Genomic DNA, 144,179 nt, shown 5'->3' with positions numbered 1-144,179 from the left:
AAATGTAGGTCTGTGGTTGAATTTAAACTATGATGGGACTTCTATGCTATTGAATATAGCGGAGATGTAGCAAAATCTCCCTTTTCTTCCATCAGAATGGAAAGAGGAAATGATGAGGTAGCTAAAGTAGCTAGGTACAGTAATGAAAATATCAGTGGAATATTTTCATTTAGCTAAGCCAAAGAAATGCAGAGTCCCCACATAATGTTCCTAGCTTTACTTGAAACTTTCCTATGAAATGTTGCAAGTTAAGATAAACAATAATTTGGCTAATCTATATGTGTAATTAAAAATTTCTTATGATATGCCATCAATGTTAGCCTTTCTCTTCAGCCTCAGTATCTGTGCAACTCTTTAAATAATGCTTTCCATTTGAAAATATCAAATTCATCATTATCTATAAACAAACTGATACCCCAAAGCCACTCCCTGCTGTCGTCATTCCTACTGTGGCAAACAACCCTTCTCCAGGTATCATGCTCAAGACTCTATAAATTATCTCATTTCACTCTACACCAACCCCAAGGGAAGATACCATTAATACCCCCATTTTATACCAGGGGGAAACTGGGGCTTAAAGATATTCAGTCACTTGTCCAAAGTCACATCTCTAGGAAGTGACAATGTCACTATTCAAAGCCCCATCAATCCACCTAGATTGAGAAATCCCTAACTCCAGAGCTCTGCTGTGTGCCTTGCTATTGACCTTCAAGACATGGCTCACCCCATGGCTTCCCTTGCTTGTCAGGGAAGCACTCTGCTCGATACTGCAGATATCTTTAAACACAGATCATTCTTTCACACTTCCAAACTAACTACAAGTCAGGGTCTTCTTAATGAGAGATGACTCAGACTTCCAGTGGATTTCTCAATCCAGATGGAATTTCCACTGGGCTGGGCCAAAACCAGGGCATCCTTTGGGCAGTGATGGATAACAGCAAACTTTAAATCAGCTTTTTATGTTAATGTATTAATATCTTAATCTTCTCCTGGTAGTGAAGTTGGACTATTCTCACCATTCCCACTGAAATAGATGAGGGGATGTTATGTATATCATTCTTCAATAAGTTTTTAGAAATAGGTAATAGGGCAACTGAGGCCAAGAGATCAATGGTCTGGACATCCCGAGAATAAGTAAGACAATTCTGCTTTTAGATTTCACAGTCACCACTGGTACTAAGTTTTCCTACCTCACATCTGAGTCCTGTGGGTCATCCAGAATGTAGTCATCTCTCTCAATGTGTCTGCACAGATCAAGGGAAAGGGGAGGGGTGGGGAGGATGAAAAGATAAAAGCTATTATTGAGCACTTCCTACATGCCAGACACTACATTAAACATACCTGATCTCAGTGAATCTTCCCAATAACCCTAGAGATTATTATGCACATTTCACAGATGAGAACACTGAGGCTTGGAGAGGTGGAGTAACTTGTGTAAAGATATCCAGTGGGAGGGTTAGAATTCAAGCTCATATTCTGGCTGACTCCTAAATCCATCCTCTTTCATAACTCAGTGCTGTCTTCAACAGTAACCACAACTGTGTTGTGGGTGTCTACCAGCAAACTTACACATTTCACCTTTAAAAAAGATGTTTGGTTCTTTCATGAAAACAAGACCAAGACAAATGGGCTGAGGCAATCAAAGTATTTTAGAATTAAATGCGACTTTAGAGACCAAGTCCATCCTCCTTATCTGACAGATAAGGCATCTTAATGCCCAGGGAGCTTAGGTGATTTGGCTGAGGTCACAGAGCTAATAAAAGCCTCCACCAGACTAATACAGAAAGCTCCAGACTAAAATTACTGCCTTCATCTTTCCTTTTAGAAGGTTGCACTGCCTTTGTTTCCTCTTCATTTCAAGGGAAACCAAGTGCATCTCCGACTCTAGGCTTTTGTTATTAGGCACTAACTGTTCAATAAAACAAGTGACAAAAAATGGTAGGTTCTTTTCACCAAGATTATGAAAACAACTATAAAACATCCATGTGTAATGTCTTCAAAAGAGTCGGACACCTAATGAAATTGCTTCTCAAGTAAACTTACGCAGTTATCATTGGAGATCTGCTTAAAACGAAAAAAAAGTGTATTTGCCTAGGATAAATATCACATGGAATAAAGAAAGAACAGTCAAAAGTAGGCTCCACTTCTGCAGAAATTGCACAGCCCGGGAAAAACTCACAGCCCTCTCTTCCGTCTCCTAAGAGTCCTGGCGTAGAAGCTACAGAAGACAGCCTAGCATAAACTCTTTCTTTGGTTTACCGAGCATTTATAGAATGTCTAGGGCGTGGCTGGCATTTTTATTAAAAAGGGATGAAAAAGACCTGGTCCTTGTCCTCGAAGGACTTATTGATTCTTGAGAGGAAAAGAGCCCAACAGTCCGGAGTTGTAAACCTAAGAAGCTCCAAGTCCAGGCCCTCTGGGTCCTGCCCTCTGGTCCCTACCCAGGCCTCTGGGTACTGAGGCAGCGGTCTTTGGCTAGAATGCTTCAGGAAGATCTTCCTCAGGTGGGCGCAGAGGCCCGGCGCAAGGCGCTGGAGGTGTGTCCCCACAGACGACACGAACTGCCACAGAACAGCCTCAAACTAACTCGGGGTCCCCATAACCCTCACTGCAGCCCCCTATACCTTTCCTCTGAACACCTCCCAGCCCAAATCTTTCCCCTCCAAAACCCCACACCCGGTGGTTACCTCAGGGGTCTCCCGTGATCCAGACTGCACACCCAAGACCCCTGGGGCAGCTTCGGATCTCAAAGGCAGAAAGAGGCCCAGGCAGGCCGCGGGGTCAGAGCAAAAACTGTTGGAACACGACGGACTCTAGGACCCAGGGAGGGGGAACAAAGAGCACAGGGGGGAACAAGAGGGAGACCAGCCCCAGGGAGACGGTGTTTACAACTGCCACTTCCGGAGACTCGACTTCCCTGGCAGACCTCCGCAGACTTTCGCCGGCCGCGGCCCCGCCCGGGCCCGGGCGGCCCTTTTCCTCCCGCCTCCGGCAGCCGACAGCTCCAGGATACACACTCAGAGAACGCCGGGCTCCGATTGGAAGATCCGGGCCCGCGAAGCTGCGCGGCTTTTCTGGAAGGCGACCGGCGCATGCGCTGTTGCTGGGGAGCGGCGCGCTCGCGGCCGCGCGCGGTTCCGCGCCTGGCGCGGGCCCTCCCCCCTTCTACCTCCGCCTGAGGACCCCTCGGCCCACGTTCCAGTGTGGTGGTCTCAGTGTGAGGTGCCCGGGTCACCGTCCCAGAATCCCCAGAGAGCCGACTGAAAAGGCAGGTTTCTAAGCCCTAGCTCCTTTTCCCCGCCTACTGAATAAAAATCTTAAGAGGACTGATCCCAGATGCTGCATTTTTAAGCTGGCTGCCCTGCTGATCCGTAGGGTCACGACAGCCCCTCGGGGTCCGTGGTCTGGTGCCAGAACCGGGGGAAATTCCCTGGGCTCGCTTCTGCACCAATGATTGGTTTCCCGCTGTTCAGACCGCTATCCGCCTGCCGGACGCTTCTAGTCCCCTCCTCCCATCCCCATTGTATCCCAGCTGGTGGTTGTAAACGGGGACGCAAAATGCGGGCCAGCGCGCTGATGCAGCTGCAACGCCTTTCGTTATAAATATTACGTAACGAGGTACCTCACGAAAAAGTCCTCAGAGCCTTAGCAAGTGCCCCAGCTCCCTTTCCTACCCTCGTCCTCTTCCCCACCCCCGACACACACACATATACACACGCACCCCACGCACGCTTTCCTCGTTGATAATTTATACTTTGGTTTCTCCTGGTAGCCGCTGCCGCCTCAGGGAGATTGGAAAACCAAATCCTCTTTTGTTCCTTGGCTTTTGAAAGCCTGTTCCCCAAAGAACAATGCAAATTGGCGGGATATTGACTCAGGATTTAATCTTCAACACCACCTCCTCCTCCTCCCGAAAAGGTGTTTGATACAAAAAGAACCTTTTATGCCAAAATAGTGCCTTGTGGCTTGTAATCAACCTGAAACCAGGTGTAGGGGCCGTCTTTCCCCTGTCTCCCTGGGATTAAAACCTCCTTGATTCCTGTAACACTGAAACTCTGAAACTTTAATTGGCTTGAGTTTAGTCATTTAGATTAGGAAAGGAGGCACATCCCGCTTCAATAGTTTAGTCAGAAAGAGGATAATTTCTTCAAAGAAAAGAGTGTATGGAAAGAAAAGAGCCCACTCTAACACTTAGAAACGAAATGGACAATTACAACAGACTAATGATATTAGGACTTTTTTTACTTTACAAGTTTTAAATAATATAAAATTTTTATTTGTGTTTTAGCAAAATCACAAAATTGAATATTGTACAGCAAGAAATGCCAAATGTACTATACTGCACACTTTTTTAAAATGAAAAAAATAGATGCAGCATGAAGACTTGCAATCTTCATTTATTTGTTCATTCAGCATTTATTGAATACAGACTATATACCCAGCCCAGAACTAGGTGGTAGAAATGCAGGATACATGATATAGGTGCAGTGGGATTCAGAAGAGGGAAGTATAATATCAACCCTGAACAACCAGGAAGGCTTTATAGAGAACTTTGAGTTCAGTCTGGGAAGGTAGTTATAGATTCACCAAGTTAAAAGGAATTGGAAGACATGGAAGCTGCAAACAGGGCAGGAAACAGCAAGAGGCATTTGGAAAACTGAGCAAAGCTCTGTGTGCGGTCTTGGGGTAGCGGATGTGGGGAGTAAGATGTCAGGCTGGAGAAGTAAGCAGAACCCAGATCACAGAGGGCCGTCTAGGTCCTACTTAGTTTACCAAGCAACAGAGCTAAATGAAGGATGTTGAGCAGAAAAGTTCTAATAATTAAACAATAAATCAGACTGTTATAAAATACTTGGAGGTTTTCTGTGTTTTTCTAGTAGTTACAAGGTCAATTCTTTGTTGTCTCTTGTTTGCCTAACATGCTATACTACTTAGGAAAGCTGTACAGAAAGATGCTGTCTAGCCCACTTCTCTTTTATCCTCGAATCACAATTCTCATCTCATTCTTTCTCTTGAGATATTATTCGATCAACCACCCCCACTCTTCCAAAACAGATTTCGCAGTCAATAATGACCTCATTACCAGATCCCAGGCTCCTTGAGTTCGCTGACACTTTGATCACTCTCAGATTTCTCTCCAGCATAGGTGAGACTCAGGGTTTAGGCAGCTCTCTGACCTCTTTGCTGCTGCTCAGGAAACCATTATCACCTTGCCCCTTAAGGGGATACTTTCTCAGTTTTGCCCTCAACCTTCACCATTTACCACAGTAGCTTTCTTGGTGATGTTGTCCATTCCTGCAAGTGTGAACTCTGGGTCCACAACTTTCAATTCTTTATGTCCACCTCACATACCATAATATCATAAGCTGAGCTCTGATCTTGAATTTTTAACTCTCATTTGAACAGTGTCATCTTAATGTCTGTCAGTATTGAGTTCAATATATCTAAAACTTAATGATCTTTCTCAACTTCTCACTGGAGCCCCACAAACTGCTCTACCCATTTATAAAACTTATAATCTCAGACACCCAAACAAAAAAAACTTAGAGAATCTTTCTTCTCTCTCAGGCTCTCAATTCCTTCATCTGAGAATTACTAAATCCTACTTACTTTGTCTCCTGTGGCCTTTCTATGCCTCCTACTAATCATCTTCATTTATTTGTTTCCTTATTGTTTCATATCCAGACACTTGTAATCAGGACCTTTGCTGTGGCTGACGCAAGTCACCCACCTCCTCCTTCTGTGCAAATTCTCAACATTTTTACAAGTTGACAACTAACATCTAGGGCATTTTTAAACCAGGAAATATGAGAGGAGAAGATCAAAAAATAGAAAGAAATCAAAAGCAGGCCTAAGGGCACATATGCACCTTTCTGACACTAAGGGAGTGTTATGAGCTGATTGTGTACATGTGAGCCGCAGGGTTTTTTTGTTTGTTTGTTTTTTATTGCGGTACACGGGCCTCTCACTGCTGTGGCCTCTCCCATTGCAGAGCACAGGCTCCGGACGCTCAGGCTCAGCGGCCATGGCTCACAGGCCCAGCCGCTGCGGGGCACATGGGATCCTCCCGGACCGGGGCACGAACCCGTGTCCCTTGCCTCGGCAGGCGGACTCTCAACCACTGTACCACCAGGGAAGCCCCGCAGGGTTTTTTAACACCAGATGAGCCACATCCTTTTGACCCTAGTAACCTCTCCCAGAAGGTTCAAACACCAGGTGCTTGATTATTACGCTGCTTTGGTATCAATTGTTAGAACTGCGAGCCCTGCCATAATTGTTGCTCTTGGTGGCCCTGGTTCTTTGCTCCTTCAATCCCCATACTGTGTGCTACAACGGAAATGATCCTTCTGAAGCATAACTCTGATTACATTACCCTTCATTAATTCTTTTAATGGCTCCTCAGTCCTTACTGGATAAAACCCATACTTTTCCTTCATCCATCAAGGGCCCTTATTCTTGTCCCTACCTGCCTTTCCAGCCTTACCTTCTCTTATCTCACAATAAATCTTCCCTCTCATTCACATTAGCAACAGAAAACACAAATAAATGTAATAAGAGGTAGATATGGACTTATATTAAAAGTTTTAAGATATATAGGCTAATATAAAAGATAACATTATTTATTAGACATATGTGCCAAGCACTATGCTAAGTGGTTTCACATGTATTCTAATTTTTTTCAAAAATGCATATGTCTTCATCCTTTGTTCCGATAGTAAATACATGGTCATTAAGTCAGGGCAATTTTTTTTTTTTTTGCAGTACGCGGGCCTCTCACTGTTGTGGCCTCTCCCATTGCGGAGCACAGGCTCCGGACGCGCAGGCTCAGCAGCCATGGCTCACAGGCCTAGCCGCTCCGCGGCATATGGGATCTTCCCGGACCGGGGCACGAACCCGTGTCCCCTGCATCGGCAGGCGGACTCTCAACCACTGCGCCACCAGGGAAGCCCAAGTCAGGGCAATTTTAAAAGTAAAATTCTCCCCCAAGTCCTACCTTCCCAGTCTAGATTTAAAAACTGTTAGGAATGTATTACATTTCTAATATAACATTTTGATGCATAAATAAATACGTTTTAAAGAAGGCACATTTGTTCATTTATTTCTATATTTACACAAGTGTGCATACACACAATAGTAGCAGACACTGCTTTTCCATTTCCTACACCATCCTTGCTGACAGCCTTAATCTGTTTGCAGCAGTAATAGGTAGAACTTCAGGAGATGAATGGTCTGATCTATCCTATTTCCTCCTGCTAGCTACTGGCTCTCCAAAGCTCCCTGGTAGCTAGGGTTGGCTGTGTTACCAGTTCTGAACAATGAAATGTAAGGGCACACCTACTGAGGTGAGAATAAAAAGAGCCTTGATTCTCCATGACACTCCTTAGTTTCTGATCCAATCCTGGACTTCCTTCTGACACAAACGATTAATGGTCTTAGAATTCAAGTCTGTGCTAGTCATGTTTTCTGTTATTTGAAGCCAGTGGTGTGCTGATTTCCTTGATGTATACTAAATACTGCCACTGTGGCTAATTTCAAGCAACCAACATGCAGTCTCTTGACTGCAGAGTTCAGAAGAAATATGTACATTTGGCTCTCAAGAGTCCTGTGGGAGCCAGCTCCAGCACATCATTGCTATTGATAGGTAGATAAGTAGGTAGGTAGATTTTTTTTTAACTTAACAATACAGCTTTAATACATTTCTATGTTAATATGAAAAAATATACCTTTTTATGGCTGTATTGTAATCCATTTTATGAATGCCTATAATTTATCCCATCATTTAAGTTGTTTCTGCTTTGTTTCTTTACTTAAAAAATAAAAATAAAACACTGTCTCCAAAGGTATACTTTGCATATTTGTCTTTTTTTTTGGCCGCGCCATGCAGCATGTGGGATCTTAGTTCCCCAACCAGGGATTAAACCCACGCCCTCTGCAGTGGAAGCGTGGAGTCTTAACCACTGGACCGCCAGGAAAGTCCCACATATTTGTCTTTTTAAAGTCATAGTATAAATACCTAGAATAGAAATTGATGGATAAAAGGATAAGCATTGAAAACCAAAATCGATATAATTACCTTTCCCTATGGTAAATACAGTAAGTCCCCTACATACGAACCTTCAAGTTTCAAACTTTCAAAGATGCCAACATGCATCTGGTTCCAACAAGGAACCAGAACCTGTGCCATCAACGTCAGGCGTGAGTGAAACTGCAGCCTGCCCTCCATCCCCTATTGTTGATGATCCTTCAGCTCTACCATCTCCCCCCTCCTCTCCCTCCTCCAGTCAGTGACTCTTCTTGCCTGTTCACTCAATGCCAGCCCCTGTAAGCCAGCTGTTGTACTGTACGACTGTACTTTTCAAGGTACTGTACTGTATGATTAAAAAACGTTTTCTTTATTTTTTGTGGTTTTTTTATGTATTATTTGTGTGAAAAGTATTATAAACCTATTAGAGTACAGTACTATATAGCTGATTGTGTTAGTTGGGTACCTAGGCTAACTTTGTTGAACTTACAAACAAATTGGGCTTACGAATGTGCTCTTGGAATGGAACTCATTCATGTGTAGGGGACTTACTATAATAGTGGGACTAGACATACTTTCCTGTACTTTTGTTAGACAATTCTGGGACCAAACAAAAATAACCTTGTGGCTTGCTCCAGTTGACACTTTTTCCTGGAAGATAAGGCTGTGAACTTACTAAACAGATTACTTATGAAGGCTAACAGTTTATTTACCAAGAAATTATTCAAAACCATTGCCTTGGGGCTTCCCAAGGCTTTACCAAGAAATTATTCAAAACCATTGCCTTGGGGCTTCCCACTGTGGCGCAGTGGTTGAGAGTCCGCCTGCCGATGCAGGGGACAGGGGTTCCTGCCCCGGTCCGGGAAGATCCCACATGCCGCGGAGCGGCTAGGCCCGTGAGCCATGGCCACTGAGCCTGCGCATCGGGAGTTTGTGCTCCACAACGGGAGAGGCCACAACAGTGAGAGGCCCGCGTACTGCAAACAAAAAAAAACAACAAAACATTGCCTTGCTGTGCCCACCAATCTAAGGCTGTTGTATCATAAACTCTGCCTAATCCCAAACATTTCACTGACTTGCTTCTCTCCCTAAAACCCTAAAAATAACTGGCCCTAATTTTTCATTTTGAGTCACTACTAAGGCTCAGTCAAGGTAGTGTTCTTCCTTACTACAGCAAATCTAATAAACTTAACAGTTTTTATGATGAGCTTTTAAGGAGTCAACATTTGAGAGCTGTACTTTAATTTTTTATACATAGTACCAGGTTACTTTTCAGAAAGAATATCAATTTAAAGAAATATCAACATTGTATGAGAGTATCTACTTCTTTCTGCCCTTGCCAGCAGTAGATATTTTTGCGGTATTGAAACGTTTCCAATCTGATAAGCAAAAAGTGATATGCCATTGTTCTAATGTTCTTTTAATTTGCATTTATCTGATTACTGATGAAGTTTAGTAACATCCAGAAATGCCACTTTTATCTTATGTAACTAGATGCATTAACTCACTAATACACCACTACTGCCATGAGAATTTAGAAAGTTTGTACCAAGTCTAAGAACTTAATTCATAACCTTATAATGAATAATTATAAAGCTGCAGCCAAGTCATTGTAGATAAGGTAGCATCCTTTAAAGAAATTTAAATTAAATATTTAATTTAAACATTGAGCCTATTTATTATTATTCCTGGCCAATCTAAAAAGCACAATTTGAAAGTAGAAATGTTAAGGAGTGGGAGTGAGGGCAATAATGAAAGAAAGGAACCAAAGTCAGTTTGTATAACAGTGTGAAGTAATTATTCCAATATGACTAGTGGTGTTCTTGCAAATTATGGGCAATAGGAATGTGTTTTTCTTCTGCTTATAAATTTAAACTAGCATTCTCCAATATTTATCCTTAAGTGATATGAATGATATCTATTTCTAGTCCCATATTTACTCACTCAATAGACTTCCAAAAAAAATAAAGAAGCTATGTGAATTTCTCTCTAGTGGGAAGGTCTGAAAGAGGTCCAGATTTCTTAACCTGCGTGGGACTGCTAGACTATCCTCTTTGGTTAGAAGTTAGGATTTCCCAAAAGGAAAAAGGAAGCCCTCTGGCCTCAATCTGAAGACTGAGGAGAGAAGAACTGAGGGAGTACGTAGTGGACCTCTAAGTTTATAACTTAGTGGGCATCTTTGTCTCCAGCTTTGTAAAAAGGCACATTTAATGTATAGTCTTAAATGTTATAACTCTCACTAGAGAACAGCTTTATAGTTGGAGTTGTAGATGGAAGGAAGGTCCAATTCATGAAGCGAAGCTAGGCCTCCCCCCATATTACCCTCTTCTTGCCTTCCGTAGAATCCCTTGTAGAGATGTCCGCGTTGATGAAGGAGGAAAGTGCAGTTAATGAGCCCCAGGTTGTGAGCAACTCAAAGGAACACAGAAGCATTGAGGGGCTCACTGGCAGAGAAGCAGCGGCCAACTCAGAAGCAACTGTAAGACAAACCCCTCCCCTTTTAAAAAAATGTACTTGAGAAGGATGACTCTTTAAGAGGACTGAAAGTTTGGGAGATATCTATCTATACATATACTTATAGATAGATATGCTTATAGATAGATATACAGATATGTATATACACATATGTATATATATAGATATATGTACACACATATATCTGTATGTCTGCATTTTCTATTCGGATCAATGTATCTATTTGTCTATGTCCCAATATCACCATGTTTTAATTATTATACCTTTATAGTACATTTTTAACGTCTAGGCCATCTCATTTTTCAAAATTTTCTATGCATGTAATTAAGATTTGTTAACAAATATTTACTGAACGCTTACTATTTGCTAGATGTTGTAGGTTATAAAAATATAAAAGCAAACAACACACACAAAAATCTCTGCTCTTGTGGAGCTTACATTTTAGTGAGGGGACACAGGGGAAACCAACATAATCCCTATCAATGAGTTACACCCTCATGAGACCAAGCATGCTTTCTTGTCCCTATGTTAAATAATACTGACATCAAGCAAAAATAATCTATTTGCTCCAGAAAATACCTATTCCTGTAAGATAATGCTGTGAACTAAAAAGTTTATTTATCAAGACCAAAAGCTTTCTCATTTAAGACTTGCCTCAAGACCTTTCTCCACACTTTGCCCAACAATTTAACCATCCCAAGGTGTTCCTTGCTAGCAAAACCCTTTAAAACCTCCCTAAAGAAGAGCCTTCCCTAATCTCCTCATTGTGAGTTACTTTGGAGGTGAGTTTAGGTAAGATAAGAAGGAAAGCTAGACACTCAGAGCTTTTAGCATGAGTTCAAAAGTCTTTTTAAAATGTTTTATATGTAAATATACAAGTTTACTTACAATTTTTAAAAGTCCATGTAATATTACTGATAAATAGATGATTCTTTGGATATATTAGTCGTACACCTTTAGCTTAAAACAACTTTGTCCTCTCTCTGACTTTCTCACAATAAAAATGTTAGCTAAATATATATATATATATATATATTACATATTTTTTTAATACATGCCTTGGGTTTAGTTTCTCATGATTTAAACCTTTTAAATTTATACATTAATTCTATGGGCCCAGTAAGTTATTATTTCCATGGATGGTTTAAGATTACAAACATAAGGGAATTCCCTGGGGGTCCAGTGGTTAGGACTCTGCGCTTTCACTGCTGTGGGCCCAGGGGTAGGTCCCTGGTCTGGGAACTAGGATCCTGCAGGCCGTGCCATGCAGCCAAAAAAGAAAAAAGATTACAAACATAAAACTGTGTTTGGCTAAATGAAATTGCAGTAATGGATATTTTTTTCTTTTTCTTTTTCTATTTTGGCTGTGCAGGGTCTTTGTTGCTGTGCACAGGCTTTCTCTAGTTGCAGTGAGTGGGGCTACTCTTCGTTGTGGTGCACGGGCTTCTCATTGCGGTGGCTTTTCTTGTTGTAGAGCATGGGCTGTAGGCACACGGGCTTCAGTAGTTGCAGCATGTGGGCCCCAGAGCACGCAGGCTTCCATAGTTGCAGTGCATGGGCTCATTAGTTGCAGCGTGTGGGCTCTAGCGTGCATAGGCTTCAGTAGTTGTGGTGCACGGGCTCAGTAGTTGTGGCTCGGAGGCTCTCAAGCGCAGGCTCAGTATTTGCGGCACACAGGCTTAGCTGCTCTGTGGCATGTGGGATCTTCCCAGACCAGGAATTGAACCTGTGTCCCCTGCATCGGCAGGAAGATTCCCAACCATTACGCCACCAGGGAAATTCCAGTAATGGATTTTTTTTTTTTTTTTTTTTTTTTTTTTGGAGGCATGTCACTCTTTTTTTTTTTCTCTCTCCGGAGCAACAGGCTCCAGATGCGCAGGCTCAGCAGCCATGGCTCACAGGCGCAGCCGCTCCGCGGCATGTGGGATCCTCCCGGACCGGGGCACGAACCCATGTCCCCTGCATCGGCAGGCGGACCCTCAACCACTGCGCCACCAGGGAAGCCCAATAATGGATATTTTTAAAGGATATAATCTCATGGATTCTTACAGTACTGTGCGTGATAAGGATTCAATGAGTTAACACAAATTGTAATTTCCAGATTTTTAAGTCAATCTTAAGACCTTAAATTTATATTAAAATAAGTTTGTTAACAAATATACTGTGGTTACTCAAATAATTTTTATGTAAGAAAAGACCACTAAAGATAATTTTAAACTACTCTTGATCCTAATTTTTATATATGGAATGGCTATAGAATAGCAATAGCAAGATGTGCAAATGTTTTTAAATTATTATATACACACATATATAATTCTGCCTACTTAAAATGTATTAAAGTAGTATAATCTATATATCTATACCTATATCCATGCTCAGTGGAAAAAGTTAGCAAGATAGTTCTTGGTTTCCTACCTTCTAATTTCTCTTATGTTTTAAAAATCCAAAATTTGTAATAATGAGAATCATTAAATAGAAAGAGGAATATGCAATCAAAACCGTAAATATGGCATGCCTGTTTGTGGTTTAAGGATATTGTTGCAGTACATAAAGATGTTATATTCAACAACGTATATACATTGCTCTGTTAATGCTAAATATATTTTAAAGTTATATTTTAAAGTTAGTTAAAACCATTAATTTAATCATCTATTAGTGTACAGTAAGTTCCCTACATACGAACCTTCAAGTTGCGAACTTTCAAAGATGCGAACACGCATTCCATCAACATCAGGCATGGGTGAAACTGCAGCTTGCCCTCCATCTCCTATTGCTGATGATCCTTCAGCTCTACCATCTCCCACCTCCCATCCCTCCTCCAGTCAGTAACTCTTTCTTGCCTGTTCACTTGATGCCAGCCCCTGTATGCCAGCTGTTGTACTGTACTACTGTACTTTTCAAGGTACTGTACGGTATGATTAAAAATGTTTTCTTTATTTCTTGTGTTTGCTTGTTTTCTATGTATTATTTGTGTGAAAAGTATGATAAACATATTACAGTACAGTACTATATAGCCGATTGTGTTAGTTGGGTACCTAGGCTAACTTTGTTGGGACTTACGAACAAACGGGACTTACGAACACACACTCGGAGAAGAATTCGTTCGTGTGTAGGAGACTTACTGTATTTATATATTTGTATATGTCTAAGTGCATGCATAAAAAGGTATACAAAGATAAATTCAAAAAGTTTATTTAAAATAAGAGCAATAATAAAAGACAAAGTTGAGATCCTATGTATTCTTTAGTGTTAATTTTAATATGGATGGAAAACAAAAAGTAATTAGAATCTGATTTTTTTTTCCCTGTAAAGTAACCTGATGATTTTGGCTCAAATAAATAAAAGTTCTTTTTTATTCCCAAAATAGTCTAATTCTCTAGACTTTTGGTATATTTCTGAATCATTCTGACAAGAAGTTAAAAAAGAAGTTAAGTTCAGGAATTCCCTGGCAGTCCAGTGGTTAGGGCTCCACACTTTCACTGCCAAGGGCACGGGTTCAATCCCTGCGGGGAACTAAGATCCCACAAGCTGCGCGGTGTGGCAAAAAAGAAAAGTTAAGTTTCTAATAACATTATTACATATTGTTGTGTATTTCCTATTTATTACCTGTAACTATTTCTTGACTTTGAATAAGATAACTCATGTTTGTATCTTATCTCCTCTGACAACTCTTCTTGATTTTTTCTGTCCCAAATTCAGAATAGTCAGACTGTTAAGCTTTCTTGTAAATCAAAACTTTCTTCAAGTTTACTGGAATAGCCACCAGCACAGCCAAAGACTTATAAAAGAAAAATAATAAAAATAATTAGGCTTGTTTGACATTCTCCAAATTTTAATCAACTTAAAACTGTTGTGAGAACTCTTTATCAAATTTAGGATAAAAACAAAATTATAAAAAATTTTCAGTAACCAAGAACTTCTTATGCACAAGTCATCAATTTGATATCATTGCTCTGCTCCAAATCTACGCTTTTCTGCCCTGATTCATGATACCAGTGCTGGTCCCCACAATCATATCTCTGTGGCCAGCAAATGAAATGTTATGGTTTTTCAGTGGAATGACACTGCATGGCCACAGCTGCAGGTAGACATTTTTCCTTTAGGCTGTAGATCTCCATTATCATTCTCCAACAGAGGAGCTCCAGCTTTATTCTCAGGCTATTCTTTCTCTTTTTAACGCTACTTTAGATCAGGTCCAGCCAACTTACATCCTCTGGCGGCAGCTGGCCACTTCTACTGACTGATCCAGGCTGCCCACACTCTCCAGCAATGGTGAACCAATTCTACAGACCACTCTAGTGAGGTTCTTCACTCCTGGCAGCCTGAGTGGCCATGTATGTGGTAGGTATGTCCTCTTTGAAGAGGTCTGAATCTCAGCCTTGGGGGAGTGTTTGGTGAGAGGAGGTTCTTCGCCTAGTCTCCAGTACTTTTATTGCTTATTCCTCCTCAACCTAGAGGTAGGAGCTGCTTTTTTGCACCTGCTATTCTAGATCCCTTAGACTCTTCTTTTATCTCTGTCTCCTATTAGTTATTAATTATTTTTATTAAATTTTCCCTGTTCAAAAAACTGATGTAGTTTCTGTCTCTCGTCTGGTCCCTGACTGACATATCTTAGAAATATACTTTTGATCATGTCCAAAGACTGGTACAATAAATATCTCCAAAAAGTTTTTATTTCTAGGCTATTAAGTTCCAATGTCTCTGTCAATCAGGGACCATGATAATACACTTTGCGATACAAATCAAAAAGCCTTGGAGTCTCTTTTCTTTTCATAATATGCTTCAGTCACTGTAAAAAACAGACACTACAGCAAAATTCTAGAATGATGATCCTTAGAACCACTTCTTTTAAGCAGAGAGATTTAAGTCATTTAAATTACTGGAAAACTGTACTGACCAAAAATGACAAGATCAGGAGGAGACAGCTTCCACCTAGGACTCTTAGATCAAGAAGATGACTGCATGAAGTAGATAGTTTCCAACCAAGACTTGTGAAATAAGCTCTAAAGTCACATGGAGTCATAGACTGCCATGTGTCAATAAGCATGATTTTGCTACTTGCCGAGCTGTTTTCTTTCCTCTTGGTTGCCTTAAGGTTTAGGATCATTAACTATGATATTTACAAGATCTTTAATCTTAACAATGCTTTTTGCATCCCTAGTCACTCCTTGGTGAAAGTCTAATGCTTGGCTACAATTTTGTTGTGATTTGGCTAAAACACAAAGTCAAATAAACTCTTGAGTTTATATTCTCTTTCCTTGGGGTGCCATTCATTTTCCTTTTATATTAGCTCCCTATAATAAATCAGTTGATTTCCTGGGTAACTGGATTCAACCACTAAGTGACATTTTTTCAGAGTAACACAACAGGTCAGACAGCCAGAAATGCCCTATCATGTTCCCCCTCTAAAGAAAGAACACTTAGGGACTGTGTAGTAAGTCTTTTTTTTTTTTTTTTTTTTGCGGTACGCGGGCCTCTTACTGTTGTGGCCTCTCCTGTTGCGGAGCACAGGCTCCGGACGCGCAGGCTCAGCGGCCATGGCTCACGGGCCCAGCCGCTCCGCGGCATGTGGGATCTTCCCGGACCGGGGCACGAACCCGTGTCCCCTGCATCGGCAGGCGGACTCTCAACCACTGCGCCACCAGGGAAGCCCATGTAATAAGTCATTTGACTGGCCTTTGTCCCTGGTTCTTAGGAGATAATCTCTAAACCCTTAAAACCTACTGGGTGTTAGAGGAGTCTTTGTTATTCGTGGTGGACTCCTCAGACCAAACCAGACAGTTTATGCTAATGAGGTGACTCAGATGGGGGCCAGACCACAAGGACAAACCATGTGATTAGAGGGTTGGGACTGTGAGCCATGTGATATCAGCTTGACCTCTGGGGAAGAGAGAGAGCCTGAAGTTTAAGTTCAACCAGATGCATAATGATTAAATCAATAGTGCCTAAGTAATGAAACTTCAATAAAAACTCTGGACACTAAAGCTCAGGTGAGCTTCCCTGGTTGGCCATACTCATTGAGTATTTTCACACTTTGATGCTGGAAAGGTAACATATCCCTGAGGATGATAGGAACTTCATGTTTGAAAGTCTCCCTGACTTCATTCTATGTATCTCTTCTTTTGGCTGGTTCTAATTTGTAGCCTTTTGCTATAATAAAACTGTAACCATAAGTGTAGCACTTTTACTAAATTCTGTGAGTCTTTTTAGTGAGTTATCAAACCTGAGGGTGGTCATGGGAAACCCTGAATTTGTAGGCAACTGGTCAAAAGTGAGGGTCACCCTGGGGACCCCCACAATTTTGGCTAGTATCTGAATTGAGAGCAGTTTTATGGAGGACTCTATTCTCAGAATTTTCAGCTTGACAAACTTATTATAGGAAACTTTTGTAGGAGCTAGCCTTTGTAACCAATAGAAATAGAGCTTGAAAAGGGTTTAAAAACAGATGGAGCATATTCAAAGACTATATCACTTTTACAAGAAAAGAACACTAGTGCACTTAACCCCTTGAACCAACTAATGATCTCTTTATTACAAATATAATTTCCTGACACCAACAATACTTATATAATGTTGAAAAATATTACCATACCATTTGACAACTCCATAGAGATATTATCACAAAAAATATACCATTGGTTGTCCTCTTGCTACTGGTATTAAATTTGTGACACAAAAACTGACTGCTACTAGCAGATTGAATAGAGATAAGTTATCTTGGTTAATTGATGCCTGCTTTCAAGATAGATTCCAATATCACCCAGGTTTCATTTTAGCCCACAAAATTCCCTTCACAGAAAAAAAAAATCTTTAAACAATTTATTCAACATAGGAAAACTTGGATTTGATTTGAGTTCAAAAACTTTAAAAACTGAATATTTGGGGGACTGCCTTCTTCTATACCCAAGGCTTTTCATTTTATGCTTTCCAAGAGGCCTGAAAGGTAGGAGTAATCCTACATGCTTATGGTTCAGAAAATAGTAAAACTAGATAAGGTGTCTAAGACTATGGAACTCCTCACCTAAAATTTCATGAGGTTGGACAAACAATGGTTCGAAAGAGTCATTAGATGTTGTATTGGCTTCTTGAAGGAGAGCATGTGCTAAGGGAAATAATGTTGTACTTAGATTTCTGCAGATTTCTCTGGGATCTTTAATAGTACTAAAAAGATCTGGAAAAAACAAATATCATGAGACTAAATAATCTGGCTAATACCCAAATCTCTGGTTCTGAGAGCTCTTCATATTTGAAATGGAAACTATTCTATTAATTTAATCTTTATCCAAATTAGGTTAGCATTTGTTTGTGTCACCCTGCTTAAATGCAAAACTCAAGAATCTTAAGGCAGTTGAGCAGTCACTCTGCCTACTGATGAACTTCCACCAAAAACAAACAAACAAAACAAGAAAAGTTGACACCTGTAGAAGTTAGAACAACTAATATCAGAAATTACACTCAATCACCGCATATCAAACATGGTGTAGATCCGGTTTGATTATGTCCCCGAATGATAATACTCCTCCACATTAGCCTAGAGAATGATAAAAGAGGGGACTGGGAATTTAAACCAACATAATTCTCAAGTCCCTGTGTTAAATAATAACAAAGCAAAAATATTGGCTTCTGGTTGGGGAATATAACGTGAACTAACTAGTTTGTTTATCAAAACTGTTAGCTCATCAAGACTTGCTTCAAAATTCTTGCTTTACTAAGTCCACTGATCCAAAGTTATTATATCATAAACTCTGCTCACCCTCAACCAGTTCCCCAGCTTGCAAGACCTGTCTTTAAATTGCCCAGCCCAGGTCCTAAATCTCTATAAATGCCTCTCCCTAATTTCCTCATTTGGAGGCAGCCCTTAGACACTGTCATGGTGATGCTTTCCCTTAAGTAAAAGCAAACTAAATTTAGCTTTATTGATCAATGTGTTTTCTGTGTGCATGTGTGTGTTTTCTATTAGAAGGGGTCAACAGCTGATGCAAGCAAGAAACAAGCAAGTAAAAGATATATAGCATGCCAGATGAGGATAAGTGCCGTGAAAAAATAAGCAAAGAAGTGGGGAAGGAAATGCATGTGGGTGGTGGCGGGTAGGTCGGGTGTTCTAATTTTAGATCAGGTAATCAGGGAAGGCCTCCCTAAGTGGATAACATTTGAGCAAAGACCTGTAGGCGTTGAGGGAGTAAGCATGCAGCTATTTAGAGAAAGAGCATTCCAGAAAGAGGGACTAGCAATTGCAAAGGGTGTGAGGCAGGAACTTGCCTGGCATGTTGAAGAAGAAACAAGGAGGCCAGTATGGCTAGAGAAGAGAAAGCAAATGGCAGAGAGATTGGATATGGGGAATAAAAGCTAATGGGAGGGAAAGAGTTTGTATAGGGCCTTTTCTTTAAATGACATGGGCAACCATTCAGGTGAACTTTACAATCAGTTTATCAAGGAATTACTAGAAATGTTTAGATAATTGACATTTTTATGGTATTGAATCCTCCCATCCAAGAATATATCTCTCCATTTATTCTAGATTTTCTTTTATATCCTTCAGTAAACCATATACAGTTTTGCCCCATGAATCTTATAAATTTGTGTTAAATTTATTACTAGGCTTTAAATATATATATATATATATATATCTTTTATTATTATTATTATTTTGGCTGTGCTGGGTCCTAGTTGCCGCACGATGGATCTTGTTGTGGCATGCGGGATGTTTAGTTGCAGGATGCAGGATCCTTTTTTTAGTTGCAGCACGCAGACTCTTAGTTGAGGCATGCGGGATCTAGTTCCCTGACCAGGGATCGAACCCAGGCCCCCTGCATTGGGAGCACGGAGTCTTACCCACTGCACCACCAGGAAAATCCCTATTACTAGGTTTTAAAGGTTTGTTTTTGTTTGTTTGCTTGTTTTTTATTGGAGTATAATTGCTTTACAATGTTGTGTTAGTCTCTGCTGTACAATGAAGTGAATCAGCTATATGTATACCTATATCCCCTACCTGTTGGACCTCCCTCCCATCCCCCCATCCCACCCATCTAGGTCGTCACAGAACACCAAGCTGAGCTTCCTGCACTTTACAGCATGTTCCTGCTAGCTATCTATTTTACACACGGTAGTGTTTATATGTCAATCCTAATCTCCCAATTTGTCCCACCCTCTCCTTCCCCCTCCGTATCCACATGTCCATTCTCTACATCTGCGCCTATTCCTGCCCTGGAAATAGGTTCATCTCTACCATTTTTCTAGATTCCACATGTATGCATTAATATATGATAATTGTTTTTCTCTTTCTGGCTTACTTCACTCTGTATGACAGACTCTTGGTCCATCCACATCTCTACAAATGACCCAATTTCCTTCCTTTTTACGGCTGAGTAATATTCCATTGTATATATGTACCACACCTTCTTTAACCATTCATCTGTTATTGGACATTTAGGTTGTTTCCATGTCCTGGCATTGTAAGTAGTGCTGCAATGAAAACTGGGGTACATGTGTCCTTTTGAATTATTGTTTTCTCAGGGTACATGCCCAGTAGTGGGATTGCTGGGTTGTATGGTAGTTCTATTTGTAGTTTTTTAAGGAACCTGCAACAGTTCTCCACAGTGGCTCTATCAATTTACATTCCCACCAACAGTGCAAGAGGGTTCCCTTTTCTCCACACCCTCGCCAGCATTTATTGTTTGTAGGTTTTTTGATGATGGCCATTCTGACCTCATTGTAGTTTTGATTTGCATTTCTCTAATAATTAGTGATGCTGAGCATCCTTTCACGTGCCCCTTGGCCATCTGTATGTGAAAGGTTTGTTTTTGTTTGGATTAGTGTTTTGCTTTGGGGGTTTTCCCTCCAGTACATTCTCTAACCGGACCACATCTCAGTTACTACTGTTACTCTAAGCTCAACTACTATTCTGACCTCTATCAAGACAGGTTAGTTTTGCCTATTTTCACCTTTATGTAATTATTAGGATATTTTTAAAAACTACTAATTTTTAATATATTCCTCTTAATGACAGTTAAGACAGTTCAGAATTAATTCTAACATCCATTTAGCACACTTTCTTGGCATATTTTGGTAATAGTTATAGTGTCTCCAAATAGTGACAATTTTTTCTCTTCAGTCTTGGTAGTTATAACTTACTCCTGTTACCTAGCTTACTGCATTAGATAGAATTCTCAGGACAATTTGAATAAATCAGGCCATTAATGTGAAATAATTCTTACATTTAATCCCTTTAAATATAATTCTGACTGATTAGATTAGAAATTGTTTTATATTAAGAAAGTATCTTTCTCTCACTAATTTCCTTTTTTTTTAACCAAAAGTCTATTTTTGCATCTGTAGTGAGCACTATGAGTGGTATATTGAACAAGAAAACTAGTGGGATGTAATCAAGATGCACCTATACGTTGTTTCCCATGGTCTCTTTAACATGTATTCAAGGGGCAAGGTTTATTGCTTCCCCTTGGAAGAAACTCAAGTTTGACTATTTTTTTTTTTTTTGGCTGCAGCGCAGCTTGTAGGATCTTAGTTCCCTGACCAGGGATTGAACCTGGGCCCTCAGCAGTGGAAGTGCACAATGACTGCCAGAGAATTCCCAAGTTTGACTATTCTGATTACTCTTAGGTGACTGGAAGTCCAGACATCATTGTAGGAGGCAAAATGTATTTTTAATTCAGCAATTAGAATGTCTTGTCCAATATATGAATCGAAATATACTAACGCTTCAATCTGCATTCAAAGGTAAGATTTCTCCACCCACACACTTTTAGGTGGGCCTGGTTTCAGGTGGGATACCTGTTTTTATGGAAGGAAATAAAGTCAATCTCTTCTCTCTTTTCCACTCACTCCCTTGGAGGAGGAAGTGAAAGGGAAATAGACAACTTATACTTAACTTCTACTATTGTAAGATGACCTCATATTCTTTGAGCCTAGAAAATTTGCTTGTGAGTAAATTTTAAAATAAAATACCACAAACATATAGAGAGGAGCATACATGACACAGCTCAATGAAATTTTGCAAAATGAGATTATCCATGTAACTAGGACCCAAATCAAGAAACAGACTATTGCCGGACTCCAGAATTCTCCCTTGTACCACCTTTTAGCCACATGCTTACTCTAAATTCAACCACTATGCTGACCTCTATTAATATGGGTTAGTTTTGCCTATTTTTTGACTTCTCTGTAAATGGCATTATAGAGAATGTAATATTTTATGTCTCATTTCTTTCACTCAACATCTGTGAGATTCATTCATATCATTGAATGATTGAGTAAGTCATTCTTTCACTTACTACTGGATAATATTCCATTGTCTGAATATACCACATTTACTTGTCCATTCTACACTTGGGAAGCCTTCAGTCTGGGCTAATACAAATAATTCTGCTATAAACATCTTGTACATGTCTTTGATATACAAAGATCTATAATTTTGTTAGGCACATACCTATGATTGGAATTGCTGGATCAAAGGGACCATCAAATGTTTAAAGCTATCTTTTTCTGCATTGAGACTTTTGTGAACACTTCCTGAGGCTCCTTGCTGCTATCCTCCGTCTACAGCTCCCATGACATGGGCAACAGAATGGTCTGCCGCTCTCCACTCAGCTCCTGGGTTTCCAACGGTATTACACATGGTTTCTCTTTTGGAGTCTCGTTGCTCTTTGCATGAGTCTTCTTGGTCAGGAGTCAACAAGGCTTCAGTCTGCCCCACCTTCTCTGTTCCCCCACCAGAGGGAGGTATGTTCGTTCTCTAAGAGATCTTATTAAAGCCCCTGACTTGGGAATCGGGAGGAACCTTCTACCTCTGCTGCTTGGGGCATTTGAGACACAAAATATACCTTAAATTTTCTCTAAAAAAAAATCTCTTCAGAATTGTTCTTGAATCCCCCCCCATCCTGTATCTGGTTCTTTTTAATGTTCTTAGAGTGGGAATGGGATCCAAGATGAGTTATCATTCATTTGAAAATCTGAAGATTGGTCTGTCTCATGACTCACTTTGAAATTAATCCATCATTGCTCAGTACCTCAGTCAAAACTTCAAGTACGATATCCTACCACATAATCATTTTTTCCACTTTTCCCTATTAATATGTTATTTAAGTATTGTCTAGGGACTTCCTTGGTGGTGCAGTGGTTAAGAATCTGCCTGCCAATGCAGGGGACATGGGTTCGATCCCCACTCCAGGAAGATCCCACATGCTGCGGAGTAACTAAGCCCGTGCACCACAACTACTGAGCCTGCACTCTAGAGCCCGTGTGCCACAACTACTGAAGCCCATGAGCTACAGCTACCAAGCCCACGTGCCACAACTACTGAAGCCTGTGCGCTTAGAGCCCGTGCTCTGCAACAAGAGAAGCCACTGCAATGAGAAGCCTGCTCACCACAACGAAGAGTAGCCCCTGATCACCACAACTAGAGAAAGCCCGGGTGCAGCAAAAAAGACCCAATGCAGCCATAAACAAATAAATAAATAAATAAATTTATTTTTAAAAATATATTGTCTAACACTGAGTCATCTCTGCAATCCTGAAACTACTTGATCATCACGTTCCAGTTTGTATTTATTGTATTTGTAATAACTGTTGGATTTGAGTTGCCATTTTTTCTTAAATTGAAGTGTAGTTGATTTACAATGCTGTGTTAGTTTCTGGTGTACAGCAAAGTGATTCAGTTATTCTTTTTCATATTCTTTTCCATTATGGTTTATTACAGGATATTGAATATAGTTCTTATGCTATACAATAGGACCTTGTTTATCTAGTCTATATAAAATAGTTTGCATTTGCTAGTCCCAAACTCCCAGTCTATCCCTCTCCCACTTCCCCTCCCACTTGGCAACCACAAGTCTGTTCTCTATGTCTGTGAGTCTGTTTCTGTTTCGTAGAGAAGTTCATTTGTGTCATATTTTAGATCCCACATATACCTGATATCATATGGTATTTGTCTTTCTTGTTCTGACTTACTTCACTTAGGGTGGTGATCTCTATGTCCATCCATGTAGCTGCAAATGGCATTATTTCATTCTTTTTTGTGGCTGGGTAATATTCCATTGTACACATGTACACATCTTCTTTATCCATTCATCTGTGGATGGACATTTAGGTTATTTCCATGTCTTGGCTATCGTGAATAGTACTGTTATGAACATAAGGGTGTATGTATCTTTTTGAATTATAGTTTTGCCTGGATATATGCCCAGGAGTGGGATTGCTGGATGATATGACAACTCTATTTTGAGCTGCCATTTTTAAAAGTTTGTAATTATATTCATAAATGAGATTGGACTATAAGTTTTTTTAATGTTACCTTTTATATGTTTTAGTGTTAGCATTATATTGGATTTGTAAAATGAATTAGGGATCTTTTCATACTCATCTTTAAATACTATAAGAATAACCTTTCTTTGAAAGGTTGAAAAACTCAACTTTAAACTTCTATGCTTGATGTCTTTTAGGGAGGAAGAATTTGACTTAAAAAAACCACAAGGGCCCCTAAAAATAATTGTGGAAGAATTGGGGGGACCATATTGGAATTTGAATAATCACATGAAGGGGTAAGAAGAAGAGAAATAAACTTGCTACTGTTATTGGGATCTTTTTTTTCTTTAATCATAGAGAAAATATTTGCATTGAGAATTTGCTACAGTCAACAGAATCTTACTCTAGATATTCCAAGCAGAAAGGTATTTGTTATATTTAATGCAAGAGTTTACTGAATAATCTGAAAGACTGGAGAAGAAGGCTTTAGGTTGAGTGTAGTAAATAGTTAACATTGGTGGCCTGTAATGAACCATGCTTCTTGGTTGTCAAACCCTTGTGGAGACCCCGTCCCTTGAAACTACAATGGCCTTGTATCTTATCGTGACTTATTTTAACCAAAAGAATGCAATGAGGTGACACACCGCCAGTTCTGGGCCTAAGCTTTGGGAAGGCCTAGCAGCATTTGCTCTTATGCTCTGTCTATAAGAAGCCCAGCTACCCTGTGGGAGAAACCAGATGCAGAAACCACATGGAGAGTTGAGGGCACAAGACTGGATAGTGAAGACCTGAGGAACCCAACCAAATGTGAGAAACAAGGCCCCCTGTTTTCTGTGACCTATGTTGAGCTCTTTCAGCCAGCCTCTAGCAGCCTGAGTTACCCAACGTGAGGCACCAGACGTGTAAGTTTCACTTACATCTTGGATGGACCAGCCTTCTGCAGGCACCACGTGGAATAGATATGAACTTTCCCTCTGTGCCCTGTTCAAATTCCTGACCCACAGAATTATGAGAAATAATAACACAGGTGTTGTTTGAAGCTCCTAAGTTTTGAAGTAGTTTGTTACACAGCAATAAATAAACAGAAAACGCTCCCAAACCCCAAGGGAAAAAACCTTCCAAAACCAAATTGACCTGGTAAGAAAGTTTCCACCACCACCCATCTTGGAAACATTGTGCCTCCTGTCCTCTGCCAGACAAACAACTGCTTTCCACCCTACCCGTGTCCTCACCTCTGAAACAAAGTTTCATGCAAATGCTTGTGCCTGGTGCAACTTAGGTCACAAGTCCTAAGCCTCTCACAATGAACAGAGAGCCTGGGAAACATAAGTTTGGGGATTCTAATTTGAGAAAGGAGATTCTTACTACAAAAAGTTAACAAACTTTGAGGGAGCTGTTCAAAAGATTTTAAGCAGGCAAAAAATGTTTAAGTGTAAAGAATTGTCTTACAAAGCTAAAGTTTGATGGTCATATCCAAAGCTATTATTTCTATTTCTGTTGTAGTTTATTTTATTATTATTATTATTTTATTATTATTATTTTTTTACGGTGCGCGGGCCTCTAACTGCTGCGGCCCCTCCCGTTGCTTAGCACAGGCTCCGGATGCGCAGGCCCAGCGGCCATGGCCCATGGGCCCAGCCGCTCTGCGGCATGTGGGATCTTCCCGGACTGGGGCACGAACCCGCGTCCCCTGCATCAGCAGGCAGACTCTCAACCACTGCGCCACCAGGGAAGCCCTATTTTATTATTTTTATCTCATAATTCATAGTGCATTTTTCTTATATTTTGCCCATACCACTACTACCTCTCACTTCAACTCCTGATAGATTAAAAGCAGCTTGAAGCAGCAGACATAGGTCTTTCTGCAAAAAGGTACAAGTTTGGCTAAAGTTTTAAGGTCCTTTATAGGTTCCAGAACAACTTAACTTTTATTTTGCCTTCTGTGGGTGGTTTATTTTGTCTCTAGTTTTAGAAATCATCCCATGTTTGTACTCACTTCCATTTTTTCAGATTTATCAAGGTCTATTCTACATGCCAGAAAATTTACCCATTGTATGTGTACAATTACATTTGTTTGTTTTTTATAAATTTATAGATCTGGGCAACCATTCATCATAATCCAGTTTTACAGCATTTTCATCACCAGAAGTTTCCCTCACGCCTGTTTCCAGTCCCTTCCCACTCCCATCCAAACTCCAGGAAACCACTGATGTTCCTTCTGTTTCTGTAGATTTGTCATTGATGGACATTTCATATAAATGAAAATATATAATATCACATCAATTTTTAAAAGAAAAAAGATTTATGTTTTTTACATAAGTAATATATGTTTGTTCTAAAAACTTCACAAATACAGGTTAAAAAAAGAAGATAAATATAAAAACCAATTGTAACCTCAGTACCAGGAACTAACAGCAGTTAATATATCAGTATACATAAAAAAGAAAGAGTAAAGCCCGAAGTCTTTATTGTGGTCTACAAGTCCTGCATGATCTAGACTCTTTCAATGTCATCTAATGCCTTATTCCCATGCCCCTCTTCACGCTCCAGCCAAATAGGTTTTATTTCAGTTTTAGGAATATTCCAAGCTCTTTGCATATGCAATTCATCTTGCCTGGAACTCTTCCTTCATTCTTTGAATGATTAGCTCTTTCACTTCCTTCAAGGGACTGTTTAAAACCCATCTCTAAGGACATCATCCCTCACTACCCTGCCTAAATTAGTCCCAGACTCACCCTCTTCTTCATATGTTTCCTTCATAACACTTGATTCAATCTGAAATTATTTTATCCACTTGCCTGTTTGCCTTTTTGTTTGTCTCCTCCAATTGACTGTAAATTCCATGAGGGCAGAATGGCCATATCAATTATATTTAGTGTTGTATCCCTAGTACCTCTCCTCAAACGGGTAAGTATTAGTGGAATGAATGAGTTGAATACAGTTACTTATCCTCTCCATGCCTTAGTTTTTTCATTAAAAATGGGGGGACAGGGGCTTCCCTGGTGGCACAGTGGTTGAGAGTCCGCCTGCTGATGCAGGGGACATGGGTTCGTGATCCGGTCCGGGAAGATCCTACATGCCGCGGAGCGGCTGGGCCCGTGAGCCATGGCCGCTGAGCCTGTGCGTCCGAAGCCTGTGCTCCGCAACGGGAGAGGCCACAGCAGTGGGAGGCCCGTGTACTGCTAAAAAAAAAAATAATAATAATAAAAAAATGGGGGGACAAATTGCACCTTCCTCATAGGATTTTTATAAGCATATAGTAAATTATTATTATATCATTATCATTATTTTAGAATCTTTGTGGAGGACTTTTTTGATTTCTTCATTCCCTTTGGACTTTTCAGTTTTCTTTCGGCTTTGCGATTTCCTTCCCTTGAAATGTCCTATTACTTTGGGTTGTTTGATCCTATTCCCTTCAATGTAGCTGGTATAGTAAAAAGGCCTAGAGTCTTATCCTCCCACCATCTAGCCTGTCTAGAAGACCAAGGAGAATTCAGAGTATGGCCCAAGAGTAACAAGGCAGTGAGTGTGTGGATAGATGTCTGAAACCAATTGCTCTGTGCCTTTAAGAGAACGCCTTCCTTTTCCTTATCACTCTTTTTCTTGGCTTCATCTTCATGAGCCTCTTCTTAACTGTAGAGAAAAGTTTTCATGGCCCCAAGGAATGGCCCAGTTTGAGATGTGAGGCTATAGGGATTAAAAATACGCTGTAAGATCACCTGAGATTCAACCCAGCGCAACAGATCCAAGGGTTACACCTATGGGATCAAAGACATGATGCCATAGCAAAGAAAAGTGTGCATTATCTGAGCTGTTCTCTACACATGTCTCTTCAGGATGTCTGGTGGCAGACTGTTAACCATGGTCAAGATCCTCCTGTTCACACTCTCTTTCTATCAGGGACATGACTAACACATAGAATATACTATTTTTTTCTAATTTCCTCTCTACCCCAATAACCCTACTAGTAAGTTAGGACAAGAAGCGTTCATTTTAGGATGAGGAAAGAGTTTTGGAGATGCAGAGTGGTGATGGTTGCACAACAATGTAAATTTACTTAATGCCAGTGAACTGTACACTTTAAAATGGTTAAAGTGGTAAAATTTATGTTACATGTTAACACACAAAAAAAGAAGTGTTTTTCTTGTTTGTTTGTTTTGAGGTTTTTTTTGGCTGTGGGGCTTGCAGGATTTTCCCCGACCAGGGATTGAACCCGTGCCCCCTGCCATGGAAGCACAGAGTCCTAACCACTGGACAGCCAGGGATTGCCCAAGAAGTGTTATTCTAAATGTAGCTACGCTGGCTTTTGTTAGGTAACCCAAAACAGGAAGAAAAATCCCTTGAAAGATTTATGGCACTCTATTGGTAGTAAGTTAGAACAGCAGATAAGGATAAAAATTCAGTACATCTCTTTCCCTTTTTTTGTTCTACTCTAACCAGGAGGCAAGAAGTAGGAGCGGGTAAAAGGATACTGAATTGAACTTGAGAGGCCTGACCAATCTAAGCTGGACTGAAGAGACTAGACTGAATAAGAAGCTGAGTTTGTCCCCTTCACAACTAATTCTACGTCTTAATTTTCCCTTTACCTAAAATGTCAGTGAAGAAAACACATGACAGCTTCTCAGCATCACTCCTGTGCAACATTTTTGACCATTTCCTCAGTCTTGCAGCTGTTTGGAAAACTGTACCTTAGGTATGTATAAATACACACTTGAACTTTATAATGAGCATGGTCATACTTCCTTTCTCGATCATATATACTAATGTGAAATTATAACTATAGAGTAAGTAGTTTATGGTATTTAATTTTTATACAAAGAGGAAATGTATAACTACATTTAAAAGATGAAATTTTATATATCTGCATAGTCCTCAAAAAAGTATTCTGGCATTCAACAGTGATGACGTTGCATATGGTTAAAATGCTCTAAAACCTCTACCAGTGTATTGCTTACTCACGCTGTTAAACTACAAATGTTATGATGAGAAAAGTAAGCTCAACTAAATGCATGCAAAACTAAATAATTCTGAATCCCAGACGTCCATGTCTTTGAAACATTGCATACAGGAAAACAATTTCTGAATAGAGTTAGTAGAAATAACATTATAGCCTAGCTTTCTAAGTTCTGCATTTATATTTTCACAGCCAGTTTCTTCTATCTTTATGTAGTTTAAAATTATTGTCTTCCTTTACGAATATGTTTATATAGCTTTTCCCAACACTGTTTATTTAACATTGCTTAAATCCTGTGCTCTAAAACAACTAATTTTACTGTTCCTAGCTATACAGATGGTCCCCAACTTATGATGGTTCCACTTACAATTTTTGACTTTATGGTGGTGTGAAAGTGATCCAAATTCAATAGAAATGGTACTTCAGATTTTGAATTTTGATTTTTTTTTCCTGGGCTAGTAATATGTGCTTTGGATTTTCTCATGATGCTGGGCAGTGGTACCGAGCTTCTGATCACCAGGGTAAACAACCATTCTGTGACTATATAACCAGTCTATTTTTCATTTTCATTACAGTATTCAGTAGATTACATGAGACTTTCAACATTTTATTATAAAATAGGCTGTGTGTTAGATGACTTTGCACAACTGTAGGCTGATGTAAGTGTTCTGAGCATGCTTGAGGTAGACTAGGCTAAGCTACAATATTCAGTAGGTTATGTGTATTAAATGCATCTCTGACAGGATATTTTCAACTTACAATGGGTTTATCGGGACGTTGCCCCATCGTAAGTCAGACAGATCTGTAATATAAACACTGGGGCAATGTTATGAAGGTTTGGAAATCTTATACAAAGCTTCTTGATTGGAAAAGGTAAATAAAGAGCCCATGGGGAGGCAGAACCCAATTCTCTTCTCTGAACTCTGAGAGTTGTTTATTTGTTGCTCTATGGTGGTATTTTTTACTTCCTCTCTTGTTTTATAGATATTTTTGTACTTTGAGCTCCTATGGAGGCCAGGATGATATCTTAGATGTTCAATAAATATCTGCAGTTGAATATATATTAGTTAGTCAAAATAAAAATGGGCGAACTACATTACCCAAAGATAAATTACTAGCTAGAAGTAATGGTTCATAAACATGCTAAGGCAGGAGAGGAGCTGGATATACTAGAGAAAGTTCAAGAATTATACCCAGAATAGAGAAATAGAAGAGGAATGCCAACATAAATTTAAGAACAAAGAGAAAAAAAAAAAAAGACTAGTAGAAGTTAAGAGACAAGACTGCCTGGGCAGCCTGTTACAGCCTAATTCCAAAGAAGGGACTCCTTTTTCCCTTGAGGAGATAGGTACCAGGGCAAAAGAAAACTATCTTGCACAGCGAGACCAATGGAACAACATATAACTTTAGAATCAAATTATTGGCTAGGACTAAAGGGACAGAATAAATGAATTTAGATACAGTCCCAGCCCTCCAGGCAACACAATTTTTTTAAATTAATTAATTAATTTATTTATTTTTGGCTGCGTTGGGTCTTCATTGCTGCATGCAGGCTTTCTCCAGTTGTGGCGAGCAGGGGCTACTGTTCGTTGCCGTGCGCGGGCTTCTCGCTGTGGTGGCCTCTCTTGTTGCAGAGCACGGGCTCTAGGCGCGCAGGCTTCAGTAGGTGTGGCACACGGGCTTAGTTGCTCTGTGGCATGTGGTATCTTCCTGGACCAGTGCTCAAACCCGTGTCCCCTGCATTGGCAGGCAGATTCTTAACCACTGTGCCACCAGGGAAGTTCCAATAATTTTAATGCACTAGAGATTGAAGATTCAACTTCCATTTATGAAATTAACTTAGTCGTGGTGATTTGATTAAGCTAGTTTACATTTCCCCAAATCTCCTTCCCTGGAGGGTTCCAAATTAGAGTTGGCCAAAAGAAGAATTTGAGATAGATTTGGAAGGTGGAAGTGAAGCAGCAGCCATTACTCTGAAGTTCATTGTGGTTAGATGCAGGAAGAGACAGATACAGAGGGCCAGAAGGGTCTAGCTTGTCCTCACTTTCCTTCAGTCCACACCTGGATCTTCTTCCCAGCTCCTGACCCCATTGACCAACACTGGTCTCAGGCTCAACACCAGATGCTTGAGAGATGATCCACAGAGGTGGTAGGTGAATAGAGGCACAACTTCCCATAGATCTCCCTATAAGCCTTCCATATACAAGTCTATTTTGGCAGCTGGACTTGCTTGATTTCTCAGATTGACTTGCTGGTTACTGTCTCTCTAATCTTCCAGTATACCTCTTGGACCTTCACTTCTCCAGTTCTTCCCACAAGAATTTCTACTTGCTATTAAAAAAGAAAAAGAGGGCTTCCCTGGTGGCGCAGTGGTTGAGAGTCCGCCTGCTGATGCAGGGGACATGGGTTCATGCCCCGGTCCGGGAGGATCCCACATGCCGCGGAGTGGCTGGGCCCGTGAGCCATGGCTGCTGGGCCTGCGCGTCCGGAGCCTGTGCTCCGCAATGGGAGAGGCCACAACAGTGAGAGGCCTGCGTACCACACACAGAAAAAACAAAACAAACAAACAAAAGAAAAAAGAAAAAGAAAAAAGAAACTCTTGTCCTATATCTCGTAGTAGTTCTCCTTCCCTGACTGAAGAAGCTATTAATTTCAGAAGAAACTGAGCTCACTGAAAAATTCTGAAATAATTATGTTTGGTTTTAAACCCCCATTTAAGAACCCTATTTGTTGTTTGTAGCAGAGATATATGAAATTAGGAGGACCCTTACAGTCGTCTGGTATGAAGTACAAAATGACAAACTCTGATTAGATCTCTGATCTTAAATACCTTACAAATTAGGGAGACATAAGATTTACCCAAATGGATTACATAGATACTTATGCATATGTACGTCAGACATCATTGTTTTGTTAATTGAATTCCTATTCACTACCCCTTTCTCACTTGTACTTTCCAGCCAGGAGTAGATATGAATTCTGTCCAATGAGACAAAATAAGTCTGCTGGGTGTGACTTTTGGGAGAGCTTCTGTTTTCTAACTAAAAAGAGATGGACCTGGTTAGCCTATCCCTTCATCCTATGCCCTTTCTTCCTATCTAAAATTCAGATGTGGTTCCCAGACAGCAATCATCTGCTTATAAGTAGACCAGCCAATATAAGGAAAAGGTCAAGTGAATTGAAGACACATTGGTCCTAAAGTCATCCAGCTGCAGTGTCAGCATCTATCTCTTAACTTCTTTTGTATAAGCTACTATAACAGAGTTTCTGTCAACTAAGTCTGAAAGCATTTTAAACTCAGACAATATGTTAATTTAAAAGTGAGTACTACAGAAAGTAGTAAATATGGGATTTTAGAATAGATGATGAGGCTAAAAATGAGACCTAAGAGGTATAACAAGGTTTGGACTTTCAAGAGAAGGAAAATGGTGAATAAGCAGAGAGTTATTGAAGGACATTTCTTAGGGAGACAATGGTGTGGAGAAAGGCACGGGGACAATCATATAATAAATGGTGGACAGCAAAGGAACTTTTCTATACTTCACTCAAACTGGTAGTATGTCACCAGAAGTAGTCTGTGATAAATTACCTACATATAATGTAATAACTAGAACAAAAACTAAAAAAATTATACAAAGAAATATACTCAAAAACACTATGGGTAAATCAAAATGGAACTGTAACAAAAGTTAAAAGAAACTACAGGAAGGTATAGAAAAGGAAACAAACAAAGAGGACAAAAAACAAAAAATATGTAAAATGTCAGGATTAAGCCCTAACATATCAATAGTTACATTAAATGTAAGTGATCTAAATACTGTAATTAAAAGACAGAGATTGGCAGCATGGATTAAAAAACATGACCCAACTATCTGCTGCCTATAAGAAACACACTTCAAATATAAAAACATGTTAGCAAAAGGCTGGAAAATTCATACCATGAAAACATTTATTAAAAGAAAGCAGGAATAGCTATATTAATATCAGATAAAGTAGACTTCTAAGCAAAAAAATAATAATAATAATAATACCAGAGACAGGAAGAATCATTAAACAATAATAAAAGGGTCTGGGACTTCCCTGGTGGTACAATGGTTAAGACTCCATGCTCCCAATGCAGGGCGCCTGGGTTTGATCCCTGGTCAGGGAACTAGATCCCACATGCATGCTTCAACTAACGAGCCTGCTGGTCGCAACTAGGACCCAGCACATCCAAATAAATAAATTAATTAATTTAATTTATATTTTTAAAAGTAATAATAAAAGGGTCCATCAATCAGGAAAACATAGCAATGCTAAATGTATAGTCACCAAACAACAGAGCTATAAAATATATGAAGCAGAAACTGACAGAACTGAAAAAAGAAAGAAAGCCACAACTATCATTGGAGACTTCATTTCTCTCTCAACAATTGTTAGGACAACTAGACAGAAAATAATGAAGTATATACAAGAACTCAACAATGCCATCAACCAGCAGGATATAATGGACATTTATTGAATATTCTACCTAACAAAAGCAGAATATACAGTCTTTTCAAGCACCCTTGGAACATATACAAGTTAGACCATACCCTGTACCATAAAACAATCCTCAAAAAATGTAAAAGAACTGAAATCATATGAAGTGTATTCTTTGTCCCTATTTACACGTAACATAATTGTTTATGTAGAAAATCCATCGAAATCTATCACAATTTTTTTTTCCTAAAACTAATAAGTGAGTTCAGGAAGGTCTCAAAATATAGGATAAACATACAAAAATCAATTCTATATACCGGCAATGAACACATGGACAGTGAAATTAAAATTACAATAGCACCAAAAAATTAAATACTTAACTGTAAATCTAACAAACCATATATGGGGTTTGTAGGCTGAAAATGAAAAATGCTAATGAAAAAATTAAAGATGATCTAAATTAGTGGAGAGACATACTGTATTCATGGATTAGAAGACTCAACTTACTGAAGATATCAAATCTCCCCAAATTGATGTATAAATTTAACATAATTCTTATCAAATACCAGGAAGATTTTTAAATACATATAGACAAACTTATTCTAAAATTCTTATGGAAAAGCAAGAAACCAGAATTGCCAGAAAAAAAAAACTTAAGAAACAAGAAGAAAGTAGAAGGAATCATTCTACCTGATTGTATGATTTATTATAGAGCATCAGTAATCATGACAGTGTGTTAGTATTTCAGTCATCAACATTGTGGCTCAGACAGAAAGACACGATGATCAGTTGAACAAAATAGAGAAATAAGCCCACACTAGTATGGCAAAGTGATTTTCAACAGAGGTAAAAAGGCAATTCAATGAAACAAGGGTAGTTTCAGCAAAGGTCCTGGAAGATTTGGATATCCATAGACAAAAAAAAAAAAAGAAAAGAAAAGCCTCAAACCTTACCCAAAAATTAACTCAAATGGATCATAGATTTAAATATAAGATGTTAAATTATAAAACTTTTACAAGAAAACACAGGAGAAAAATCTTGGGAACCTAAGGCTTGGTAAAGACACGACAACAAAAGCATCATCCACGAAAGAAAAAAAGTTGATAAATAAAAAATTGATAAACCAAAATTAACAACTTTTACTTGGTGAAAGATCTGGTAAAGTTGAAAAGACAAGCTACTCACTGGAAGAAAATATTTGCAAATCACATCTGACAAAGGATTCTTACCTGGAATATATAAAGAATGCTCAAAATTCAACAGTGAAAAAAGCAAGCCACTTAGAAAATGGGCAAAGGACATGAAGAGACATTTCACCAAACAGATAACACAGATGGTAAATAAGCACATGAAAAGATGCTCAATATCACTAATTATTAGAGAAGCGGAAATTAAGACCATTGACCTATTAGAACAGTGAAAAGAAAAAATAGTGACAATTCCAAATGGTGGAAAAGGTGTGAAAAAACTAGATCTCTTATACGTTTATTATTGGTGGGAATATAAAATGATATAGCCACCTGGAAAAGAGTTTCTTAAAAAACTAAGTATAGAGACTTCCCTGGTGGTCCAGTGGTTAAGACTCCGTGCTCCCAATGCAGGGGGCCCCGGTTCTATCCCTGGTCAGGGAACTAGATCCTGCATGCTGCAACTAAAGATGCCACGTGCTGCAACTAAGACCTGGTGCAGCCAAATAAATAAGTAAATAAATAAATATTTTAAAAACCCCAAAAAACTAAGTATGCAACTACTTATGACCCAGTAATTGCACTCCTGGGCATGTATCCCAGAGGAATTAAAACTTATACCTACACAAAAACTACACATGCATGTTCATAACAGTTTTATTTGTAATGGCCACTATCTGGAAACAGCCAAAATATCTTTCAATAGGTGAATGTCTAAAAACAACTGTGTACATCTATACCATGGAATCTACTCAGATATAAAAAGCAATGCACCACTGATACATGGAACAATGTTTTGGATGGATTTCAAAAACATTAAGATGAATGGAAAAAGCCCATCTGAAAAGGTTACGTACTGTATGATTCCATGTATATAATGGAATGAAATGACAAAATTCTTTCCAGCTGTTCTAATGACCATCCAGACTCATTGATGCTTCTCTTACCCCTTGTGTCTGAGAATGACTCTCCTCATTGATAAATCTAGTCACTACCTCACAAACTAGTACATCTTAGTTCTGCCCCTCTTAAGGACCAAAGTTCCAAATACTTTTGACTTCCAGAGAAAGCTAGGCTTAGACCAGATTTATGACATCTCTAACTGAACTAGCTCTTTGATTAATGTTCTTTATCTTCCCCATATTCTTGCTAACTTCCCCACCACGAGGCTTAAAATACCACATGTAAGGAAACAGTTCATACCATATGACCCATCAATCCCACTACTGGGCATATACCCTGAGAAAACCACAATTCAAAAAGAGTCATGTACCACAATGTTCATTGCAGCACTATTTACAATAGCCAGGACATGGAAGCAACCTAAGTGTCCATCGACAGATGAATGGACAAAGAAGATGTGGCACATATATACAATGGAATACTACTCAGCCATAAAAAGAAACAAAATTGAGTTATTTGTAGTGAGGTGGATGGACCTAGAGTCTGTCATACAGAGTGAAGTAAGTGAGAAAAAGAAAAACAAATACCGTATGCTAACACATATACATGGAATCTAAAAAAAAGAGAAAGAAAAAATGGCTCTGACGAACCTAGGGGCAGGACAGGAATACAGACGCAGATGTAGAGGATGAACTTGATACGGGCAGGGGGAAGGGTAAGCTGGGACAAAGTGAGAGAGTAGCATTGATATATATACACTACTAAATGTAAAATAGATAGCTAGTGGGAAGCAGCTGCATCACACCGGGTGATCAGCTCAGTGCTTTGTGACCATCTAGAGGGGTGGGAGGGAGATGCAAAAGGGAGGGGATATGGGGATATATGTATACATATAGCTGATTCACTTTGTTATACAGCAGAAACTAACACAACATTGAAAAGCAATTATACTCCAATAAAGATGTTAAAAAAAACCCAACAGTTCAGTAATTGCTGCTCATACCAATAAGTTTAAGTTGTGTTACTAATACTGTGTATTAGTGTGGGGAATTATGCACATTATATGTAAAAGATGTGAAGGAAGGGATTATCATTGCTAAATTTGGGGGATAAGTATCAACTCTTACTTAGAATGATTTCCATTAAAATGGTTAGAATGAATGTATTTGTAGTCAATGAGAAATGTCAGTGCTTTTAAAGGGTTAGCCTTTAAGCACATGAAAATTTCACAAAGTCAAAACAAATTAAGTACTCTCAAGTGTCTTCGTATCTGCTTTCTCGGCTTAAAGGATAATGGAGACCCTGTCAGAGTTTTTCACCTGCCCCTTCCTCTCATTTATTTAACAAATATTTATTGAGACAAATTTTATTGAGTGCCTGCGAATGCCAGGCACTGATCACTAAGATAGTGCCTTCTTCTAAGTAGTTTAAAGACTAGTCAGAAAGATTGTAATTAAGAAATTATGTCACAGTGAGATGAGGTCAGAAGTCTTTCGAGAGGAGATTTTTGGGTTGAGTCCTCTAGGACTAGAAGGAGTTAAACAGAACGGTCTGGTGGTAGGACACGCTGTGAATGGGGTGGGGCAGAGGGAGGCGGTCAGGAAATTTGAAGCTGGGAATACTTTCAAGTGCAAAGACAGAAGGTGGAAGAGTGCTGGGCTGCTTTTACTTCCAGCATCTTTTTCTAATTACACAGTGCTGCTGGCCCCCTGCTCCACCTAGAGGTGGTGTGGGATCACACAAAGGCGGGGACTTGAGAACAGACTTGGGGGACCGTTGCCTTGGCCACTCGAGTAGATGTATGATTTGGGGCAAGTTGCTCAAATTCTGTGAGCCTGTTTTCTCATTTGTAAAATGGGGATAGTAACACCTGGATTAAATGAGAGACTGTAAGTCAAGCTCCTCCCTCAATTCATTTAGATCTCCTTTCCCCCTCCCCCTTGCTTCAGTTGTTTTGGAAATTGTATTTTCTCCTTACAACTCCCTTCATTGCTCCTCTAATCTCTATCTTGCTATACTTTTCCTGGCATCCCCACTAAGAAGGCTGACTGTGGGGGAGGGGTGCTTCGAGCTTGGCTGGAGAAGAGCACAAGCTCACAGTAGTTCTGAAAAGCTCTCCAAGGGGCTCTGATGAGCCCAACACTCGCGCCTCCCTCTCCTCTCTCCTCTCCCCTCCCCCTCCGCTCTGGAACTGCTGCTCCCAGGGATCCTGGGCTTTTGTTCTCTAGAGGCTTAAACTACCACCTGTTTTGCTTTGACTTATTGTTTAAAGGGTATCGCCCATTGTCTACAAACTATCAAAAATAGAAACTGCCGAAACTTAAAGATAGCAAGAGCTAAGTTTGTACTTTCTTTCTTTCTTTCTTTTAAAATACTAACACTAAAACATCAATGTTTTTTCATTTTCCCTCTATTTCCATTCCTTTTCTGAGGACCTCCCCACTCCCAATAATTTTACATGTTGGTACCATCATTAAGCACTAATAAAAAGTTATCTTTTAATATTAATTATAATTTATCTATTAATATATATCTGTCTTCCCTACTTGATTTTGAGTTCCTATGGCCTGTAGTATCTTGTACAGCAGTAGTTTCTCAAACTTGAATATGCATAAGAATCATCTGGGGATCTTGTTAAAATGCAGATTCTGATTAGCAGTTCTGGCAAGGGGCTGCGTTTCTTCTAACAAGCTCCCAGGTGAAGCCCCTGGACCACACTTGGAGTTGCAAAGCCTTACTGGGTTTAGAACAAAGGAGGAACACAAGAAATGGTTGCTGGATGATGCCTTGGTCTCTCCTACTCAGTGCTTGGAATTTTCTTCAATACATCTTTCTCCACTTTTTCCTGTGCACTATTTATGACTAACTGACAATTATTCCTTTGTGTACTTAGCTGTGCCCTTCCTTCCCCTTTTCATAGTCAACAGTCTCATCCAGAAACCAGTCACTTAAGGAGTACAACAGTAATCTCCAGCCTCTTTCTACTGTCATCTACTTTGTAGCAAGCAAGAATAACTTTTTAAAGAATCATCTTTACCTTTGTTGCTCAGCAACCTATAGTAGCTCTCTAGTATACATCGTATCAAATTCAAATTCACGATGAAAAGCTTCAAGACATTTCTCCAACCCTTCCCTCTCGCTTGCTAGTCAATTTCTCTTTTTGCAGCACTTGGAACTCTTTGCATATTGCTGAGGTATGAGTCAGTCTCCTTGCAAGACGTTTTGCATTGCGAATGTCTTCTTTCATTCTTTTTAAAGGCCTATGTGTATCTCTTTCAAAAAATTCTCAATTTTTATCTATTTAATGTTAAGCTTTGCTTGATTTATTTGTGAGTCCTTCGTTTAAAGGAGTATGAGCTACATACTATTATTTATTTTTATTTTTTTGCTTTTTTCATATTTTGGTTCAGTTTTAAATGGGAAGTGTCTGTGCTTGCTGTTCATGGTTGTATCCCTAGCACATAAGAGTGCTTGACACACTAGGTACTTTGGGAGGGGACTCAGTGAAGGATGAAACACAATTTAAGATCAGCTTTTATTACTTTTCAAAATGCTTTCTTTGCTACATTTATTGGGAAACTGGGTGAACGTTAATGGTTAAATAAGACAATTCTGGTGATATAATTCTGGTACAGTAAAAATATTAAAGGATCAGTTCACATCAGAAGGCTAGTAATAACTACCAACACATTTAAAAATGTACTGGCTACAGGATAAAAAAATAATTTTAGAAATCCCTTGAAGATTATTTTGAGAGATAAACATTTGAGGTTTAGCAGCACTTTACACTGTACTACCTACAAGCTACCATTCTAGGGAAATAAAATTTAGATGCATTTAAAATACAGTATGGGCCCAAACCCACATCCTATCGAAAAGGCTTATGCTTTCCTATCATTGTTTTCTATACTGCACGTTTTGCATTCGTTAGGACTGCCTATTTCTTAATAGTTCTTGGTGCTTTAAATTTAAAAGAAAATAAATGGGGCTTTCTCATATTACAGTTTCAAGGAAAAGGAGACTGCAGGGCCCCTTCAGCAAGGTTTAAGAGGCCTACAAGCTGCACACCCGTGCCACCGCCTCATGCTCCGATTTCATCTATGGGTTTTTGTACAGTTCTTTTTTGGATGGTGCAAACCGCGCAAGTGCAGCATTAAAAACCTCTCCACCCTGGGAAACGATGCAAGAACATGCAGCTTAGGCTGCCAGATTCTCTCCAACACACAGCCAAGGGCTGGAGGCCCGTATACCCGCCCCCAAACCCCGTCCACAACAATCGTTTCCTCCCTCCCCGCCTTTTACATACAGTACACATACAAATACACACACGCAGAGCAGCCAGCAGGGGCGGGCCGGGCCCGACCACTCCGCAAACCGCAGGGGGGAGCCACAGCGGGCCAAGCTGTTTGCTCCCCCTTCTTTGTTCCTTCTCACTCTTATCTCTCTCCATCAGGCTGCACCTGTTAGGAAAAAGCGAACTTGGGGATCTAGGATCTCCTGAAGTCCCGTTTCGAAGCCACATACCTTCGGCGGGTGTTGCGTTATCCCCCCTCCGTCGGCTAGCAGTTGGTCCCGCCCCAGTGCTAGCGGGCGCGGAGCGGGAGCCGCGCGGGAGCAGCGCAGCGACGGCGGCGGCAGCGGCGGCGCGGTTGCTATTCGGAGACGTTGAGACGCCTCTGCGGCAGCTGGTGGCGCAGGTGGCTTGCGTGGACGCGGGCAGAGGCGGCCGGCCCGCCACCGCAGCCTCAGCGCCCGCGGCCCCGGCAGGTGAGCGGGCGGCGGGGACTCGCCCCGCCCCCCCCTCCGGTGGCCTCACTCCTGGCTGTAGCGGGGAAGTGGCCGCGGCCCGCCCGGGAGCAGAGGTTCGGCCCGGGGCTGTGATCGTAGGGAAGAAGGCTGGGGGAGAGGCCGTGTGTGGCTGGGAGGGGAACGTTCCCTTGCCTTTTGCCATCTTTTTCTTCCCCCCGACCCCCCACCCTCTTGGGGCTTAAGCTTGGGAGAAAAAAGCCAGAGGAAAGATGGGGCGGAAGAAAGGGGAATTCGGGGCTGAGAAGCATCTCTGCCTCAGGTGGTGGCGTCTTTTCGGTCGTCGAGCGGTGGACCTTGCGAAGCCTGGAGGGCTAGCTCTCGGGCTGCGGAGGCCGCGCACTGGCGCGGGAGGCGGGAGGCGGCTCTCCCCTCACTCTCCCACCCCCTCCCCACCCCTCCCCCTCCTCCTCCCCTTCCCCCGTCCCTCCCTTACGGCCCCTCCCTTCGGGTTTCTGAGCTTTAACCGCCCTCCATGCTCTCCCTCGCAGGCGCGTCGGGACACCCCGAGGCATCCTCCCCCTCCCGCCGCCGCGGGAGCCTCGGCTGCCGTCCACCTTCCCGCATCCCCTCGCAGTCCGCACCGTCACACCTCCTCCCTGTGCTCGGACCCCCGGCCTCGGCCCCGAAACATGACTCGCGATTTCAAACCTGGGGACCTCATCTTCGCCAAGATGAAAGGTTACCCTCATTGGCCAGCTCGAGTAAGTGATTTTTAGCCTTCGCGTTTAGCGGTGCTACATTCCTCAGAGGCCTACTTCCTATACCCTCTTCTCTTAATTTTTTTTTCTCGTGTCCTTCTCTCCCTCGCTTTCACTTAGTCTCATTTGTAACCTGACCTTTTATTTTAGTTTTTTTGCCCACTAATCTTCCATGTAATTTAAAAATTCAGGTGTTTATACATACTTAGGTATTTTCCTGTGGTTTGTTTTTGACAGACTTTGGCAGGTTTTCTTAATATGAAATATTTCAAGGTGATGCCATTAGTGTTCCATTGTAGGTGAAAATAATCAAGTATGGATTTTGTGTTTAAAAATTAAGGGAACAGGCATTTTCTTAACTTTGAGTAAAATGCAAAATACCAGTGAAATCTATGCCAACTATTGGGTGTTAAAGAGTTCTACGTGATTAAATTAACATAGGTATTCTTTCCTGTTTTATGGTTGATGAGACCTTCTGGATTGACTTGTTTAATACGATAGAGGACTGGATATTCTTGAAAATTTTACAATAAGGTAGCATCACGGAACGTCTAGAAAGTTTATTTTCACGTTTTTATTGGTGAAGTTTGCCTTATGACCTTGAAGAAGTTGTTTTACCTCTTTGTTTCCCACAGGCAAAAGGAGGAGTAGACCCATATTCCTGGGTTCACATGTAGTGCAGAGAGGTGATTAAGGACTGAGGGTTTTTTGTAACATTTAGGAATTGAGACTGTCTAAAATATCTAAGTACCATTTTCAGAAAAAGATCTTTTAGGTTATGGTAGGACTCAGGTTCTAAGGTAGTGATAGAACCTAGCAAATGTTGAGCTCAATTAGATTAGTAAGCTCAAGGTCCTTCTTAAATATAAACATGAGATAGTCTAAAGTTGTAATTTCCACTAATTTACTCTTCATTGAGGGCTGTATTTCTTAAAGATAATTAAATCCTGTAGTTTTAATTATGTCAGTTGGGAGGAAGAGTAACCATTGGTTACAGAGAATCATGGAGTGAGTTGCTGAGTGCTATCCAAGTATAAAATATTCACTGTTTCTTAATTTTTCCCATCCAGCTCTTTACAGACTCAGGTTTACTGGTTTCCTTCCCCAGCCTGGAAAGATTTTTTTTTTTCCCTAGTCTATTAAATCTACCTTTTCAGTGGAGTCTTATTGAAACAATCCTTAATCATAATTCGTCTGTATATTTGATACTTTATTTCCTTTGTGATAACCTTTTATTTTAACTCTTATGTGCATTCTTTGACCTCCAGGTAGTTTGTAAGCTTTTCCAGAGAAATAGATACAAACTGAATTTCCTTGTTACACACCCTCCCAATCCTTAGTACATAAATCATACGCTAAAAAACACCTTACTTCATGTTTAAGTAAAGAGCATAGGGAAACTGAGCAGGTTTAAGGCCCCTGCAAAATACTTTTTTGTGGTTTTAGCATCATTTATTTTGAGGTGTTACAAAATCCGAGCATATGGGGTACATCTTTATTCAGATTTCTATGCGACAGTGCAGTTAAAAACCAAATGAAAATGTTTTAAAAATTATCTACTCTTCTAAGTCATCTTCCCTACATGCTGCAGTCTGTTAGGTGACTAAGAATGCTAATAAAAGCAAACCTAGAGTAGCCTTAGGAGGACCAGAGTATTTTCTTTCTTTCTTTAATAAATTCTATATTTAACATTTTAATTTGGATTGAAATGGGAAATTTTAGTCTCTTTCCTTTTCCCTTTTTTTTCTTAGAAGCAGTTGAACTTAGTTTTGATATTGTCTGTGTCTAAGAATTATGTTCCTTTTTCTATCTTCTCTCCAATCTTACGAATTCTAAGTCTTTGCTTTAGAGAGTTTAAATATGTATTTAAGGTCTCAGCTGTGAAGGTGACAATCATTGTTCCAGTTTTGATTTTAATGCTTTCTGTCTGTGTATCCAGGCTTCATTACTTTTTAAGTCTTGCACATTCTTGTAATCCTGTACCAGTAGTAATTGTTTTTAAAGTCAACTTTAAAAAATTGCCTAGCATTTATTAAACTCTTTAGGTGCTAGATATTTGCATAAACTTTTAAAGCTGTTTGCTGGCAGAAAGCATATGAGCTGAGGTGACAAATATATCCCTTATCTTAAGGCCTCTAAGGATTTTCACAATTTAACAATTTGTCACAAAGCCGAAAAGACAGTATAATCTTCATATAGGTGGGGAAGTTAAGTTCCCAAGGGTGTTGGGTGCTAACGATTCTTATTGATGTCTGAAACCTTCAGATTGCCAACATCACCCTCATGGTCTTCTCTTAAACATGATAATGCATGTGGAGCACCATAGGTCTGCTGGTGGTCTGTTCCCTTCTTAATAGTCAGCTGATTTTTTAAATTAAAGTGTCTTTGAAATTATGAAAGTTCTGAAATAGAAATATTATTATGAAGTTTAAATAAATAAATAATGAAGTAGAAATGTTAAATTCTGGCCAGATACTACTGCCTGATGGCCTTAACTCTGGTAAGCAAAAGTATCAAGTATTACAGATGTGTTAGACATAACAGTACCTGATACTTTCTTCCTTACTTAATTAGAAGTATTAAAAGAGAAATGGAAAAGGAACAGGTAACCTCATGTGATTCAGCCATGTAGGTCTAAGATCTTTTCAGAATATGTGTTTCAGACTTGGAGAAATACTGTTTTAAACTTGTTAATGTCTCCTATATTTGGATAGCCTCCCTGCGGAAATAGAATTTAAAATTTTTGAATAGGTTCAGACTCTCTTATCTGGAATTCTTAGGGCCAGATGTGTTTAAAAATTCAGAACTTCGGGATTTTAGAAAGGTAATGATGGTACATATGCCATATATCTTGCTCCTAGTAGGGTCTGGGATGGCACATGGTAATCTAACACGATATTTCTGTGGAGAAGCATCACTAGAAATGCTAGGTGGATAAAAGAAATGATGGAATAGCTTCAGTGTCAATCCAGGTTTTGCTACCAAATGAGTTTTGAGAGAAATAATTGGTTTTCAGAGCTTCTTGGGTTTCAGAACTGGAGGTAAGGGATTGTGGAACTGTAGAACTGGTCCATTTTATAGCAGATCCCTTTTGCTATAAAAGGGATGTCCTGTTTTCAGTTTATTCTGATGTGTTTAGGTGCGTATGATTTAAAAGATTTTAATTTTTCTGATCTTTTTTTTAGGTAGATGAAGTTCCTGATGGAGCTGTAAAACCACCCACAAACAAACTACCCATTTTCTTTTTTGGAACTCATGAGACGTAAGTCCTTTTAGCTCTAAAAGCAAATCAGAGTTAATTTAGCACGTTCATTAGGCATATAATGAAAAACAAGTAGAGATTAATTCAGAGAGAAAATAAAGTTACAGGAGATGTTAAAATCATCTTTGAACTTGGAAAAAAATCTTCAAGTTTCCTTTTAAAATGTATTTTTATGGTAGAAAAATTAGACACTGTAGATTGAACTTTTATTGAAATGGATGTCCTTAATCATAAAAGAAAGATGTACATTGGTCCTCTCATCAATCAGAAGAATAACTGATGGATGAAAATATGTAAGGGAAGTTTTAACAAGGCATTCAGTATTCATATTTAGTATAATTAGTGCTTTTCATGACGGTCTGGCACCCTATTTTAGGCTTTGATTTTAGCCACACAAATGGTATATTGTGGGAAAGGTGAGAAGAAATCTGGATAGTTCCTTCTGTGTGTATTTATATGGTCCTGAGAGCCACTGTTACTGCTCTGCTGCCCCTGGTGGATTTGTGGGCAGAGAACTGATTTGGTGAAGCAAATTAATTTTTCAAAAATTGCAAAAAAAAAAAAATGTCCAGTAGAATATTGAACTGTTACTTCTGGGTACAGAGGATTACTCCAGGGGCTATCTCATTAGTTTTGAAAAATAATATACTATGTGTCTGTATTTTAATAGCCTTACAAGTTGTATATAATCTCGTTGATTTTGAACTTTAAGTTTAGAATTTGCAATAATTTTGGTAAAGTAGACTTGTTTACCTGGGATCAGGTGAAATAAAACTGGGGGTACTCTAATTAGAATTATGTATTCCTTAGAATGTGTACAGTGGCAACATTGGTTTAATGTTGATTAGCTACTGTATGAACTTTCACATAATTTTAAGAAATAGCTTTATTAATATGTACTTTACATCATAAAGTTCACTTGTTAAAGTATATAATTCAGTGGATTTTAGTATATTTATTTCCATAACCATTAGCAGTCACTCTTCATTCCCTCCCCCTCCAGCCCAGGATACCCACTAGTTCACTGTCTATTTTTGCCAATTCTGGACACTTCATATTAATTAATTAATTTATTTTTGTTGTGTTGGGTCTTCGTTTCTGTGCGAGGGCTTTCTCCAGTTGTGGCAAGCGGGGGCCACCCTTCGTCACGGTGCGCGGGCCTCTCACTATCGCGGCCTCTTTTTGCAGAGCACAGGCTCCAGATGCGCAGGCTCAGTAGTTGTGGCTCATGGGCCTAGTTGCCCCATTCATATTAATGATATCGTACAATGCCATGTAATTATCTGCTTTAAAATATAGTTTTGAGTCCAGAATTGTATTGGCCTTCACCGTAATTACTTTGAGTTGGATCCAGGTATATTCTCTGAATATAAAAATTCAATTTGTAAAAAAATGATGAGTTTCTGATTCTCTGGGATAATCTGTTTAAAACTCTTCCATAAATTTAATAGAGAAAGGTTTTCACACTTTGAAAACCCCTACTCATATAGAGAGTACACAGTTTAATGAAAAACTGTGTACTCTCTATATGAGTAGGGGTTTTCAAAGTGTGGTACCAGGTCAAGCTGCACCCCATATGGGAACAGCACATGGGAACTTCAGATAGTAGGCATGCAAATTCTTGGACCTTACTTGAACCAGAAGCTGAGGTTTGGGGCCCAGCAGTCTGTTCTAACTAGCCTTCCAGATATTTCTGGTGCCCGTGAAGTTTGGGAACACTTTATCAGAGTAAAGTGAGTAGCCGTTCCCTAGAATTTTTATGTATGCTTATAGTACCATAGAACACATAGTTAATTTTTATGCTAAATTTAGAAGAATGATCATCCCTTCCCCAACATTTAAAAATGAGGATTTTTATGTTGTAAATATCTGTGAATTATACATCAGAACAGACTACACCAAATAATTAAATTTTCATAAGCATTGTTTGGTTAATAACAAAACAGTGGTATTAAGTGGTTAATGAAGACAGTGAATTACTAATATTCAAGAATTAGAATATATTCAGGAAATTAAAGTATAACTTTAAAATTAAGCTAATGGGGCTTCCCTGGTGGCACAGTGGTTAAGAATCCGCCTGCCAATGCAGGGACATGGGTTCGAGCCCTGGTCTGGGAAGATCCCACATGCCACGGAACAACTAAGTCCGTGAGCCACAACTACTGAGCTTGCGCTCTAGAGCCGGCGCTCCGCGACAAGGGAGGCCACCGCAATGAGAAGCCGGTGCACCGCAGCAAAGAGTAGCCCCTGCTCGCCTCAACTAGAGAAAAACCCGGGTGCAGCAACAGAGACCCAGTGCAGCCAAAAATAAAAAATAAATTAAAAAAAAAATTAAGCTAATGATAGTAAATTTTCACTTCAAAATGCACTTGTAATTTTTGTGCATTAGTGATCTCATAAGTACACCATTACCTTTGGAAAGGCGGTGCTGTTGTATCTATTGGCCTGGTGACTTAACTTTTTGGTATTTAAGGTTGATTTTTAGAAACTAGATCTCACTGATTATTTGCCTTTCCCCTCCCTCAAAAGTTGGGAGGGCAGTTATGTGAACCTTTCAATTTGGAATTTGTTTAAATGGGAGTTTTTTCTAACAGCCTGTAGTTAGGGAGATGGGAAAGGAAGAACATAGAAGAAGAAATGGCAATTTAGAAAACTGTACTTATTCATAGCTTATTTATAGATTAAGTTTTTTAATTGTTAATTTGGAGCAGAATCCTTTTGTAATTGCATTCTTTTCCTGACTTGCAACCATCTGACTTTTCATAGTGTTTTATACCTTTCACAGTAAATTCATCCAGCCAAGTTTTGAATATTAGATAACAATGAGCCCTTATGTATACCAAACATGATGGTCTACTAGGTATCTTAAAACTAATATATTCAAAACAGATTCTTAGTAAATGAGACAAGGATGCAGTGCTTTGCTGGAGGCAAAAATCGTGGTGTCATCCTTGATTTCCTATTACAGTCTTTTCCCTTTCTCCCCACATCTAGTCAGTTAGCAAGTCTTGTTCTTTTCCTTTAATGTGCATTCTGATCTTTTTTCCATCTCTTCTACTACCACTTAAGTTCATACTGCAGTTAGTTTCAGAAATAGTGTCCTACTCCTATCTTTTTTTTTTAAAATAAATTTATTTATTTATTTTTGGCTGCATTGGGTCTTTATTGTTGTGCGCGGGCATTCTCTAGTTGCGGCAAGTGGGGGCTACTCTTCATTGTGGTGCGCGGGCTTCTCATTGCAGTGGTTTCTCTCGTTGGCGGAGCATGGGCTCTAGGCACGCAGCCTTCAGTAGTTGTGGCGTGCGGGCTTCTGTAGTGTGGCTTGCGGGCTCTAGAGCGCAGGCTCAGTAGTTGTGGTGCACGGGCTTATTTGCTCCGCGGCATGTGGGATCTTCCCGGGGCAGGGCTCGAACCCGTGTCCCCTGTGTTGGCAGGCGGATTCTTAACCACTGCGCCACCAGGGAAACACCCTAATCCTATCTTTGTCTCAGTTTTCACTCTTAATGTATAGTCAAAGTGAACTTGATATTCCAGTCAGATCATGTCATTTCTCTGTCCAAAACCCGTCAATGGCTGCCTTATTACAGACAAAACTCCGAAGTTTTGTCGACAAATGCTATTTATGAGACCCTATATGAACTAGTCTGTGTTTACCTTTCCAACCTCATCACGTTTTTTCACTGTTACACAAATATATTTCATCTTGTCTCAAGTCCTTCTTGGCTGTTTTCTCTGTTGGGAAAGGTATGTCTTCAGATTTTCAGTCATTTAGATCTTAGCTCAAATCCTCCTTTTTGTGCTTTTTCTCCATTGCACTGATGACTGAAATTTTTTTCTTTTCCTTCACCCACAAGTGAAAAGCTTGGAGAGCAGGTACCTTGTCTATCTTGTTTGTCATCATTTGCTTAAGTGCCTGGCACATAGTAGCTGTTAAATAAATGTTTGGTGAGAGATTGACAGCTTTATGACCTAGATAAAATCATTTATGGATTATGAATTTGCTGTCCATTAGCTAGCATTTGTATAGTTTTTAAGACAACTGATCGTAAGGCTGTCTTTGAATCCTGCCATATATCTGCTGTATGACCTGCTGTATGGCAGGTTACCTAGCCTTGTGTCCTTCCCTTCCTTACTTGTAAAATGGGAATAATAAAATATTCGACCTCAGAATTTGAGGTGCAAACAAGATACTACATGAAAGATGCTTAGAACAGTGTTTGGCATGTATTAAACACTAAGCATATGTCAGCTATTAATAGTTAAAGGTAATGTTGCATATTATTTTTTCACGACTAATACTTGTGTTTATTAAATTGTTTGCAGTGCAGTTTGAGTTTTGCTGACTAATTACCATTGCTAATTGAGGGAATACTCTCATCTAAGGTCTATTTATTTCTCTAAAGTCAGAAAATTTTAAATGAAGATGGTGTTTTTGCCGCTTTTATCTCCTGACTGCTCTTGTCTTAATTCAAAGATGTTAGATGCACAGTTCTAGGAACCTTAAAAATATCCATCACAGGCTGTTTCAAAACCTGCCTAATGTACAGTTTTAGGAGTGAAGGTGAATGGGGGAGGTACTGCTTGTTGGTCGGTTTTTTGGTATAACCTGTCCACAAGAAAGGAATAAAGAAATGAATCATAAGGATAGGATTTTATTTTCTTCTACACTAGTTTTTCTATACAGTTTCTGTACTACAGACATCACTGTATGTGTTGGTGAGGGGCTTGTACGGTTTCTCATGAGCCTTATATAATGAGAGGAACTGTTTTTTCATCTCTATACTGTCAGGTTCGTGGCACATAGTAGATGTATCAGTTGTCTGTTGCATCATCTTCTATTATAAAATAGTGTGTGCTGTTATAAAATCTAGTTTAAAACAGTATGTTTCCTATTTTGTGATTAATAATAATAGAGAAATGAAACAGCAAGTTAGAATCAATGTTTTAAAAGGTAGACGTTTCTGTATTATATATGACTTGGCAACAGTTAAATGAGTTTTGAGCTTCATGTCTTTAGCTCTGATAAGCATTCGCATGCCATTTTTTATATGCAACTTTGGTTTGCTTTAAAGGAAAGGTTCTAGGTGTGTGATAACTGAGTTTTGTGAGACATATATGTGTATGTTTTCATGGGTATGTACATTGTTTCCAAAAAGTGACTTTAGAGAGAGAACTGCTTTTCTGTTTACTTACATTCTGTGAAAATTGGGATACACAGGAACACACTTACGGTCTTCAGGCATAGGCCACATAGGAAACACACTTGCAGGCTTTAAGTTGCTTGACAATTATAACATTAGTACTGTAGTTAATGGTTTGCTGTTTTCTTAGGACATTTTACATGAGCTTTGATCCTTGTGGGCTTTGACATTGGTATTTGGAATGAGTTCATACGTATAGGGATATAACATCAATAGTTTATTAGTAGATATTTCAAAGACTATATTACAGTGGTTATAGGAAACCCTGAAACCTTTTTAAGGGAACATTGTACAGAGTGGAGGCTATGGTGTTTAATAGCTAGATAACCTTGCCTGTGTCAGTTAATCTTTCTGGCCTTCAGTTTTCTAATCTTTAAAAGGAGGATCTTGGTGATCCCTAAGTGTTCCTTTCAGCGCTGGAATTTGGTGGGTAATATACTTTGAATTAATGTATATCTTTTCATTGTAAAAATTTTAAAAACAATGTTAAAAGAGTTCTCTACAAAGGAAACAGTCATTTTTACTACTATTTTTTAGAAACAACCCCTAAACCTGTTACTGTCTTAGTATATTTTCTTTGAGATTTATATGTCATTTAAAAATGGAATGCTTTGAAGAATGAATCAGAGCCACAGCCACATAAGGTTGTGCCCTTGGGGACTAGTGCTGGCTGTTTAAAAACTAATCTGCGCCCTGTGTACCAAACCTGTGGGATTGCATCCCTGGGGAGGATTCTTTGTGTGTGTATGTGTTTTCTTCTTTTTTTAAATTGAAATGTAGTTGATATATATTGTATAAGTTTAAGGTGTGTTGATTTTGATACATTTATATATTGCAATATTACCACCATGATTTGATATATTTATATATTGCAATATGATTACCTGCCACCATAGCATTAGCTAACATTTCCATTAGGTCCCTTAATTAGTCATTTCTTTTTTTGTGGTGACAACATGAGAGGATTCTTTTTTCATCCACCATAGTTTTTTGAGTCTCATTAAGGAGCTCTGTAGTCTTGAGCATATCATTTGAGCCAGCAGTTCTACTTAGAATTTATTAGGAAGATAAGTGAAAAGATTGAGCAATACATTATTTACTGTAGCTGCATTTTGTAATAGAAAATTTGATACAGAAAATGGTCCAACAATAGATAAATTTTGGGAAACCTATTCAATGAAATAATATTTAGCTGTTAAGTAATTGTTGACATGAAAACATGTTCATTATAATTTGAGAAAGTATTTATGGATGAGTATGCATCATATCCATTAAAATGACATGTTTATATCTGTATATATGCAACAAACAAGTGGGTGAAAACAGTGGCTATCTGTAGTTGGTAAAATTCTGGATCATTTTTGTTTTCTTTGATGGGATGTGGTATTCACTGAAAAATATTTTAACAGCTTTGTTGAGATGTAATTCATATTCCAAACAATTAATCCAGTTAAAACGTACAATTCAGTAGATCTTAGTATATCCAGAGAGTAGTGTAGACATTAGCACAGTTTTAGAACATCTCCATCATCCCAAAAACAGACCCTGTACGCATTAGCAGATACTTTGCATTTCTCCTTTCTCCCTCCTGTCTTGCCATACGGAACCACTAATCACTGCCTGTTCTGAGCATTTCATATAAATTGAACTATACAATATGAGGTCTTTAATGACCTTTTTTTCTTTTAACTTAGCATAATGTTTTTGTTTTTGTTTGCGGTACGCGGGCCTCTCACTGCTGTGGCCTCTCCCGCCGTGGAGCACAGGCTCCGGACGTGCAGGCCCAGCGGCCACAGCTCACAGGCCCAGCCATTCCGTGGCACGTGGGATCCTCCCGGACCGGGGCACGAACCCGTGTCCCCTGCATCGGCAGGCGGATCCTCAACGACTGCGCCACCAGGGAAGCCCTAGCATAATGTTTTCAAGGTTCATCTATATTTTGTAGCATGTACTTTGTCTTTACAGTATTGCCAAATATTCCATTGTATTGGTCTGTATCCATTCATCAGTTGATATTTGGATTGTTTTTACTTTGGACAAATATAAATAATGCTGCTATGAACATTTGTGAGCAAGTTTTTGTGTGGACATGTCTTTTCTGTAGGAGTGGAATTCCTGGGTCACATGGTAACTGTGTTTAATTTTTTGAGGAATTGCCTGGCTTTTTTTTTGTTTGTTTTTTGGTTTATTTGTTGGCTTTGCTAGCTCTTAGTTGCGGGACGTGGGATCTTTAATTTTGGCATGTGGGATCTAGTTCTCTGACCAAGGATCAAACCCAGGCCCCCTGCATTGGGAGTGTGGAGTCTTAGCCACTGGACCACCAGGGAAGTCCCTGCAAGACTTTTCAAATCAGCTGTGCACCATTTTATATTTCTGTTAGCTATGTGTGAAGATTCTAATTTCTCTGTATCTTTGCCAAGACTTCTTATTGTCTTTTTTATTGGGTGTGAAGGTAGTATCTTATTCTGGTTTTGATTTACATTTCACTGATAGCTAATGACACTCAGCATCTTTTCATGTGTGAATTTTTTTTTTTTTTTTTTTTTTTGCGGTACGCGGGCCTCTCACTGTTGTGGCCTCTCCCGTTGCGGAGCATAGGCTCTGGACGCGCAGGCTCAGCAGCCATGGCTCATGTGCCCAGCCGCTCTGCGGCATGTGGGATCTTCCCGGACTGGGGCACGAACCCATGTCCCCTGCATTGGCAGGCAGACTCTCAACCACTGCGCCACCAGGGAAGCCCATGTGTGAATATTTTTTTAACCATCTATATATAACATGAATTATTTAGATTTGCAAAGGTCTTCTCTCAGTTGGAAAGGCATAGTTATTTAATTTTTTGTATATTGATAAACATGTAAATTTAAGTATGACTTATAATATGAACATAATAGTAAAATAATAGAAAGTAGTGCTTGAAAACCTGACTGGAGGAGGAGCAGGGAGAGAAGTTTTTTAAAACCTATTCTGCAAAATTAAGAATAAAGGTTAACCAAGTGTAATAAAAATGTATATGTAAAACAAGGTGGTATGAATAAGACCAAATATAAGTGACTACACTATGTGAATAGAATTCTCTGTTAAGACCTTTTGATTGGATTAATCCTATTAAACTACCTGTGTCGTATTTTCTGAGACAAGGCTCAAACAAGTCACGGCCAGGTAACAATATAATGTCACAAAGAAAGCAAGAATGGGACCATTGCTGTCTGATAAAAGTAGAATTTAAAGTCAAAGCATGAAGAGGAGAGAAGGATACAGGCATTCCTTAGCTTTGCATAGTTCTAGTATGTTTAAATTTTGGTCACCATGGTTTAGGTAAACAGCGCCAGTCCCCGCAACAATGTTTCAAATTTCACTTACTCTGGAATACTAACTGTAACTATGTAGACTACAAAATTTGTTGCTAGTTCTTCAGTCCACAAATCAAGATGTAAATAACAGATGCATAGCATGTCACTTTTTTTTGAAGTTTCTTGGTGATTGGTCAGTGTGCATCTGTTTCTCACTTCAAGCATATATAGCACAATGTGTAGTAGTGTTGTTGCCTCTTTGTCTTTCAATGATATACCCACCCAGGTTACACTTAAATAAAAAACAAGATGGGGAATCGGCCAACAAAGAAACTGATAATGCCAGAAGTGAAATTTGAATTGAATGTAAATGCAGTTATAGAATAAATAGCCTTGTGAATAATAACCTTGTGAATGTAGATGTGCTGTATATAGGGAGACTAGATACACAGCCAGAGCAGCTTAGGGAAGGCAAGCTTATCAACATAAATGAGGAAAGTGGTTGTAATAAAAAGGATGAAGATGTCTCAGAGGAAGTGACACCAACAAAAAGCATTAAAGATATACCATAACATTGAAAATACAAAAGACAAAATGTTAGAAACTGATCAGATTTAGAAAGGAGTATGACACATTGCCTTAGGCATAGAAAATATGCTTACTCTGTGTCATAAGTTATGTGATCAGAAGGGGCAAGCACTGTTAAAACTATTAAGTTTTTTACAAAGACATGAAACACTTTAATCTCAGTGTTTCTAATGTTTTAAATTACAGTGTACTAAATAATTAGTATTAGTTTTACTATATTTAAAATTTCCTTACACACTGTCAGTAATAGTGCATTTAGTGTTTTGACAATTTTTGAAGGTTTTGGAACAATTGTAATTTTTCCCATTGTTCAGTAAGATTGCCTTGCACAGTCAATTTTGTGTTCTCTCATTGTCATACAAAGTGAGGACTGCCTATTTTGGGGAAAGAAAAATTATATAAATTGAACTGTCAAACCTTTATATGCTAAATAACATGGTAGAATCAGTTTTCTCTTTTGAATACTTTTTTGGTTTAGAATCATATCTAAAAATGACCCATGTTTGAAGTTTTACGACATTTTTCTGCAATTTTATTAAGTATTTAAGGTCCCTTCCACTTCTTCAAGTTCCTGATGCCACCAGTTTTGAACCCTTTGGGGATTTTGAACTATAAATTAGGGTACTGGCTCGCTTTCTTCTATATTGCTGTTTAGTATCCAACTTTCTTAGTCTTCCCAGCTTTCAAACCTGTTGATAATGCCCCTTGTCATCTTTAGCCTTATGAGTTATGGGGTTTTAGGAGAGAGAGTTGCTTTGCTCTAACTAGAAGTATGTTTTATTTTTGATGGTGTTTTTAACTCGAGTCATCTACTTGGAATTTGAAGCTGATTATGCAGGAGGAATTGCTTTACTGTTTTAACTAAATGTGTTAAATTTTTTGATTTTAGATTATGGGTAGGAATGAATGATGCCTAGTAAAAGTCTGAACTTTTAGATCAAATGCAATCATATAGCAATGATGATTTAAATGTGCCTTAACTGATGTGCAGTTAAAATACATGGATACTTTGAGTATTTATAAATTGCAGAATTTAAATAATAAAGCTGACTTATATGCATTTGATTATATTTAAGTAGAGCCCTAAGTCTCTTTTTTATTGAAATTTTATCTTAAAGCCTTTTAAAATATTCTAAACTGGAATGTGAGCTATAGTCATTAGGTCCCTAATTCTTAAAGAATTTCAGCAGATATGGAATTTGTGATAGATAATTAGTAATTAATAATCTTAAATTGTAGCATATTTTAGAGGAAATGAGTAGTAATTTGATTTTCCTCTTGCTTTGGAGAATACATATATATCAGCCATTATAGCAAAAAACTGGTACATTCTCTGCACCTACCTTTATAGGATTGACAGACTTCTACAGAACTGACTGACATAGGGAGATATATAATGGGGCTGTTTTGGGGATTATATCTAAATATATATGTATATATACACACACAAAAATAGTTGTCATCATTCACGGGTTCCATATTTATTAATTTGCCTGCTCACTAAAATGTATTTATAATCCCAAATCAATACCTGTGGTGCCTTCATGGTCATGTCTGTGTGTGAAATGGCAAAAAATTTGAGTAACTTGACGCACACATTCCTAGCTGAGGCTGAACCAAGGCCATGCTTTACCTTGTTTCAGCTCTCATATTGTAAACAAGTGTCCTTTTTGCAGTCTGTGTAGTGCCACGGCTTTCGTATTTTTGTGCTTTTTCTTGGTCATTTTGCTGTTTATAATAGCACCCAAATGTAGTACTTGAAGTGCCATTTGGTGTTCCTAAGTGCAAGAAGCCTGTGCTTTGCCTTATGGAGAAAATATGTGTTATGTAAGCTGTTGGCTCTAAGTTCAGTGTTAATGAATTACCAGTGTATATTAAATAAGGTGTCTTTAAACAGAAACACATAAAACAATGTTATGTACTGATTGGTTGAAAAAATGTTGTGACCAGAGGAACCTACCCTGTATTTACCCTGGAGCAGTGGTACAGTATTCCGTAATTCAGTGTTCATGGTGTTCATCATTATAGAATATAATTACCATGAATACAAGAATTGACTCTAATATATATGTGTGTGTGTATATATATATATACATGAATGAACAAAGCAGTTACAACATCTGATTCCCTCATTGAATAAAGTAAAAGTCTTAACATACTTATTTTCTAAAAATCTACATGTATGTATATACAAATATTAAAACATACATATAATATACCTTATTGACAATGTTTTGAGTTGTATATTCCAAACTACTTTGTAGTAAAACTATATTTAGAATGCATTTAAATGTATAGATTAATGCAGTCTTGTGACACTCTTTTTTCATTTTTATGCATTTTTATAGTAAAATCTGTAAAATTATAGCAAAATTTACCATTTTACCATTTTTAAGTGTGCAGTTTAGTGGCATTCAGTACATTGACATTGTCGTGCAATTTGTGTGTTTTTTTTTTTTCAATTAGGATTATGGATCTAGGAGTTTGTGACTGAATTTAATAAAAGCATTTGGAATTAAATATTATTTGTGACTACCTTTAATTTATGTATGATTTTTAATGCGTTTTAGATTAAGAATTTTTGATAATTGCGTTCATAGGGTAGTGCTATTTAATCACTTATATTTGAGATTGCTTTACACTCACATTTCCCCCCCCCTCCTGTTTTAGTGCTTTTTTAGGCCCAAAGGACATATTTCCTTACTCAGAAAATAAGGAAAAGTACGGCAAACCAAATAAACGAAAAGGCTTTAATGAAGGTTTATGGGAGATAGATAACAATCCGAAAGTGAAATTTTCAAGTCAACAGGTGCGTCATATTACGTAAAATTTAGTTTAGTATTATTTACTCAGTTTTGGAGAATAATCACCATTCTAGCTACAGGAAAATGATTGAAGAGGCTTATAAATTTCAGATTAAATTGTTCTTATTTGTGAGGTTGAACCTTGGACTTTTGTATCTAGATAACTGATGAAATTCTTGCCTTCGTGGTCAAATAGATCTCAGAAAACTGGGAAACACTCAGTTATTTAAATCCTGATTGAGGGTTTATTTAATGTATTGAATTTAAAGTCACATGTACTGTTTCCTTAAATTCAGGTTTAATAACTTGAAGGGTGTGTTTTTTTCTCATTTTAATTTCTAAATCCATAAAATTTATTAGAATATGAACTTCATGTGGGTTAAATATGTGACAAAAATACTTATAGCACTATGCAAATTATACTTATTTTTGGTTTCTAGAAGAGCAACCTTTAAACTTTTTTTATTCTGTTCTGTGTGTGTGTGTGTGTGTGTGTGTGTGTGTGTGTCTCTCCAGACTTGAATTAGTAAAAACTAGGATGAGCATGAGTAAACCTAAAGAAGGAAATAACACACTGAAAATTTTGCAACTTTCTACCTTTAAATCTATATAATTTTTAGTTCTTTGCATGTACCATGCTTTTTTCTCGTGTTTGAGAACTCTTCAGATGCTGTTCTGTCTGGAACATTGAAATCTTTCATTGATGTTCCAGGGCTGCATTAGATGATCCTAAGTGCCTTCATTATCCACCCAAAAGTTATTTGTTACAGTATTCATCATATCACATCATAATTGCTTCTGTACTGTGTTGACTGCCACAGGCTTATTAGTTCCATAAACAAGGAAGTTGTATGTGTCCTGTGTGCTGTCATTCTTACACGTGTGGAAGGAATAGTTACCCACTAAATGTTGCACAAATGTAAGAATGGATGAATGGTTTCCCATCCTTATTGCCTTGGGAGTCCAAGGAGACTGAGTTGATTGTTTCCTGAAAATAACATTTTGTAACTTAACTTGGATCGTACATCCTATGATTGTGCTTTCAAGGTCGTTTTCATCCTCCAGATTGCCTAGCATAGTCACTTTATCCTTTGTTCCTATCTACCTACTTAATCTCCAGGTAGTTTTCACAGTACATACTTGGAATTTTCCATTTCACAGTGAAATTTTTCGTTGGTTGTGTGCATAAAACCCAACAATTTTCTGTTCTTAACAAAAGTATGAATGATTATGGTGCTGTGATGTACTCTGTGTTCCCAGCCCAGACATCCCCAGTGGCACATTCCTGTGGTTTGGTGCAAGCATTGATGCCCAAGCCTATACAAAAGAAACAACAAAAAAAAATTGGCCATCATAATTTATAAATATTTCTATCATGCTATAAGTAATTTTGGGCACATTTTTACATTTTTTATATACCTTTATAATTTGTGGGTTATCAGCATTGCCTTTTTTTACAGAAAAGGAAATGGGTTTACAGTTTAAAGACTTGCCAAAGGAAACAGCTAGAAAGGTGCACAGTTTGGATTGCAGTCCCTTCATCTTGTAGATTGGGAGCTTTACCCTCACCTCCCAATGTATACTGTGTTGCCTCTGGTATTCATCATTTTGGTTAGTTTTATGAAAATCTAGGGACCCTAGGTTACATGCTTAAGTATCTCATATGGGGGTATTTTTAAAATTTAATGATTACTGGACTCTCCCACTCAGCGTCTGTTAAATCAGAATTCATTTAAGTTTGGGTCTCAGGAATCTGCATTTTAAATAAACTAAGTTTGAGATATAGATCAATAAGAGTCCTTAAAGTTGTGATATATATATCCTTTGTTAAGGCTGTTCGTCTTAGAGTACATAGGTTAGCTTCTTTATCCAGAATATTTCAATAGTTGAGTACAGTGTAGGTCTGTGCTCCTCTAAATCACCTTACATTGTATCTTGTTGGGCATTTGCTGGTTAGAACATCAGAATGGTATTCTTTGTAATTGTACTTTTAATTTCTGCCTCACCATTTTATCTGCTGAGATTGTATGCATCAATTGCAGGAATATAGTTCCATGTAAGACTTTCCTAAATAAAATAGTAGCATTTAAAACTTTTCAAAATTGTGTATATTAAAAGTATCCTGTGCAACAGAAATGAGGGTACTTTTCTAGCTTTCTTACAAACAGGCTTTGATTTTTCATGGGTACAAAATTTTAAAGTTGGCGTAAAATATTATTTTGTGAAACTAACAGACTTGATTGTTTATAGGCATCAACTAAACAATCAAATGCGTCATCTGATGTTGAAGTTGAAGAAAAAGAAACTAGTGTTTCAAAGGAAGATACTGACCATGAAGAAAAAGCCAGCAACGAGGTGTGTTTAATTTCTCTTGCATTCTAAACCCATTTTGTTGTAAGGAAGAATTGTAAAATGAGTTGATTGTGGCACAGTAGAAAGCAATCTTTAAAGTAGTTGAGTAATGAATGGGAAAATATTAAAGGCTTATTTCCTTGTGTAAATATTAAATATAGTATTGTAAAATAATTTTTGCATCTTTAAGATGCATGGGTATTTTTATTTGAAGTTACGTTGCTGTGCAAAATATGAGGTACAACTGGGAGAGTCGCTTACTGTTTGTTAGGAATATTTTTAAAGTGAGGTATTGTTGGATGGATGTACGGGAAAGGATATTGAACCGAAGTTTTTAAAACCTAGATTTATTTCCAATTCTGTATTTGATTATCTGAGTGGGGATACTCATTTAGCCTTTCTAGGCTTCATGAAGTTGTTACTTGATCTCCAGAGTCCCGACCCTCTTAACATTCACAATCCTAAAACTGAGGATTCTACTGTAGAAAGAGTGTTTTGTAAATTTAAATAGACAAACCTCCCAGTGTACGAGCAAGTGTGACTTTTATATTTGATCTGACAGAGGAAAGCTTTTTTTTTTTTAGGTGAATATACTGGTGATTACTTCCACTTTATAATGAATTAATGTTAAGACTTTTAATGTTTATAATTTCAAAGGTCAGAGAAGCAAAACAAGTTTCCATAGTACTTTTAGTGAAACGTGCTTGTGATTTTTAATTTAAGAAATTTTCTTTCAGTCGTGGCATAATTATCAATTTCATCTGTTGTGTTTTGTTTTTTTTTAAGGATGTGACTAAAGCAGTTGACATAACCACTCCAAAAGCTGCCAGAAGAGGGAGAAAGAGAAAGGTAATTCTACTGCTTAACCACAGAGATCTTAAAAGAATTTTTATTTTAGTTGGATTGAGGGAGTGTAGATAATGAAACGGTACCAATTTAATTTAGACTTAGCCCTTCACTCTAAGTCCTTTAATTTTTTTAAAGGATAGGTTATGTTGTTCACTTATCAAAGCTATGTTTCTTTTCTTAGTGATACAGCACCCTTAAGTTGAATGGTATACAAAATAAAATGCACCAATTTTCATTCCTTTTAATGATGCTGTCTCAAGTTTTCTCTATAAAATGGATAATATATATACTCATAAGACTGTTGAGAGAATTAATGAGTTAATACATGTAGAATATTTATAATAAATCCTGGTACATAGTGCTTTGTAAGTGTCCATTATTATGTTGTTATTACTTTACAGCATTGTTGCATGAAATGAGAGTATGTGACAGTTTAGGACAAAGTACCTCTTATGCTTTTAATTAGTGTTTCTTCTTCCCTATGTGAAGTTTTGTTCATCACACCTTTTTCTGACCTGTTTATGTCTCAGACTGTTATTATATGACAAAGCTACAAAGAAAACAAGAGTTCAGTCTTTAAAAAAATTTTTTTTGTAGTATTCTGAGTTCAGTGGCTTTCTATTCCCTGTGGGGTGTGTGTGAAGGGGCTATGATAACTTTAACAAGATTTTAAAAGATAGGCAGAATTTTAGGCAGATGAAGGAGGAGGAGAGGAGCATGTGAGGCAATTACAGGGGCATAGGGAGAATTTTGCTTCAAGCATTTCCAGTATTGCATTTCAGTATTATCAGACCATAAAGTTTGAGGGAAACAAGTACAAAAAAACCCAATGTGTTACCCTGAAGAACTTGAACTTAGAGAAGGGGTGGGAAGCCATTGAATCATTTTAAATTTCAGGTACTTCTCTTTTTAAAGCAGTGTGAATGATGGGGATTGGACTGGAGCAGTGAGACCAGTTCACTGATAAATTCATGCAGAATTTTGGTCCTCACTTCACTGGCCCAGACAGAAAATCAGCAGCAAATAAGGAAGATAAGGTCTCTGTACTTACTGAACTTATATTTTCGTTGAGACAGACAATAAATACATAAAACAAGAGAATTAAAATGGGGAGCTATGATTGGGACTTGGTAACTAAATTATGAAAGGCCTTTGTAAAGAGTTAGCATGACATTTTAGTGGTGTAGATGAGAGAATTTTAAGAGCACCTAAGGAGGTAAAGTTAATAGTTGATTGGAAGTGGGTGTGAAGTGAGGGGGAGGTATCTAGGATGACTCAGGGTGTCGGCTTGGATGACTAGATTATACACTGAGAATGCAGGAGATGTTTTGGGAGCAGAGGCATGAGGAGGAGGATGTGAAACACCTTTGAGAATTAGACTGAAGATACATATTTCTCTGACATCAAAGGGGGGAAAGGTAGAAGTTACAGTTGCAGTCTCTGACATAAAGATAGGATTTAGATAGGTAGTCAAGGGAGAAAGTTTACTGAGAAGAACGCAGAAAACCAGAATCCTGAGAGATTATAATGGCGATGAAAGGCTGCCTTGTAAAATTATGGCTGAGAATGAACTGTCAGGAGAAAAATCTAAGAGAGGATATCAAGCTGAACAAGGGAGGAGAGAATTTTCAGAATGAGGGAGTGGTTAGTAGTATCCTGATGCAGAAGGGGTCCAATAATAATTGACAATTAGGATCCCCCAGGATACCTTAAGGTCAAATGGTAAGAACAGATGAAGTAGGTTAAACAATAAAATGTTTAATGTTGAAATGACACTGTGCTTTTGAAATCTTTGAAGGGGAGGAGAGAGAATGCAGCAACAAGGATTTGCATGGTTAAGGGAGGGTGTTAAAAGTGGAAAAATATAATAGAGGCTTTAACACTTTTTCTTTGCGAGACCAGGAAAGATCAAAGATGTGGAAAGAGTATAAAATTACTGTAAGTTAAGAATAATGCTGGGTGAGAGAAAAGGGAGGACACATTTGAGGGAATTGACTTGATGGGAAAGAGATGGACATTTCACCTTTTTTCACATTGAAGGGAAGGATGGGCAAGACTATTACAAACTTCTAGGGAGACTTGGAAATTAAGGGAATCCCTTCCTGCTGGCCTCAGTCTCTCCCTTCTCCCTCACCAAATTCAAAGCGAGACTGCATGTGTGGTGTAAGGCAGAAAGAAAGGATTGAAAGTTTATGCTAGAGAGAGAAGGAAAGGGCATGACAAAAGACAGGGTAAAGGATTAATGGATGGCTTTGAGATCACAAATGAAGTTGCATAAAATGAATGCATGTTTGTATAATGTTTTTTCAGCAGGGCTTAGCAGCAGGGAATAATAGAGCAGGGAAGGTAGTTTTATAGTAACTCTCTGTTGGAGATTTGCGGGACAGGTGCAGCAAAACGAGAATGCAGATGAATAGTAGTTCCATGAGGTTTTTGAGGGATGGGGGGGGCCTTTATGTAAAGTCACGAAGGGAGTAGAGCTAGAAAGTGAGGTAACAGATGGGGAGAAAATTTGTCAAAGTCTTAGAGGTCTCAGTGAGATAAAGTAAAATATGGAAGAAATTAATCTAGAGTCAATATTTGCATTTGAGATATTTAAATATATATGAAATAACTTAATAGTCCTTTCTCTAGATAAAATATTTCTTTGAGTTAATATTTTCACGAGGAATGGTTTTGACTTGCATGATTTTGCTGTAGTAGTCAAGAATATATGTCTATGGAAGGGCTGTATTTTTGCTTCGTATAGTGTTTATTTATGGCATTAGTTATTGATGACCTTGTTACCTCTTATTGGTATCTCAAAAAGATTCATACCTGTAATTCTTATGCGATGTCATGATTTATTTCCAAAAGTTGAAAGTGTAATTGAAGAGGGGATTTTTTTGCACTGAAGAGTTCATCAGTTTGATCTGAATTTTGGAGAACTTTTGCCCTCTTAACTGCTCACCCTCCTAACTCAATAGAAGAGCTCTCATACAGTCTTGGGTTCTCAACCTTTGGTATAAAAACAGATGCCCGGCTCCCTACTCCAGAGCTATCATCAAATCAGGATTGGGGTGGGGGGTGGTAGGTGGTCTGTAAGTTCCTAAAATTGGAAATACAACTTGAGCTAATGTTTTTGAAGCAATTTTTGTAATGTTCCTTGAGAACAATTCAAGGGTTACCTTAGATGAGTTTCTTGACTTTTAATAGTGCTTTGAATATACATTATTATATTGCAATTACAAAGGCAAAAATAATGTTTAAAAACTAAGAAAGAAATGGATAAATTCTCAGAAGTGGGATTGCTGAGTCAGATTTGCATATTCTGTATTGCTGATATAATGACCAGAAATGTATTACCAGTTTATTGATTTGATCACCATTAATCAATATATGAGTAATTCTCCACATTCTTACCAAAATTGGGCATTACCTCTTAAGTGTTTGCAAATCAGGTTGATTAAAAGATTAAAAAAATTTTTATCAGTAAGGTTGGATTATGCAAGTTTTGGCATGATGCTTTATTGCCTTTATTTTTATTGAGGTAGTTCAGGCTGAATTCTAAATAATTGGGGGTGGGGGAGCAGCTCATAGTAGTCCTCCCATTCTTCTCTTTGCTATTTATTTTCTCTTCTATTTTTTTTAGATGTTGGGGGTAGGAGTTTATTAATTAATTATTTTTGCTGTGTTGGGTCTTTGTTTCTGTGCGAGGGCTTTTTCTAGTTGTGGCAAGCGGGGGCCACTCTTCATCATGGTGCGCAGGCCTCTCACTATCGCGGCCTCTCTTGTTGTGGAGCACAGGCTCCAGACGCAGACGCACAGGCTCAGTAGTTATGGCTCACGGGCCTAGTTGCTCCGCGGCATGTGGGATCCTCCCAGACCAGGGCTCGAACCCGTGTCCCCTGCATTAGCAGGCAGATTCTCAACCACTGCACCACCAGGGAAGCCCTGTTTTCTCTTTTCGATTATGATGTTATGTTTGCATTTCCTTTCTAATTGGTGGTTATTAACCTTTGTTCTACTCTAATACTTGAATTGATTAAACTGATTCTCGTTTGGGGCTATTGTCTCATTACCTGGGGCATTATAGTTTGCAAAGGGTCATTGCGATTTCTTTACAGTAGTAAATCCTTCTTTATGGAAAATCAGAATAACTCCTAGGGAAGAACAGCAGATGTCTCAGTTCAAAAATAAAACATGTACATATTAACAAAGTTAAAGAATGGAAATATCAGCAACTGAATTTCTTGCCTTTTCTAACATTAATTTAGGTTGTACATCATAAGTACGCAATATAAAGTGTTAGCATTTTGAGATACTCAATGAAAGTACATTTATAAGCAGTGTGTGGGATATTACACTGTAATTACATTATACTTTAACATTTTGCATCAAGAATATTCATTTTATTTTTATAAATGACTTTTTTAGGTTGAGAATATCTAAAAAGTGAGTTTTTGTTTCCTAGAATTACTTACTAGAATTATAAGCTAAATTTGAGGATATCACTCTGATGAGTTAACTGTTGAAAAATAATGAAGATCAATATATGTTATGCTTGTATTTGAACTTGTTATCCTGTAGTGGCACGTTTTTGCCATTGAACTAAATTTGGAATGCCTACTATGTGCTAAATAAGTTAATTTAAATCTTTGTGATTCAGGCAGAAAAACAAGTAGAAACCGAGGAGGCAGGAGTAGTGACTACAGCAACAGCATCTGTTAATCTAAAAGTGAGTCCTAAAAGAGGACGACCTGCAGGTAGGATTATTAATGTTTAAATAGCTGTCTTGTGATTAATATTCTAATCCATTAAAGTATTGTACCTCAGCTACTTTGGAATAGGGGAATAGGTACTTGGTTATGTGTAATATATAAATTTCAAAGGAGATAAACATTAAGGTTTCTGCTCTTTGTAATAAAGTATTTAAATTTGAAATAACTGCTTGAGACTTTCATTTTCTGTTTTATCCCCATTACATTTTCCTTTAATAGCAGCAAATGAGGCTGTGGTGAGATTTAAAATCCATGAATGATGGGTTTATTTTACCTCTTACTTTAGAAATATTAAGCTTTCCAAATGGAATCATAATGAAAACAAGAGAAAAACAGCATTTGAATAATCAAAGCTATTAAATTATTGCATTCTTTCTTTATTAGGGCCTGTACAATATGCAGATGTCTTCAGCACTGCCTATTTATTTTCCTAATTTGGCAAATAGGAAATAGTTTGGAAGGATCTGTCTCTAATACAAAGTAAAACAAAGAATATTAGCCAAGATAGAGCCAATTTTTTTTTCTACTTCATAACATAGGATTCTGTTTTCTTTCTTTTTCTTGGCTGCGTCTGGTCTTAGTTCGACACACGGGCTTCTCTCTAGTTGTGGTGTGCGGGTTTTCTCTCTCTAGCTGTGGCATGCAGGCTCCAGGGCTCCTGGGCTCTATAGTTTGCAGCACGTGGGCTCTCTTGTTGAGGTGTGCTAGCTCAGTAGTTGAGGCACGCAGTAGTTGCCCCGCAGCATGTGGGACCTTAGTTCCCTGACTGGGGATCGAACCCGCATCCCCTGCATTGGCAGGCGGATTCTTTACCACTGGACCACCAGGGAAGTGAAGTCCCATAACATAGGATTCTTAATGAAACAGGATTAAATGAGTAATACCCCAAAAGAAAATAAAAACAATTTACCTAATTTTTACCTTGGAATTTAATAGTGTAATGGATCACATTAATGGTGTTGTTAGAAAATTCAGTGAATTCTGATAACAAATTTTCAAATATGTGAGCATACATATACAAATAATACTGTAATATGTATTTGAATATAAGTGCTGCTATCTACTATAAAGTTGAATTTTGTGACATTCCTATTAAACAACAATGAGGGATGTTCTTTTAAGCCCTCAGCCATACTAAGGACAGATTGAAAATACTCTTGATTCACCTTTGTAAATTTTCTGCTGTTAACTCATTTGAACCACTGGAGGGGATATGACTTTTAAAACCTAAAGTAATTGTTACCTGTAATAAACTAATATTCTTAGTATATATCATTTGTAACTTTTATATGTGAGATCTACATCTTAATGGGAAAGCTGGTAGTTACAAAATTTTTTTTCCTGTGAATGTCAGCTACAGAAGTCAAGATTCCAAAACCAAGAGGCAGACCCAAAATGGTAAAACAGCCCTGTCCTTCGGAGAGTGACATGTGAGTATAATTAGTTATGCAGTAAATGAGACATTTCACTTTCAATATGTATAAATTTCTTTGCATTTTTACCAGTTTTATTTACAGGGTGTTCGTTGCTATTACTATTTTGTATTTCTAAGAATTATGGGCAAAACAGTTGAAAAATAGTTTTCATTATGTAAAAAGTTAAAATTGATAGGGAATCAAGAAAAATCTGGTACGATTATCATTTCATTAATCTAAGACATTTTCTTGTATATTAGGATATAAGATACTTGGATAATGCAGGGTAAAATGTATAATAGTTCCCTTTGTTTAAGGGAATTTTTAGACAAAGTATTTTTGAAGCAATTTCCACAAATCTTGCTCCTCCAGAATAATCTTTATTTAAAAAATAATAACACTTAACATTATTTTTGTAAATTTAAAGTTTTAAAGTATTTTGGAATGATAACTAGTTATTAACAAAATAATCAGTTCTTTTTTTTCTTGCCATCTTTCTTTTCCATTACGGATCTTGTTTGTGTTGGATTTTCTGGGTAGAAACTCCACCAGCAGGAATATATATTTAGACAAAGAGGGCAAAACTTTGTAGCTATCGTGTTTAAAGATTTTATAGAAAAGGCTTAAGTGAGTATGTCATTTAAGAATGGATTTTACAGTGTTTTGAATGAAAATATTTTATTGGAAATTTCAGTTATAGAAGTGTTGGTACTTTTCAGCCAATATATGTTTAAAGAGTTTTATTTTACTGCCAAGCTAGCTGTTTAAATATTCTCGAAAATAGTGGCCAAAAATTACAACATGGTTTTTACTACTATAGTGAAATTAAGAAATTAGGTACATGCAGGTGAGTTTATGTTTTTAAACATACCAAGTAAATCTCACTTATCTCCTCCCTAAGATGTCTTCTCTAATAAGGGCATCAAGCATCAAGTCTAGGATTTTATGATCAACATAAGGCCTTGATCTAGAGACTTAGGAACTGAAACACAGATTATCTGCTCCCCTCTCCCTTTTATACATGCACATTGATCTGGGAGGGATAGGGAACTATAATAAATATTCCCAAGGAGAAGATTAAGAGGCACACAGCAGTCATTGTTCCCCAGGAAATCTGTTGGGAAAATACTGTGAGATCCCCGTTTTAGATAATAAGGAATATTTCCTTGATTAGGTCCGTCCCAATTTTCCCTGAGAGTATCTTCCTAGTCCATTTCTCTCCATGGCTTTTGGCTGATTCTTGGACTGGAAAGTATTAACCCTCCTTATTAGCTGAGCAGCTTTCTTATTCTGCTTTCATACTTTACAGAGTTGGGCCCAAGATTCCTTTTTAAATATCCATTGGTTTCTCTTAATGCAGCCTAGCGTCCCTTTTGGTAGTAATAATACTTTATTGTTAGTGTGTGTCTGTTTAATTCTAGTCAGCTTTATGTGCTGTGGTCTCACTCATAAGACTTCTCCAGACATGATTATCTTTTTATACTTAACTAAAAGCACTTTTGAGTTTATAGGTTTTCCTGAAAACCTACTCCCTGGTTTCTTTTTCATAGAACCATTTGTTCGTCAGAAGGATCAAGGTATCCCAATTTGAATTCTTAAGGAAAGGCTGGCAACTTAACAACCTTGATTGGATCTTTGACTCCAGTCTTTGTCTGAATTTGAAAATCTTTTACTGGATGGAAGTGACTTTCAACACTGAAATGCATGGGATTTTTTTCTCCTTCCTCTGTTGTCCTATTATTTTTTAAACTTACCTCTTTCTTGAAGTACCCTATCAAATTTATGTTGATAACAATCAACTCAAAATGCCAATATTCTATTTTGAAACCTCTTCACCCAGAGCCACAAGTTCACTGAATAAGTTTTCTCTCCAGTTATCACAGATGAGTTTTACCCATTGTATAATATATTAGGGTTTCAAATGCAAAGCAAGTGTCAAACGTTTTAGGTTTTGATGGTAGACAACCCCAAAATACCAGTAGCTTACAATATTTATTTTTCACTTGTGCTATATGTAGGCTGGGCATTGGCTGTTATAGATACTGTCAGCTTTGTATCTGGGCAAAAACTCAGTGGAGTGTAGAGCAAAACTATATAAGCTCTTCTGAAACTTAAGCTCTCCACCATGAGAACAGCGTGTATCTGCTAGTGACAGCTTCTTTGCTGTGGGTCCTGAAATGACAAGACAGTGGATAAAGTCCAGAAGAGCTGAAACCATCTCATAATCCTCATGTGAAGTAAAAATATTTGTTATAAGCCACTGAGATATTTTGGGTTGTGTTTGCATTAATTTTTGCTATTAACATGTATTTATAATTTTCTTTATAACATTTTAATATGTTTCCTATTGTACCTTGACCTATTGAAAAGGGAATTATCACCATGAGGTCTGTTTTTCATGGAAGATGGTAAGGAGGGAGGACCATTGGGAAAAGACTTAATTGCAGCAAGCAGTGACAGTTACGTTTACGGGAGTTCTCTGCTTTGACACTGTTGTAAAAACTTTGAAATAATAATCCCATTTCTTAAAAACTTAACGATACACTTAAATCTACCTTTAAAAAAGAAAAACAGCTGCATGGTATTCCACTGTGTATGTATCATAATTCTTAAAAGTTTATTTCTTGTATGGATACATTTTTTTAGACATTGTCATGTGTCATTTTGTACATGTGCAAACGTATTGGTTAGAATACATTGCTAGAAGCAGATTTACTGGGTTAAAAGGATATTTTTATTTTTAATACCTGCCTCTTTGCATAGGGGGTAACATTTTGGGGGAGGCAGTTCATCAATATCTATTAAGAGCCATGGGAATGCCTTTTATATTTGATTCTCTATTCCCATCTCCACAAAACAATCATTATTAAAATATTTGCCCCCTTGTGGAAGTATTGAATAAAGTTAAGTGATTTTACTTGCCTGCTTTTTCTTCCATTGATTAAAAGTAAAGGGTGAAACCTATATAACATTTAAAAATAAACATAGCCAATGGTAGTTACGTAACAAAAAATTTCTAAAGAAATAAAGTGATTTTTTTTTCTTTTCCAATTTAATAATCTTAAGGGTTCAAGGAAGCAGTTGTCTGGTAGGTCAGTGGATTTGGAATTGAGATATTGGGCTATTTGACCTTTTGCACCATCATTTTCTCATTCGTTAAATGGAATGGGTTGGACTAAATGATCTGGGGTCCTTTCCAGCTTTCAAATCCATTGATGTAATTATATAATATGTGTAAGTCTCAATGAAATTCCTTGAACAATTTAATATTAAGGTTAATTGGCCATATATTTTACCATTATATGTGTCAGTTGGGAGCCTTTTACATTACAAAGCATATTTCTTTAAATTTTAAAATGACCGTATTTCACCATTACGCAGTTCGATTCTGCAATTGTATTTTTCCCAGCATGGCTACTTTTATAAATATGTAGAATATGAGCTCCATAAAATCTAGGCATCTTACACATCTTATACACGGCTGTTCCCCAAAGTCAAGAACGGTACCATGGCATATGAGATAGTACTCAATATTACTTTTAAGTGAATGAGGCACATTACAAAAAACATGGAAAACAAAGGGGAAAAAAAATCACTTTTCTATTACCCTAATGCCACTGTAATTTTTCTATCTTCTAACTCATATTAAAAGGATGTTTTCCTTTTATGATTGGTTGATAATGACACTCCATTATATTTTACTTAAAGATATTTAAAATTTGTTTTTAAATAAAAAACAAACTGCATGTAGCTTATTGTTATCCAGAGTACTTACTCAGTTAACTCAGAGAGGTGGCTGAATGACAAGTACTAATGATACATAAAAGATTATTTTTCATTGTTGTGCCTGTGAAATAGGGTAACTGAAGAAGACAAAAGTAAGAAAAAGGGGCAAGAGGAAAAACAACCTAAAAAGCAGCTTAAAAAGGATGAAGAGGGCCAGAAGGAAGAAGATAAGCCAAGAAAAGAGCCAGATAAAAAAGAGGGGAAAAAAGAAGTTGAATCAAAAAGGAAAAATTTAGCTAAAACAGGGCTTACATCAACCTCTGATTCTGAAGAGGAAGGGGATGATCAAGAAGGTGAAAAGGTAGAACGTTTGCATATCAAATAAAATATTTGTTCTATTTTAGTTTCCTATGTAGTTCTTAATCTTTAGGAAAGTTTCAGTATCTTTATGAAAGTCTATAAATGTGATTAAAAGTTAAAATGAATTTCTTTACCTTTCTGAATAAACTTGAATTACCTGTGTTAAAAAGCATATTTGAAACTTTATTGTACATCCTAAGTTTATCTTACCTTTTCACAATTACATGGAAATTAAATGTCACATGATAAACTTCCAGTAACCTCACCTACCTATTGACAGAAAAGGTAGGAAAGTAGCGAATTAAGCCAGATAGGTTGTGACCAGTGAAGACAGATGTAAAAAGGTACATTTATACATAGATTTTTATTATTTACCTCAATGAAATTCTTAACACTTCAGGCCTATTTAGGGTACATTTTATTGGTGGTACTTTATTTGAATACAACAGTTGTCTAGGAATTTCATTAAAGCTGTATGTTCTTTTCTGTATAAAAACACAAGTTTTGTGTATAGCCTTGGAAATCTACAGACCCAGGTTGTATAGGCCTTTCATTTATGTTTATCTAATTTATTAGTACTTCAGGACCCCAAAACTAAATTCGGTAGGTTGAGCAGGTACTTGTCAGTAAACAGGTACTGAAGTCAAAGTCATAGTACAGAGGCAAATAGCCTGAGGTACTTCATTTTAACTCATCTTAACCAAAGCATATCATTCCTATAGCAGTGCAGTAAATAGATTATAAATCCCAAAATCATCAAGGGGAAAGTTAAATTTAGATAGCAACAACATGTAATTATGAGGGTTTTATTTAAATTAGTAATTTATTCATCCCTTAAGAAAACTAGTTGCTTCTTTTCTCCCAAGATTATAATCATAGAAGCATTAGTCACTGACTTGATAGTTAACTAAAAGCATCCTAATTCTCAAATAAAACAGAAGAGAAAAGGTGGAAGAAACTTTCAAACTGCTCATAGAAGGAATATGCTGAAAGGCCAACATGAGAAAGAAACAGCAGAAAGAAAACGCAAGCAAGAGGAACAAATGGAAACTGAGCAGTAAGTATTTTCTTTTTCTAAATTTCGATTTCTTTTTTTAAGCTAGCATGAAATGTTTAAACAATAGAATCTCGTTTTCCAGACTTTCTGAAGCCTTTTAAAGAAGTGACTTTTCCAGTGTTAGAAAAATGTCCTCAGTATATGATAATCATGTTTCAGGCTTTATTCTTTCCTGAGTAAAGAGGATGAAATTTACTGAGATAATCACCCTGTGAATTATTTTTAATTTAAACTGAAAGTGCAGATAGGGCTTAACTGTTATAGTGGCTTTGTAGAAAATGTCCTTATCCTCTACTATTTTCTTGTATAATATTAAATAGAGAAAGATAATAAATTGGTGGAGAAGGAATGAAAGAAATACCCATATTTGTCATACCACCAGCAGCCCTCCCCCAGAAGACCAGCAAAAATAACAAAAGCACAGTTGGAAACCCAAGAAGCCAGTAAAAGAAAATTTAAAGGCTGACAGGGTTTGCATTAGATGTGTGCAATAGAAATCAAGTTCAAGCTGAGAAGTTTTGATACCTGGAGACAATATACTTACCATGGGGAATTTCTTTCCCCTTTAAGTTTATTCTATAAAATAATTTTATAAGAGAGAAAATAGCAATGCCAATGATGATTAGGCTTCATGTTTATTACATTTGTCTTCCTAGTTATCTTTAGACTGTCACTTCTGAGTTCTTTCTCTGAAAGGCCTTTCTTTCTTTGTGAAGCGTCTTGCATTATTCTGACTAAACTGTTTTTTTTGTTGTTTTAGTGAGGAGGTGATTTTAAAAACATGCTCTAGGTCACTAAGACAAACTTAATAAAAAACAGTGAAATTCTTAAAACTATTCTTAAGTAATTTTGTACTTTTTTTATATATAATCTGTAAGCCGAAAGTCTTTCTTGATAAGTATAGCATTTGACCATCTGCTTTCTTAGTTTTTTTGGAGGATATATAAGCAGTTTTAGCTACTTGAGGGAGTAATTTAAAAATTGATCTAAAGCTCAGAAATGTTACTCCCTTTAATGTTAAACTTTGACCATTTATGTAAATACTAGAGTTATTTTTTGTTACCTATCCTTTCCTGTCCTTTCACTGAAAAGTTGTTGGACTGTTTGTTGCTTTTAACTTTATTGTGCTCCCCAAATTAAGATATAAAAATAGCTGTTGCTTAGTAAATCTAGCCCAACCCTTCTTCAGTATCTCAGTTAATCTTTATGTGTTTCAATTTCTTTTTGAATGTCCTCCGAATGTAACTTTCTCAAATTCTAATATTTGTGTTTTCTTTCCTTCTCCTGTTATTACAAAACTTTGTACTTGGACAGTTTTGCTCTGTAAAGCATTTCAGATGCAGCTTGTATAAAATGCATTATGCAAAATAAAGTTTATTGTATTGTATTCCCAGCCAAACAACATGTAATCTACAGTAATAAAAAATATATCTCATTTTGGGCTCAAAGCATTAATCCAGTTACTGAAAAGAGAATACAAGTGGAGCAAACAAGAGATGAAGATCTTGAGACAGACTCATTGGACTGAATTTCCCCCTCCCCCCCCTTGATGGAAGAATGTTCCAGATTCTAAATTGAGGACTTCATTAATGGCATTATTACTGTGTTAATGATTGTTAAAAAACATTTCCTGTAAGATACACACTACATACTAAGGTCGGCCATCATTCCTGTTAAAAAAGTTTTTTACCAAGCTTAAAATGAAGCTTTGTGTTTGAAAGTTATAATAAGCTCAGATGAAGATGGTGGTTGTACATTATTTCATTTAGAAAATATAAAAATTCATTTCGTTTTGAAGCTAGGTGTTAAACTGGAGTAGCTACTATACCCCCAGAGAATGGGGCAGTTGTGCCCTTCCCCTTGACATTCCTTTGTTGTTCAGTTCTTTAGAAGATTAATCATTGTTTTTTAATCCTGAGAGATTAAACAGTAGACTTGTTAAGAAAACAAAAATGAAACTGTAACCAAAATTTTAAAATAAAGTTTTTTAAAAAAAAATACCTGATTTTTAGATATTTTTTTGTTCTTGTCTATTTCAATTGGTTTATTACAATAGGGCCCGAACTCCAAGTCAAGGTACTAGAAATTATTAAGAATTCATTTTTAAATGGTTATTTTTGTGATTTACAGTAAAATGGTACCTTTTCATTTGTGAAATGGTATGTAAATGTTAGTGAATGTCATTTAAGTTTGATATATTGGCACAAAAAAAATCCCACGCCATTTTAATCTAGTAGTATTATAAACAGTCTATTTAACCTTGAAACTAACTTTGAACCCCTCAAATTATCTACCCTTGGGAGATGTGGGAACAATTAAATCAGTCTATTTTGACGTGCTATTTTAAAAAATAATTGTGATGTAGAATTCATGAAACATAGGCATTCTCTTCCCACTATGGCCTGTTTATCCACTGACCCTAAAGTTGGTCTTTTAACATTTAACACAGTATTGTTGGAACAAAATTTCACCGAGGCAGCCATTAAAATTTATTTGTAATGCCACTGTAAAATTAAATTGTTAGATTACTTTAGCATGTTAATTTTTACGTTTTGAGTTTTGCTTATATTTATACTAATTAATACTAATGTGGCATTACCGAGTTCTAAAAATTATAGTCAATTCCTTGTGATCTAGGCCACTGACTATTTTAAATAAAAAAAATTTTAACTTTTACATAAGGGATTGTGGGCATTTGGTAACCAGTCACAAAGTTCCAATGTTTTTGAAATATTTGTGTTAACATTTGATAGGCAGAATAAAGATGAAGGAAAGAAGCCAGAAGTTAAGAAAGTGGAGAAGAAGCGAGGTTAGTTATTTCACTTTCTAAGATGTATAAAATTGTATTCTACACAGAAAGGAAGTTTTACAGACACTTAACTGTATAGGTTTTGAAACTGGTCATTTTATGTTCTTATCCTCCAAGTACACATTTCACATCCCTAATGGATTCTATATACCTTGCATTGTTTTTAAGTGTTATCAGGTGAACTTGCTAAGGAGTCATGTTTATTATTTTACTGCTCAATATATGATGAAGTCAAATTTTTATAACATGGCCTAAAGCTAGATGTTTTACAATTTCTGACAAATCTAGTTTCAGATGGATTTTTTAGTTTTGGTTAAATGTGTAAGGATGAAGCAGTGCCTTAAGGATTGCAGAAGAGGAGTTATTGGATGCAGACTGGTTTTTTTAGCAACATGCAGCTAGATGGTGATTCTTTGCTTATATGATGAATGTTGGTTTCCTAAATACTAAAAATGGCAGATAACTTCTTAATGATGTAGGCAGATTACAAAGAACATTTTTATAAATTTACCAAATCTTTCCATTATACTTTGCTTAGATTATACAAAAATACTGGTTTTGGAAAATCTATTTACTGTGTTTCACATTTTAATTTATAGAAACATCAATGGATTCTCGACTTCAAAGGATACATGCTGAAATTAAAAATTCACTCAAAATTGATAATCTTGTAAGTGTTTAATACCTCATTTAAAAATACAGTGCTGCTTTTATAGCTTCATATTTTATTTTCTCACATGATTTTGTAAGTGTGTAAATTTGAGATAACAGACTATTACTGGTTATTTTGTACTGCCTTGTGATTTGAGATTTTAAAAGTAATCTCTAGAAATAGATTATATGGGTTGTGGTAATTAACAGTTACGAAATTACTATTTTGTCATGAAGGATGTGAACAGATGTATTGAGGCCTTGGATGAACTTGCTTCACTTCAGGTCACAATGCAGCAAGCTCAAAAACACACAGAGATGATTACAACACTGAAAAAAGTAAGTGATCTTGAGTCATGTGGATTTTTAAAATTTCCTCATTATCACCACTTCATTAAGTAACATTTAAAAAATTAAGAAAATTATATGTTTTGTTTTCTCAGATACGGCGATTCAAAGTTAGTCAGGTTATCATGGAAAAGTCTACAATGTTGTATAACAAGTTTAAGAACATGTTTTTGGTTGGCGAAGGAGATTCTGTGATCACACAAGTGCTGAATAAATCTCTTGCCGAACAAAGACAGCATGAGGAAGCAAATAAAACCAAAGATCAAGGGAAGAAAGGGCCAAACAAAAAGCTAGAAAAGGAACAAACAGGTATGTGGTAACTGTTCGCTGGAACTACTTTTAAAAAATGGCTTCAATATTTAATCCTATTAATACCTTATCTATATTGAATGATGAGAAAGTCTCATAAAGCCCTTAGCAGAACATGATCAGCCTTAGCTTCTGGGTTTCTTTTTCATCAAGTTTAAATTAGTAGTAGTAGTGGTTGCTATTCTTTTTCCATTTAAATTAGGAAACATTTCTAACCTACACAGGTAGTCGAGGGAAATGAACTTCCCATGTCCCCATCACTCAGCTTCTGCAATTATCAATACATGAGCATTGCTTTTTTATATCCCCATCAAGTTTCTCTGTGACACCCCTGAAGATTACTTTGAAGCAAATTCCAGATACACTATTTCAATCATAAATATTTTAGGATGTATATATGACAGACGCTTAAAACAGAATCCATAGTTACAGGCATACCCCACAGGTTTGGTTCCAGACTACTGTAATAAAGTGAGTCACATGAGTTTTTTGGTTTCCCAGGGTATATTAAAGTTTTTTACCCTATACTGTAATCTGTTAAGTGTGCAGTAGGATTATGTCTAAAAAAACAATGTACGTACCTTAATAAAAAAATACTTCATTGCTAAGAAAATGTTAACAAATCTGAGCCTTCAGTGAGTCATGAGTCATAGTAGTAACATCAAATATCACTTGACCACAGATCACTATAACAAATATAACAAGAGTCAAAAAGTTTGAAATACTGTGAGAATTACCAAAATGTGACACAGAGAAGTGGAGTGATCAAATGCTGCTGGGAAAATGGTGCTGATAAACATGCTTGATGCAGGATTACCACAAACGTTGAATTTGTAAAAAAAAAAAAAAAAAAAAAAGCAGTATCTACGAAGCACAGCAAAGTGAAGCGCAATAAATCGAGGTCTGCCTGTACCATTAGCCACTTTCCCCCAAATTAGCAGCTTCCCCAATTCCACGGGACTAAAACATCTTAGCAGCAACTGCTTAATGTAGAAAAAAAATGTTCCAAAGGAGTTGAATTTTGTTTACTCACTTATTAGGGAATGATATAGGTCTCCTTAGAGATTTGTTAATGAAATATTTACCGGGAAGCCCTCATCATTTTGTCATAAGACACGAAATCATGTTAATTAACTACTTTGCCACGTTTTGTTGTTAAATACAAAATCTTACTGTGATTCACACTGCTTTTTCTAAGAACTAGAATAAATCATAATGCTCCAAAGAGTTGTACCACCCTTTCGTGTTCCTGATAACAGTAACAAATGGAATAATCAGATTAGTAACCACTTCTTACATGGATAGATATATGTCGTAACCCCATTTCTTATTGTGCCTTGTCTACCCAAAGGATTACAATGTAATTTCAAATAAAATACAGTATTAGAAACTTTGGGACTATGTTTTATTTTTGATTTTGCGTCTCTCTAACAGTTTTTCCATTGAAATCTTTATAAAGGTTCAAAGACTCTAAATGGAGGATCGGATGCTCAAGACAATAATCAACCACAACATAATGGAGACAGCAATGAAGAAAGCAAAGACAACCACGAGGCCAGCAGTAAGAAAAAGTGAGGACATGTTTTAGTGGGTTGTGATGTATGTTTTAATTTTTAAATCACATTGCTGTTCCAAGGTTATTTGTGTAAGGGATTTATTTTCATCACTCACTTCCTGAATTCAGGATTCAAGACGCGAATTAAAATGGCCAAGCTGTAAAGAAACCGCTTGAAACTAATATGCCACTGTATTCAAGGGAATAGAACAAGGCAGGACTCATGTTAAAAAAAATAACTATTCCTTGGACTTCTTCCACTGATAGTACCTTTAATAATGACCCATGTCCATACTTCTTGAATTTTGACAGGATACAGAAATTAGATCTAGAATCATAGGCTGTGTTGTATTATCATACCCACTCTAAAATAACTAGGTATGTAACCGTAGTTATCCAAATCTTGGTTTGTCCACCATACACTTCACGGACTTGGAATCAAGCATCCTTTAATTCTGAAATTCAGGGAAATCTTGTCCGTGTGTATATTACCCTCTCTACTTAAGATGTATAATATGTTGGTATCACAGGTATAACACTTCCATGTTCTTTAAAGAGAATTCATTTTAAAGCTGGAAATGGTGGGAAAGGGCCTGGGCCATGATGCTTCCCTGAGTTATTTTGCTTGATGTGCATATTACTTTGTGAAGAAGACACAACATGGTAAAATAAAATTTTGGACAGAAAATAACAATTAATAATAAGTCACGGAAAAAATTCTTTCGGTGATTTTCAAAACAAATGCACAGACTTAATATCTTTTTTCCTCCTGAGGAAAAAATCCTAACCCCAGTTGTCACACCTTTCTTTCCCCCTTTTCTTTAGGCCATCCAGTGAAGAGAGAGAGACTGAAATATCTCTGAAGGATTCTACACTAGATAACTAGGTTGACATACCTGGAATATAAAGAACATTTGAGAAGTTTGTAATGGTTTTCATTCGAAATATTTAGACTGCTGAAAGTTTTAAATTTTTATAAGCATAGGTTTTGATGTTTAAAACTTGTTTTGAGGGAGAAATCTCCTTATCTTTGTTTAAAAGTGACTAAACATTGCTGATTGTACTTGTGCAGTATTAACAGCTACATTATACAGTAAATGTGAGGGAAAGTCCATTTTAGGAAATGTTAAACTGCTTTTCCAGACATTGGTTGTAGTATATTTTCAATTAGTGTGTGTATGTAATTGATAGTAGAAAAAGGTTACATTTTTAAAACTGCTACTTGTATAAACCTTTCCTCTTTTCCCAAATACTGTGCGGTTTTGTGCATAGTTTTTACAAATCTTGGATTTACCAGACTGTCTTTTCATTGTTTGTGGGTTTTGTAGAAGTTAATCATTTTTATGGTAGATAAAATGTTACTTCTATACAAGTATTCACTCCCTCCCTTTTATCAAAAGTTAATTTTAATCACAGTCTACATTGTGCTACATTATCCTGCTGCTTTGTAACAATGTGTGGTCTGTATGCCTTTTTGTATGACAACTAGATATCCAACTGACGTTGAACTGTTCTACGGGGTACAAAACTCATGTTAACTTTTGAAGGTAATTTAGTTTTGTGGCTGGGAATTCAGAGAAGTCACATGAGTTTCCTGCAGCGTGCAGGAGTATATATAGGAATGAATCTGGCTTTAGGGTTCAACCATTTAAGATCCTTTACAGGCACTAGTAGCTGAAACTGAAAACTAAATGATAAAAGTTTATTTTTGAGAAATGTCTCGAGTTTCTGAATTTTTTAAAAAGTCACACATTAAAGAAGTCACTAAGTATTTTTTTAATTGGAAAAAATGCAATCCATAATACTTTTGCAGTAAATAAAAGTAAATACTATATAAGGAAACTAACCCATTTGAAAACATGGCTATACCAGAAGGGAATTTTTATTTCTATGTCATACATGTGACAGGATTGCAAAAAGTGGAACCACAGTAGACAAAAGTAAAGGAGTTGTCTGTATATTCATGGATATGGACTAAATCAGGGTGAACCAAGGTTAACACAAAATTTAAGGGTAACTTAGCATTTCTAAGGTATTTTGAATACTAGGTCAGTTGGTGGTTTGCAGTAGCTTAAAAAGACACTTCTCATGTTTAGAAACTGAATATGGGGAAAAGGCTTAATTACCAGTGTTTGCATGTGACATGCATCTTATGCTTTGACCTCTCGGGTAATTGTTTTCATCTACAGATGAAAAGTTTGAAACATTTCAGTAATTGGGAGTTTTGCTTTTGAGAGGTCTTACAATGGAACTAGGACCCACTGTTTTGAGGGAACTCTTGCTATTATATCTGTTTGGTCCTTAATACAATTTAAATTTGGACAGATTTATTCTAGTTAAGCCATAAGTGTCAACATGTAAACTTGTTTTGATTAAAGAATTTTTCTATCAAAGTCTACTAGTATATTACTTCTTTGCCATTTATGAAACTGTGCTGGAATTCTGGATTTGTTTCCAAGAGAGTATACTTGGTCATAGAAACTGTATTATTTGGGGACACAGGGTTACTAAAACATAAGCTCAAAATGCTAAAAATAAAGGAAATGTTATCTTTTGGTTTACCCTTCCTTTTTTTTCGGTGACCCAAAGGATCTATATAGTTTTACCAAGAAACCACAAACTATTCAAATGCTGGAGAGAAATATAGTAGCATTCTGATTATTTATGTCTGCTTTTATGGGCTGACCTTGCTCTAGCCAGTTGATTCATGTAGCGTTAAAACACTGTTACCTTCTCTTTACCCTCATTTCGAGAAAAAATTTTTTTGTCATAGGTTGATTCACAGATAACTACTATTCTCAGAACTCTTAAGAAAAAGTCATATAAACAGGTATCAATTTTCGGGAGCGCTGGCTCAATTTAAATTTGTATTTGACCAAAACTACATAGCTGAACAAGCCAGTAAGAGATACTTTAAATGAGATAGCTAGCCCCAACCCAAACGTATTTTTTTTAATACATAAGCAACATCTCTTGTGATTTTTTTTTTTCCTTAACCATCAGATAACATTTAAAAGAGTAAGTTACACATGACTTGGCAGAATCAGTTGTTACATGTTTTCTCAGCTGCATCATCTAAATTGGAGAACCTGAAACAGCTTGACTGGAATGATTTCAAATAGTAGGATGACAGATTTTATCCAGTTTTTGCTGACACCATACACACTTACCTGGTTAAAGACGTCAGGGCAAGATCAGGTCTGCCATCTAATCCTGTACAAGAGCAAAGGCTTTTACAGGGCTCTGTGAGGGCTTCACTAATACAACTTATCCAGAGAAAGGATCTATTGGAAATAGCAAACCCATAATTACATATTAAGAAATGGAGAAGCTGCTATATAGTCCAAAAATGTGTTTACATATTTATGCCGTGTAATTTTCCAACCTCAGAGATGACAGAGACACTGAAATTTGATTGGGAGAAAGGTCAAATTATCCTTAAAGGATACTGAAGCCTAAAATAGGTATTGCTTTTCTAGGTAATCATTTTGTGCCTGTCCATCCACTAGTATATCAAAATTTCATTCATTTCTAACTACAGAGGACGCTGACTAATAAGTTCATAACATTTTCATATTTGGCTTCTTGAGATAAAATGTTGACTGTAGTTTGTCATGTGTTTAAAACTGAATTTTACAGCTACAAAATCCCTGATTCAAGACATCTTAAATATGCCTACTTCAAGTTAGGGGTTTCTTTTGAGCTCAACATAGTGGGAGACCTGTGTAACTGATATGGAATACATTGGCAAGTTCTGAGAATAGTATGGTAGGCCTTTAGACCTCACCAGGAAATGATAATAGAAAGGTATCCGAGCCTTTGTAACTTTGGTGAAGAAGTTAACCTTAAGAACCAGCAGAAGAATAATCTCAAAGAAGAACAAAATAAGAATTTCAATAGCAGTAATGTTTTAACTGACAGCCTTCTTTGCCAGTAAAGTAAATTGATTGGTGCGACGCATGGATTAATGCTGATTTATGACAATCCACTTTCTGGAATTTGCTGTTTTGAGATATGAAATGATGAAAATAAAAGTAAACAGTCCCTTTGCATACTAATGGAAGACCTATAAGGAATGCAGTTTAAAAATAAAGGAAGCAAAAATTCATTTTTACCTGTGGAACTTTAAAGAATTAGATAAATCTTTGGTTTTCCAGCAGGATTTTCAGTCTGTTCTAATTCAGCATCATTGGAAACATGAAAGTAAACATGTAGGCAATACCAGCCAGCCAGCCATGGAGGGACCTCTTATTTCCTTATGCTGATTTTCTGGTGTATTGACTGAATCGGTGAATATGACCACCGCTAGAAACAGGTCCTCGTCTTCTACAAACCAATCGACTTAATTGACTTATGTGGCATTTAAGTCCATAAAACATTTCACTGTCAACCTTTTAAACACACAGTCTTTTAGGCTTCATCAGTTTTTGATTTATATAGTAAATGTTCTTAGCCATCCAGGGAAAGCGGAATCCAGCCGAATTTAAATATAACCTAGAAGAGAGAACGCGAAATTTAAGTGCAACACATTTAAAATGTTTAATTCTGTTTAATATTTGTCCAGCATTCCTAAAAGTACTAAACAGAATTAAATTTTCCACCAATAAAGATTGCCAGAAAACGTTTCAATATAGGTAGCTATTTTCTCTCATGGATCTAGACCTCAGAATTTATCAAAGTTGCCCTTTGGTCCAGAATGAGAACAGGATAACTAGAGTATCATAACCAGAAGAATGAAGAGCTGGGATAGAAAAACAATTGTGTTCTTGCATACAGGATGCTGTGTATTATTGCCTAAGAATCGTGATCCACAGCTAGCAATCCAAAGGATCTTGATTTCCCATGTCCATTCATTGGTCATATTAGATAAAATCTATTCCTTTAAATCATGAAAATATTAAATTGACATACATTTTAAACTAATAGCATTTGTGATTCCAAAACTTCTGGTCAAGAAAGGAAGCTTCAGTTAGTGTTATTTCTGTAAGGTATGAGTGTATACTCAAGATCTTTATACATTCGTTATTCGTGTAGTGAGTCTTTCTGAAGTGTTAAGTGTGCCTAGTTTCTACCAAAACAAAACCTAACATTACAAAAGCGCTCAGTGTAAGATTAAATTACACAATAGCTACTCTTAATATTGTATTTATTAAATAAGCTGCTTTTATTAACTTTTCCCTCATTTTTATTACAGATATTTGGAGGATCTTTACCTTGGAAGCCTCATGGTACAAGGTGTAGCGCCCACATTCTTCAAAGAATTTTCAAAACACTTCCATCACTTGACGTATAATGATAGATGAGCAAAAAGCTCTCTGGACAAAGTGAATAGGCATACTACAGACTGGGAGAAAACCAGAATACTTGTATCTGACAAAGGATTTGTACGCAGGATACATAAAGCACTCCTACAAATCAATGAGACAACTCAAAAATGGGCAAAAAAGCACTGAATAAAAACTATGCTTTGGAATATTAAAATAATTTAATATATTTCAAAACATTTAAATACATTCAAGTTGCTTAATAAGACCTGTGATTTGAACTTTCTTTGCTGGGGTGGTAACTTCAGCTGATGGTCTCAGGTAGATCCTGCTCCTCATGGCATTTCTTGGAAGTAAAGGGTACACATTTTGATATTAACTAAAGGTTCCAGGATCAACATAAGGATAAGCGAGGAATTCCCCCAGTTTGTTGCCTTCTGAATCATAGTGGAGCATTCGGAAGCAAACATCACAAAAGAAACATGGGTCCTCTGGTGCAAAACTGTCATTGTTCGTCACCCATCTGTAGTTAAAAAAGATGTATATTATTACAATCGACTTTTTCATGCTTTAATATGCTGCAGTAGTTATGACCTGTAATAATATGTATACATAACATTCCCACTATTGCCTTATTTTTGCTTATTTATAGTCCTTTATATAATTTTGTATACACATGTATACATAAGACATATCACTACCAATACCCTACAAGGCAAAAGGACAACTACATTCTGAAAGACTTCTCCTTAAAGGTAAGTGGGAAAGAATGTAAATTCATACTTGAAAGCATCACATACTTGCCATGACATACCTATCCTTCAAAGAACTGTTAACATAAACACAAATGTTTTCTTCTAATAGGCCATCTTGAAAATGCATAATATTAGATATACTACAGGTTTGATACACTTTTTGCTTAATCTTTCTAACTGGTAAATTAGTACTGGTTAACATGAAAACTCCAGCTTTTATTTTTTTTAACATCTTTATTGGAGTATAATTGCTTTACAGTGGTGTGTTAGTTTCTGCTGAATAACAAAGTGAATCCGCTATACATATACATATATCCCCATATCCCCTCCCTCTTGGGTCTCCCTCGCACCCTCCCTATTCCACCCCTCTAGGTGGTCACAAAGCACCCAGCTGATCTCCCTGTGCTATGCAGCTGCTTCCCACTAGCTAGCTATTTTACATTTGGCACAAATCAATGCCACTCTCTCACTTTGTCCCAGCTTACCCTTCCCCCTCCCCGTGTCCTCAAGTCCATTCTCTATGTCTGCGTCTTTATTCCTGTCCTGTCCTGCCCCTAGGTTCTTCAGAACCTTGTTTTTTTTTTTTAGATTCCATATATATGTGTTAACATACGGTATTTGTTTTTCTCTTTCTGACTTAGTTCACTCTGTATGTCAGACTCTAGGTCCATCCACCTCACTACAAATTTCGTTTCTTTTAATGGCTGAGTAATATTCCATTGTATATATGTGCCACATCTTCTTTATCCATTCATTGTCGATGGACACTTAGGTTGCTTCCATGTCCTGGCTATTGTAAATAGTGCTGCAATGAACACTGGTACATGTTTCTTTCTGAATTATGGTTTTCTCAGGGTATATGCCCAGTATGAGGATTGCTGGGTCGTATGGCAGTTCTGTTTTTAGTTTTTTAAGGAACCTCCATACTCTTGTCTATAGTGGCTGTATCAATTTACATTCCCAACAAGAGTGCAAGAGGGTTCCCTTTTCTCCACACCCTCTCCAGCATTTATTGTCTGTAGATTTTTTGATGATGGCCATTCTGACTGGTGTTAACTCATTGTAAAAACTCCAGGTTTTTAACCTAGAATTTAGGATTAAAATGTTAGAGAGTGTATACAAATGGGAATATGGGCAACATTATTCAAATGAGATTTTGGTTTTTGACCTGAAATGTCACATTACGTGAAAATGACATTTTTCAGTCTATCTGAATTCTGCATCCCATGGAATGTTTTGACATCCCCTGATTTCCATTTCGATCTGATAACTGATCTATCATGTTTTCCTATTGATCATTTAGAAAAGCATACTGTGAATATATGCAAATCAATCAATGTGATACACCATATTAACAAATTGAAGGATGAAAACCATACGATCATATCAATAGATGCAGAAAAGGCTTTCAACAAAATTCAACACCTATTTATAATAAAAACCCTCCAGAAAGTAGGCATAGAGGGAACTTACCTCAACATAATGAAGGCCATATATGACAAACCCACAGCCAACATCCTCCTCAATGGTGAAAAACTGAAACCATTTCCACTAAAATCAGGAACAAGACAAGGCTGCCCACTCTCACCACTATTATTCAACATAGTTTTGCAAGTTTTAGCCACAGCAATCAGAGAAGAAAAAGAAATAAAAGAAATTCAAATTGGAAAAGAAGTAAAGCTGTCACAGTTTGCAGATGACATGATACTATACATAGAGAATCCTAAAGATGCTACCAGAAAACTACTAGAGCTAATCAATGAATTCAGTAAAGTTGCAGGATACAAAATTAATGCACAGAAATCTCTTGCATTCCTTTACACTAATGATGAAAAATCTGAAAGAGAAATTAAGGAAACACTCTCATTTACCACTGCAACAAGAAGAATAAAATACCTAGGAATAAACCTACCTAAGGAGACAGAAGACCTGTATGCAGAAAACTATAAGACAATGATGAAAGAAATTAAAGGTGATACAAACAGATGGAGCAATATACTATGTTCTTGGACTGGAAGAATCAACATTGTGAAAATGACTATACTACCCAAAGCAATCTACAGATTCAATGCAATCCCTATCAAACTACCAATGGCATTTTTCACAGAACTAGAACAAAATATTTAACAATTTGCATGGAAACACAAGACCCCGAGTAGCCAAAGCAATCTTGTGAAAGAAAAACGGAGCTGGAGGAATCAGGCTCCCAGACTTCAGACTATACTACAAAGCTACAGTAATCAAGACAGTATGGTACTGGCACAAAAATAGAAATATAAATCAATGGAAAAGAATAGAAAGCCCAGAGAGAAACCCATGCACATATGGTCACCTTATTTTTGATAAAGGAGGCAAGAACATACAATGGAGAAAAGACAGCCTCTTCAATAAGTGGTGCTGGGAAAACTGGACAGCTACATGTGAAAGAATGAAATTAGAACACTCCCTAACACCATACACAAAAATAAAACTCAAAATGCATTAAAGACCTAAATGTAAGGCCAGACACTATCAAACTCTTAGAGGAAAACAAAGGCAGAACATTCTATGACATAAATCACAGCAAGATTCTTTTTGACCCACCTCCTAGAGAAATGGAAATAAAAACAAAACTAAACAAATGGGACCTAATGAAACTTCAAAGCTTTTGCACAGCAAAGGAAACCATAAACAAGACCAAAAGACAACCCTCAGAATAGGAGAAAATATTTGCAAATGAAGCAACTGACAAAGGATTAATCTCCAAAATTTACAAGCAGCTCATGCAGCTCAATATCAAAAAAAAAAAACCAATCCAAAAGTAGGCAGAAGACCTAAATAGACATTTCTCCAAAGAAGGTATACAGATAGCCAACAAACACATGAAAGGATGCTCAACATCACTAATCACTAGAGAATTGCAAATCAAAACTACAATGAGGTATCCCCTCACATTGGTCAGAATGGCCATCACCAAAAAATTTACAGACAATAAATGCTGGAGGGGGTGTGCAGAAAAGGGAACCCTCTTGCACTGTTGGTGGGAATGTAAATTGATTCACCCACTATGGAGAACACTATGGAGGTTCCTTAAAAAACTAAAAACAGAACTACCATACGACCAAGCAATCCCACTACTGGGCACAGACCCTGAGAAAACCATAATTCAAAAAGCATCATGTACCACAATGTTCATTGCAGCTCTATTACAACAGCCAGGACATGGAAGCAGCCTAAGTGTCCATCGACAGATGAACGGATAAAGAAGATGTGGCACATATATACATGGAATATTACTCAGCCATAAAAAGAAACGAAACTGAATTATTTGTAGTGAGGTGGATGGACCTAGAGTCTGACATACAGAGTGAACTAAGAAAGAGAAAAACAAATACCGTATGCTAACAAATATATATGGAATCTAAAAAAAAAAAAAAAAGGTTCTGAAGAACCTAGGGGCAGGACAGGAATAAAGACGCAGACATAGAGAATGGACTTGAGGGGGAGGGGGAAGGGTAAGCTGGGACGAAGTTAAGAGAGTGGCCTGGACATATATATACACTAACAAATGTAAAATAGATAGCTAGTGGGAAGCAGCTGCATAGACCAGGGAGACCAGCTCGGTGCTTTGTGACCACCTAGAGGGGTGGGATAGGGAGGGTGGGAGGGAGACGCAAGAGGGAGGAGATATGGGGATAGATATACATATAGCTGATTCAGTTTGTTATACAGCAGAAACTAACACACCACTGTAAAGCAATTATACTCCAATAAAGATGTTTAAAAAAAAAAAAACATACTGTGGTGGGGAACCCAAAACAAACTTATGACACTAAATTCTTCCCTTTTCGTCTAAATGGCTTTTGACTCTGAGCCACAGTTAAATAAAATCTAAACATGCAAAACCACAAAATTTTATGCAACCATATTCTGACCTCATTAAAAATGAGATGCAGTGTTATTTTTATCATCGAGAAGCTGTGGGTGAAGCCAACTTTGTAAACTGCTAACAAGAGGCAGAAAGAATATGGCTCCCTGATGACATACATCATCCAGCATAAATTATCAACCAAACTAAAGTTCGACCTAATCCCTAGACTTCCATTATACATAATTCCTTATTGTCTAAAACATGGCTCTAACCTACTAAACTGATTTGTACTACTGTTTGTACTGCTTTCCTACTAGATAAAACCCTGTATATTATTTATATTCCGGAGTGTAAATCCTCAATTCAAAACAGAAAAAAACTGAAGTACCAAAAATCTAAAGTACTTGACTGTTAAAAACCAATACTTTTCAAGGAAAAATCAGAATCACTTACCTAGCTGTGTACATTTTACAAACAAAACATTTTCTGGTCCACAGCCAATGCTTCTTGATAAGAAGGGGATAGAGTGTCTTATCCAGGCAGTCATTATGATGCACAAGCCTTTTGTACATGAAAAAACAAATGACACTGTAGTGCAAATTTTTGTGATCCGTAATGAAATATATCCTTACCTCAAAATTAAGAACACAGTAGGTATATTTTTCAATTTACTGTGTTCCACAAAACACTTTCTCCAAAAGAGCATTTGGGATTAAACAATGTTTTCTTTCCTGTGAAACTTCCCAAATCCCTTTTTGGCCATGTGCACTATGACTCTTAAGAGGGAAATACGGTAGGCAGCATTTCTTGAATGTATTCCTTCAGAGAATCCTTGCTTTGCTCAACACGTAGTACACAGTCTGAGCAAATGTACTCAGTACTATTTTACCTAGATTAAGTGGTTTTGTGTTACAAACATGGCTCCTTTTTTGCTAAAAGAGCTCTCATTAAAATCCAAATCTGGCTTCTGTTATAATGTGAATTGGTAGGACTTTAGTTTTAGGTGTCAGAATTCAGAAATTTTAAGTGGGAGTCAGTTCTCACTATGCCACTAATCAGCTTAGTGGGTTTGGATAAATCCATTAACCATGCTGGACCCCAGATTCTTCATCTGAAAAATGAATGGAATGCACAACAGTATTTTAAAGGCACCTGATAATTATAAAATTTGATTTTTTTTTTAGTAAGAAAGGGTAGCAATACATTAACTTCACCATCAGAAAATGATTAATAAACTTTTAATAGTTTACCAACTATTAAACTATGGAATGGCACTGAATGATTAAATCCTCCTATAAGACAAAAATTACTTGCAGTCAGTTACATTAAAAAACTCCTTAGGAAAGTCCTACAGTGCACATGCTTAACAAGTGCAAATTGTTTTTCAAGTTGCCTTGAATTTAAGGAATAACACTACAGCAATATGCCTACACTGTAAGAAATGTAAGGAAACTCAGATCACCAGAAAAAAGCCGACTGTCTTCCATCTTATGCTTATATTGAGGCACACTCCCCCTCATTTGAGTGAAGAGCAAGAACATTTTATAAAAACTTAAAGAACACTTTATCAAAGAAGTAAACCCATATAATTTTTTTTTTTTTTTTTTTTTTGCGGTACGCAGGCCTCTCACCACTGTGGCCTCTCCTGTTGCGGAGCATAGACTCCAGATGCGCCGGCTCAGCGGCCATGGCTCACGGGCCCAGCTGCTCCGCAGCATGTGGGATCTTCCCGGATCGAGGCACGAACCCGCGTCCCCTGCATCAGCAAGCGGACTCTCAACCACTGCGCCACCAGGGAAGCCCCCATATAATTTTAAGTCATATAAATCTATGAGGTTTATGAGCTCTCCTGGCTCTTGCTTCATTAATTCTTCCCTAGAGGCAACTGTTTTCCATTCTTTTAACTGCCTCTTTTTAATTTAGCTCAACATCCCTCTGCAGAACTATGAAACTTTGGTTAACTAGATATTTAATGTTTAAATTATGACAAATGAATTAAACATCCCCCTAAACCACAGAATTGACTACAGGTTCATTTTACTGGGTAACACTTTTGTTTTCTAGCTACTAATTCTCTCGTTGGCATTTGCTTAGGTTTCAGTGTACATGTCACTAATTCAGTTCCGTATTTGCTGACAGAATGGTAAACATGCTTTCCTAATGGGCTACACACCAACGGGAGGTCTAGCAGTCTCAGGACATGCTTCCTTTGTCCCCTGTCCTGCTCCAATCTCTGGACTAAGCTGTTCTCTAGGTCTGTTCTACAGCCATCATTCTGGGAGTTCGCTTTCCCATCATTCTGAGAGTTCCTTTTATGTCTTATCTATTCTGCTTTGCATTCCATGTTTTCTTTTTTCAAGGTTTACTCTTTGTGTAAAGTACTTCTGGTAGCTTCCTGAGAATGAGGGCATGGGAGGTAAATTTTTAGAGACCAGTCACTAAAACCCCAAAAAAGTGGAAGCAGGGACTTTCTAAAACCATCAGAATGAGTATATCATTGCTCCATAAAACAATCTGAATCGTCTCTCAGAAGAAATCAAGCCAAGGATAGAGCAGGGCTTATTCCTATATAATGGTCCTTCATAAACTGAGAGTTCCTAAATAAGGAAATGAATAGCCTTATTCATTAGAGGTACCAGCTATACAAAATTTATAACTAATCCCTAAATCTCATTTTAGACTATTTCATTCCTGACCACTCTAAATCTTTATCAAAGCATTAAAGCCTTCATATTTGTCAAATATTAGAATTACTCTTCTCTTTCCCCAGTTCCCTTTTACCTCCTTCAAATTTGGGCAAAAAGAGAAGAAACCTAGAAATATAGCTGCAGATTTGCAAAGCAAAGGGCCTATCTGATATACAAAGTGGATGACTATTACCTGAATAATAGCTGTCCAATATACAAAGATACTTACTTTTATTTACAGATTTTTAACCCTTTAATAAACAGTAAAGTATCTTTTTTTATAATAAATATCCAGCTTGTATTGTTTGTCTTTATACCAGCACTGTCATAAAATATAATTTTTTAATATTTTTTAATGAAGGAAGGGGCCCATGGAGACTCACAGAAGTCATACACTGTCCTCGGGCAAAGGAGAAGCTTCAGTTATTTTTCTTTATTTTTGGCATATTCTACCATTACAAATGGCTCACACTGGTTAGTCACTAAAGTAATTATTACAGATTTTCCAAAAGACAAACAATAGAAGACGCAAATAGATGCAGAGTTGGTCACTGCATAGCAAGCAGTTATTTTTGCTGCTCCTGAACGAAGCTGCAGTGATTACCTTTATTCCTCTTATTTCAAACAAACAAAACTACCTGTGCTTTTATACTGTGAAATAAAGAAAAGGAAAACAGGACAAATAACAAAATGTTCTGAGTTCTACCACTTACCTTATGTCAGTAATGACAACAATATGTTCACAGTCTCCCTGGTGACAGTATAAGTAAGGAAAACCCAGTTTAATACACAAGTCATTGAAGGTGAAATCTTCCATCTTAGCAGTCTGAAACTTTCCATACCCTCTATCATGGGACTCTGACCACTCAATGATGGTTCTGAGGAGGAAAACGGCAAGGATGTATCACTGCTCCAAGCGGTTTGCAACTGCATATTTCACAAAAGCCAGCTCACCGAATTACTGGACAGCTACCAACTTGAAATGAAAACCAGAGTGGATGATACATGTTGCAAGTAGGAAGGAACTCTGAATTTTTCTGTATCCATTAGAGCAGCAGTTCTCAAAGTAAGGTCCTGAGACTCCCACAGAGGTTTGTGAGGTCAAAATTATCTTTACGGTAATCTTAAAACTCTTTTCAATTCTTATTCTCTCATAAACGCCAGTTATGTGATGTGTGTTATCACTTCAGATTGAATGGAAAATGTATAACGTCACTCTTCTCACTATTTTACTTTGTTCTGGAAAAGTTATTTTTCACAAAATTGTTATTAATGGTAACTGGAAAATTTAAATTAGTTAATAAAGTATTTCTTAGTTTCAATTTCTAATACAGTGAATACTTACAGCTATAACCCACATAAACAAAAGCTCTTTGGAGTCAATTATTTACAGTATAAAGGAGTACGGAGACCAAGTCTGAGAACTGCTGCATTAGAATATAGATACAGATGGCTATAATGAAAGAGTTTACATAAACACTCAGAAAAAATATACATATATACTCTATTTGCCAGGATACCAATAATAAAAGTATGGTAATACTTTTATGTAGATAACATGATGTCAGACATAGATTTTTCATGTTATGTACATAAGCAACCTTACATACACATATCCACTCCAAACAGTATACACTGGACAAGCAGAAAAAATAGTGAAAGATTAATTTACTATCACCTAAACATGAAGAACAGAGATTAATAAAGTGTTTAAGTGGGATTTAATCTTTTTTTTCAGATGTATCTAAGGCTCAACACAAGATTTACTATAATTTCTGGAGGAAGAAATAATTCTAGATAGCTGGCAAAGATCTTGAAATGGTCTATGTATGTCTTTGGTAAGAAAATTTTCTTCTTGGGGTAAAAATTTGATTAACTTACTATAACCTAGGCCAACCAGATAACTTTGAAAATATTTTAAAAATTCAGAGACACTTTTTAACCCCAAAACAAACAAAAAACAATCTAACAAAATAATTCCTTGGCAAAGATTCTTAAGAGACCAACAACAGAATTTGTGGTGATAACCCTATTTTGACAACGGGAAACAGGAAAAGACTTTAGGATTTTTGGAAAGTTATACCTGCTCAAATCTCTGCATTCAGGGTATCTTTTATCATTGTAAAATGTTCCTTCAAAATAAAAGAAGGCTGATTTATATAGGTCCTGAAAGAGAACAGATGGTATTGAGAGAAAGTACAGTATTAACAATTATAAAATTGCTCTAAGTATTAATTCCACATTTGTGTGTCATAAAATCACACTAATATGTTTTACAATAATGTCATGCAACTTCATAGAATATGTTCAGTTCATTAATTTATTATTTAACAGGAACCTCCTATGTGGGAAGTATTATGTTGGTTACCAGGGATAAAGAAATAAAGACACAATCCTTGCTATTTTCAATTTTATCCTTTTGTAGTTTTAATCACTAGGTTTGATTTAAATTTGTATATTGAGATTCATGAAAGGAACCCAATTAGAAATGAAATAAACTTTAACATTATTTTATTATATGCATACACGGCAGTGACAGTTATTTTGGATACCAGAACTAAAAACTAAACAAAGCCACATCTTTGATGTTTCCCCAGTGTTAATGACAATGATCATGGAGCTATGTTGTTCTGTCCTCTTTTGTATTTTCAATGGGCTTTTATAAAAATTCCCCCTGTATATTTTCAGTAACTCTTAGGCAGGCAGAATGTGAATATCTATTCTTATTCAAGCAATCTTGCCCAAAGTACCACAGAACCCTCAGGTTTCAACTTTCAGACTACCAGGCTTTCCATCAGAGGGGTGGTCTCTTAATCCTGACCTTATAACAGAATCATAAAAATACCAGACCAAGTCTCACCTCAGATCCATTAAGTGAGAATCTCTGATGATGTGGCTCAGGCACCAATATTTTCCCAACCCCCTCAGGAGAATCAGATGTGCAACCAGCGCTAAGAACCACTCTGTTAGACTCGTCCTTCACCATTTGCTTAGAATTAGACCCCTGGGTGAGAGTCAGAAGACCTATGTCTTTTTCCTACACTTACTCCTCAGACCTCAGTTTCCTCACCTGTACAGTACCTGCCATGCTATGCTATCTTATAGGATTGTGGTGAGAATCAAAAGCAGTTTATGAACTATAAAAGATATATAAGTTTCAGGCATTAAAATAATATCACCCTAAGATAGCCTAATTTCCCTCCTTCGAAGCTTCGATTTTTCTTTCTTATTTTTCTTCATTCCCCCACTTACAGACACCTGGCACTGGTATCAGACACCCTTCTAAGACTGGCTATGCAATTTCTTCTCAGACTACTCAACTGAATCTCCTGACCCTCTGTTTCCCCGTGTAAAATCTGAGTAAAGCCAATACGTTCTTCCCATGTGGTTGCAGAGGTAAAAGGTATAACGTACTATAATGCCACGCCTAGCTGCTGTAACACAAAATACACCACTTACTGTACTTCTAAACCTTCAAACAGGTAAGCTAGGGTCCAAAATAAAGATTCTGAAAGAATCACTACTGCCTTATTTTGGAAACAAAACAAAGTTTAGTGTATATAAAAATATGTTCATATAGAACTTCATCTTAAGTGATTCAGGCAGTTTAAAACCTTCGGTGTAATTATTAATTAGAATGGGGACTCCAAAAGAACAATCTTTTCATTATATCTTTTTATTATGTCATTATATAAATGGCTAGAAAAGAAGATGTGAGTAATCTCACTATCAGTTACTTTTCATTTTCAATGGTAACCAGGGATCCTCAACAAACTAGTTTCCCTATCTGTCAGCTAGTTTAGCTGACCAAGTTGCAAGGGAGGGAAATAACCAACTGACTTGGAAAAACTATAAGAAGTATAAGAAGGTACTTCTGTTATTAATCTAATGTAACCTAAAGGTCTACCTGTTACTATTTCAAATTTATAAACAAAGTAACTATGGATAACTAGTATGATCATTTGAACGAAGTCATTATCTATATGTCATTTTAAGCATCTAATAATCATGTACTCTCGCTATCATTCAAGTCAGCTGCGTTAGAAGCTCAGCAACATTCCTAAGATTTGCTGTGAGAAAAATAGTAATGGAGGAAAAGAAGTGTCAGAGAAGGCTGGGTAAGAAAATTTTTACAACTTAAATTTATGTTACCATTTTTCCTATACCCAGGCTTTACTTATAATAAGTAACAATAATGTGTGTGTAAAGTATTTTCTCAGAGTTCCTCTAAGTAAGACCCTTAAGAGACTATTGACAAAAAGAGACTGACTAATCTGAGCTATGTTAAAAAGATTGATAGATCAGACATTAAAACCTGAAGGACCATTAAAAACAAACAAACAAAAACAAACCTGAGCAGAAAATACTGACACTGATTTTATACATATATTTTAAAAATGTACTTCATTCTTGAACTACTATAGTCTAAAACAAACATTAGCAAAACATTATTTTAGACATGGCTTTTCAAAGAGATTTAAATACACTGGCCCAATTCTCCTAGTCCTCTCACACACCAAATTCATCAAAGAAAGTATTTTGTTCAAATCTTGTTTATTGGCTGGAAATAAGATTCTCATTTCCTCAGCTACAAGAGCTGCAAGTCACTAATTTGTTCCACGATTACCAGTGAAATACATGCCGAATATCTCCCTGTCAAAAAAACCATTATAATAACTTAAGGACCTATTTTCAGTTTGTTAGGTGTAACAATGGCATGGGGTAAACAGATGAAATAATTCTGGCAAAATGCTGAGAACTGTAATGGGTACATAAGGGCTCCTTATACTATTCTCTTTTACATGTGTATGTTTAAAATTTTCCAAAGCAAAACTTTTTTTTAAAAAAACACTGTAAAATACAAATGCCAATCATTGAAATGAAAATCTTTCCACAGGTCAAACAACTATGAGTTCACCTTTCTAAAACATAGCTTAGAAAAAGGAGGCAAATGAAACAGGTCCCTGAACAGGCAAAGATTCCACAAAGCCCATGTACTAGAATCTTGCCGTTAATCACAGCACAGCTCAAGTTTTCACTCAGTGCTTGTTCACCAAATAAATAAAAGGGTAGGGAAAGATGTCTAAAGCCAGGCATAGTACCAACATGGCAAAGAACGTACGTGGGGCTTTGAAGGCAAGCTGGCAATGGTCTGAATCCAGCCTCTACCACTGCTTACTGAACACAGGTAACTCATGACGATGCTTTGACCCATCTTTTTCTTACCTGTAAAATGGTGATAATTCTTTCCAAAGATCCTGTACTATCAACTAGTGCACTATACAACTGGCACACGATAAGTGCTAAATAATCAGAGGATATTATTTTAATACATGGAAGAGGCAGAAACAATAAAACAGCAGATGGATAAATGGGACTAGGGGTCATTTAGTTCCCTGCTTAGAAAGCTGCTGAAGGCATGAGCACTGATGTACAAACACAATAAACTAAACACGTCTGGTTAAAAACACTCTCTAGGATTCCTGGAGCTAAGACTGATTCCCAGATCTGACTCATCGCTGTGAGCGGTCATGACATGGTCAGAATAAGTAGGGTGAATTCAGATTTTTCTTCTTAAATTGATCTTCTAAACTTATAGCTACACCTTGTTATTCTTTTTTCCCCCAGAGTGGAGAAACTTTGCAGAAGACTGCTTCTCCTTTAAAAGATAAATCTTCTATTTCCTGGTGTGCATACAGCCTTGAGATTCCACTTGTTTCTCTTTAATGTTTACCTTCAAAAGCGCCAAGCTGGCAAACCTGAAGAACCCAAATATCTTAAAACTACTTTCAATATAACTCAAAAACTATGCTGGTCTCCATGCCAGTCACCCAAAAGACTGGAATACAGCCAGCCTTGTGGGGCAGACAAACATATCAAATGGTATCAGCATATTATTATAAAGCACTATAATGGACAAACGAAATGGGGCCAGAGTGGCAAACAGAGGACAGTCAAGAAGAACCTCATATAATAAGTGAGAGAAAGGGCTTCCCACCCATGTTCAAACACTCAGAGGCATAAAAAAAGTATGGTACGCTTGAGCCAGATAATTTCATTGTGGCTGAAAGATAAGGTGTAAAAGCAGGGGGTGAACAATATAGAAAGTTAACTTGAGAATCACCATTACAAAAGGCCTTATATGTCAGCCTAAGGAGCTTGGACCACAGGCAACAGAGAACCACTGAGACTTTTAGATTGGAGAATGATAAGATCAATTAAAAAAAAAAAGTTTTCAAAAAGAACAGACTTATTCTTTTAGAGCAGTTTTACGTTTATCATAACATAGGGAGGTACAGAGGCCTCCCATACACCCCCTACCCACCCCACACGCACAACCTGCCCATTATCAACACCACTCACCAGAGTGGTACATTTGCTACCAAGGAGGAACCTAAACTGACACATCATAATCACCCAAAGTCCACAGCTTACTTTACAGTTCACTCCTGGTGCTCGATTTGTTTTTGAAAGACATCTTCAGTGGCAGGTATGGGACAATCTAAAGGTGGGGAAACCAGTTAAGAAGTCTCTGTAATAGCTCCAGGAGAAGATGCTGAGGGCCCAAACTAAAGCATACGGCAGTGGAAAAAAAAAGTCTGGAGCTATTATGGCAGGATAAACAGCAACGGAAAGGGAGAGTTTCATCTGAAGAAAAAGGGAGATGGTAGAATAATGAGTTTAAGACTAATTGAGCTTGAGGTATCTGGGTTCATTTATTCAGCAAAGACTCGGGCACTTCCGCTGTGTCAGACATCATCACAGGAATACATCATTGAACAAAACACAGTCCCTGCCCTCATGATTCAAGGGAAGGAAGACAGATAAATATATAACATGATGTTAGGTAGTGATGAGTGTTCTTAGCACGTCAGGGGAAGAGAATACTAATACAGGGAAAGACCTCTCTGTCGACACAACATCTAAAAGAAGAAGAAATGAGGGAGTGAGCCATCTGAATACCTGGTGAAGAACACTCCAGGGTGAGGGAACATAAGATACAAAGGCTCTGAGCAGGACCCTGCTTAGCATACATGAGAAAGAGCAAGAATGGCAGGTTGTTTGAAGGCAACAAGTGACAAAGAGGGTGTTAGGATATGAAGCTGGGAGGCAGACAGGACCAGATAATGGACCACAGTAAGGACTTTGTATTTTATTCTAGATATGAGAAAAAGCCACTATAGACTTTCAAGCTGAAAAGCAGCGGGATCTGACTGATACTTTACAGTATCATCTGGCTGGTACAAAGGATAAACAGAAGCGTGGAAAGGGGCAGGAGGAACAGTCACTAGGCTACTGCAAAAGTCCAGGCAAGAGATGATGATTTAACCAGCCTGGTCCTGTGAAGGAGCAAAGACATGGGCAGATCCTAAATATGATTTGAAAGTAGAGCCAAAGCACTTGCTGATGCCTTCAATGTGGGATGAAAAGGAAGCAAAGATGATTCCAAGGTTTTTAGCTAAGTCACCAGGTGTAGAATGAGTGTATTTACTGAGATGGGAACACTGGGGAAAGTACAGATTTGAGGAAGAAGGGAGAACTAGAGTCTGTTTTTGAACAAATTAAGTTTGAAACGGCTATTAGACATTCAGTAATTGTCAAGGAGGCAGTTGGATAAAATAAGTCTGGAGTTCAGAGAAGATGTTGGGACTGGAGATAAAAATCTGGGCTAGGAATCTGGATGAGATCACCTAGGGAGTATACACAGAGGAGAGGTCTGAGGATTGATTCAAAGGGCTTAATAACATTTACAAGTCACAAGGATGAGAAGCATCCAACAGAAGAATTAAAAGTCAGATAGGAAGAAAATTAGGTGGGTGTAACATCTTTTTTTTTAAATAAATAAATTTATTTTTGGCTGCATTGGGTCTTCCTTGCTGCACACAGGCTTTCTCTAGTTGTGGTGAGTGGGGGCTACCCTTCGTTGCGGTGCGCAGCCTTCTCATTGCAGTGGCTTCTCTTGTCGCAGAGCATGGGCTCTAGGTCCATGGACTTCAGTAGTTGTGGCACATGGGCTCAGTAGTTGTGGCTCACGGGCCCTAGAGCACAGGCTTCAGTAGTTGTAGCACACGGGTTTAGGTGCTCCGCGGAATGTGGGATCTTCCCGGACCAGGGATCGAACCCGTGTCCCCTGCATTGGCAGGCAGATTCTTAATCAGTGCACCACCAGGGAAGTCCCGGTGGCTGTTAACATCTTAAAAGCCAAGTAAAGAAAGTGTTTCAAGTAAGAAAGAATATTCAATTGTGTCACATGCTGATGAGAGGTCAAATAAGATGAGAACTAAGTCTATGGTGGCATCAGTAAAGTGATTTTGGTGGAGTGGTGATGAATAAAAGTGAGTGTAAGACAAAGTGGGGGGAGAAAAAGAGAAACAATGAATTGAGGTACTATTATTAATTCTTCTTCTTCTTAACTCATTAACTCTTGAGACAGTTTACTGAGAAGAAAGCAAAAAGATGAGATGGTAGCTAGAGGAAGATACAGGGTCAAGAACAGGTTTAGAATGGGAGATGGGAGATATTACAGCCCACTTGTGTACTGATGGGACAGCCAACAGAATGGAAAAAACTGATGATGCAGGGAAGAGAAGGGATAAATACAAGAACAAAGTCCTTGGTTATGCAATGGCGAATGGAATCCAGTAGACACCTAGATTGGCTTTTGATAGCAGCAGGCTTAGCCCATCCATTGTAACAGGTGCGAAGGCAGAATGCATGGGCAAATGGGTAAATGTGGGTAAAAGACAATGGAAAATTCTTTTCTGATAACTTATTTTCTCAGTGAAATTAACAGCAAGGTTTTCAGCTGAAGGTAAGCCACAAGGAAAGGATGTTGGCAGTTTCAGAAGGAATAAAACAGTTACCTTGAAAAGTGGCAGAGTGTATCGACTATAGAGAGGTGGTAAAAATGCCGGGCAGCACTGAGGCTAAGTGAGAATGCCCAGTGACGCTTACAAATAATGGGTTTGGAAACCAAGAGAGAAAGAGATTTACAAAGATTGGAGTATACTTAAAACCATGAAAACTGCGGGGAAAGCCCAGAAGAACAATTTAGAATAAGAATTAAGATGGGGCTTCCCTGATGGTGCAGTGGTTAAGAATCCGCCTGCCAATGCAAGGGACACGGGTTTGAGCCCTGGTCCGGGAAGATCCCATATGCCACGGAGCAACTAAGCCCATGCGCCACAACTACTGAGCCTGCGCTCTACAGCCTGCGAGCCACAACTACTGAAGTCTGTGTGCCTAGCGCCTGTGCTCCGCAACAAAAGAAGCCACCACAACGAGACGCCCATGCACCACAACAAAGAGTAGCCCCTGCTCACTGCAACTAGAGAAAGCACGTGTGCAGCAACGAAGACCCAGTGCAGCCAAAATAAATAAATGAAATTTATATATAAAAAAGGCTGATCCTGCATTTATTTTTTTAAAAAAAAGAATTAAGATGAAACCTAAGTTATAATAACACCTATATGGCTGGTGATAAAGGAATGAGCCAAAAGAAGAGATTGTGATGGTTCTTGTCCAAACTCTTATCTCCATTCTAGTTGTTCCAAACATGCTGCCCGTCTCAAGTATGCCAGTAAATCTGAGGTCCTCTGCCAGAGTTGTACCAGGTAACAGAATTAGGTCAAGCTTGCTCTATGATGAAATTCAGAAGGATCAAGGCCCTACTGTTATTGAGTAAGCAATCCCTTCTGGAAACTGTAGGTGGCCAGTCTGTCACTTGGGTCCTTTCTATCCTGATCCAATGAGTATGCAGGTTTTCTCTGTCCTTTTGAGAGCAGCACCCGGGGAAACACCAGCAAGGATCATCACCAGATATTACATCCCTGTTTGCTTCCATCCTTGAACTAACAGGTTCTTCTATGGGCACTGATGCTCTCGGGTGGACTCCAACGCTTTGCTGGGGGCAGTTATGACAGACAAACTCATAGAGTTTGAAAGAGAAGAGTGAACAGCAAATTCCAATGCTACAGTGATGTCAAAGTGTATGAACATGGAATAGAGACCTATTGGTTAGACAATTAGGTGGCCTATGACCTCAGAAAGAAGAGTGTACAGAAAATGGTTGAGAAATAAATGGGAAATGAAGAAATCAAAACTGAATATAGCCTCATCTTTAAAAAGGTCTTGATGACAAAAAGAAGGGAAGAGGGACTTCCCTGGTGATGCAGTGGTTAAGAATCCGCCCACCAATGCAGGGGACCCAGGTTCGAGCCCTGGTCCAGGAAGATCCCACATGCCACAGAGCAAATAAGCCCATGCGGCACAACTACTGAGCCTGCACTCTAGAGCCCACGAGCCACAACTACTGAGCCCACGTGCCACAACTACTAAAGTCCATCCACCTAGAGCCCATGCGAAGCAACAAAAGAGAAGCCACCGCAATGAGAAGCCTGCACACTGCAATGAAGAGTGGCACCCGCTCGCCATAAATGGAGAAAGCCTGCACGTAGCAATGAAGACCCAACACAGCCAAAAATCAATCAATCAATAAATAAATTTAAAAAATATAGAAGGGAAGAGATAAGCTTGATGGAATGGCATAGAAGAAGAAAGCATTTACCAGAATGTTTATCAGCCTGTTCACCTAAAATCACTATTTCCTTAGCTTATTATTATTATTTCCACTTGTTTTATGAGTGTTAGAAAAAAAGATCACCTTACTTTGCTGATGTGTTCAGGGGCTTGGTCAGGAGTGTTGCTGAATTCCCCACCAATCTGGAGGTCACTGACACAGCAAATTGAATCCCTCAGTTCCGTGAGCTTTTGACTGCCCAATACCAGCATCGTCTGGTATGGTTTGTGTTCTTTGTGCTACGAGTCAGACAGTAAATAAATCAGTGTTCACTTAGAGACAAAGCAATTAAACTACAAATCCTGTCACGACCAGATCTAAATTAAGTTACTAGTTTTCTTACTTTACGTTATTCCCATAATACGGTGTCCTGTGTTTTCTTAGATTCTGCATTTGTCTACTCAGCATCGATTAATTATAGCTCCAAACTAATCGCCAAAGTTGTTTACATCTCCCCTGTGATCCAGAGCCCATACTCTAAAACCATCTCTTTTATCTAACTCTCATATACCAAGTCGATATTTCCCCTGTCCTAAGTCAATCCAGAACCAGGTACCAGAAACTAGGGACAGCCTGATAGCCCAGAGCCCACTGGAATTATTCAAGATAGTCAACCCTAAACTGTTTACTCTGCCCTGCCATGTCTTTCCCATGGAAACCCAATAAAGGCTGTGGCCTATGCTTTTCCCTTGCCTCCTGAGTGATACTGGCGCTTCCCCCTGTGGCACTGCATGATGTGGCATACCCTTTCCCCTCAGGAAATGTAAACAATAAAAATCTTTCAATGGCACTGGCCTCTAGTGCTGCCACTCAGTCACCTCCATAAATTAAAATTCTATGAGTACAATTGAGATACTTGGTGCTGTGGTCTGACTGCTCATGTTTGTCCAAAATTCACACATTGGAATCCTAAGACCCAATGTGATGGTGTTAGGAGGTGGGGCCTTTGAGGGTGATTAGGTCATGAGGGTGGAACCCTCATGAATGGGATTAGTGCCCTTATAAGACAGAAGTATGTAACCCAGAAGAGGACCCTCACCAGATGCTGGCATGCTGATCTTAGACTTCCAGCCTCTAGAACTGTGAGAAACAAGTTTCTGTTGCTTATAAGGTACCCAGTCTGTGCTATTTTGTTATAGCAGCCAGAAAGGACTAATACACTTGGCAATAAAACTTTTTTAGTTTAAGCTGAATTTTATAATCAAGATGCTACTAAAGTGACACTGACATGAAGAGCCTTTGGAATATAACTTCACTGTCTTTTAAATTTTCCTGGAAGTTACCTCATTGAAGTCAAGCAATCTATACACTACCCGCATGTTATAAATGCAGAGGTTTGGTTTTATTGGTTTTGTTTTGCTTTGTTTTGATTGATAATTTGAGGTCTTAATCAAACAAGGTAATTAGTACTATTTCCCAGATAATTCATAAAAGTCTATTCACAAGTGCAATTTATGTAGAGTAATATTTCAATGAAACCTTATCAAAGTTTATGATACATGTATTTGGAGAATCAAGAATATATACACTCTGGGCTGAGATAGAGTTCTCTTTATTAGAGACTCCTAAGGAATTCCTGGATACCCCTGACCTGTTAACTTTCTGCATTTTCATCTAAGGAGAGCTGAATTTAGCTAGTTCAATAACTTCCCAAAAATTTTGAATCGGTGAAAAAAAACTCCACCCCCCTTCCTTCACCAGTTTTTCTGCAAAAAAAAACACAAAAAAACCCCCGATCCTCAAGAATTCATATTTTCAGAATCACTGTGGATTTACATACCCTTCCAGTTGCTACTAATACAGAAATCAGGTATACATTCCAACAGTGTAACTGTAATCCTATTACTCAAGAGATAATTTGAAATCTGACCTAATTTACCATATTCCTTATATAAACAAGAACCCAAGAATATAGACAGAATGTCATATGAGACAGCATATGCTTGCATTTATTTTGGTTCAAATAAGGTTCACATAATTAAACTTCAAATAATTAAATTCTTTGACAAAAGTCAAAGTCACTCACATTATCTGTGAATCCAAAAGGTTTTACTACTGACCTTATGAAATATAACAGGGTACAAGATATTCACAGATAGGATAAGCTCTCCTTCTTCAATCATGTCTGCTGGATTTTCAGGCTTTTTTCCTATGGCATGTGACTCCTGAAGAAGGAAAATAAGTTAATAAGACATTAAAATCAGACACTGTGACCCAGATCAGAGGCAGTGTAGAATAAGGGTTATAAGCAAGGGCTTGAGTCAGCCCTGGGTTTGACTCCTAATTCCACTTCAAGAAAATTGTTAAAAACCTCTGCAAGCTTTAGTTTCATCATCTATAAAAAACAAAAAATACTTATTTTACAGAATGGATGCTGGAAATGTATAATAAAGCATCTAATAAGACATTTGGCACTAAGTGCTTAGCAACTGATGATAAGACAGGAGTATCACCTAATGTTGGTATAATACTGGCAGTTACTAACACTTTTACATGCCTCCTCTCATATTATCATGAAAGTTACTTGATGGATGAAGCTTAGGTTCACCAATTTACCCAAGGTAAATCAGAGTTAGAATGCAAAAACAAATCTATTTGACTCTAAAACCCGTTTTTTACTACACTGTCACATCTTTAATCCATCAATACATCACACTCTCTTTTATATGTGCTTAATAACTATAAAATAGAGGCCAGCAGGGAGGACTGGTTAAGAAGTAAAGGTGCAAAAGATGTTTTAAAAACAGGTGGTAGTGACATTGTGCAAAATGGCACAGCAGGAAGCTCTAGGGGATCAGTCCCTCCAGCAAAGCAACCATTAAGATGGAAAGAGACTGGAATCAACTATTTTGGCACTCTGGAACCTCATCAGACACTTGTATCAACCAGGTGAGTGCCTGATGAAGGAGCAAGCTGCTGATCTTTCCTAGGTAAGCAGAGGGTGTAAACTAACTACAATGGGCTAAAAACTACCATCATTTAGCCCTGTTGCAGACGTGGACACAGCAGCCTGTGGTCTTGGAAAAGGTGGCCGACACCAGGACGAGCAGTGGGATCTTGTTCTCCCAAAGCTGGGAGTAGTGTGTTTTGGTTGGTCTGGCAATGCCCTGAGGGCCTGGTACAGATACTTGCCTTCAGTTTTACCAGCAGTGGCTTCCCCCAGCAGCATCTACTGGAAAATTTAAAGACACAGGACCCTTTGTGAAGTCAGACATTTAAGGAAATCTTGGTCAGGTCACTGGCTGACCAAAGTGATAATTAATCAGAAACATCAGTGACCACACGGGCACACCTTGGAGATATCACAGGGTCACCTCCAGACCACCGCAGTAACAAATACTGCAATAAAGTGAATCATATGAATTTTTTGGTTTCCCAATGCATGTAAGTTATATTTACACTACACTGTACTCTATTAAGTGTGCAATAGCATTATTATGCCCCCCCAAAACAATGTACAGACCGTAATTTAAAAAACTTTTTGCTAAAAAATGCTGTCTTCTGAGCCTCAACAAGTTGTAGTAATAATGTCAATGTTCACTGATCACAGATCACCAAAATAAATATAATAATGAAAAAGTTTGAAATATTGTGGGAATTACCAAAATGTGACAGAGACATCAAGTGAGCAAATGCTGTTGGAAAAATGGTGCCAACAGACTTGCTCAATGGAGGGTTACCACAAACATTCATTTTGTAAAAAAACGCAATATCTGTGAAGTATAATCAAGTAAAGTGCAATAAAATACAGTATGCCTGTACACAAGGACTACACATTGGAAAAATAGTTTGGAAATGTCACAAACAGGTCCAGCTCTCAACAAGTAAAAAACACACTCACAATGTCTAGTTCTCAACAAAAACTTATAAGATACACAAAGAAACAGGAAAATATTGCCCATTCACAAGAAAAAAAAGAATTTGACAGAAACTACCATTGAGGAAGCCCAAACACTGAAATTACTAGTCTAAGATGTTAAATCAGCTGTCTTAAATGCACTCAATTAGCTAAAGGAAACCATAAACAAAAGAACTAAAGGAAATCACGTTCCTCAATAAGATTAAACATGATTTCTCGGGACTTCCCCAGTGGTCCAGTGGGTAAGACTCCATGCTCCCAATGCAGGGGCCCTGGGTTGGATCCCTGGTCAGGGAACTAGATCCCACAGGGATGCCACAACTAAAAAGTCAACATGCCACAACTAAGAAGTCCACATGCCGCAACTAAGGATCCGCATGTCGCAACTAAGAGTCCGCATGTCGCAACTAAGTTTCCGCATGTCGCAACTAAGACCCGGCACAGCCAAAAATAATAAATAAACAAACAAACATTGTTTTAAAAAAGATGGTCTCTCACCAGTAACCATGTAGATAATAAGGCAGTGCAATGATATATTTAAAGTTGTGAAAAAAAAACAAAACAGTCAACCAAGAATTCTACACCCTGCAAAACTAGCCTTCAGGAACAAAGAAGAAACTAAGCCATTTTCAGATAAACAAAAGCTAAGGGAGTTCATTACCAGTAGACCTGCCCTATAAGAAATGTTAAAGAGAATTTTTCAGCCTGAGATAAAGACAATAGACAGTAACTTGAAACTATAAGAAATAAGGAACACCGGTAAAGGTAAAAACATAACTAAATATAAAAGTCAGAATTACTGTACTTTTGGTTTGTAACTTCTTTTTTTCCCTATGTGATTTCAAAAGCAAATGCCTAAAACAATATTTATAAATTATGTTAACAGACACAAAATATATAAAGATGTGATCTGTGACAATCACAATATAAAGCGAAGAAACGGAGAAATATAGAACAATATGTGTATACACATATATATATATATATATATATACACACACACACACACACACTACTGAAAAAGTTGGTATTACTAAAACTAGGTTGTTCTATATTTAAGATGTTAATTTTAATCTGCAAGGTAACCACTAAGAAAATAAGAACACATACAAAAGGAAACAGAATGGAATCAAAAGGACACACCACAAAAATTCAGTTAAATACAAACTGAATGGAAGTAATGGAAGAACTGAAGAACAAAAACCATATATGACATACAAATAGCTAAATAGCAGAGGTAAATCGTCATCAGTAACTACTCTAAATGTAAATGGACTAAACTCTCCTATTAAAAAGGCAGAAGAGATCAGGGAAGATGGCGGAAGAGTTAAGACGCAGAGATCACCTTCCTCCCCACAGATACACCAGAAATACATCTACACATGGAACAACTCCTACAGAACACCTACTGAACGCAGGCAGAAGACCTCAGACCTCCCAAAAGGCAAGAAAGTCCCCATGTACCTGGGTAGGGCAAAAGAAAAAAGAACAGAGACAAAAGGATAGGGACGGGACCTGCTCCAGTGGGAGGGAGCTGTGAAGGAGGAAAGGTTTCCACACACTAGGAAGCCCCTTCGCGGCAGAGACTGTGGGTGGCGGAGGAGGAAGCTTCAGAGCCACAGAGGACAGCACAGCAACAGGGGTACGGAGGGCAAAGGGGAGAGATTCCCGCACAGAGGATCGGTGCTGACTGGCACTCACCAGCCCGAGAGGCCTGTCTGCTCACCCGCCAGGGCGGCCAGGGCTGGGAGCTGAGGCTCGGGCTTTGGTTGGAGCACAGGGAGAGGACCGGGGTTGGCGGCGTGAACACAGCCTGCAGGGGGTTACTGCACCACGGCTAGCCAGCAGGGAGCCCAGGGAAAAGTCTGGACCTGCCGAAGAGGCAAGTGACTTTTTCTTCCCTCTTTGTTTCCTGGTGCACGAGGAGAGGGGATTAAGAGCACTGCTTAAAGGAGCTCCAGAGACGGGCGCGAGCCGCAGCTAAAAGTGCGGACCCCAGAGACAGACATGAGACGCTAAGGCTGCTGCTGCCGCCACCAAGAAGCCTGTGTGCGAGCACAGGTCACTCTCCACACCTCCCCTCCTAGGAGCCTGTGCAGCCCGCCACTGCCAGGGTCCCGTGATCCAGGCACAACTTCCCCGGGAGAATGCACGGCGCGCCTCAGGCTGGTGCGACGTCCTTTTGGCCTCTGCCGCCGCAGGCTCGGCCCACATCCGTACCCCTCCTTCCCCCCCGGCCTGAGTGTGCCGGAGCCAGTGAATCAGCGGCTCCTTTAAACCCATCCTGTCTGAGCGAAGAAAACATGCCCTCCGGCGACCTACACGCAGAGGCGGGGCCAAATCCAAAGCTGAACCCTGGGAGCTGTGCGAACAAAGAAGAGAAAGGGAAATCCCTCCCAGCAGGCTCAGAGGCAGTGGATTAAAGCTCCACAATCAACTTGATGTAACCTGCATCTGTGGGATACATGAATAGACAACGAATCATCCCAAATTGAGGAGGTGGACTTTGAGAGCAAGATTTATGATTTTTTTCCCCTTTTCCTCTTTTTGTGAGTGTGTATGTGTATGCTTCTGTGTGAGATTTTGTCTGTATAGCTTTGCTTCCACCATTTGTCCTAGGATTCTATCTGTCCGTTTTTGTTTATTTCCTTAAAAAATGTTTTTTCTTAATAATTATTTTTTATTTTAATAACTTTATTTTATTTTATCTTTTCTTTCTTTCTTCTTTCCTTCCTTCCTCCCTCCCTCCCTCCCTCTTTCCCTCCCTCCCGCCCTCCCTTCTTTCTTCCTTCCTTTCTTTTTCTCCCTTTTATTCTGAGCCGTGTGGATGAAAGGCTCTTGGTGCTGCAGCCAGGAGTCAGTGCTGTGCCTCTGAGGTGAGAGAGCCAACTTCAGGACACTGGTCCACAAGAGACCTCCCAGCTCCACGTAATATCAAACGGCGAAAATCTCCCAGAGATCTCCATCTCAACACCAGCACCCAGCTTCACTCAACGACCAGCAAGCTACAGTGCTGGACACCCTAACGAACACAACCCCACCAATTAGCAGAGAGGCTGCCTAAAATCATAATAAGTCCACAGACACCCCAAAACACACCACCGGACGTGGACCTGCCCACCAGAGAGACAAGATCCAGCCTCATCCACCAGAACACATGCACTAGTCCCCTCAACCAGGAAGCCTACACAATGGGAACTACGAACCTGCAGGCTGCAAAACGGAGACCCCAAACACAGTAAGATAAGCAAAATGAGAAGAGAGAAAAACACACAGCAGATGAAGGAGCAAGATAAAAACCCACCAGACCTAACAAATGAAGAGGAAATAGGCAGTCTACCTGAAAAAGAATTCAGAATAATGATAACAAAGATGATCCAAAATCTTGGAAATAGAATAGACAAAATGCAAGAAACATTTAACAAGGACCTAGAAGAACTAAAGATGAAACAAGCAACGATGAACAACACAATAAATGAAATGAAAAATACTCTAGATGGGATCAATAGCAGAATAACTGAGGCAGAAGAACAGATAAGTGACCTGGAAGATAAAATAGTGGAACTAACTACTGCAGAGCAGAATAAAGAAAAAAGAATGAAAAGAACTGAGGACAGTCTCAAGAGACCTCTGGGACAACATTAAACGCACCAACATTCGAATTATAGGGGTTCCAAAAGAAGAAGAGAAAAAGAAAGGGACTAAGAAAATATTTGAAGAGAATAGAGTTGAAAACTTCCCTAATATGGGAAAGGAAATAGTTAATCAAGTCCAGGAAGCACAGAGAGTCCCATACAGGATAAATCCAAGGAGAAACATTCCAAGAAACATATTAATCAAACTGTCAAAAATTAAATACAAAGAAAACATATTAAAAGCAGCAAGGGAAAAGCAACAAATAACATACAAGGGAATCCCCATAAGGTTAACAGCTGATCTTTCAGCAGAAACTCTGCAAGTCAGAAGGGAGTGGCAGGACATATTTAAAGTGACGAAGGAGAAAAACCTACAACCAAGATTACTCTACCCAGCAAGGATCTCATTCAGATTTGATGGAGAAATTAAAACCTTTACAGACAGGCAAAAGCTGAGAGAGTTCAGCACCACCAAACCAGCTTTACAACAAATGCTAAAGGAACTTCTCTAGGCAGAAACACAAGAGAAGGAAACGACCTACAAAAACAAACCCAGAACAATTAAGAAAATGGGAATACGAACATACATATCGATAATTACCTTAAATGTAAATGGATTAAATGCTCCCACCAAAAGACACAAACTGGCTGAATGGATACAAAAACAAGACCCATATATATGCTGTCCTCAAGAGACCCACTTCAGACCTAGAGACACATACAGACTCAAAGTGAGGGGATGGAAAAAGATATTCCATGCAAATGGAAACCAAAAGAAAGGTGGAGTAGTAATTCTCATATCACACAAAATAGACTTTAAAATAAAGGCTATTAGAAGAGACAAAGAAGGACACTACATAATGATCAAGGGATCGATCCAAGAAGAAGATACAACAATTGTAAATATTTATGCACCCAACATAGGAGCACCTCAATACATAAGGCAAATACTAACAGCCAAAAAGGGGAAATCGACAGTAACACATTCATAGTAGGGGACTTCAACACCCCACTCTCACCAATGGACAGATCATCCAAAATGAAAATAAATAAGGAAACACAAGCTTTAAACGATACATTAAACAAGATGGACTTAATTGATATTTATAGGACATTCCATCCAAAAACAACAGAATACACATTTTTCTCAAGTGCTCATGGAACATTCTCCAGGATAGATCCTATCTTGGGTCACAAATCAAGCCTTGGTAAATTTAAGAAAATTGATATTGTATCAAGTATCTTTTCCAACCACAACACTATGAGACTAGATATCAATTACAGGAAAAGATCTGTAAAAAATACAAACACACGGAGGCTAAACGATACACTACTTAATAACGAAGTGATCACTGAAGAAATCAAAGAGGAAATTTAAAAATACCTAGAAACAAATGACAATGGAGACACGACGACCCAAAACCTATGGGATGCAGCAAAAGCAGTTCTAAGAGGGAAGTTTATAGTAATACAAGCCTACCTTAAGAAACAGGAAACATCTCGAATAAACAACCTAAACTTGCACCTAAAGCAATCAGAGAAAGAAGAACAAAACACCTCCAAAGTTAGCAGAAGGAAAGAAATCATAAATATCAGATCAGAAATAAATGAAAAAGAAATGAAGGAAACGATAGCAAAGATCAATAAAACTAAAAGCTGCTTCTTTGAGAAGATAAACAAAATTGATAAACCATTAGCCAGACTCATCAAGAAAAAAAGGGAGAAGACTCAAATCAATAGAATTAGAAATGAAAAAGAAGTAACACCTGACACTGCAGAAATACAAAAGATCATGAGAGATTACTACAAGCAACTCTATGCCAATAAAATGGACAACCTGGAAGAAATGGACAAATTCTTAGAAATGCACAACCTGCCAAGACAAAATCAGGAAGAAATAGAAAATATGAACAGACCAATCACAAGCACTGAAATTGAAACTGTGATTAAAAATCTTCCAACAAACAAAAGCCCAGGACCAGATGGCTTCACAGGTGAATTCTATCAACATTTAGAGAAGAGCTAACACCTATCCTTCTCAAACTCTTCCAAAATATAGCAGAGGGAGGAACACTCCCAAACTCATTCTATGTGGCCACCATCACCCTGATATCAAAACCAGACAAGGATGTCACAAAGAAAGAAAACTACAGGCCAATATCACTGATGAACATAGATGCAAAAACCCTCAACAAAATACTAGCAAACAGAATCCAAAAGCACATTAAAAGGATCATACACCATGATCAAGTGGGGTTTATTCCAGGAATGCGAGGAGTCTTCAATATATGCAAATCAATCAATATGGTGATACACCATATTAACAAATTGAAGGAGAAAAACCATATGGTCATCTCAAGAGATGCAGAGAAAGATTTCAACAAAATTCAACACCCATTTATGATAAAAACCCTCCAAAAAGTTGGCATAGAGAGAACTTTCCTCAACATAATAAAGGCCACATATGACAAACCCAAAGCCAACATCCTCCTCAATGTTGAAAAACTGAAAGCATTTCCACTAAGATCAGGAACAAGACAAGGATGTCCACTCTCACCACTCTTATTCAACATAGTTTTGCAAGTTTTAGCCACAGCAATCAGAGAAGAAAAGGAAATAAAAGGAATCCAAATCGGAAAAGAAGAAGTAAAGCTGTCACAGTTTGCAGATGACATGATACTATACATAGAGAATCCTAAAGATGCTACCAGAAAACTACTAGAGCTAATCAATGAATTTGGTAAAGTAGCAGGATACAAATTTAATGCCCAGAAGTCTCTGTCATTCCTATACACTAATGATGAAAAATCTGAAAGTGAAATTAAGGAAACCCTCCCATTTACCATTGTAACAAAAAGAATAAAATATCTAGGTATAAACCTTCCTAAGGAGACAAAAGACCTGTATGCAGAAAATTATAAGACACTGATGAAAGAAATTAAAGATGATACAAATAGATGAAGAGATATACCATGTTCTCGGATTAGAAGAACCAACATTGTGAAAATGACTCTACTACCCAAAGCAATCTACAGATTCAATGCAATCCCTATCAAAATACCAATGGCATTTTTCACAGAACTAGAACAAAAAATTTCACAATGTGTATGGAAACACAAAAGACCCCGAATAGCCAAAGCAATCTTGAGAACTAAAAACGGAGCTGGAGGAATCAGGCTCCCTGACTTCAGACTATACTACAAATCTACAGTAATCAAGGCAGTATGGTAGTGGCACAAAAACAGAAAGAGAGCTCAATGGAACAGGATAGAAAGCCCAGAGATAAACCCACGCACATATGGTCATCTTATCTTTGATAAAGGAGGCAGGAATGTACAGTGGAGAAAGGACAACCTCTTCAATAAGTGATGCTGGGAAAACTGGACAGGTAGATGTAAAAGTATGAGATTAGATCACTCCCTAACACCATACACAAAAATAAGCTCAAAATGGATTAAAGACCTAAATGTAAGGCCAGAAACTATCAAACTCTTAGAGGAAAACATAGGCAGAACATTCTACGACATAAATCACAGCAAGATCCTTTTTGACCCACCTCCTAGAGAAATGGAAATAAAAACAAAAATAAACAAATGGGACCTAATGAAACTTCAAAGCTTTTGCACAGCAAAGGAAACCATAAACAAGACCAAAAGACAATCCTCAGAATGGGAGAAAATATTTGCAAATGAAGCAACTGACAAAGGATTAATCTCCAAAATTTATAAGCAGCTCATACAGCTCAATAACAAAAAAACAAACAACCCAATCCAAAAATGGGCAGAAGACCTAAACAGACATTTCTCCAAAGAAGATATTCAGACTGCCAACAAACACATGAAAGAATGCTCAACATCATTAATCATTAGAGAAATGCAAATCAAAACTACAATGAGATATCACCTCACACCAGTCAGAATGGCCATCATCAAAAAATCTAGAAACAATAAATGCTGGAGAGGGTGTGGAGAAAAGGGAACACTCTTGCACTGCTGGTGGGAATGTGAATTGGTACAGCCACTATGGAGAACAGTATGGAGGTTCCTTAAAAAGCTACAAATAGAACTACCATATGACCCAGCAATCCCACTACTGGGCATGTACCCTGAGAAAACCATAGTTCAAAAAGAGTCATGTACCAAAATGTTCATTGCAGCTCTATTTACAATAGCCCAGAGATGGAAACAACCTAAGTGTCCATCATTGGATGAATGGATAAAGAAGATGTGGCACATATATACAATGGCCATAAAAAGAAACGAAATTGAGGTTTTATTAGTGTGGTGGATGGACCTACAGTCTGTCATACAGAGTGAAGTAAGTCAGAAAGAGAAAGACAAATACCGCATGCTAACACATATATATGGAATTTAAGAGAAAAAAAAATGTCATGAAGAACCTAGGGATAAGACAAGAATAAAGACACAGACCAACTAGAGAATGGACTTGAGGACATGAGGAGGGGGAAGTGTAAGCTGTGACAAAGTGGGAGAGTGGCATGGACATATATACACTACCAATCGTAAAATAGATAGCTAGTGGGAAGCAGCCACATAGCACAGGGAGATCAGCTCGGTGCTCTGTGACCACCTAGAGGGGTGGGAGGGAGGGAGACACAAGAGGGAAGAGATCTGGGAACATATGTATATCTATAACTGATTCACTTTGTTATAAAGCAGAAACTAACACACCATTGTAAACCAATTATACTCCAATAAAGATGTAAAAAAAAAAAAGGCAGAAGATTGGCAGGTTGGATAAAACTAGATCCATCTATGCACTCTCTACAACAGACTCACTTTAGATATGAAGACACAAAGAGACTGAAAGTAAAAGATGGAAAAAGATATTGCATACAAATATTAACTGAAAGAAAGCTGAGGGGGCTATATTACTGTCAGGCAGAATAGACTTTAAGTCAAAAAGAGACAAAGAAGGGCATTATATATTGATAAAAGATACAATCCAGCAACATACAATACTTATAAACATATGCAGCTAACAGTAGAACTTCACAAGATATAAAGGAAAACTGACAGAATTGAGGGGAAAACAGATGGTTTCTAAAATAATACTTGGAGATTTCAATACCTCACTCTCAACAATAAGTAGAACATTCATATGGAAAATTAATAAGGAGATAGAAGACTTGAACAACACTAGAATCCAGTTAGAACTAACAGACATATATAGAACACTCTTCCAACAACAGCAGAATATACATTCTTTTCAAGGGCACAGGGACCATTCTCTAGGATAGACCACCAAGTCTTAATAAATTTAAAAAATTAAAATCATTAAAAGTATCATTTCTGGGACCTCCCTGGTGGCACAGTGGATAAGAATCCACCTGCCAATGCAGGGGACACAGGTTCGAGCCCTGGTCCAGGAAGATTCCACATGCCATGGAGCAACAAAGCCCATGCGCCACAACTACTGAGCCTGAGCCCTAGAGCCTGCAAGCCACAACTACTGAGCCCATGTGCCACAACTACTGAAGCCCAAAGGCCTAGAGACTGTGCTCTGCAACAAGAGAAGCCACCACAACGAAAAGCCTGCACGCCGCAACAAAGAGTAGCCCCAGCTCGCCGCAACTAGAGAAAGCCCGCATGCAGCAACGAAGACCCAATGCAGCCAAAAATAAATAAATAAATTTTTTTAAGGAGTATCATTTTTGATCACAAGGGAATGAAACTAGAAATCAGTAACAGGAGGAAAACTGAAAAATTTCCATGTAGAAATTAAACAGCATGCTTTTAAACAAGCAATGGGTCAAGAAAGAAATCACAAGGGAAATTACAAAATACTTTGAAACAAATGAAACAAAAACACAACATAAGAAACTTACGGGATGCAGCAAAAGGAGTACAAAGAGGGAAACTTACAGCTCTAAACATCTACATTAGAAAAGAACAATCTCAAACCAATAAACCTGAGGAACCAGATAAAGAAAACTAAACCCAAAGCTAGCAGAAGGAAGGAAATAATCAAAACTAACTCAAGAAGAAAGGGAAAATATGAATAGACCTGTAACAAGTAAGAAAATTAAATCAGAAATTAAAAACCTCCTAACAAAGAAAAGCCCAGGACCAGATGGCTTCACTGGTGAATTTATCAATACTTCCTTAAGTCCTCCAAAAAATCTGAAGAGGAGGGAATACTTCCTAATTCATTCTATGAGATCAGCATACTCTGATACCAAAGTCAGACAAAGACACTATGAGAAAACTACAGGCCAACATCCCTTATAAGTATAAATATAAAAATTCTCAACAAAATACTAGCAAAACAAGTCCAACAGCATATAAAAGGGATCACATATCACAACCAAGGGGGATTCATCCTCAGGATGCAAGGGTAGTTCAACAAATGCAAATCAATGCAATATACCACACTAATAGAATGATGGGAAAAAACACATCATCTCAATTGATGCAGAAAAAACATTTGACAAAATCCAATACCCTTTCTTAAAACATTAAATAATGTTAAATAATTTTTTAAAACATTAAATAATACCCTTTCTTAAAACATTAAATAATGATAAAAACATTAAATAAATAGGAATCGAAGGGAACTTACTCCATATGATAAATGTCATATATGGAAAACCCACAGCTAAACTAATACTCAATAGTTAAAGATTGATAAGGATGTACACTTCTGCCACTTCTATTCAACAAAGTACTAGAGAAATTCTAGCCAGAGAAATTAGAGGGAAAAGGAAGGAAGGAAGGGAGGGAGGGAGGAAGGGATGGAGGGAGGGAGGGAGGAAGGAAGGAAAATAGGTCAAGTGAGCAACCAAATTGGAAAAGAATAAAGTTATCTCTGCCGATGACATGCATGATCTTCGATGTAAAAAATCCTAAAGAACTCACACACACACAAAAATCCTGTTAGAGCTAATAAATTTAGCAAAGTTGCAGGATATAAAACCAACACAAATATCAGTTGTATTGGGCTTCCCTGGTAGCGCAGTGGTTGAGAGTCCACCTGCCAATGCAGGGGACACAGGTTTGTGCCTCGGTCCGGGAAGATCCCACATGTCGCAGAGCGGCTAGGCCCATGAGCCATGGCCGCTGAGCCTGCGCGTCCGGAGCCTGTGCTCCGCAACGGGAGAGGCCACAACAGTGAGAGGCCCGCGTACCGCAAAAAAAAAAAAATAATCAGTTGTATTTCTATACAATAGCAATGAACAATTTGAAAAGAATATTAAGAAAACAATTCCATTTAAAATAGTAAGGAAGGGCTTCCCTGGTGGCGCAGTGGTTGAGAGATCGCCTGCCAATGCAGGGGACACGGGTTCGTGGCCCGGTCCAGGAAGATCCCACATGCCGCGGATCGGCTAGGCCTGTGAGCCATGGCTGCTGAGCCTGCGCATCCGGAGCCTGTGCCCCGCAACGGGAGAGGCCACAACAGTGAGAGGCCCGCATACCGCAAAAAAAAAAAAAGTAGCAAGGAAAAAAAATACTTAATAAACAATGTAACAAAGGAGATGAAAGACTTGTACATACAAAAAAACTACAAAATGTTGCCAAACAAAATTAAACACAACCTAAACAAACTGGAAAACATCTTTTGTTCATGGACTGGAAGACAATATCGTTAAGATAACAATGCTACCCAAAACAATATAAAGATTTGATGCAACCCCTATCAAAACCTCAATGCTTTTTTTGTTCTTATTCCAGAAATAGAAAAACTCATCCTAAAATTCGTATGGAATTTCAAGGGACCATGAATAATGAAAACAATTCTGAAAAAGAACAAAACTGGAAGACTAACATTTCCAAATTTCAAAAATGACCGCAAAGCCACAGTAATCAAAACAATGTGGTACCAGGATATGGACAGACATACAGACCAATGAAATAGAATAGAGAACTCAGAAATAAACCTTATTTGGTCAACTGACTTTTAACAAAGGTACCAAAACCACTCAATAGGGAAAGGACAGTCTTTTGTGCTGGGAAAACTGAATATCCCCATGCAGAAGAATGAAGTTGAACCTTTACCCTATACCATACATAAAAATTAACTAAAAATGGATCAACAAATTAAGAGCTAAAACTATAAAACTCTTATAGAAAACAGGGTAAAATAAAAAATCTTCATGATGTTGGATTTGGCAATTGTTTCTTAAGTATGACACCAAAAGCACAAATAACGAAAGAAAAAAAACAAATAAATTGTATTTTATCAAATTTTAAAACTTTTGTATATCAAAGGACTCTATCAAGAGAGTAAAAAGACAATCCACAGAATGGAAGAAAATATTTTAAAGTTATACATATGGTAAGCATCTAATATCCAGAACATACAAAGAACTCACAACTCAAAAACAAAGAGACAAACAAGCCAATTTAAATACTGGCAAAGGACTCAAAGGACTTTAATAGAACTTTCTCCAAAGAAAATATACGAATGGCCAAAAAGCACATGAAAAGAAGTCCAACATCAATAATCATTAGGGAAATGCAAATCAAAACCATAATGAATACCACTTCACACCCATTAAGATGGCTATTATCAAAGCCTAGAAAATAACAAATGTTGACAAGAATGTGGAGAAACTGAAACACTCCTGCATTGCTGGTGGGAATATAAAATAATTCAACCCCTGTGGAAAACAGTTTCGTAGTTCCTCAAAATGTTAAACCTAGAATTACCGTATGACCAAGCAATTCCACTCCTTGGTATATACTGAAAAGAGCTTAAAATGGACTCAAACAGATACTTGAACACTAATGTTCATTATAGCATTATTTACGATAGCCAAAAGGCAGCAATTACCCAAATGTCCAACAACAGATGAATGAATAAACAAAATGTGGTGTATCCATACAATGGAATATTACTCAGCCATGAAAAGGAATGAAGTTCTCATGCATGCTACAGCATGGAGGAACCATTAAAACATTATAGTAAGTAAAATAGGCCAGATACAAAAGAACAAATACTGCATGATTCTACTTATATGAAGTATTTATAATAGGCAAATCCACAGAAATGGAAAGTAGAAGAGGTTACCAGGGGCTGGGGGAAGAGAGAATGGGGAGTTGGTATTAATGGGTATAGAATTTCTGTTTGGGATGATGAAAAAGTTCAGAAAATAGTGGTGATGCTTACACAGCATTGTGAATGTACTTAATGCCACTTAAATGAACATTTAAAATGGTTAAAATGTTAAATTTTACGTTATGTAAAATTTACCACAATTATAAAAATGAGTGAGAGAGAAAACAGGTGCCCTTCTGCACTATTAAGTGCCTAAAACAGCATTTGGCTGGTAATAAGTTGTCAAGAACATGTACTGAATGAACCTATCATGTCTACTAACACTTAATTCCTCATTATTCACCATCTTAAATTATTCTGAGGGTTTTAGCTAAGAAATAATGGATTAGAAAAGAATAGAGTTAAACCAAAATCAGGAGCAGAACAAAAATATCAGAAAGAGGGTGGTGAAAGGCATGAAATTAGCCTAATACAGAGGGCAAGACCAAAGTAAAAGCAAAAATAAAGGCCAAGATCTGACAGGAAAATGTGCCATCACTTGAATTTCTTTTCTTTTCTTTTTTTTTTTGGCTGCACTGCATGGCTTGCAAGATCTTAGTTCCCTGACCAGGGATCGATTCTGCGCCCTTGGCAGTGAAAGTGGAGTCCTAACTATTGGACTGTCAGGGAATTCCCCATCACTTGAATTTTATCGGTCTTTTTCTCCTACTAGTTCCCAGTCCCAGTGAAGTTTCTCTAATTTGTTTCCAACTAAGCACATCCAATATAAAGCCCCCATACAGTCATCACTAACATCAATGAGAGTTTGTTTCATGGGAAGAGGTGGAAAAGATAAGACTTTTTACCATCTCATAAGCAAATGTTTCTTGTCTGCAGACCCGGTCTATCGTTATGGTTTCTTCCCGGTGTTCCAGAAGTCTCTTTCTAACCCTGTTACAAGAAAAATCAAACTTCAACATTCTTTACTGGGGCTTCAAAAATATCTTTAATATTTAGCTTTTTATTCTGAACTAATTTTAGACTTAAAGAAAGGCTGAAAAAATAGTACAAAGAATTCCCTTATATCTCTTACCTGGCTTTCCCTGTTAACATTTTACATGTTCATAGAATAATTATCAAGACCAGGAAATTAACATTAATACAGTATTATTAACTAAAGAACTTTTTTGAATTTCACAAATTTTTAACTTTAGTGCCTTTTTTGTCCCAGGATCCTATTCAGACACCACATTGCATTTCTTATTTCTCCTTTCCCCTCCAGTCTTCTACAGTTCCTCAGTCTCTGCCTTTCATGACCTTGACACTTTCAAAGAGCCCTAATCAGTGTTTTTATAGAAAGTCCTTCAATTTGGGTTTAATTGCTGTTGCCTCATAATTGGAGTAAGCTTATAAACTTTTGACAAGAATACCTCAAGAATGATGTTTTCCTTCTCACTGTATCATCCTGACGTTCATAATGTTAATATTAGTATGTCTTATTCCTGTAGATATTTACCTTGGTTAAGCTCCTGTCTGCCAGGTTCCTACACTAGAAAGATATTTTCTTTTCCTTTGTCCCTGATAAGTGTTTGCGGGGAGCTACTTTGAGACTATGCAAATCTTGTTTCTCCTCAAACTTTCATCCAGGAATTTTAGCACTCACCAATAGATTTTGTCTACAACACTTATTACTGTGGTTTATACCTAACAGTGATTCTCTATTTTCCTCCTTTAACATTTATTGATTGGTATTATGAGGAAGACCTGCCTCTTTCTTCCTATTTATTTATTTATTTGGTTATTTATATTTTTAGTATGAACTCATAAATATTTACTTTATTCTACAGGTTAAAATCTAATACTACTGTTATTCTGTTGCTCAAATTATTCTAGTTTTGGCCACTAGGAGCTCCTTCAATTTGGCTCTGTTCTTTCAACAAGCCATCTTTTTTTTTTTTTCTTGTTAAGTATTTCCTTGCTTTCTGGCACCACAGAAGATGCTCAAGGCTCACCCTGTATTTTCGTGTCTCAGCCCTGGAATCAACCACTTCTAGGAGCCCTAGTTCCTTCACTGGAGAGAGGTTTAGACACCTGTACCTGAGCATGAGGTGTTCTCATTGTTACTGCAGTCACTGCTTCCAGGACTCTCAGCAGACAGAGGTACGAAACATACATATATATACTAAACCACACATGTACAAATATCTGTGTTTCTGTATTTTTCTGTTTATATATTTTTTAACTTCAATAATGTAGTTTATTTAACCCAATACTCTGTTATATATTTTTAAAGCCATTGAGTTTATACTAATACTTCTAATCCCAAACTAAAATCAGGATTCATTTTAGCCTTCAGCCTTTCCTTGTTTATAACTTTTCTCCACAAGAAACCCAGCTCCCTTTATCTATATTCACTTACACATTCAGTTCTTTAAAAAACATGGTTTCAGAATTGCTAACCTACACCCCTGTGAAAAACACTAAAAATTAATAGTTCTTTTTGTCTTCAGCCTTACAACACTGAATCCAAGTACACTTTTATACAGAATCAGATTAGATCTTTCTTACTAATTCTCTTCAGTGTTGTGATGCTATTCATTTGTAACACAATTAGACTCATTTGTTAGTTTCACATTCTATTTTGGGTCTTCCCCTACATCTTGGCTGGTTTTAATTGTCTGATTACTTTTGGGTTGTGTAAAAGATATGGGAAACACTACTATGATTCTAAGAGTTATAAAAGGTATACATATTCAGAAAAGTATCATTCCCTCTTGGTCCCAACCACTAACCTGTACCTATTTCCTCCTTTCTTTCCACCCCTGTCCTACCCACCCACCGCAGGCCACCAATCTCTACGGTTCTGGTTTACCCTCTCCATTTCTTTTGTTCAAATACACAGATACCTATGTATTTTCTTATATTCCTTTTTGTGTCAGTCTGAGTTCAATTAGGAGAAAAAAACTAAACAGTAATTTGAACAAAGTTTAATCTAAAGAATTATTAACTTTTAACAGAGGACTGGAGTAATGAGAGACTGGCAAGTAAGAAGTAGAGAACGCTAGAGAACAAAGGAATAGCATACAAGGAACCCTACTCCTTGCGCTAAGAAAGAATACCCAAGGAAGGCTCCCTTTTCTTCCCCCAGGACTGAGAGCCAGACCTTATTGGAGAGGGAATGGCTGTGACTCGCTGAATGGCAGAGAAGTTGCTAGGGTGCATCAGTGGAACCTGCTGGAAATCTGCCCTCAAGGGTGACAGGAAAAGCTTTTCCAGGGAGGTTTCAAGGGGAGTGGAGCAGCAGGGAAAGCTCTGTGCTACTGACTGCCGGGTACTGCGGGAGCTGGATGCTGGGGAAGCTGTGTGTGCTGCAGGACCCTGCTGAGCCAGCACATGGCCCCAAGAAGCAGAACTCCTTCCTCATGCAAAGTCTCTCCTGTGCCCTTTACTGACAAAGCTTAATACTGTGCCAGTTGGGAAAGGAAAAATATTTAAAGAGCTGAGACTCATTTTTACAGAGCAGGCAAAAAGGGTACACTTTTAGATGAGAGCCAATAAACTGATACCCAATGAAACTTCGTTTTTACAAGAAGGGTAACGTATGCTTCTGGGCTTTGCTTTTGTCATGTAACAGTATTTCCTAGAAATCTATTGGTTCATCCTTCCTTATCCTTTAGCACAGCTACACAATACTGCACTGTGTGGATGTCCTATAATTTCTTCAACACTCTCCTATGTATGTATATTTAGGATATTCCAAATATTTGCTATTACAAACAATGCTGCAACGAATAACCTTATGCATAATAAATTTTCATATTGTTGGAGGTATATCTTCAGTAGAGATTGCTAGAAGTGGGACTGCTAAGTGCCTATGTAATTTTGTGTTGGGCATTACCAAATCTCCCTAGAGGAGGGCTGCTATCAATTTACGTTTCCATCAGGAATGTCTGAAAATGCCTGCTTCCCTCAGCCTCATCAAAAGAATGTATATTTTAAAATTTGTGCCAGTCTGATAGGAGAAAAAAGGTATCTGGCACTTTAACTTGCATTTCTCTAATAATGAATCTGCATGAACATTTCTTCATGTTTGTGAGTTATTTTTATATCTTTTTTGTGTGTGAGTTATTGGTTCATATCTTTTCCCCATTTTCCCTTTGGGTTTTTGGTCTTTGTCCCTCAATTTTTAAGGTATTATATATTTGGGTTACCGGCTCTTTGTGTATATGTTATATTTTCTCCAAGTCTGGCAGCTGTCTTTTGACTTTGTTTATGGTGTTTTTTGTCATGCAAATTTTAAATTTTTATATGTAGTCCATTTTATCAATCTTTTCCTTTTATTACCTCTGGATTTAAAACATAGTTAGAAAGCCTTTCACTACACCAAGGTAGGCATGTTTCATTTTCTACATTTTGATCCCACTCCCTCTGGAGTTTATTCTTGTGTATAGCGTCATACTAAATTTCCATATGCATTTGAATCTAACTGGACTTTCTCTTCTATTCCACTGGTCTATCTGTCTATTCATGAGCTAGTACCCACTGTTTTAATTATAAAGGCTTTGTAGTATATTTTAATATATGGTAAAATTACCAGGCACTCACAATTTTCTCCTCCTCACCCAGTTTTTTCCTAGTTACTCTTGAATATATTCCATATGAACTTTATTATCAACTGTCTAACTCCATAAAATAACCATTTAGCATTTTTATTGGGATTGCACTTAATCTGTAAATTAACTTAGAAAGAACTAACAACATTATAATGCTTAGTATTCCTATTCAAGAACAGAGGATATCTTTCAATGTTTTCAAGATTTTTTCTGAGTCTTTCAGGAGGGTTTAAAATTTTCCCTTACCTCAGTTTTACACATTTCTTGTTAAATTTATTCTTAAGTATTTAACCTTTTTGACTATTGTAAATGGGATTTTCCTCCATTATGTCCTCTAATTGTTTACTGTTTGTATCTACGAAGGCCATTTTTTTTATTTATCAATTTTGTATCCTGCTCTTACACTAAACTCTTTTCTGGTTTTTGTCTGTTTTAGCATTGATTTCTTTTCCAGGTAATACCATTAAATCATTCACAAATAGAGCTAGTTTTTCTTCTTTATCTACCCTTATGCTTCTAATTGATTCCTCTTGTCAAACTGCATGGCTAATCCTGTAATACAATGCTGCAAAGCAGTGAGATACTAGGCATGCTTGCTTATTCCAGATCTTAGCAGAAATACATGTACTGCTTCCCTATTAAATAAGATACTAGCTTTACAACTAAGGTATATATATTTTACCATGTTGTAACAGTAGCCCTGTTAGAACAGTTCCATGTTAGAATGGCCTGATTTTTGTTTTTGTTAGTAAATTCTAGTTTTATTATGTTGTGATCAGAGAGTGCTGTTTGTTTTATTTCTACTCAATGGATGTTATGTTTCCTCTGTGACCTAATATATAACCAACTTTTGTGAATGTGCCACACAGTCTCTAACACAGGGTTATAAATTTTATGTATATATATGTATCTCCATAAGACATATCCTACTGATTATGTTGTTTAGAGCTCTTACCTCCTCACTTTTTTAGCCAGTTGATCTGTCTTGTGCTGAGATTGGTATATTAAAGTGCCCTATTGTTAGTGTGTTTCTAGCTATGCTTCCTTGTATCCCCTATAGTTTTGTTTTATAAAGTTGGCTGCTATATTCTTTGGGGTATATATAAGTATTCTATCTTAACTGTGGTTTGTGGCCTTTAGCACTAAAATGTGTCCTTTGTCATATTTAATGTTTGGGGACTTGAATTTTATTAGTCTGTTATCAGGACCATTACATCTGCTCAATTTTTCTTTCCATTTATCTGGTATACTTTTGTCCCACCATTTATTTTTAACCTCTCTGAATTACTTTATTTTAGATGTGTCTGTTGTCTCTGCAAGGTTTTTGTTTTGTGAGCCTAATCTAAACCCTTTTATGAGACTGTAGAAAAACTGATGCCTTTGGCCTCAATTCTATTACATTTTCTAATTGTATGTATTTTGTTATATTAGCTGTTTTTTTCATTATGAGACATGTCTTTCTGCTTGTCTATTTTTTTAGAAATTGCAGAGGGAGGTTTGGTATCTGCATTTTTGTTCCAGTGGTTACCTTTGCATTTATATATTTTTTAATGCCCCTTGTTACCCGTTTTCTCTCTGAAATATAATTGTTTTACTAGGATACATCTCAGAGTTGATAATTCTGAGTTAATTTTCCCAGGTAACCAGTGAGCCCTTTTAATTTGTTCAAGTTTTCTTCCCCATTCTGGAAATTTTTCTTAGATTATATTCTTAAATATTCTATCTACAAGCTATTGTACTAAAAACAATGTTGCTTAACCTTTGGAGAAAAGAAGTGCTAGAAATGTATTTTATGCCACAATAAAGGGGTCATGTACTTAGGTTTTGTTTTTACTTTACGTTTTTAAGTTATTGGTAGGGAAAAGAAAGGAAGGTTTAGTGAAAGAGAAAGCAGAGAGATACAGATTTTTGGCTTTTGGCACAAGCCTAATTCATTTGTGGTACTGTTAAGATTAAGATTAGTCTTATTTTAAATATAATAGTTTTAAAGTACATCAAAATAATCCCAGCTAAGGAATGCTGCACTAACTCCTTTTACATTAGATTATACATATAATTCTACTCACATTTCCTATGGAAGGGACTAGAAGACAACCAAGGAGATCCAGTTGATCTAGTAACAGAAAATAGCCAGGGGAAGCACTGTGTAAAGCAGTCTGAAAATTACTATTTCACAAAGCTCAATAACATCATTATAAGCCAATTAGCATGTAATTAACTATAGAAAAAAAAAAGTCTGCTTTATAAATATCAACTTTCTTCTTTTAGTCAATCTCTAAAAAATCGCTTCCTTAGGTTTATGCAAGTTTCATTTATTCCACTCATTCTACAAGTATCTACTGACTCCCTATTATTATATGCCAAAATTCTAGGAATGAGGGACATGGCAGTGGGTGTGACAGACACAGCTTATGGAACTTTTAAGTCTAGCTAGAAAACAGAAAATTAAATAAGTACAGTATAAGTGTGAAGAGTATTTCAATTAGAGAAGTATCGCCAGCTACACGAGCATAAAAGGGGAGCTAGATGGAGTCCTTAGTCCTTCAGCTAAAACTTGAAAGATGAGTAGAAGTCAGCCAGACCGGGGGATAAGGAAGTGTGAGTGTTCTAGGCAAAGGCCTAGGATGAGAGAGCACATTCTAGGAACTGAAAAACAGTGTAACATGGCTGGAGCACTGCAGCGATGTAGGGCCGAAAAGACCATCAAGATCCATTCTATAAGAGAACCTTGTGATCCATTTAAGAACTCAGGACTATGCCTAAGAACGATTGAAAGATTTTATGTAAGAGAGTGAGACAATCAGATGTGCATTTTAGAAAAAAATCCAAATAATCAATCAACAATAGTTAAAGGGTACCAAATGGAGTAAAGCAGTCCGACAGGCTTAAGCGCAATTCACAGATGAAGGAGCTTGGACTCTCAATGAACCTTCAAGGACTTTAGAAGTGTTAGAAGAATTCTAGACATTACAAGTGTGTCTATTTCCAAAGGGAGATAGATGGGTTGTAGAGATGTGGAAATGAATGTTAGGGACTCAAAGACTGGTTAGGTTAGGGTTCAGTTGGGAGAGGGGCCATGTGCATCCTGAGGCACTGAAAGAGAAAATGGTTGAAAACAAGTCAAGAAAGGCAGATTTGGGCTATGTGGAAGGTTTCAAACGTCTAAGTAAAAAAATCTGAAATTTGCCCATAGAGGAGAGGTTGAGCCATTGACGATTTCTCAGCAAATGAGCATGCTTAGGCGATAGCAGGATGGATAAGTCAGGAGAAAACACAGGACCTAGGAAAGACAGGAACCTTTTATAGTGCTCCAAGTGTTGCTAATGTAAGTGTTAGCAACAGGGATAAGAGAAACAGATTCGGCAATTACAAAAAGAAGCCAACAACAAGGTAGGGTCGAAACACCTGCAGGATAAAGTATGACAACATAGCTGAGATGGTGCAAAGTAAACGGGCTACAAACTGGAAATTACAAATTTCACTATTACATGCAGTTTCTCTATAATAGTATTACCATAGAGCGGCCTTTCTCAAAATGTAGTTGGCAGACCGGAATTGATCTATGAGCTATTTGTTATCCAATCACTACAGACAATGAGAGTAAGCATTTAGAAATGTTCACACCTATATGACGGTAATATTACTGTTGAATTTAATGATAAAAAACTTGGAGTTTTATTATGTTTGCCTTTTAATTTCATTTTTCTAGTAATTCATTTTTATCCTATTTTACAGAAGTATGGATCTGACAGAAAATTTTCAAAAACGAGTCCTTTACCACACTATCGAGAGTTTTTAGCTTGCCACCCCAAAATCCAAGCAGATTAACTGTACCTTTGTAAACACTTAAAAATAAACACAAATTTGAATATGGACTGGATATTAGAGATAATGCTGTTACTGTTAATTTTCTTAGGTATAATAATACCACTCTGATTAAGTAATAGGATCATACTTTTAGAAGCTATACGCTGATGTACTTAGCGGTAAATTATCATGATGTCTGCAACTTACTGAACAGTTCAGCCATAGAAAAAGACACACACGAGGTATCTCAAACACATACAGCTAAAGCCAATACAGCCACATGTCAACAATGGTTGAATTTAGGAGGTGGGATAACAATACCATACTCTCAACTTTCGAATAATGTAATGTTGAAAAAAATATTTAAATAAGTAACAAAAGCAAAGTCCTCCATACCCCAAAGTCACTAGGTCAGTATTTTCTGGGATGACTTCTGGATCCTCCCCTTCCTCAAGGCACTTCAGTTTATCAAGACTAAAACAAAAACAAACAAAGTAATCACCACATCCTGTCCTTAGCAAGCAGGAGTTGTGTCCTAAATACATCACTGAATAATTAAGCAATCAGATAACCAGAATTAAAGGCGAATTCTGTGCCAATATTCTATAAAGAAAGGGATATATGCCTGGTTGAAGGTGGCCAATACTGTTAAATGGAGAAATAGATTGTTATTTTAATATTTTCATTTAAAATAAATCACTTTGAGGAATATCTCAATAACAGTATACCCAGGAGGTCCCCAAAAGAGACCAGAGATAATCAAGGTTTTGACACTGCTGTGGTTAAATATCCTTCCAGCCTCATCATAAACTAAGGTTCCTCCGTCGTCAAAGTGTCTTGTCAAAGACATACACGTCGCTGTTACTCTGATTGCCCTCCTACATTAATAAGCACTTTAAAAACTAGTGAATAGAAAAATTAATCTTTCATGCGGCTCTCTCGTCCCTTCAATCCCACTAGCAGAAATTGTGCATTCCCATCACGGGACTTCTCCCGTTGTTCCGGGAAAGCTTTGATAGGGCGGCCCTTCTACCCCGGGGAGTAAACCACAGGCCCGCCCCCATGATGAGGCCCAGGGGCGCGCAGGAGCAAGGCTGCACCCGCGTTGACTCCAAGCCGCAAGAGCCCCTCGGCCCCGCACTCACCCGCACACCGCCCTCAGCTCGGCTGCCGCTTCCAGGCTGCAGCCCAGATCCCGGGCCACGGCCTCATCCTCCCGGCCGGAGTCTGCAACCCCTCGGCCCCCGGGCAGCGCCGGTGCCGGCGGCTCCTTCAGCGACAAGTCCCCTTCCCCGCGCAGCCGGCCAAGCCACAACTCCCCGAAAGCGGCCACATGGAAAACGCGCGTATTCGACTCAGGAAGCTCGTACTCTGGGAAGTTGCAGCCGCCACTGCTGGGAACCGGGTTCTGCCTGCCGCCCTCCCCGCCGCCACACGTTGAGCCGCCCCTGCTGCCTTCAGCCATGTTCGCCCCTCTCCCTTCCCGGCGAAAAGCGGCTGATCAAGGCCTCGCGGGGCTTGCTGGGACTTGTAGTTGCGCGGAGCCCGGGCCGGCGAGCAACTGAGCTGCACTGGCACAGCTTTAGACACTACGTTTCCCGTCAGGCCGCGAGTTGGGCCCGCCCCCGGGCGTGGCACCCCGAGCCTCCGCGTGCAGGGCTTGAACTCATTGTTCTCTAGTCTCGGCTCACAGGGGAGTGGCTGCGGCTTTCTTTTCACCGCAGCTTGTCTGGGGTAGTTCTCAGCCCGCTCGGTTACGCAGCATCGCTCTATGCGGGATAGGGTGGTTTTGGCACGCCCCTTGGTCCCCCTCGTTGTTTTCCTCTCGGCCCTGAGGTGCGGAACTTCTCCTTGACTCCAGGGTTCGAGAGCTGCGCTGCTGCCTCACTGACCCAAAGCCTGAGAGACTTGAGGGTCGAAGGCTGAGACCCGGGGCATGACTGGCCCTCCAGGTCCGGTTCGTTTAGAACCTCCTCAACGGCCCCATGTATATACGTGTATATATATACACGTATATACACGCGCAGAATAATGTTTATTGAGCGCCTACTGTGTATCAGACGCTGTACAGTATTATCCCTAACGTATATTTTTAAAAATCACAACAGCTTTTCCAGGCAGGTATTATCATCCCACTTTTGCTGTTGAGGAAGGAGTTAACTGCTAGGAAATAGAAGCAAGGTCGGAACTCTGGGAATTTATCTGTAAACTAAGAAACTCTCCCTCCAATCTGAGGACCTGAGGATGTGCCCTTAGACATAGCTTGTGTCAGACTGTGGAAGGGTTCGAAGGAAAAAAGCCAAGAGTTTAAATAAGCAAAGGCAGAAAACAGAGAAGTCACGGTGACTTGGAATAGTGGGGCTGAGGCCATCTTCTCCCCTAGACTTGCCATTATGTAAGCCAGTAATTTCTTTTATCTTTAGATAGTTTGAGTTGAATTCTCACAACCTGAAGACAATTAGTCTTCACAGTGCCTGTAAACCTTGCTCTAAAGCCCTTAACAGGGGAGCTCTCACTCCAGAGAATGAAGTCACGTTTCAGATGTAAGAACTCTAACATGTATCTGGAGATTGAGTAACATTGTCTTCAGGAGTGGAGACCACAATGGTTCCTGAGAAGCAGTGGGAAGGGGCAGGACCAGAAAGAACACAGCAAGGGAAGGTGGTTCACTATGAGGTGTGGCATTTCAGAACAGCATCTTTAGATGTGTGGATCGCAGGGATCAGGGGGGAAAGAAGGGTTAGTGGTCAGCACCAGCGGAACTCCTTTGAGTCTTAGCGTCAGCGGCCACTCTTTGGAATAAGTCTAAAGAGGTCCAGAATAACCACTGCAGCATAAAAATTATTTTGAGCTGAAGGCATTTGAGAATTGGCTTTTTTTCCTGAACTCCATTATCTTCCTAAATGTGGAGCCTCCCCAAAGAACTCAATTGTCATAAATCCCCTCCCCCAACTAGAGAAGATTGACTAGAAGTGGGCATCACACTTACACATCGTCACAAAGCTGTATCTCCCATCTGTTCTCCTAAAGACCTATTTATCTTTCCTGAAAGTCATTTGTTTTCCAATAAGTGCCCTTTCTCCTCCTCCCCTATTAAGAAGTCATTTGTTTTCCTGTAAGTGCTGCGCTCCCCTTCCCCTTATCTCATTAAGATAGTACATAAGCCCAAATTCTAACCGCCTCCTTGAGTCAACTTTTTCTGTGAACTCCCATTAATCTGTCTTTTGTCAGTTTAATTCACAGTTCCCAAATGACAATATAAGAGTGTAGAGGAAGTTTCTCCTCTTCAGCCATGGCAAAGGAAGCTTCTGGCCCTGTTGCAAGTTTGGCAGAAAATGGGAGCATTTTTAGACCTGGAACTAGGACCAGACAACAACAGAGAAGAGATAGAAAGATTCTAAGATCCCAGGATAGATATAGTCCTTGTAATTCTGGGTGAGTTTTGTATGATTCCTGAGGGAGGAAAAAAAACAAAAACAAAGGTTTCCCAATTGTGGATGTTGGAACCAACCACTGGGTTGAGGTCGTGGCATTAATTTAGAGACAGGATTCTGAGTAGTTGCACAAACCAAGCTTATGACTCTTGATTGGAGACTAGGAATAGGGAGACATGAGCTCTCAAAGTTTGCCTCTGAGCATTAGTTTCCTCACTTGACACGCTTACATGAGCTCATCAGGTGATGAAAACTGGCTTGCTGGGGGGAGCCGTGGCAAACTGGGGAGTACCAGCCTCTGTCTACAAAGCTACCATGGCTGCCATGTAGGAATGCAGGATTTCTCCACCAGAGCTTCCAACATTTCTAAAGAAGTCAGATATTTAACTTTTTAACAACAACAACAACAAAAGTGAAATCTCCTGATCTTCAAATGTGGGCAATTAATTTTGTTAAATTACTTAAACAAGGAGGCCATTAGATTGAGGTGGCTCTAATTCAATGGCAACCTGCCTCAGAAAACCAAAGTCTAAGTCTGTAAATGCCTCAAGGTTACAAAATCAAAATGCTAAGGACAACCAATCGCAAACAGCCAACTAGACTTCAAGCTATAACCATTCAATAATTGCTTTGCTTCTGCCTTTTCTCTATAAGATTCTCTCCCCAGGCTCCAGTCAGTGGAGTTCTCCTAACCACTTTCTGTTTGGTGCTGCCCTATTTGAATTGATTTTTGCTCAAAGAGAGTCAAAAATTTTAACATGCCTCAGTTTATCCTTTAACAGTTCATATAACATTTAAAAACAGTATTCAAACCAAACACAATACACATAGGCATCTGGCCAGTGGCCTACCTGTTTGTGATCTCTGATCTACTGTATCTCTAAAATTCACCCAGCTCCCAATTTATGTAATTCCAAAAGTGAACTTCTTTCGTCTTGGTTTCCAAAGTAATTCTACCACTGCCCCAAGGCCTCCTTTCTCAGAATTAGACTACAGGTAACTGGGAGTCTCACTTGGGGTTGAAACCATATGTTTCCCACATTTCAATAGTAACTGTCCAAGTTGTATTTCCATCTAGTTCTCTCTGATGTCTAAATCTTTCCTACAGCAAAGTCATTTATTTTATTCTTCTCCTCTGGCTTTGGCTTTTTTCCCTCTGAGTGGACAATTGGTCTGGATTTTTTAAAATAATTTTTGAATAAGCACATAATTTAAAAGGTAGAAATATCAACTGTATTATTATTGACTATATTCCAATATAGTCAATAACAATGTAATATCTTTGTATGGTGAGAGATGGTAACTACACTTATGGTGATCATTGTGTAATGTATAGAAATATCATATCGCTATGTTGTGCACCAGGAACTAACATAGTGTTGTAGGTCAATGATACTTCAAAAAACAAACTCGTAGAAAAAGAGATCAGACTGTGGTTACCAGGGGCAAGGGGTGGAGAGAGCGAGACTGGATGAAAGTGGTCAAAAAGTAGAAACTTACAGTTATAAGATAAATGAGTACAAGGGATGTAATGTACAACATGATTAACATAATTATTGCTGCTATATATTATATATGAAAGTTAAGAGAGTGTATCCTAAGAGTTCTCATCACAAGGAAGAAAATAGTTTTTTTCTTTTCCTTTTACTTTGTATCTATATAAGATGATGCATATTCCCTAAACTTATTGTGATAATCGCTTCATTGATGTATGTAATCATTATGCTGTACACCTTAAACTTATACAGTGCTGTATGTCAATTATATCTCAATAAAAGTGGAAGAACAAAAAGATACAAACATCATGCAGTGAAAGTCTCCCTTTCTATCTTTCCCCCAGTCATGTACAGCCCCTTCCTAGATTTCTGGAGGCAACCATAACCTCCAGTTAGCAATTTCTTGTGTATCTTTCCAGAGAAATCATGTATTTTATATAAATATATATGTATGTATGTATACATATTGCACACACACATATGTATGCATGTACACACATATTTTGCATACAATACATGCTGTTCTCTATTCTATACCTCATGTTTTTCATGTGAGGTTATATCTTAAGACATCCTTTTATATAAATATAAAGAGCATCCTATTTCTTCCACTGTATCTGTCAAATTTCTTTAACTAGTTCTCCCTTGAAGTACATTTAGGCTGTTTGTAGTCTTCTGCTTGTACAATTAATGCAGCAATGAAAAATCTTACAGGCAGTCATTTTGCTGATTACTATCTGTCCTCAGGCCCCAATTAAAAACTCTATTTAAAAATTATTCTTTTGCACTCTCTTGGATTACTCACCCTGGGGGAAGCTGGCTGCATGTCATGAGGACACTCAGATGTCACTATGGAGAGGCTGATATAATGAGGAACTGAGAAGAGGCCTCTTACCGTTGATCAGCACTAACCTGTCAGGTAGTTGAGAGAACCACCTTGGAAGCAGACCCTCCAGCCCAGTCAAGCCTAAGAGAATTGCATTCCTGCCAACACTAACTCATCTGTTCCCAGATTCCTAACCCACAGAAATTGTGTGAGATAAATATTTAAGCTGCCACATTTTGGGGTAACCTGTTACACAGCAATAGATAACTAATGGAGTGAGGTGAATACAGCCATGTATTAAGAGGTTAAATCGGGGCTTCCCTGGTGGCGCAGTGGTTGAGAGTCCGCCTGCCGATGCAGGGGACATGGGATCGTGACCCGGTCCGGGAAGATCCCACATGCCGCGGAGCGGCTGGGCCCGTGAGCCATGGCCGCTGAGCCTGCGCGTCCGGGAGGCCCACGAACCGCAAAAAAAAAAAAAAAAAAAAAAGAGGCTAAATCTATACAAGGGACCTTGCCAGAGAGGCAAGAAGTAGGGAAATAATTAAGGAAACATTTGCAATAATCCAGTTAAGAGGCAATGGAGGGTCTATGAAAAGAGACAAGGATGGGCTCATCCAGCCCTGGAGAAACAACCTGAGTTTGTACATTAATGATGATATCCTATAATAGCAATTTTAGTACATTAATGATGTTATCGACAACAGCAATTTTAGTCATCTGACTCTGGTTGATTAGAGTTCAGTTGGCACAGAATTGAGGTCAGAGGGGACAAGAAAGGGAATAAAGTTTTGGATAGAGAGATTAATCACAAACTCAGTAAGGGAACTTGGTTTTAGGGGGACTTGGTTTCGATAATAAAAATGCATGAAGATTCATCTACTTGAACAGCAATATTTCTAAAAATGACTGATTCTGAGAGTATTAAATGCTATTGCACCCACTGAAATCACCTTTCAACTGTGACCTTGGTCAGGCTCCTCGTATTGAATGGTGACTTCCTTCTCCTAGTCATCTTCTTTTGACTCTCTGTTGATCCTATCTTGTTGAATAGCATTTCCAATTGTGGGACACCATTTGGGGAACATTCTTGCCTTGAGGTGCTGACATCTTGTTTGGGAAAAATCTGGATAATCAAGATTATGTCCTGTTTTGTCTGTTCTTTCCTTTGCTTTTACCGCTGTGAAATACACACACACAGACACATACACATATAAAGGATTCTTTCGGTTAAGCGTTGTTTGTGTTTCAAAGCACTGATGAGTTTTATCTAAAAATAGAAATGATGCCTCTAAATTTACAAATACTCTTTTGCAATCCAACCGTCATCTTGACTAAGCATAAATCTCTACTGATCAATTACCAGAGCTACACTGCTGTGGCCATATTCTAAACCAACTGATTTTTCAATTGGGCTGGGCTCAGTCATTTACATTTGACCCATGATTAGCAGGGAGCATACCTAAATTTAAGTGGCAATTACAGCGTGCTGGATCTTTCTTAGTTTCGGGTTCTGTGGGGCAGGCATTCCCAAAAGGTTCAAAGAAAGGCCCTGCAAGAGCAACTGTGGAACAGCTTCGGCTACAGCCACGTCTTCTTTGGTACTTCTACTGAGAGGGGTAGGGCCAAATGCCCAATTCTCATTCACCCCTTAGGCATCGAGAGGCTTTAGGAAAATAAGAACTAGCCAGCTCTTTCCACAACACAGTTGAGGACACCTTAAAGATACCAAAAGGAGAAAATCTTTGGCTTGGTGCTGTTCCTGGATTCTCTGCTTCAACAGATTATATGTTCATGTGGAGGACTGCTTTCCTGAAGCCAGGGGACCATGTGGGAGTTTATCTCTGCCAAAGAAAGGAGTAGCAGAAGGACGGAAAGGGAATGTGTGACGGGAAAGACAGCTGAAGTACCCTTAGTCGTAAAGGCAGTTGGTAGAATAATAACAATAATTTAGTGAGAAGTAAGATTTATAACCTTTCAGAGGCCTGATATGAATTATAAGGAATTTTAACAACCGAGGTGGAAAACCTGAATTGAGTGTCCTCTTCACTTCTAAGCAATGATCCTTTTCAAAGCTGAATGACTGTTAATAGATATATATTTGCATAATGAATTTTTTAAAATAATCATTGTTTTTTTTTTTTTTTCTTGGCTGCGTTGGGTCTTTGGTGCTGCGCGCGGGTTTTCTCTAGCTGCGGTAAGCAGGGGCTACTCTTCGTTGCGGTGCACGGGCTTCTCATTGTGGTGGCTTCTCTTGTTGCGGAGCACAGGCTCTAGGGGCGCAGGCTTCAGTAGTTGTGGCACGAGGGCTCAGTAGTTGTGGCTCACGGGCCCTAGAGCACAGGCTCAGTAGTTGTGGCGCACAAGCTTAGTTGCTCCGAGGCATGTGGGATCTTCCCGGACCAGGGATTGAACCCGTGTCCCCTGCACTGGCAGGCGGATTCTTAACCACTGAGCCACTAGGGAAATCCTGCATAATGATTTTTTTTTAATTCTCTAAATTGTCTCCAACTAATTGTTTTAGGATACCTCTATTGTTTGCTGTTCTCCCACCATCCCCACCTCTGTTCCACGGATAAGTACAAATTAGGCAATTAGCTTTTTCCAAGAACAATGCCAAATTTATTGGAAGGTATTTAAAATCTTGGATTAACAAAGAGAGTGAGAGAGTCTACTGGTAGAAAATAATAGAATCAGAGAAAAGAAGTATCAGAAAACATTTTAGTCCCTTTTGATGATAGGGACTGTGGACATGGAGAGATGTGGAAGAAGCTGTCATTTTTTGGAGGGAGGCTTGAACCAGGACATTGTCTGACTCCCATGATGTGAGGCTGGTATCATCCTAAGATTCTGCAACCAAGCATACTTTTTTAAAATCTGTTGAAGTTCACCTATTACCTCTATGAGACACATTCACTGATGTAAGAGGAAAAGATCCTGGAAATGGTATAAAATGATTGAAGCTTAGAAGCTGTGGGACCAGGTAATGAAATACTCTCTGATATTAGATTTTGCCCTTATCTCAGAAGGAAAGCATCTTTCCACTGTAAAGTTTCTTTCTTTCTTTCCATACTCCTTGGAAGCAAGTCACTAAGCACAGTTCCTACTCATGGGGGTGTGGAGTGGGGAAGGAGTGGGAATTAAGTTTCATCTTCTGGAGCAGGGAGTAGTTACATATTGATAAGTTATTTGAAATCCTATAAGGGAGATTTGTCTCTTCTCCTTCACTTATTTAATTATTCAATCTTTTATTTATATCAGTGTGGACTCATGGATATTTATTTTATGTTTTGGACTATCACCCATCACTATGTATTAATCACGTGCTTCAGATGCTTTGACATCGGGGTCTTGCTGAGCCTGGAGAGACTGCCCCTCCCAGGGATAGCCAATTTCTAGAGATAGTACAGGATTCTCCTTTGAGTGTGCCTTTCAAATGCAAACCAATCTACCCAGAATGGGCACCCCGCCCCCCCCACCTCCTCTATCAGGTTCTCACTCTCAAGGTTACTATTCCTCTGCCCTAATTAGCCAGGTCCAGGTACCAGCCAACTACAGGCAGCCCCTATGCCCCAGAACCACTGAAATTATTTAAATCAGCCAATCCTAAACCTGCTTACCTTGCCTCACCTGTTTCTTCCTGCAGAAACTACAATAAGGGCTCTTGCCCACATTTCCCTCTTGCTCCCTCTGCCTCCTGATCAATGCTGGTGCTTCCTCCTGTGGCCCCCTGCTGTGTGGCATGCCCCCTCTTAGGAACCGTGAGTAACAAACCATCTTTACACTGGCAGTCATCTCTTGATCTGCTAGCCGTCACCATAGATGAATAATAATAAAACCTACATTTTAAAGCTACTTATTTATTTTATTGCTCACATTGTTCCAGCTCTGGTTATTGAGAGCTATTTCAGATCGGCTCCTGTGTCCCTTTCACATCCACCCCGTCCTCTTGTTTTTTGAGCACTTCCTTACTTTCCGGGGCAACAAGATGCTTCTGACTCATATACTCCCTGCCCAATGCCTAGAATCAGCCATTTCTCCAAGACACCATGGTTCTTTTTATTGGAGAATGGTATCACCATTGATTTTTGTAAATAAAGTTTTATTTACATGAACACAGTCATGTTTATTCAATTTCTCATTGTTTATGACTGGTTTTGCATTACAACAGCAGAGTTTAGTAGTTACAAGAGACTGAATGGCCTGAAAATCCTGAAATATTTGCTATCTGGCCCTTTACGGATGTTAACTAGACTGTGTGATCATTTCACAATACATACAAATATTGAATCATTATGTTGTACATCTGAAACTAACATAATGTTACATGTCAATTATACCTCAATAAAAAAATATGTAATTATAGTAAAAAAATGTTTGCTGACTCCTTTTTTAGATGAAGGTGACGTGCTTCTTTCTTTCTCTTTAAAATTTATTTTATTGAAGTATAGTTGTTTTACAAGGTTGTGTTAATTTCTGCTGTACAGCAAAGTGATTCAGTTATACATATGTATATTCTTTTCTCGTATTCTTTTCTATTATAGTTTATCACAGGATTTTTTTTTTTTTTTTTTTTGCTGTATGCGGGCCTCTCACTGTTGTGTCCTCTCCCGTTGCGGAGCACAGGCTCCGGACCCACAGGCTCAGCGGCCATGGCTCACAGGCCCAGCCACTCTGCGGCATGTGGGATCTTCCCGGACCAGGGCACGAACCCGTGTCCCCGCATCGGCAGGCGGACTCTCAACCACTGCGCCACCAGGGAAGCCCTATAACAGGATATTGAATATAGTGCTCTACAGTAGGGCCTTGTCGTTTATCCAATCTATATATAATAGTTTGCATCTGCTAATCCCAAACTCCCAATCCATCCCTCCCCTACCCCCTTGGCAACCACAAGTCTGTTCTCTATGTTGCTTATTTCTATAAGAATAGAGAGAGGTCTTATGGAAGTCCAAAAACTGAAGTGTTCACGAGATCTGACACCAGGAATCAACAGTACATTTTCTTCCACGGCTTTCTGGCCTCCATTGTGCATTTCCCCTCCATTCCTTTCCTCTCTATCAGGTAGTTCTTACTGGCCCCTTATGTAGGCTGCTAAGTTGCGGTGCGGGGGAAACTCCCCTTCTAGCTAGGTTAGAAGGGAGCAGCTGGTAAAGAGGAATTTAATTAGAGTTGGCACCACCTTCTAGGATGGTAAAGAGAGCCACGTACACCTCTGGTCATGTAAGCTAGTCCCAGGGAGAAAAAGAAAAAAAGCAATTCCTTCCAACACAATTATGCTTTTGCAACTTGTCGAATTAATGCCATTTTCACATACATTTTCCTTGTATATGATTAGACACTGTAGCTGAGAAAAAAACTACTCACCTTGGAGAGTGTTCCCTGCTTTTTAGGAACATTTCTAAAGATGTCAAGCACATCAAACACTAGGGATTATCCTCGTGCTTCCAGAGTCAGCAGTGACTAAGCAAAGCAGAGCCTCTCAGGTGCTCGAGTTTGCAACTCCCTGCAAAAGACAGAGAGGAGGACTGTCCTCTTCCTCCAAGGAGGGCAGGGGTTTATTGAAGGAGTGGGCAGGCATGGGGGCACCTTGCTGGAGGCTTCAAAGAGAGGCTACATAGGTGGAGAGGGGTTGAAGAGAGGGAACATTTATATTAGACTCCCTGCTTTTGAAGACCTAGTCTGGAAGGCATTTGCTGGTGTCTAGCAGAATAAAAAATAAAGTCCAACACCATTACAAGCCTAATCCTGGGTGATGAACATCTGTAGCTCATTCATAATACAGTGTGTATCTGGTCAGGGGAGACTGAGCAGCAAAGCTTCTCGGGAAGGAGCAGTAAGTGCTCTCTGATGGCTTAGTCGTGCTCCAGCAATGAGAGGGCAGAAGACACGCCTGCAGCATCGGGGCAGAGTCTCGCAGCACCAGAGACAGTCAGACTGCCTTTTCCCTTAAGGCAGAAAAGAAGAGATCTGTACTGCTTTGCCCCACATGCTTCATATTCGCGTGCTGCATAAGGACCCCTGATAAGGTTGCCAGATTTAGCAAATGAAAAGTGCGGGACATCCACTTACATTTGAATTTCAGATATACATAATGAATGAATAACTTTTTAGTATAAGTATATCCCATGCACTATCTGGGATATACTTTTATGAAAAAACGTTTTGTTGTTTTTGTTGATCTGAAATTCAAATTCAACTACTCTTTATTTTATCTGGCAACCCTATGCCTGGGTCTACTTCATAACCTTTCAGATCAGCTCATGATCTGAAACTGCCAGAAACTTCCCTCTAGATCTTTTGAGGGAGAGAGCAAAAGCTAGAGGCAGAAAGAGGACAGGACTGGCCCAGTTTTTCCTGTTTTGGAAAAGCCCTGCGTACCAGGCCGTGCTAGGCCATTGGTCAGCATTCAAATGGCCCTGTCCTGTGTCCACTTCCAGTCTAACCAGTGTGGCCATGGTCATGGCTGTTGGGAGGTGTGGTGGCCCATACAGAGTTTGTTTACATAGGTAGAAGGCAGTTAGGCATGTCATTATGTCCAGGGCACTTATGTCTGCCTGCAGGTTCCTTCACTCCAGCCCCCCTCCTCCCCCACTTCTCTACCTCACGCCAGAAGAGGCTCCTTTTCTAGAACCCGTAACCTGAACTCAGTGCTGGCCCCTCTCCTCCCTTAGTCTGAAGACTCTCACATATGACTCCGATGTTTTTTGACCTGCTTAACTGCCTCCTGACACTCACTCACTCTTGCCCCCATCAGGTTGACCTTCTAGCCTGCTTCTTTTCCTGCACTATTTTCCTCTGTTCATCCAGATCATTTAAGGCTCAACTAAAATCACTCAGTTCTGTGAAGGCTTTCCCACTCCAATCTGTACTGTTCTGTCCAAACTTTATACATTGTCCTGGATCACCTCAGAAGTTTAATTGGCCTATGTTTGTTTCCTTTCTTTTAAATTGAAAATCAAAATCATAGAACTAAAAACTTTTTAAGCACTCATAATGCCAACAACTCCAACCTAAAATGACTTTTTAAAAATTTTGTAATATGCATATATCATTTATACGGCTGCCTGCTGTCCCATATTTATATCTTTCAGCTTTTGTGATCTGAGAGGTAAGACTCCTTGTCACCCAGCTCCAAATAGCAACAACCCAAGAGGATGATTAATCCACCTTAGAGCACATGCCCACCACATAGCGTCCCATTCCTTTCAACCAGTGGCTGTGGCTAGAGAAATGACCTGTTACGTTTGGCTAGATCTAGATCACCCTGTGGCCACGGGATTAGGTACTATGATTGACAGAGTTCGCAAGTAGATGGGAGAACAGTACTCCAAAGGAAGGAACGTAATCATGGGTAGACAGAAATAAGAGCTGTCTACAAAAACCAAGATTCTTCTAAGTTTTGGTAGAACGACCCAATCCCCTCAAATCTGGTCATCCTTTGGTGAATTGAAAACAAAATTTTTGCAACTATTACATTGAGGACTGAACTCTCAGGCAATGGTATGTGTCAGAGGACACTCTAATTTGAGAGACACTGATTTTACTTAATTATACCTTCTTTCCTTTGAGTGTCTGAATAAATTTTGTAATAATCAGATGGTATGGAATGTCTAAGGAGGATTATTGTTCTCCTTCTTTTAAAGAGGAGGGCACTGAGTCTTGAAAGAAAGGAAAAAATTTAAAAGGCCTGTCTAACGACATACCCTGGCCCATTGCCTGAGGTAAGTCAGAACTTTTCCGCCTTGTACCTTATACCCTCCATGAGGGAGGCTCCTAAAGTTCAAAATATCAGTGGATTTTTGTAAAACTGGACGATGACTTCAGGGTATGCATTTTTATTTGTTTCCTCACCCGCCAAAAGTGTTTTAAATGAAAATCCTTCACCTCCTTTCAGGAATAAGGCAGAAGGAATGTTGTTTAAATTACACCCACATCATAAAAGTTCTGTTTCCAAATCTATCTGGTAGGTTTTCCTGTTGACAACATTTTGGTTTCACACAAGCCAAAAATTTCCTCTAACGTCTGTGTTTTTAAAGGTGCCTAGTCTCACATTATGTAATTGCTGTGAACAGTTAGCTATTAGAATATTACTACCCACATAAGAGGGAGGTGAAGCAAAACATTCTTCCCTTATTTTCTTTTGCCAGCCAGTTGCTGACTCATAGAGCAGTTTTAAAAAACTGTATTGTCTTCTGAGCCCTGTCTAACTTTGGTATTTGCTTGCAATGTATTTTTTGAAAATCTGTTTACATTGTTGAATAGATAACATTTTCACTTTGTTCAAAACTAAAAAATGTTCAGTGAAAAGTCTCACTCTCACCTCTTTCACTGCCTTTTCAGTTCTTACTGCCCCATACGCAATGGTAACCAATTTTATCAGATGTATATAACTTGTACAGCTTTTTAATATAAATGTGAACAAGTATGAATATATATATATATATATATATATATATATATTCTCATTTTACCCCACTTAAAACAAAGGGCAGTATTGTTCTAAACATTGCTTTTTTACTTAGCATTGTATCTTTTTTTCTTTTAACATCTTTATTGGAGTATAATTGCTTTACAATGGTGTGTTAGTTTCTGCTGTATAACAAAGTGAATCAGCTATACATATACATATATCCCCATATCTCCTCCCTCTTGCAACTCCCTCTCCCACCCTTCCTATCCCACCCCTCTAGGTGGTCACAAAGCACTGAGCTGATCTCCCTGTGCTATGTGGCTGCTTCCCACCAGCTATCTATTTTACATTTGGTAGTATATATAAGTCCATGCCAATCTCTCACTTCATCCCAGCTTACCCTTCCCCCTCCCCGGGTCCTCAAATCCATTCTCTACATCTGCATCTTTATTCCTGTCCTGCCCCTAGGTTCTTCAGAATTAGCATTGTATCTTAAAGATCTTTCATAATGGTAAATAGAGAACTTTCTCAGTCTTTTTAAAGTTGCATAGTCTTCCATCAAATGGATACGCCATATTTATTTAATCAGTGCTCATTAATTTACACGTGTTTTTTTTTCAGTCTCTTACAAAAAATGCTGCAATGATTAATCTTATACATAAGTCATTTGTTACATGTACAAATACATCTGTAGGACAAATCTCAGAAATAAGATTGCAAGGGTGAATAGTTAACGAATTGTCATTCTTGCAGTTTTCCTAAAGCAGTCCTACCATTCTTCCCTTCATGAATTCATCCTTATTCTCCAAAACTCATTTTAAACTTTAGCTACTCTGCAAAGACTTTCTGATCCCCTTTCTAAAGATTGTCATTTGCTTCCACATCAGTGCTCTCACTGCCTCATATTTGTACCCTCATTATAGCTCTTAGATTTTGTACTGAGATTATCTATTGGTATGGCAGTTACTTTCACTCGTCTATGATGTTCAAAAGCAGGGATGCTGCCTGTACATTTTTGTAACTCTAGGACCATGGACAGTGCCTAGTGTGCAGTAGATGCTCAATACAGATGGATGGATGCATATATTGATGAATAAATAAATATGACCAAAGAAATTTCTATTACTGGAAAAAGTTCCAAAAATTATCCTATAGAGAACCTAGGACAAATATCAATGTTAAATACAAGTGTGCATGATTATGCACTAAGATTTGGCTTGGCTAGGTGAGTTGACTGAAAGAGAGGTTCTGAACCAGGAGCAGGATACATTGAGCTCAGATAAGTAGTCAACAATTGAGATCTGGGGCTTCCCTGGTGGCGCAGTGGTTGAGAATCCGCCTGCTGATGCAGGGGACATGGGTTCATGCCCCGGTCCAGGAAGATCCCACATGCTGTGGAGCGGCTGGGCCCATGAGCCATGGCTGCTGAGCCTGCGCGTCCGGAGCCTGTGCTCTGCAACGGGAGAGGCCACAACAGTGAGAGGCCCACGTACCGCCAAAAAAAAAAAAAACAAAAACCAACAATTGAGATCTGTACTGGGTAAGGTTCCTATGGATGCAAGAACCAGAAACAGATCTTCTATCACTTAAGCAAAACTTAGATTTATTGTGGAAGTTTACAATAGAAGGCAGAGCTATTGTAAACAGCCAAGCCTCAGGAAGGGTTGGTAACAGGGTCAGTCCTTTAGAAACAAGAAGAGCTTGTGGGTTTCTCTCCTGAACATTGCCAGAGATGACTCAGCTCTTATCACTTTCTGTCTCTGTTTAAGTTCTCAAAGTTCCCAGGAAAGTACCGGATGGGTCAGGAGTCTCTTCCCTTGGATCATTCAGGCATAACTAAAGGACAGAATGGGTAACATAGGCATAGCCTTTTGGGACACCATTATGTGTCAGGCCGCCATTGTAATTCTTGACTACAGAGGAACCAAGGTGACGAGGTGTGGGTTTCTTATCAGGTGTGTAGGTCAGAATGACAAGGAAGCCAGGGAAACCTAGAAACCAGGTCAGTGGGGTAAGGAATAGGATAGGAGAGCAAACAGAAGCCTAGACATCAAGACTAGGGCAATAGGTCAGAAGTGGACTGACAGGCAGCCAAATGTGGAGTTGGAGTCATCTGAGCACATCTGGCCCCAGGTCAGGATTGGCTCTGGGAACTAGAAGAGGCCAAGCCTGCCCTTGGGAAATGAGTTGGGGAGCCAGTAGGAAGGATGTGCAGGCTGGGCCTGGCATGGACCATTCCTTGACGCAGAATTTGGAGCAGAGCTCTTCATTCATACGTACTTCCCTTCACTCATTGGCCAGCTGGCAGTGTGAAGGACTGGCCCAGCATGCCTCAATCCCAACAAAGTGTACCAATAACAATGCTCATGTAGGTCATTGTCTCTCGGTTATTGGTGTTTATTGGTTTTTTTCTAGTTGTTGCTATTTGGCCTTGAATCCAACTTATATGCTGGTGTGACTGAGAAAAGGGAGGACATTAGTGTTCATTTTGTGTCTACTATGTTCTAGACATAGTGATAGAGATCTCATATGCATTATTACATTTTAAAAGTATCCTCAAAATAGCTCTTTGAGGGAAGGATTAGGCCCCTTTTTATAGATAAACTAACTGAGGCAAGGAATGTGTCTTTGTCTGTTCAGGCTGCTATAATGAAATACCACAGACTGGGCAGCTTATAAACCACAAGTATTTATTTTTTACAGTTCTAGAGGCTTGGAAGTCCAAGATCATGGCCCTGGCAACTTTGGTGTCTGGTAAGGGCCCACTTCGTAGATAGCTATTTTTGTTGTAATTTCACATGGCAGAAGGGCTATGAGGCTCTGAGGCTTTGAGGCTCAGGCTATGAGGCTCTGAGGCTTTCTCTCTGAGGCTTCTCTTAAAAGAGCACTAATCCCACTCCTAAGGGCTCTGTTTTCAAGACCTAGTCACCTCCCAGAGGCCCTGTCACCTCATACAATCACCTGGGAGGTTACGTTTCAACATATGAATACTGGGGGAACACAAACATTCAGACCAGAGCAGAAGGTCTAATAACTTGAACAAAGTTCTCTCAGACCCCAATGCTCATATTTCCTTCTTCACAGCACTCTCTAGACTCTTTAGGGCCTCCTCACATGCACATTGGGACCTGTTTTCTTGATAGTGACTGTATGACAGCCATACTGCCACAGGCAATGGAACGTACTTGGAATCAGGAAACCTCAACTCTGGGCTCAGCTGTGTTATCAGTTAGGTGGTGGCTTAGTTTTCTCATCTGTAAAGTGAGTGGGTTGAACTAGCCAACATCAAGGCCCTTTTACTGCTCTAAAAATGCCGTGCCTCTGGTTTCATAGCCTTTGAGGCAATTAAAGATCACTTCTGCTTTAGAGAACTTTAATTTGGTCTGTAGCTATATGCCATGCTGGTGCCACGTTTTGTTAGCCTCTGCAAAGATATGTTGTATTCTTGACATTTTTCTTTATTCCTTTGCTAATTTTTTCCATGTGATATCATATATGATTCAGGGAAGCAGACTTGTACACCACAGCAGTGTGCTCTGGCATTCCCAAGGAGTCTTTGAACTTACCTATATAGTTTCTCAGGGATAAGGTACATTGCCATTTTCACTTTCACGATTGGCCCATAAAAGTTATTTTAAAACTTTCTCCCCATTTTTAGTGGTGAAAATGGTTTTTCAAATGTAATTCTTATTTAGAACTCCAAACTGTAAAGCAAATGTAACTGGATGTGAAAAAAAAAGTTATTACATCAACAGCTGAGAAAAAAAAATCCTGCTGGGGGAAAAGTGGTTTTTGGATTGGAAAAGACTTCTATGTAAAGAAAGTGAGACAAACTTTTGAGCACTAGAAGTGAACGGAAATTTGGAGGTGGAAGGATTGTACAAAAGAGTAGAGAAAGGGCCCGGCCGTACAGTGGTAGGCTGGAACTCAAGGCCCCTGAAACTGATGGAAGGATCTTTTCTAGGAGCGGGGTGTGTCTAATATTCAATTTTTAATTCTTAGGTTTCTGTGATGGAAATCTGAGTGTAAGTGCCTGACATTAAGCTTTTGATTGCCGAAGCATCCATTTCGAAGATATCCATCTTGAATAAACATACTGCCAGCATTGTGCTTTATAAGGTTGATAGATAGTCAAATCATAGAAAGTAGTAGAACATAGCAGTTAAGAGCACAGGTCTGATTTCTTAGTGTAGACACATCCTGGCTATATGAAACCAGGCTACTTATCTGTATTTTCATTGTCTCCCCTATAAAATGGAGTTTACAGGCTAGTTTTATTGCTTTATACAGCTGCACTTTCATTTTTGACCTAAACTGAATCACCCCACTTTGTCATTGATTTTTTTTCCTCCAGACTTGGATCTTAATGATTTTTAGTTTATCCCAAATACATGAAAATCTTCATAAAATAAAAGGGATAATTACAGATAAAACAACAACTAATAAACAAACTTCTGAAAGCAAGTCTATTGTAGAAATTTTAAACTACATCTAGTAATAGTATCTAATTGAGCATAGAGTTTCCCATGAAGGTAATTTTTAGTGGGATGGTTTAACTTTATCATTATCTCAAGTACTATAAAATAGGAGAAATCACACACACCTTCCACTTGTGGGCATGTGGATCTGCACAGGTGAGACCCCAGTGTGACACCCACAGAAAGATGGCCAAAGATGAGTTCCCTGGTAATTAGCATGGGCACAGTAGGAATAGGCCACAAAAGATTAGGGTTGACCAAGTTTAGAGATGTGGTTCTTATTTTCCCTAATAACTAAATCCTTACAGATACCCAACATTCCCAGAGGCTGCGTGTCTTTGTCCTTTTGTCACCCACCCCCACCCACCCTGTCTACTATCTATTTAGCTCTACCTGTGATGTTTCTTACTTCTTTTGGAATTTGCCAATAGGCTGCCTCTTCCCAGCTTAGATGCCCTGGACCATCTTCCTATTTGGATATTAGCTAGCAGCATTCAAATCCTGTCTCTTGTTTCTATAATAACCAATCGCCAGATTCAGGTTTCCCTAAATTAACTGACCCCTAGCTTTGTTCCTAAGTTCATACCCAGACTTCATTGGTTTGGCTCAGTGAGATAGCATCCAGGATCCAGTTAAAACACAAAGAACCTATATTCTAGAGCCTGCAGGTAGAGCAAATAAAACAAAACGTGAATAGAAGGAAAGAACTAATAGAAGTGAGAAAGGTAAGTCACAGAAGTAGTATATTAAATTATTAAAACAAACAGTGGATTATTTGAAAATATTAATGGAATTGAGGAGGAATGATAAAGAAAAAAACAGGAGAGGCAAAATTATAAATATCAAGAACAAAAGAGTCTCTTTAGACAGTGGTGCTGGGAAAGTTGGACAGCTGCATGTAAATTAATGAAGCTAGAACACACTCTCACAGCATACACAAAAATAAACTCAAAATGGCTTAAAGACTTAAATGTAAGACATGACACCACAAAACTCCTAGAACAGAACATTGGCAAAACATTCTCTGACATAAATCATACCAATGTTTTCTTAGTGACCTAAAAAAAACCATCTACCAAGGCAATACAAATAAAAGCAAAAATAAGCAAATGGGACCGAATCAAACTTATAAGCTTTTACACAGCAAAGGAAACAATCAACAAAATGAAAAGACAACCTACACCCTGGGAGAAAATATTTGCAAATGATGTGACTGACAAGGGCTTAATTTCCGAAATGTACAACAGCTCATACAACTCAATAACAAAAAAACAAACAACCCAATCAGAAAATGGGCAGAAGACCTAAACAGACATTTCTCCAAAGAAGACATACAGATGGCCACTGGGCCCATGAAAAGATGTTCAACGTCACTAATTATTA

General features: G+C 38.2%; 3 protein-coding genes across 10 annotated transcripts in view; 1 reads left to right on the top strand and 2 right to left on the bottom strand.

The window, feature by feature from the left end:
• CCDC171 (coiled-coil domain containing 171) overlaps positions 1-3,818 on the bottom strand; it is a 356,794-nt gene extending 352,976 nt beyond the window's left edge. Inside the window, exon 1 of the mRNA XM_027105900.1 lies at positions 2,688-3,818. The gene's annotated coding sequence lies outside the window, so the exon portion shown is untranslated. The remainder of the gene's footprint in view (positions 1-2,687) is intronic.
• A 35,778-nt stretch (positions 3,819-39,596) lies between these two features.
• On the top strand, positions 39,597-81,531 carry PSIP1 (PC4 and SRSF1 interacting protein 1). Of its 7 annotated transcripts, none has more exons than XM_027105892.1 (16): positions 39,831-40,027; positions 40,558-40,770; positions 43,953-44,029; positions 55,779-55,917; positions 58,163-58,267; positions 59,051-59,113; positions 63,762-63,858; positions 65,228-65,303; positions 69,147-69,375; positions 70,313-70,431; positions 73,185-73,240; positions 73,840-73,910; positions 74,129-74,230; positions 74,335-74,548; positions 76,008-76,119; positions 76,929-78,664. In XM_027105892.1, the coding sequence occupies exons 2-16, from the start codon at positions 40,699-40,701 to the stop codon at positions 76,987-76,989; spliced, it is 1,593 nt and encodes a 530-aa protein (XP_026961693.1). In that variant the 5' UTR covers positions 39,831-40,027; positions 40,558-40,698; the 3' UTR covers positions 76,990-78,664. The 7 variants fall into 7 exon arrangements, with proteins under 7 accessions (XP_026961696.1, XP_026961698.1, XP_026961693.1 ...); XM_027105890.1 differs by lacking the exon at positions 76,929-78,664 and adding an exon at positions 81,298-81,531 and having other exon boundaries at positions 39,888-40,027; XM_027105891.1 differs by lacking the exon at positions 76,929-78,664 and adding an exon at positions 81,298-81,531 and having other exon boundaries at positions 40,015-40,122.
• A 33-nt stretch (positions 81,532-81,564) lies between these two features.
• Positions 81,565-125,703, bottom strand: SNAPC3 (small nuclear RNA activating complex polypeptide 3). Of its 2 annotated transcripts, none has more exons than XM_027105898.1 (9): positions 125,295-125,703; positions 124,546-124,623; positions 116,596-116,680; positions 101,299-101,403; positions 99,328-99,477; positions 90,743-90,825; positions 89,373-89,537; positions 86,426-86,533; positions 81,565-81,890 (listed from the first exon to the last, which is right to left on the bottom strand). In XM_027105898.1, exons 1-9 carry the CDS (start codon positions 125,612-125,614, stop codon positions 81,743-81,745), a joined length of 1,242 nt encoding a protein of 413 aa, XP_026961699.1. In that variant the 5' UTR covers positions 125,615-125,703; the 3' UTR covers positions 81,565-81,742. The 2 variants fall into 2 exon arrangements, with proteins under 2 accessions (XP_026961699.1, XP_026961700.1); XM_027105899.1 differs by having other exon boundaries at positions 81,570-81,890; positions 125,520-125,629.
• Positions 125,704-144,179: the final 18,476 nt, after the last annotated feature.

Source organism: Aethalodelphis obliquidens, unplaced genomic scaffold (assembly GCF_003676395.1).
Source record: "Aethalodelphis obliquidens isolate GAN/ISIS:26980383/991018 unplaced genomic scaffold, ASM367639v1 scaffold7, whole genome shotgun sequence".
In the NCBI taxonomy this organism is placed as follows: domain Eukaryota; kingdom Metazoa; phylum Chordata; class Mammalia; order Artiodactyla; family Delphinidae; genus Aethalodelphis; species Aethalodelphis obliquidens.
This window is presented reverse-complemented; position numbering and strand designations above follow the sequence as displayed.

Coding starts and splice junctions, on each gene's coding strand:
- SNAPC3 (XM_027105898.1), bottom strand. CDS start 125,614: ATGGCTGAAGGCAGCAGGGGCGGCTCAACGTGTGGCGGCGGGGAGGGC. Junction 89,538..90,742: donor GAATGCAGAGATTTGAGCAG/GTATAACTTTCC, acceptor TTTCCTCCTCAG/AACCATCATTGAGTGGTCAG. Junction 86,534..89,372: donor GTTGTCATTACTGACATAAG/GTAAGTGGTAGA, acceptor CATGTACAAAAG/GCTTGTGCATCATAATGACT.
- PSIP1 (XM_027105890.1), top strand. CDS start 40,699: ATGACTCGCGATTTCAAACCTGGGGACCTCATCTTCGCCAAGATGAAA. Junction 55,918..58,162: donor TGAAATTTTCAAGTCAACAG/GTGCGTCATATT, acceptor GATTGTTTATAG/GCATCAACTAAACAATCAAA. Junction 74,549..76,007: donor GCTAGAAAAGGAACAAACAG/GTATGTGGTAAC, acceptor ATCTTTATAAAG/GTTCAAAGACTCTAAATGGA.